The following is a 136,594-nucleotide window of genomic DNA, read 5'->3' as shown; positions in this document are numbered from 1 at the left end:
CACGTGCAGTATTTACAAGACTGTGTAAGCTACGAGCTGGACAAAGACCCTGACACTATTTTGAGTGAAATGCAGGACAAGAACTATCCGAAGCACACCCTGTCCCTGCTGGAGGACATACTGATGTATATGGAAGACAAGTTGCCTGAACTTCAAGGTGTGGTCATTGATGCCGAGATGATTGAAGAAGGGAAACGAATGATGATCTTGCTTGATTTGGCCGAACCGGACGTTGATACTCTAAAGAAAGTCCTCATTGTCCTGTCTTTAGCTGTTAAGGAATGCACCACATTCATCGCTCCGAACGGCAATCAAATACAAGGCTACTTCCCCAGACTCACACAGCTGGCTTCTTTGCTTTTACTCCTGCGGGATAAAAGAGGCTGCCTCCTGGAAATCAGCACTGGAGAGGGCAAGACTTGTATTTTAGCCATGTTTGCTACCATCCAGGCCGCCCGCGGAACAATGGTAGACATCGTCACCAGCTCTCCTTTGCTCGCAATCCGTGACCAAGACAAGTGGAGTCAGTTATATCAAATGTTTGGTGTGACATCATCCATTGTTCCTCCAGCACATTTCCATACGTGCACCCCTGAAAATCAGGACAAGTTGTTACAGGATGCATACACCAAGCATGTGGTGTACAGCACCGCCAGTACTTTCGCACCAGATATTTTGAGACAAGAGTTTGAGAAAAAAACTACTCGAGGAAGGAGGAAGTTTGAATGTGTGCTGGTGGATGAAGTGGACTACATGACGCTCGACAGTGGAGTTCAAACGACATTTCTGTCACATCAAGCCAGCGGCTTGAGGCACATGGAGCAAATCCTGGCTAGTATCTGGGCCCTTCTGTGCACCTGCCGGCCAATAGAAGTGTCTGAAACAGGGGAGATTCAGTGGGGAACCAGGGCCCAGCACTTCCACGAGGCTGCGACGCAGTCTGTGGTCAGCTTTGAAGACTGTTCAGCAGACAGCATACTGATGCTGGGTGTCCAGCTGGGGTTTTATTCCCAGGAAGACATGGACAGATTAACTGATGCAAAGACCCAAACAGGCACTGACAGCTGTGAGGATGCCATGCGGAAAGCCACTGAGAAAATCATGGACAAGATGGGACCTAAAGAACAGTATGAGCTGCTGAGTAAAGTCCAGACCACAGCAGACAACGATGTGACTGTGGACTATTACTCTGTGATTAACAACAAAGCCAAACTGTATGGGAAGGAAGACTCTCAGAGACCCGGATGTCACTTTGCTGCTACTAGAGAAGGGGCGAGCCTGTGAAATGATGTCGGAAAAATCAATCATCGAAAGAACTGTTGAGATATTAAAGTCTAAAATCAGATATTCTGATGAATGTGCACTAACCTCACTGAAGGAATCGGAGGTATTTATCATGATTCCATCTTTCTTGAAAGCATATGTTGAGAATCAGCTGCCAGTGTTTGCTGAGAATGCATTATATGCCATCAGAATGACACAAGGGAGGGAGTACATGATTGACAAGGCGCCTGAAGCTGACAGATGTAACCTCAGTGATGCGGACAGCCATCAGTATGATGCCATCATTCCTGTGGACTTTCAAGCCAGTGGAGTGTTGGAAAAAAACAGGCGTTGGGGAGACGGCCTGCAGCAATTTTTGGAGATGAAACACAAGCTGGCAATTTCACAGCTTTCTAACGTCACCAACTACATGTCCAATGTCCGCTTCTTTAAACGATACATCAGCGGAAAGGGCATTTTTGGTGTCTCTGGGACATTAGGGGGCAGCGCTGAGAAAGACTTCCTGGAAAGGAATTACCAAACAGTGAGTTATGTTATTCCATCTCACCGCCACAAGAAGGTTATTGAGATGCCAGCCGCTCAGGTGAGTGGAGGCAAGACTCGGTGGATCCAGGTGATCTGTGAAACAGCATGGAGGGCTGCAGACAGGGGGCAGGTTGTGTTGATCATTTGTGAAGATGTCAAGACTGCTGATGAGCTGAAGGCAAAAATGCAAGGCCAAGAAAGACAACCCAATCAGATCACCATGTACACAATCAGTGTAAAGCACAACATTGAGAAGCAGAACTTCAGCAAGGGAAACATCATCATTGCTACTAACCTTGGCGGACGTGGGACTGACATTCATGTTCAGCAGGATGTGAATGAGTGCGGAGGTCTTTTTGTGCTTCTCACTTACTTTCCTGAAAGTCAGCGAGTGGAGAGGCAGATCTTTGGACGAACTGCCCGGAAAGGAAACCCAGGGATGGTGCAGATGGTACTTAACCGAGACTGTCTCGCACCAGCATACCAAAGCCAGTCAGTTGAAACCATGAGGCAACTCCGAGAGGAGTATGAGGTCAGGCGTTTAGATCGCATGGAGAGGGAGGAGCTGTTTGAAATTGAAATGAAGGAAAATCTGTTCTCCAGATTTTGTGATTTTCTCTGTGACTTCGACAAGAATTACTCAGAGGAAGAGAGGAGCGACCTCACAAAAATGAAGGATGTTCCTGCATGTTTCAAGACCCACCGCAATAAGTTTGATTACCAGACTGCACTTAATGCTTTAAAAGAATCCTGGGCTTTGTGGCTCATCCTCCATGAAAAGCACATCAGCAGACATGATGACGTCACAGTGCTGACAGAAGACCTTACCAAACTCTTACAGAGGACAGGAGATGGCCTCCTGCAGGGGAGAAGCAACAACTTCTATGATTCTATGATCTATTCTATGATCATTCAGGCAAAAAGCAGAACCGACTTGTACTGCACTGACAAACAGAGATGTGACTATGGAGCAGTGTCTTACTGGCAGAGTGCCACAAAGTGCAATCCATTCTACGGTGCCGTGTCTCTCTACAATGAAGCATACATTACAATTGCGCTTGCAGGAAGAGACTACATTGCTCAGGGGAAAGGATTACTGGAGAAGGCAAAGACAGCGGTGGATGTGTATCTCTCAGAAGCCTCTAACACCATGATGTTTTGTAATTTGTCTGTGACCGACTTCAAACCACACCACAAAGACTGCAACCTGCAGGCCCAAATGCAGGCCAGGATGAACATCTTTAAATCATGGAAAGGGTACATTGAGAGTGCCCTGGAAACTCTTACAAGGCTTGAGAGCAGCCAAAAAGATGCAGTGATCGAGGATTCCAGCATCTACCGTCTTTCAAAGGACAAAGATCACATCACGACTAACGAACTGATGATCCTCTATGAGTTCGGCCTTGGCATCGTGTTCGAGGTTAAAAGGAAGCCTGAATTCTCCTATGATGCCCTTGCTTGTTTTGCTCTTGGTGTCATTCAGGTAGCAGCAGGTGTTCTTGTGTGTACTCTGTCATATGGCACTGCCAGTCAGTTTGGACTTGGACTGATCAGTGAGGGAGTGTCTGACATGATTTATGGGTTCAAAGGAATGATGCAAGGAGGCTTCGACTGGGTTCAGTGGGCAGTCTCCAAAGCCATTAGCATCGGCGTGTCTTTGGTCTTTGGAGGGTTAGGTCGACTCAAAAACGCTGCAAGTGCAGTTCGTACTGGAGCAAAGGGTCTGATTACTGGTGCTAAGTGTGGCTCCGTCATCACTGTGAAGCAGTGTTTTAAACATGCCACAAAGTATGTTGTTCAAGAACTGGGGAAGCACGGATGTTTCGCCGCCGTGGATTATGCCGCCAACAAAGGACTGTCAGTCATTTTTCACAAAGTTCTGAAAGACACTTTTGAGGGGAAGGTTCTTACAATGATAAAAGCGAACAATTCCCTGGACGAGGCTCTCACAGACTTGGTTTGCTCAGGAGTACCAAAGGCCGTCCTGCAGAACCCGGCCAGTGACTTCAAAGTTGACATGAAATGTGAAGAACTAATGTGTAAATCAGTGAATGAGATGACAAGACAAGTCATTCCTGAGCTAATGTTGGATTGCACCATGGTCATGAAGGGTCTGGATGCCCTGTCAAACATCTGTGGGACTTTGTCACAGCATATACAGAGCGAGAAAAGGTTTGATCAAATGCGACGAATAATGCTGTGTGTGGAAGGAGCTAAATATGCCACACTTTGTGTGCAAATCTGGAATTCATTTCCTACAGAGGACGTCATCAATAAAACATTTGTTCCTCGGTTTTTGCAAACCATGAAAAGACACTCACCAGAAAAATATGACCACGACGGAAGAGATGATTTATCAGATGTGAATCGGCTTAAAAAGGAACTCATCACCAGCATTGCACAAAGTGTGTCAAGCTCATTTATTGAGGCCTGTTCCAGGCACATGATCTCCATCACAACCAAGTCCTGCATTAGCACAATAAACTCTGCTGCTGGGCATGCAGTCAGCAACCTGCTGGGCCGGAGCGACACCCACAGTTTCTTTGACAACCAGATGTATAAACACAAACTGAATGAGGCTGTCCATGGACCAGCTGAGTGTCCATCAGAGTCCGAGAAGGAGGACTTGGTGTGTTACGTGGATGAGATTTGTGATGTCAACCGCCCAGCTACGTCTCTGGACCTCCATGTCTTGTCCCAAAGTGAGGTTCTTGAAGGCAAAGGTATCAGACTCATTATGGTGGACAAACATGGGAAGAAGCTCTCGGAGGACTATTATGCAGGGACAGAGAACTCTGCCGGTGACATAGTCCTCCAGCTGACCAGGGAGCCAGAGAACCCACAGCAGTGAGTGTTTTTATTCATATCTGTGAGTTCAAATCTACACAGCAGTTACACTGTGTTAATGTTCTCATATTTACAGCTTCAGTTTGTTTGTTGTTGTTTGTTGTTCACATCTGTTTGTTTGTTTCTGCAGGTCCAACAAATTTATGTCAAAGATCACAAAGTGGATGCATGGGGAACAGAGTCCATACAGTGGACACTTTGAAACTCTGAGCCCAGATGGCGCTTTGATCCCCGTACGTTCAGAAGGTCAGAACTGTCTCTACCACGCCATCGCCCAGGCAACAATCAGCAGCCCCGGCAACCTGAGGCAGGAGGCAGCGAGCCTGCGGGATGCAGTCAGACATTCTGTAAGTGAAGTGTGAGATGGTATCAGCTGTGTGGTGATACTGAATGGTTTTGACAGTGTGCTGCTGTGTTCTCAGCTCCAACAAAACATGCACAGATATGCGCCTGCTCTGAAGCTTCAGAAGGGATATGAAGAAACGTACAAGTCTCCTGGAAAATATTACATCAGCGGAGGAAGTCTGAAGACAAAGAAGGAGCTCAAAGACAAATACAAAAACTGCTTGAATGGGACTGACTTCCCTGAAGATGATGCCACTGCTGTCAATCTCTACAAACTTGGAATGGTCGGGACGATGAATGAGTAAGTTCTTTTTCATTCAACCAGATAAATGTGTGTGACCATGTTATGATGGTTATTGATAATTATGCTTCTCTTTAAAAGTATAAAAGCCGTTCGTAAGGAGAACAGACAGAACTCCTCCAGACCTGATAACAACAACAAAAACAGCTGCCCTGTGAATGCAGACCACATTCCACCTAAAAACAGCTTAAAGAAGGCTTATGAAATGCTGCAGCAACCCGAGAACCTCCAGCAGGCACAGAGACTTCAGAAGGAGCAACCAAAACTCTACCAAATGCTGACTGAAAACGGAAACCAGGGGCTCTGCAGAGAGGTTCTCACAGAGCACCACAAGCAGATCCTGACCACTGGCTCGAGCAAAGAGTGTAAACAGATCAGGTGAGTGTAGGTCCGGTTGACCTGAAAGGAGTTCTCTTTAAGAGGCTGAGTCCCTGTTTGTGTCGCTCACAGGCAGAAGCTGGCTGACATCACTGTCACAGGAGACGTGGAGAAACTGATTAAGTGTTCACTGATCGTGTCCAGTCCAGAGATGTGCAAGTTCCTCAGAAATGATGCAGGTACTGTGACAGTAATTCTGGATAGACTCGTCAGAAACACATATGCTGATGTCAGACCAACTGATCGGTTTGGTTAGATTCAGGAAGATTCTCCGTGTCAGTTTTGAATGACGGTAAAAGATCAACGTCTATCCTTCTGTCTCTCGGCAGGAATAACCAGGAGGAGCAGGGAGCCAGATGTGCCTGTTTCCAGCAAGGGCACCAAACAGTACCACGACATGGGAGACAGGATGTTGGTGGAAGGTTACCATAACCGAGGAGTCATAGACCAGGGGGCCAAAGAAAATCTGATGACGTGGCTGGATCACAACCGACTCTACTTAAGGAACACACCAGAGTATCATGAGCTCCTCAGCGTGATCAAGAAAAACAATAACAATGTTAATGACTGTTAATGAAATGATCTTGAAGATCTTCTTTGATCATACTCAGCCATGATAACACATTTTGCTGGGCGATTAATTGCCCAGCAAAATTATTGCGATAAGTGATAATATTGTGGTTTTGAGACCATTTCAAACTAATATAATGATAACGACATAATAATGCAAGTACACCCTTTCAAAGATCAATAATTAACAGATCTTTAATTTCTAAAGAACATTTAATACTAGAAAGGCCCCAATCATTATTGTCATCATTATTATTAATGTATTAAGTAGCCTAAGGGTGGGCTATTACTATACCATATTTTAGCATAGTCAGTGGAGTTAAGTCAATCCAACTAGCATGGCTGCAGCGGTGGGCTCACCTGCGCGCACACGTGTCTTTGTGTGCGTTTGTGTGCACGACTCTCTCTGATAGCAGGTTGTATACATATTATATAAACATGCTTATATACATAAGCATGTGTAGTCTCCTGGTGAATTGTGTTCAGAGCTCTCTGTGTTGCTGTAACCAGCGTCCAAGCCCTGCAGCACCGTGACAGCGAGCTGACCGTGGTCTGCTCAGAACATCCCGTAAACGTCACACAATGAGTTAAAAAATAAGAACTACCTGTTGATTTGACACATTTTAAGACAGAAGCCGCGGGACATATTAAATATGACGGCCGGACTTTGCACACTTTATACACCACGACGCACCGAGTGAGAGAGAGAGAGAGGAAAACAAACGAGCGTGCAAATGTAATTTATCGCGGCCGAAAAACGTATCGAGCCCATTTAAAGTTATTGTGCAATTAATTGATTTATTGTTTATCGCGACAGGCCTACCTACACTATGAACAAACACCGATCATTTCTTGTGCAAGCAGCACTTTTCACTAACAGAGACCATGAAAACACTTGATGTAACTTCGGCTGTTGACTCATTCATTCATTGATCACTTCCTGTCATGTTTCCAGTGTTGTTGAGGAATAATATAGATCCATCCATCATCTATTAACCCGCTTCATCCTGCAGTGCAGGGTCACGGGGGTGGAGTCCATCCCAGCTAACTTCGGGTGAGAGGCGGGGTCCACCCTGGACAGGTCTAATATAAACAGACATTGAAGCTCTGCAGTGTATTCATGTTTGCACACCTTACAGGTGTTGTAACCTTACAGAAACTAGAAGAACACCTTCATGGAGGCTTCAGTTTGGAAGAAGATGCTGGACTTCCTTTGCTTTTTAATCACCATCAGTACAAATGTTAAATATTAAATATTGCCATCCAGTTTATGTAAAAATGTAATTACACAGGCATAATAAAGTCACCATTTCACAATCACTAATGGGGCCCATGGCGTCTCCTTTTTCCGTGATGAAGGGTGCTGAATCAGCTGCTCCTCCTTCTGTTGGTGCAGGCTCACTCAGGGTCGCTCAGTTCACACTTCCTGGCAGCGAAGAGGATGAAGAGGAGAGCAGTGTCTGCTGCATGCGGGCCAGTCAGTCAAACCTGGTGCTCTGAGCTGCAGACAGGGGAAGTCTTCATCCTGCAGTGTTATGTGCGGTGTTAAAAGAGGAACCAAATGCACATGAAGTTCAAGCAACTGAAGGCAAGCTTTATTCAAAAGCCAAGGTAAACTCAAAACAATCTTCATCTGAAGACTAGAAACTAAGATTAAACTGAGACAAAGACTTGGACTAAGGAACGGAAAATAAAACAAACCTAACCATGAATAATCCAAAGGAGGGAAGGGAGGACGAGACGACAGGGATGACGCGACGACAGGGAGGACGAGACGACAGGCAGGACGCAACAACAGGCAGGACGCGACGACAGGCAGGACGCGAAGTCAGGGAGGACGACAGGGAGGACGACAGGGAGGACGAGAAGTCAGGGAGGACGACAGGGAGGACGAGAAGTCAGGGAGGACGAGATGAGACGACAGGGAGGACAACAGGAACAACGAACAATGATCCGACAAGGACAAAGGAGAACACAGGGCTTAAAAGGAGGAGGAAGACAAGACACAGGTGGAAACAATCAGGGAGGATCAGGTAATCACAGAGGCGGGAAAACAGGAGGAAGTAAAGACACAACAGGAAGAAACGGAACACAGGACTACAAATCAAGACAGAACTACAAAGCGCACCAGAGAACAGGAGGGAGGGAGGAAGGACAGCAGAAAGGACAGGAGGGGAAGAGAAGAAAGAAGATGACAGAAGGGAGAGAGAGAAAAGAAAATGCTAAATAATAATAAATAAGAGGGAGGAAATACTAAATAATCTAAAAATGATAAGCAAAAGCAAAATGAATACAAAACCAGTGTGATAATACAGCACATGAGTGAAGCAGAGGCCGTTGATACAGACGAAACACATGGTTATTATCACGTTTAAACATAAACCATGTTGCACACCACATGAATGCAGCACATTGACTCAGTACACTTAGGGTTAACAACCCTAACACCGTCTGCTCACTGTGAGTTAAACAGGACTTTTTATCAGGCTTTAGCTGAGCAGCTAACTTCACACCGAGTCATGTTAGCCAGCTAGCGTGGCTAGCAAGGAGTCCTTAACATAACATCATGTATGTGTCCTGAATGTCCTTCTAGTGCTCCCTGAGTTGTCCTGTTTCTGGCGGTCCTTGTGAAGTTACTTTGGTTCCGTCCTGTTTCCTGTTTTATTTTGAAAGTCCTGTCTCCCTTGTGTCTGTGTTTTACTTCCCCTGTGTTCTCGCCTTTGGTGATTGTTAGCCCCGCCCTAATGTGTTTCACCTTTGTGTTGTTCATAGTCTATTTAAGTCCTGTGTTCTCCTTTGTGCCAGAGCGTCGTTACTTTCCTCATCACCCTGCGTTTCCCTGAGTTTCGTAAGTTTGGATAATTTCTTCCTTTTTTTCTTGGTGTTAGTATTTTTGGAGTATTGTTTTGTTCTTCACTTTTTGCAATAAACTTCACCTGGTTAGTTTAATCATGCCTGGGTCCTCGTTCCACAGAACTGGACAATGTTAGGGTCATAAGTTTTGTTGACTTAAACATAAAATTCATTCAAACCCTAAAATGTGAAACTGAGAAGAAAAGAATGAAGAATCTTGACCCTTATTCTTTTCTTATTAGGGCCCGAGCACCGAATGGTGCAAGAGCCCTATTGAAACCCTTAGGATTATTATTTTTTTTTTTTTTTTTTTTCCCCCTCCGAGATCGCATTTTTGGAGGCCTTAACATGCCCAAAAACTCACCAAACTTGGTAGAAAAATTCATTCGCCCGAAAAATTTTGAAATTTGCTGACTTTTGAAATGCACATATAAAAATGGCTCTATAGCGCCCCCAACGCGTAGCCCCTCTGGCCGGTTTGACACAGGATTATGAAAATTGGCACACATATGTATCACCTCAAGACGCACAAAAAAGTCTCTTGGACCCCCCCTCCAAACCCAACAGGAAGTCCGCCATTTGAAGGTTTGTGGCCATTTTTGGCGATGTGTGACCCTGCTGCCAAACTTTTCACGCCTCGCATACTTCAACGGATTGAGCTGAAATTCGCCGTGTCCACTCAGGACACCATAGGGAATAGACGCATTCCAAAACTCTTACAAAAGTCTGACGGTGTGGCCGGGGCGTGGCCTCAAAGTTTGACCATTTCTGAGGACACAGAAAGTCTCTATAACTTCTTCGTTTTCTGTCCGATCTGTACGAAATGTCACATGTATGATCAGAGTCTGACCCTAAACACATCTATACAACAATATTGAGGCTTTGACAGAGCGCCACCTACTGGCTACACAAAATGTTGTGTTTTCATAGGTTTTTCTGCCTGCCCCCCTGGCCTGTTTTGAGTAGGGGCATGAAAATTGGTACACATGTGTATCACCCCAAGATGCACAAAAAAGTCTCTTGGACCCCCCCTCCAAACCCAACAGGAAGTCTGCAATTTTGAAATTTCTGTTAATTTTTGGCGATTTGTGACCCTCCTACAAAACTTTTCATGCCTCGCATACTTCATCCAAATGAGCTAAAACTCACTGTGTCCACTCAGGACACCATAGGGAATAGACGCATTCAAAAACTCTTACAAAAGTCTGACGGTGTGGCGGGGGCGTGGCCTCAAAGTTGACCATTCGCCATTACAAAGGAACTCACTGTATTTACTGCCCTAATGCGTAGCCCCGCTGGCCAGTTTGACACAGGATCATGAGAATTAGCACACATGTGTATCACCCCAAGACGCACAAAAAAGTCTCTTGGACCCCCCCTCCAAACCCAACAGGACGTCCACCATTTTGACTTTTTTTTTGTAATTTTTACCGTTTTCTGACCCTGCTATAAAACTTTTCCTGCCTCGCATACTTCATGCAATTCAGCTGAAATTCACTGTGTCCACTCAGGACACCATAGGGAATAGACGCATTCCAAAACTCTTTCAAAAGTATTACCGTGTGGTGGGGGAGTGGCCTCAAAGTTGACCATTCGCCATTACAAAGGAACTCGCTGTGTTTTATGCAGTACTACCCATATACTTTATGCAATGTGGACAAAGTCTTACAGTACTGCCATGGAGCCGAGTCTAAACAGATATATATGCTAATAGGATGATACGGTCATAGCGCCACCTACTGGTAGCAGGAAAGTTTGGTTATAAACATGTGTTTGTTGTATATCTGTGGAAATGAGAGGAGGAGAGAATAGCACAGGAGAGTATAGGAGACGAGAGCATAGGAGAGAAGACTGCGATGACCCCGCGGATCGCAAGGTGCGCGAGGGCCCGCAATGCTGCTTGCAGCTTTAATTGTTCTTGTCATTGTCCCGTTTTGTTGTTCTTGGGTTCTGGTACAGTTCCTGGGTTTTGATTGATTTGTGGACTTGTGTTCTGGGTTCTAGACATTTATTAGGGCCCGAGCACCGAATGGTGCAAGAGCCCTATTGAAACCCTTAGGATTATTTTTTTTTTTTTTTTTTTTTTTTTTTTTTTTCCCCCTCCGAGATCGCATTTTTGGAGGCCTTAACATGGCCAAAAACTCACCAAACTTGGTAGAAAAATTCATTCGCCCGAAAAATTTTGAAATTTGCTGACTTTTGAAATGCACATATAAAAATGGCTCTATAGCGCCCCCAACGCGTAGCCCCTCTGGCCGGTTTGACACAGGATTATGAAAATTGGCACACATATGTATCACCTCAAGACGCACAAAAAAGTCTCTTGGACCCCCCCTCCAAACCCAACAGGAAGTCCGCCATTTGAAGGTTTGTGGCCATTTTTGGCGATGTGTGACCCTGCTGCCAAACTTTTCACGCCTCGCATACTTCAACGGATTGAGCTGAAATTCGCCGTGTCCACTCAGGACACCATAGGGAATAGACGCATTCCAAAACTCTTACAAAAGTCTGACGGTGTGGCCGGGGCGTGGCCTCAAAGTTTGACCATTTCTGAGGACACAGAAAGTCTCTATAACTTCTTCGTTTTCTGTCCGATCTGTACGAAATGTCACATGTATGATCAGAGTCTGACCCTAAACACATCTATACAACAATATTGAGGCTTTGACAGAGCGCCACCTACTGGCTACACAAAATGTTGTGTTTTCATAGGTTTTTCTGCCTGCCCCCCTGGCCTGTTTTGAGTAGGGTCATGAAAATTGGTACACATGTGTATCACCCCAAGATGCACAAAAAAGTCTCTTGGACCCCCCCTCCAAACCCAACAGGAAGTCCGCAATTTTGAAATTTCTGTTAATTTTTGGCGATTTGTGACCCTCCTACAAAACTTTTCACGCCTCGCATACTTCATCCAAATGAGCTAAAACTCACTGTGTCCACTCAGGACACCATAGGGAATAGACGCATTCAAAAACTCTTACAAAAGTCTCACGGTGTGGCGGGGGCGTGGCCTCAAAGTTGACCATTCGCCATTACAAAGGAACTCACTGTATTTATTGCCCTAATGCGTAGCCCCGCTGGCCAGTTTGACACAGGATCATGAGAATTAGCACACATGTGTATCACCCCAAGACGCACAAAAAAGTCTCTTAGACCCCCCCTCCAAACCCAACAGGAAGTCCACCATTTTGACTTTTGTGGCCATTTTTTGCCTATTTTTGACCCTGCTTCAAAACTTTTCACGCCTCACATACTTCATGCAATTGAGCTGAAATTCACTGTGTCCACTCAGGACACCACAGGGAATAGACGCATTCCAAAACTCTTACAAAAGTCTTACGGTGTGGTGGGGGCGTGGCCTCAAAGTTGACCATTCGCCATTACAAAGGAACTCCCTGTATTTTTTGCCCTAATGTGTAGCCCCGCTGGCCAGTTTGACACAGGCTCATGAAAATTAGCACACATGTGTATCACCCCAAGACGCACAAAAAAGTCTCTTGGACCCCCCCTCCAAACCCAACAGGAAGTTCACGATTTCGAAATTTCTGTTAATTTTTGGCGATTTGTGACCCTGCTACAAAACTTTTCATGCCTCACATACTTCATCCAATTGAGCTAAAACTCACTGTGTCAACTTTGGACACCATAGGGAATAGACGCATTCCAAAACTCTTTCAAAAGTATTACCGTGTGGCGGGGGAGTGGCCTCAAAGTTGACCATTCGCCATTACAAAGGAACTCGCTGTGTTTTATGCAGTACTACCCACATACTTTATGCAATGTGAACAAAATCTTACAGTACTGCTATGGACCCGAGTCTGAACAGATATATATGCTAATAGGATGATACGGTCATAGCGCCACCTACTGGTAGCAGGAAAGTTTGGTTGTAAACATGTGTTTATTGTACATCTGTGGAAATGAGAGGAGGAGAGCATAGGACAGGAGAGTATAGGAGACGAGAGCATAGGAGAGAAGCCTGCGATGACCCCGCGGATCGCAAGGTGCGCGAGGGCCCGCAATGCTGCTTGCAGCTTTAATCTTTATTTGTATTTTCTGGGGCTTGTAACTTCCTGTTATTTTCAAGATGATGTTCCTTGATAAGCTCTCTCCCCTTGTTTGTTTCCTGTTTTATTTTGATAAGCTCTCTTCCCTTGTTTGTTTCCTGTTTTATTTTGATAAGCTCTCTTCCCTTGTTTGTTTCCTGTTTTATTTTGATAAGCTCTCTTCCCTTGTTTGTTTCCTGTTTTATTTTGATAAGCTCCCTTCCCTTGTTAAGGGAAGGACACTCCTTTGAGGACAACAATGTTCACATTTTAGACAGAGAAGAAAGGTGGTTTTCAAGAGGAGTCAAGGAAGCATCTATGTTAAGCTGGAAAAACCTTCCCTTAACAGAGGTGGTGGCCTCAGACATCATCTTTCTACCACATACAATGCAGTGATTCCATCCATTCCAGGAAGTTTGCACAGTAGTTGTGTTATTCTACATTATTTCCTTTGTTTTCATCAGGTGATGTGCTTGAACAGCTGTCTGCTCATGAAGATGCCACAGCCTCCACAGATGAAGGCCTGCGCATTATGTAATAATCCATTATTATACATTATTTGTATAATTATACATAATCTATCATTAGGATTGTTTACATTGTTCATTATCAGGCTGATCATTCTGGTCTTATACGACACAGGTCATGGGGAGTTCTGTGAAGAGACTCCAGAGGACGTCCCAGCAGTCAAACACCTCACTCTAAAAGGTAATACCCATTCTTACTTAAATTACATTTGCGTACTTTACTTAAGTTTCACTCTCATGTCGATTCAACTCAAGGAATGTGAGTAATGTACTCATTTAGCCTGACAGAGGTATAAAACTAAGTTCTCGTGTGTAAACTGGACTTGAAACTTTTTGCTACTGGAGTGAAGGCTTGAGTTCAACAGTGCACATGCGCAGTAAAGCACTCTGGGAAGCTTCCAGAAACTTCTTGGACGTGATAGTTGGAAGAAGCAGACCTTCTCTCAAGGTGAGTTATTCAGTTTCAATATATTTTCATGTGCCATCTATGATTTTATTATTCACATATTGTGATGACAAGCCAGTTTTTCACGTAGAAGGAGATAAAACTATTTGCAGACTAATGGTAATGTTAACACAGGCTGACGTAGCTAAGACTAACATTAGCTAACATTAACTAAGATTGCCATGCGTTTTTTGAGAGCGTTTAATGTTTATGTTCCTGATAAGAGCTGTGGACATTCACTGTTTATTTCAAATGCAGTTAGTCCGTGTGTAAACGTAAAATCAACAAGGGCTGCTAACGTCCACACAGCCAATTTCACTCGGTCATGTCCACATGTCCGCCTTGACTTTAAGTGGAGTTGCGCACCACAGTTTTCAGGGAGATAAAACCGATAGAACAGGAGTAGACCACACCGAGGAAAACTACTAGGTACAGGTCCGAGGTGAGCACCAAAATTCTGTACTAAGTTGATGCAAACTTCGTCTTTTATTACATTTTGTTTTATTAGGAGCACGTGGCTAATGGCCACTTTCACTCTGTTGCTGTGGGGTCTCCGGCTCTTGCTTCACTAAAATGAGCCAAACTTTCTCATTGAGACGTAAAGAAATTGTGGAAGAGCAGCCATCTGTAAAGCAAATGTTGGAATGCTGGCCAGCTCTTTTTAGGAAACAACAGGTAAGCAAAAATATAGAAAGTACAAATGGGCCGCCTCATGCAATTTGTCTACCAATTTTGTGGTTCTCTCTTCACTTATGTACAAGATATTGTTTCTGTTCTGTTTTGTCTTTAAAGGTTTTTGCAGAGTTCACCAGAGTGGCAAGTAGGGATCTAGAGCAAGACTTCTTTGAGTCCTTGGACTGCCACACCCCACGTTTCCTGGAGTTCTTCAACTCTAAAAAGGGAATTGTTGGCAATACACTTTCAGAGATCCTTGTCCAGATTTAATAACGGGTAAGCATTCCTTCTCATTTTGTCTGAGGGGCAGGGAATTCAAACCTTCCCATTCACAGTAATCATTCTAGGCACAACGACCAGTTTTGCCTCATATTTGTTGTACAAACATAAAGAGTATATCAACACTCTAATCTATCTTTGCAAGACAATACACACATGCTGTCATAAGTGCTCACATTAAACAATTATTTTGGAAAAATGTGATGCAGTTTCTTCAGAAAATAGTTGTGTTTAGTTTTACTGTTTTTTCCCCCACTGATAGACCAATGATGTCATTGCCAAGAGGACTGCTGTCCTGCGATGTCTCCCAGTTTTCCTCTGGGATGAGGGAAGAGACTTCTACATTGTCTGTTTTGTAAGTATTGCAAAATTTGGTGTGTTAGACATTGGGGCACTAGGAAGCCCAGATTTTCACCTGAACCTTTTAAAATTGTACTTTCTTTGATATCAACAGGATTCAGATGCCATGGCAGACTTCAGCCATGTTCCTGTGGGGGTATTGACTGTTATTCCTGAAGTCACTCAGCAGCCAGGTCCAAATGCTCTGCACCTTGAACCATCCAACATAGGTATCATACTGGAAGGTACAGTTGTCCACCATCAAGCGGTTTGCCTTGTGTTTGAACTAATCTATGCCCTTCATCTTGACTATCCAAAAAGTCTAAAAAACAATGGGTGTAGGTAACCTCAGGCCAAAACTTCAGAGCTTGAAAAATGCACTTTTGCTCACTGCTGCACGCAGCTATAATAATGGTTAAAGATGCTGGGGCATAGACACTTGATTTGACTGTTAGTTGCAGATATTTTCAAGTAGTAATTAGTTGAAAGTTCAGATGCTCTGCTCAGGCAGAGAGATAACTTGTGTTACTGAAGTTTGTACAGTAAGGTTTGTAATTACATTTTTTTATTATTACCTAATTGTATAGTGTTCCAATATGTGGAGTATTCTTTATTTTAATCAGCCAGAACTAACATGTGAAATTTAAAAGCCTAAGGTTAAATACAATCAGTATTACCACTAGTGGAACAGAAATATAATGGTAACATTTTGTTGTATCATTATTTTGACATTTTTCAAAATTTGTGACATTACTCTGGTTTTCGATTCAACATTCATTTTCAACATTTACTTATTTGTCATGACTGAAAATAAGTTAAATTGACTGCAAAACAAGCATGGGTGGATATCTCATTTCAAAAGATTTTATGGCTGTGTTAAAAAGTTGCAATACAAGTATCCATGAACAGGTTAACATTTTATACAAATCTGTTTTAATTTAACAATTCCATTTGTTTCACTGGCCACATTGGCCTATTGTTCAAATGTTTATGATAGCATTTTTGTTTAAAAATAAACATTCTTCTTGTGAACTTATCATCCTTTGTTGTGCTTACTTGTTTCATATGAGGCAATCGGTTTCCTAGATTCTACTAAGTAAGCGGTACTGTTCATGTAAGTTGTACTAACTTGATATAGCCAAGTAAATAACAAGTGAATATTACTTGCTATTTCTAAGTTGAAATAACGTAACCAAACAAAGTTAGCATAACTTCACAAAAGTAAGTACATACAACAAACTTAAGTACACAGAACAAGTATAGGTAAAGTAAAGTAAACTTAAGACTAATAGTTATACTTACTTACCTTTTTGAAGGCAATCGGTTTCCAAGATTTTTTTTAAGTAAGTGCAACTTGTCAGATTTTAGAGTGCTGAGAGGCCTCCACCTCCTCTACTCCTCCAGCACCTGATTTGGTAATAAAGGTCCAAGTTGTCCACTTCTCAGTGACGGTCCTGCTCTGTGGAATCCGGAGGGTTCCTGGCCAGCAGGTGAGCGTGGGCGATGCCGGCACCCAGTTGAGGGAAGCGGCTTGTCTCTGCTGGTGGTCTGGTGGTTCCTCTGGACCCGCCTAGTCTCCGGCATCTGTTCCCAAATCCGCCGGTGGTCCAGAGCCCTCCATGGTGCTGGCTGGGCCGACGGGAGGCGGGCTCCACATGGCCTGATCTGATTCCACTAGAAAACCAGCTGACGCGGTGACCATCGTCCAGCAGGGGAAAAGGGGCCAAATACCCGAAACATACTTTATGTTTACAGTCCACAGGCAGCACTGTACTATACTTATTGAGTGCTGGATATATGCAGTTCTCACCTATTCCTCATATCATCTCACCTCATATCATAACGTCCAGATGATGGATGCTACATGTACCTGCTCACTATGGCTGTACTCTTTGCCCGGCCTCGCTCATTGTTAGACATGGCCAACCAAAGTGGCTCGGATCTCATGAGGGATTATTAGTCCTTGGCCTTCCTCCTCCTCCTCCTCTTCCTCTCACTCCTCTGGCCCTGCCTCTGCTTCCATTGTGAAAGCTCTGGTTGTAAACCTGTGACAGCTGTTGGCCCCTGTGATGTGTGCATGTGTGTTTAGATGAGGCAGGAGTTGTGCTTGTAGTTTGGGGGTTGCTGCAGGAGTCATTGGCGCCAAGATTGCTCGTCATTGATTTGCTAATGACCGCTCCCCAAAAAGGCTGGATGGCAACTTGTTGATAAAACTAGCACAGTGCTTGATTCAGTATGTGTGTCAGTCATGGTGGGCACCCACCAGCAGAATCATAACTCAGCACCCTGGCATGAGTTACATGTTGTCATGGTCTAGTATTTTGATCCTTTGAATATAACCAACATGAGTCAGTGTTGTCTTCCCTATTTAATGGTTTTTTGTGTTTAAAAAAACAAACACAAAAAGACCATCGTGTGTGTATGTGAGAGAGAGAGAGAGAGAGTGTGTGTGTGTGTGTGTTGGACCCCGTTCACTTCCTGTCAGAGGAGGGAGGGAGGAGGACGACAGAGACAGATTGAAAACAGACGTTGGCTCTCTCTCTCTCTCTCTCTCTCATAGTGCAAGTCTATGTCTCTTGCTCTTTTTCTTCCCTCGGTGCTGCAGACTCTCTCACGCTCCACTCTTTGTCTATGTCCCTCCACCTCTCTCTCCAACAGCGAGCCAGTCTGTTTCCATTCGTCGTTGGTCTGGAATGAAGTCAGGCTGAAGAAGAGGAGGGTAAGAAGACAGAAAGGAAGGAAGAGGAGACACAGAAGAGGAGGAGGAGACGGGAGAGCCCTGTAAGGTTTGAATAAATCTTTTCTTCTTCAGCTTCTGACTGGTTTGTGTACGTTATGTTTAAAATCTGTGATGTCTCATCAATAGTCTGTTTTCAAGATCAAATAATCAAAGTTTAGACGTGTTTAAAAGCCTGAACGGGTCATCAATCAGTCTGATCATAGACCAGTTCCACTTCCCTGAAGCAGCATTCAAACATCACTCGGGTGGATTGGATCAATTGATCAGAACACCTAAACTGTATGACCATCAGAAGATCAATTTATCAGAAAGAGTGCTGACTGTCGTGGACGCCACAGATGCTGAACTCTCTCAGCTGCCAGAGTTTCCTATAATCAATAAAGTGATTCCTGTCATCAGATCTAAACCATTCCGCAGTGACGGTGAGTGTGACATCAGAGCTGCTATTGGCTCTGTTAAAGATTGAAATCGGTGATTTACTGATATGATCAGTGTTTAGTTGATTAGCTGCAGCACTGATCAATAACTGGATTTATTTAATACGCAAATACTCGATCCTTCCTCTACCTGGGTTCAACAGAACACGTAAATAAATCTGATATTCAGCTGGTCGTTGAGCAGAATGGATCGTTTCTACTTCAAGTTCTTTTGAACCAATGTCCTGGCAGCAGATTTAGCAGCTGCAGCGCTGTGATTGGCTGAGAGCTCAGATCTGCGCTCCGGCTGCCGACAGGAAATACTTTTCTGTTTATTTTCTTCTTCGGTGGTCGACCACATTCTTCCCTTACACAGGATCAACCAGAACTCCAACCATCCCGCAGACGCACTCTGATTGGACAGCTGGGTTCTGTGAAAACACTCACACAGGAATGTGTTCACGTCTGTTTGAATCATCAGCAAAAAAAAAACCAACAGACGGCGCCTGTGTGTGACGCAACAGCAGCACCAGAAGGAAAACTGGGCTCATTTATATAAAAGTTAAAAGGAGGCACAGAGTGCTGCTGCTCAGATGCAGCAGGTAGCTCCAAGGGTACAGTCGGCTGGTATCCTGCACACTGCAGGGCGAAACTTTCAGTGGATCCTATGTGTCCCATGATGCACCTGGGTCTATTGTGGTGTGAGGTCAGGAGTAAGGTTCAGACTGTCTTCATCCTCACTGACTGTTTTTAGCTGTTGTCAGTCCAGATCGGCATCCATGATGGCGTCCATCTGTAGACAAGCAGAACCTCTGAACGTGCTCTACTTCCTGCTGGGTAGGTAATAAAGGTAAAGCATCAGCAAAGCCTTGGAGATAACAGCTGACTGTTCACCTGTCTGCCACAGGTGTGTTCCTGATCTGTCCTGAAGGGGGCGTGTCTCTGGAGCTGCAGCCCTCAGCTTCTGAAGTTCTGCTCAGCTCAAACTCCACCTACACTGTGGTAAGTCTGTCTGTCTGCACATGAACCCGTCTGCCTGCTCACACATCAACCCGTCTGCCTGCTCACACATCAACCCGTCTGCCTGCTCACACATCAACCCGTCTGCCTGCTCATCAACCCGTCTGCCTGCTCACACATCAACCCGTCTGCCTGCTCACACATCAACCCGTCTGCCTGCTCACACATCAACCCGTCTGCCTGCTCACACATCAACCCGTCTGCCTGCTCATCAACCCGTCTGCCTGCTCATCAACCCGTCTGCCTGCACACACATCAACCCCCACATGAACCCCCCACCCTCAGGTGTGTTTAGGTCTCGTTTTATTCCTCAGGTGTGTTTAGGTCTCGTTTTATTCCTCAGGTGTGTTCGGGGTGGAGTCAGGTAACGTGGCGGGTACCTCAGGACGCTCAGGTGGGTGGGGTTGTCGTGGATAATCAGGGGTCCAGCAGCATCCTGCAGCTCTTTAACGTCACCTGGAAGAATTCTGGGAGATATGTCTGTGAAGAGGTGTCATCTGATCAGAGCAGACATGTCGATGTCTTTGTAGTTGGACAAGGTAATAATCACTTCCGTCCACCATGTGTCTCTCAGTTTGTCCATCCCATCCTCTGTCCTGTTCACACCCTCTGTAGGTCCAGATGAATGGTTTGTCCCATTGGGTCCGGGTGTAGTGATGAAGGAGGCGCAGGAAGACACAATTCCCTGCGTTGTGTCCGACCCACAGCTTAACGTGTCTCTGTACGAACGTCCCAGCAGAACCCTGGTTAAAGACATGATGTATGAGCCGGGCCGGGGCTTCACGGGTCACCTGAACGACACATCATATGTGTGTGTGGCGGCTCGCGGCACTGAGCAGAGAGAGTCCCAGGTATACTACGTGTTCAGCCTCGTAGGTGAGTTTAGTGGTTTAGTTTAGTGATGTTGTTTTAGATCCTATGGCTGCCTGTCTTTCTGTCTGTCTCTCAGTCCCTAAGGAGCTGGAGGTGGACCTGTCTGTGTCCAGCAGTGTGTTGAAGAAGGGGGAGGTTCTCACTGTGAACTGTACTGTCAAAGACACCGAGATGGTTTATTTCTCCTGGGACTTCCCCCGTAGACAGGTACCCGCCTGTCCATCTCCTGTCCTCCTGTCTGTCCACCTGTCTGATAATCTGTCTCCAGTCTCCCCACCTGTCTGTCCCTCTGTTTCTTTGGACCATGATGACTTTTTATTTCATGTGAAGGACATTGAGCCTCTGACGGACTTCCTGCCCAGTCGGATCCGTTCCTTTATTAACATCACCACGGCAACTGTGGCAGACTCAGGTAGATGTTTCAGGAAAATTGTCTGCTGCCTGCCAGACAGTGGAACAGTGTTTGGTAGTTATTTCTCTGGTTACCATGGTGATATGATGGTGTTTCCTGTAGGTGTGTACGTGTGTGTCGTGCAGGAAGCGGCAGAGGGACAAACTGTGGAAAGAAACCTCACAGTGACAGTACTTGGTCAGAACACACAGTGCACACCACTTTAAATCATAATATAGTAAAATGAGTGAGTTCCTTGCAGTTGAAGCTATAAAGAATCTTTTGGGTTAAAAGCTGTAAACGTGTTTGTATTAACATGGGAGTCAATGGGGAGCCAGCCCCTCGAAGCTGCACAATAACCACAAACTCTCTCCTCTGCTCACAGAGCGAGGTTATGTCTACGCGTGGCCCTTAGGTGAGACAAACATGTCGTCTCTCCTCCATCACACGGTGGAGTTCAGTGTGGAGGTTGACGCCCACCCCATCCCAACCATCCTCTGGACCAGAGACAACCAGACTGTTGCCACAGAAACTTCCTCCATCAGCAGCAAACACCTGACAGGCAGCAGGTAGGTGGATATATACATGTATGAATGTACATATATTGATTTATAATGGTGATTGATTTGCAGGTATGTGAGCACACTGACATTGGTTCGAGTGTGTATGGATCAGAGAGGAAGTTACAAGGCGACTGTTTCTAATGATGATGACATGGAGGAGGTCGTCTTCAGCCTGGATGTCAAAGGTTGGTCAGGAGCAGAGCGACTGGCTGGTCACTGTGTGTACCTGTGTGTTTACATGTCCTTGTGTGTGTGTGTGTGTGTGTAGCACCAGCCAGGATCACCTCCCTATCAGAGGTTAGCAGTAACACTGTGGTCTGTGTTAGCGAGGGAGCTCCTCCTCCCTCTGTTGTCTGGTACGCCTGTCACAGTTCACACAGGTAAACACACACATACGTGCACATGTGAACACACACAGGTCAACAACAGTCATGTTACCGAGTCAGCCTGTTTGTCAATTTGTTTCAGGTGCAGTAATTTGAATGGCACGTGGAGGAGCCTATCAGCAGCCTCAGAGGACGTGTCTCTGCAAGAGAACGTCACTGAGGTGGAGAGAGGCATCACCCAGGTAACCACTGTCGGCGTGATGTCATCGATGGTAGATGAAGATGGCTGATAGCTCTGTGTGTGTATGTGTTCTCGCCTGGGCAGGTGCGAAGTGTGTTGACTCTCCAGGCTCTCAGCTCTCTGTCAGCCGTTCGCTGTGAAGCCACAAACTCTGCAGGAGGACGAGCCAGAGACCTGCGAGTCGTGTCCAACCGTACGTACGGTGCACAGTACTGATGTGGGTCGGCAGCAGCAGGTTCTGGGGTGTGAGGAGCGTCTCTGCAGCAAGTCTGTGGCCACACACCTCTTACTCCCTGTCTCTCTTCCTGTCTCCAGCTCTCCTGTCGCAGGTCGTAGTCTTGGCAGCAGTTCTGGTTCTAGTTGTTGTTGCTGTCATCTTCCTCATCATCCTCATCATCGTCTGGAGAAAAGTTAGTATCCAGAGCCTTGTCTTCCTACAAAGGGGCCCAGGTTTTTTGTCAGACGGGGGAGGGGGGTTTTTATGCTGCTGTGCACGACTCTCTGCCTCGCTCTCTTTGAATAAATGCCAGACAGTAGCCCTGAACACGGTGAAGCTGCACTTATCGCTCACTGTTATTGGTTCTCACCATGAAAGTGACTGTAAAAAAAAGATGTCGGCCTCCTCTGTAGCTGTGTGCCTCGTGTCTCCTCTGGTCTCTCGGATCCTTCTGTTCCCCGTGTTCAGTCGAGTACTCACAAGAGATTCATTTTTCTTCACACACCACCGAGCTCCCTAAGACATGCTGCTGTGTCCATCTTTGGAACTGTGTTCACCATCCCCTTTGCTTTTCAGTTTGACGTCGGTTTTGGTTGTCTTCATAGAAGCCTCGTTATGAAGTCAGTTGGAAGGTGATCGAGTCTGTGAGTCCTGACGGACAGCAGTACACTTACCTTGACCCTGCACACCTGCCCTACGCTGCCACCTGGGAAATACCACGAGACCATGTAGTACTAGGTATCACTGGCACCAGGCCACACGTGTGTGACAGCAGATTAGCAGCGACGCCTGTTTCACCGGCCTGTCTTTGTCCTCTTGTCCAGGTCGGGTATTGGGTTCAGGTGCATTTGGTCGAGTCGTCGAGGCGAGGGTGTCTGCTCTGATTCACTCCCACTCTACAACTAAAGTGGCTGTGAAGATGGTCAAACGTACGTACCTGTGTCTCTGTCCCCTTTTGGTCTATCTGTCCCTCTGACCAGGTCCTGTCTCATATTAGAGAGAAGTGATGCAGTTCAGTCGCTGATGTCAGAGTTGAAGGTTTTGGTTCATCTTGGTCCTCACCTGAACGTCGTCAACCTGCTGGGAGCTTGCACGAGAGGAGGTGTGGGCTTTATTCCTTTTTGACATTTCCTTTAACATTTAAGTCCAGTCTGAGCTTAAAATACTTCACCCCTGATGCTGATCAGTAAACATTTTGACCACGCCTGTGTCCTGTCTGTCCATCCAGGCCCCGTCTATCTCATCACTGAGTTCTGTCGTCATGGAGACCTGGTGAACTACCTGCAGAAGAACAAACACACCTTTCTACACAGTGGCAGTAACTGCCAGAGGTGAACACACACACACAACACACTTGGACTTGTCTCTTGAGGAGCTTTCTCTGCCCCTCCATCAGCTCCATCAGTTCTAACTGTTCTGTGGGGAAACGGGTTGAAATGTGGTGGAGGAGCTCAGTGGGGGGTCTGTGTGAGACTCACATGAGTCAGGCCTCCCTGTACTGGATCAGCGATCACACACATGCACACTGTGTCTCTTGGGACTGACTGAGGGTCTTTTGCCTGCAGTGACTGTGATGGAGGTTACATGGACATGAACAAAGAAGAGAGTGTTCAGTATGTCGCCATGAAGGAGCTCAGCTACGCCGACATTGAGCCCACCGCGTATGAGGCGCCATGTGCTCTGGCAGGTGAGAGAAGGAAGGCCATAGATACTCTGCACATCAACTACACATGAGATCAGACAGATACTCAGAATGTCTGTCCTGTGACGACTTTAGGGGTATTTTGGTGAACAGTTTGAACAACAGATAACTGGTAAACGTTTTAATTACAGCTCCTGAAGTGATACTTGCACGTTTATTGATGCCTGTCAGTTTCGTCTGTGCTCCTGCTTCTACCCACAGTTCCCCAGTCAGATCTACTACACTGCTTCCTGTTTTATTTTGAAAGGTGTTTCCTGCATGTTGGGTTAGCTTTCCTGACAGTCGAGCTGCAAAACTCTTCTGTCACACACCCACATCCATTTCTGCATTGAGTCAGCAGCTTAGCTCCAAACTGTGAGGATACTTCCTCCCTTTTAGCTAGAATAAATAAATAAATACCAACATATAAAACAGTTGGTCTTCACAAACATGGAGGTGGAGTTCAAGACCTATACTGCACCCAGACACCAGGGGGCGATCCAGATGACTTGACCTCACTTTTGGTAGCTGTCATGCCGTTCATCTTTATTTCAGACCAGCAGGAGGCGTCGTCACTCCTCCTCAGTGATTCTTCTCTTCTCACCTTGAATGATCTTCTGAGCTTCTCCTACCAGATCTCTCAGGCCATGGACTTCCTCTCCTCCAGAAAGGTAGGATCAATATGTCTGTGATCTTCAATGACTGATAACATGTCAACCAGTGTGTGTCCGTCAGTGTGTCCACAGAGATCTGGCAGCGAGGAACGTCCTGGTGTGTGATGGGAAGCTGGTGAAGATCTGCGACTTTGGTTTGGCCAGAGACCTGCTCAAAGATCAGGATTACGTTGCCAGAGGAAATGTCAGTTAACAAGTCCAATCAGCTTTATGGATCATTACGTGTACGGTGCAGCTGTTAATCAGTGCTGCTGCTGTTCCCAGAGCTTCCTGCCGCTGAAGTGGATGGCACCAGAGAGCATCTTCCAGAACGTTTACAGCTCTCAGAGCGACGTCTGGTCCTACGGAGTCTTACTGTGGGAGATCTTCTCTCTGGGTAAACAAGTCTAAATAGACACACACACACACACACACACACCCTTAGCTCACCTGCAGCTCTCCCTGATTTGTCTCAGGATGCAGCCCGTACCCAGACCTCCCCATGACCCAGGAGTTTTACACTGCTCTGAAGAGAGGATACAGAATGTCCCGACCAGAACGCGCTCCTCAGGCCATGTAAGCAACATGCGGTCACACGTTTACTTCTCCCACGGAGCACACGTGAAGCTGCGTCTCTGTCTGCAGTTATGACCTGATGAAACTGTGCTGGGAGACCAAACCTCAGTCCAGACCTCCTTTCTCCTCACTGGTGGTCTCCACAGGCAACATGATGAGCGATGAGTACAAACAGGTACCTGCCTCAGACACACTTCATTCTGTATGATGCAGTTCAGAGGCACACTGATGATGATGGTGACGAAGATGATGATGATTGTTGTGGTGACAGCGTTACCTCCAGCTGACGGAAGACTTCCTGAAAGGAGAAAATCCAGCCGTGATTCGATCCAGATTGAGCTCATCCAGAACTCCTGAAGACCAGCGCAGTAATGCACACACACACTTCAACCCTCACACACTCACACACTCCAACACACACACACACACACTCTCCAACCCTCACACACACACACACACACACACACACACTCCAACCCTCACACACTCCAACACACACACACACACACACACACACACTTCAACCCTCACACACTCACACACTCCAACACACACACACACACACTCTCCAACCCTCACACACACACACACACACACACACTCCAACCCTCACACACTCCAACACACACACACACACACACACACACACACACGCACACACACACACACACTCCTCACAACAGCAGGTCCTGTTGTTGGATGACATCAAGACAGGAAAACAGAAACACCTGTGGACCGTCAGCTGATGTAGTCCAGACTAACAAACTAATCCTGTTGTGTTCACAGGAAGTTCCAGTCCACAGGTGGAACTTCACCTGTCAGAGCTGGAGCCAGAGGAGGCCGGCCCCTCCCATGGCTCTTACATCATCCCTGTCACTGATGTCACTGTAGAAAACTGCAGCGGCACTGCGCTGGACGCAGTCAGGTAGGAGCCGGCTTTCTCAGCTTCTGACTCTTTTGTCTTATTTCTACGCACCTGTTGACACAAAGAGGAGCAAAGGAAGACACTCTGACCTTTCACATTAAAATGCTGCTGTGAAATCGTGAGCTTCTTTTCCTTGCTCTTACTTTGAATGTGAAAGGTCAAGTACTTTGATTTCTGTCCTGTAAACAGACTGACAGGTCTGCAGTTGGAAGGAGGTAGCAGGAGCACAGGAAGTGACATCATCGAAGGCTGCGTCATCCCGTAAGGAAGAGGAAGAGAGCTGCCTGTGAAAGTTTCACCCACTTGACCAACAGTCAGATCGGCCCTGCTGGTCTAACAATGGGTTGGTGTGCCCTCAGTGCCGACTGTAGGGCTGCCAGAGGAAATGCTTTATATTAATGTTGCCTGGAACTCTTATTCTAAAGCTGTTAAGTGTCCTCCTTGCTCTTGCTCTGTATTTCTGTATTTTAACTGTTCACGCTGGTTTTTCACACAAACTGCTGATAACAGTCAGAACTGAAGTTCTTTAATAAAATGTACTCAAACTGCAGCTGGTTCATGAGTTCATGTGTTTACAAAAGATCGATGAAATATCGTCTCTTGTTTAACAGAAGGGGATTGAAAAGCAGGATTGTTTTATAGATTTAAAAAATCTGTAAAGATCTAAAAATGGACTTTTCAACTCTCTGTCCCAGTTCATGCTGCAGTGTCTCAATAGTGCCCCCTATGGAACAGGAAAGAAACTCTCAGGTTCTTCAGCGTCATACTTCTGCTGCTGAAATGTGCTGAATGTCCGAAAATGTTGCTTCTTTTCTCTGAAATCAGTTCAAACTGTGACTCACTCCTTCCTCGACCTTCCTCATTTTCCTCTGAAAGTTAAAAATATCCTGTTTGTCTTAAAGCAACAAGTTCTGAGTTAAACTTTAATGGTTCCTTAAAAATGATCATTTGTTGAAAGGTTTCTGTTCTGCAGTAGATTACAGAGATCTGATTGGTTGGGAGGTTCTTCTGCTCGCCCAGGGTTCTGCAGCTTCAGATCGGCCCCCTGAGGACAGCAGGCTAACAGGAGGCACCAAATGTCCACTAAGTGTCCACCAATGTGTCGTGCATGTGTCATATCCTTCGCTGTAATGTTTCTGTAAGGGTCAGCTTCAGATCCGGGCCGACCTTTGTCTCAGAATACCTGAGCTGACTGACTCCAAGAATGATGAAGATGATTCTACCGCTGATAAATCACTTCATCAGTCATTAACAGGTAGACGGACTCTGTGCTGCATCCGGACCCCGTCCAACCAAAAGCACAGAGGCAGCTACATCTGTTGTGGAAGCATGTGCATCTCCTTCAGGTCTGAGGAGGAGGAGCAGCAGCAGCAGGAGGAGCAGGGGGAGGAGGTGATTTGAGGAGGAAGTTTGTCTCCTTCAGTCAGATTTGGTCTGACTTCAGCGTGAACAACAGAGAGAGAGATGTGGTTCCATTCTGTGCTGCTGTCGATCGCCCTCAGCTGCTTCTGCTCAGCCGGCGGTAAGAAAAAACTTTTTATTTTGTATTTTATACGTTGTATGGACGTATATGTTTTCAAAGCTGCTGTCAAAGGCTCCTTCAGGGTTAATATGATGTATTCAAATGTGAAGGAGTTACTCCTGTGTGGGCACCATGCTAACAGATAAACAGGTAACGGGTCCTGTGTGCAGTAGGCTGCAGTGATTTGCTGTGTGCATCATGGCTGCTGAAGTTGAACTGTATGACCACCGTGTTGGTGCACAGAGCTTTGCACATACACCTGCCTGTAGTAGCTGTCTACTGCCACCAGGTGTCCTATTTGTGTTTTTTAGTGGTTCTGGTAGAATTCCACCTACACACAGCATCACACACGCAGCGACACACCGTTAGACTGCACTCTTCATCGTAGAATCTGGTTGGCTTGTCTCTAATCCCTCAATCTAGACCTGTTGTTTCCAAACTGGGGGGTGCGCCCTCTAGGGGAAGCCCAGACCCCGGAGCCTCTGCAGGGGTTGTAGCAGGGCAAATAAATGACCCCCTCAGTTCCACTGGGTGTTGATGTGCCCACACTGCACCCCCTGCTGCTGATCGCTGTCACTCCAGTCAGTATGTGAGGTCCCACCAGTTTCAGAGCATCCCAGAACAGACCGTCTGCTCCCAGAACACACACACACCGAGTTCTGGGCTCGGTCGGGCACCAGAACAGCAGAGAGTCTGGATTTTGGATTTGGACTCTGACTCGTGAAGAAATACAATTAAAGCCAAAAAGACTGAACACAGCTGTTCCGCAGTTCAATCATGTTTCTGATAGCGTGAGGAAAGGTTATTGAGGGATCCCACTGCATTGTAGCCAAATGTTCAGCAGAGGGATAATATTGACCAACGCAAAGCACCAGTCCAGTATTTTGTTCGTTTGGTCCTTTAACAGCTGGACTTTGTGATGGACTCAGACGGAAACACTGAGCCTGTGTTTCTTTTAAATCAGTTGCAGTTATGTGTCCGATACGTTTTATAAATACTACGAGAGAGAGTGGATGTAAACATGTTTCCGTGGTAACTAGTTCCTCTAACACTCCCACAGAGTCCTCAACAAAGAAGAAGTAAGACAAGGAAGTGGGAGAAGAGACCCTCACACACTGAAACACACACACACACATAATCCCTGTGTGATTCACTGTGTGTGTGTGTTTGTGGTCGCTGGTACAAATGTGTTTCCTGACTATCTGTGGTTTCATCACACCCCCCCCCCCCCCCCCCCCACATACACCCACACACACACCGAAACCTCGTAACTGCAGGACTTTCTCCAAAAGCTCCGGTCTGTTGGTGTGAAAACCTCGAACAGCAGAAGGCTGATGACATCAACCGATTCTCTGTCTTCCAGTTCAGTGAGACAGGCTGAGAGACTTTCACACCAGGTATAGCTGGGATCTGGGTCCAGGCTGGGATCTGGGTCCAGGCTGGGATCTGGGTCCAGGCTGGGATCTGGGTCCAGGCTGGGATTGGGTCCATGAATAAACTGTGGTAGAGTGCTGCCCCTCCGTGAATATGATCATTCATATGAGTTGAGATGTATGAGGGAGCAGACTCGCACTGTTCTGAGTGCAGGGGTTTTTGTGGGTAACACTGCTTGTGTTAAGTTCTTGCTTTGGAGGGAGGATGAGCGGACACTGAACCGAACTTAAGTATAAGAGTATTCCTTCGATCAGACCAGTGTTTTGTGTTTTTACCTTGACACGTTTCAACTGCTTCCTGCAGTCTTCTTCAGAAGTCACATGATGTTACGTGTCTGCCAGCTGATTTGATGCAGGTTGTGGCACCATTCTGCCACTGAAGTAGTAGGGGAACAGTGCCAGTGGACAGACGGGCGACAGACAGGCGGACAGTGGCCAGTGGACAGTGGCGCTGTTCCCCTACTAGAAGATGACATCATCTGTTTTAATAACAGCTACTGCTCAACTGATCAACACCTGAACTTAGTCTGTAACAAAGGGGGGCCGACACACACACGCGCACACACACAGACGCACACACACAGACGCACACACACACACAGTTTGTGTGTTAGTTTCACTTCTTGGTTTTGCCGCTCTGATTGTGAAACTCGATGATGTGGATTTCCAACTGTCACATGAAGCTTCACCAAAAATAGTTTCATCTGCTTATTGATCACAGATTGATCAGCCTGATATCACTGACTGATTGAACATTCAGCAAGTCACGGCTGATGACAGCTTTAATCTCACCGTCTCCAGACTCAGAGACTCTGGCGAAGCTTGAGTTCATCCTCCCCTTTGTACATCATCAGGAAACAGACCTGAGGCCAGAACCACGTCTGTGTGTACACCCGTCTGTCCAGCCGTCTGTCGCCCGTCTGTCCAGCCGTCTGTACGCCCGTCTGTACGCCCGTCTGTCCGCCCCTCTGTATAGATAGAGAGAAATACTTAATCCCACTTAATTCCCTGCAGAGGTTCCCCTGGGGATATTAAGGTTGCAGTTGCACGGCAATATGGTTACCAGTTAAAATCATTTTATGTCCACCTGTCGAAAATAATCTATACTTGGAAAAAGATGGATAAAAAAACAAAGTTTAAAGGATCAAAATTGTTAATGGGCAAAGACGATCATCCAGCACTGACCGTCTTCATGTGAAGGTATCCTGTTCTGCATCACAGGATCACTGGAGCGGTGAAGTCTGCGATCTGACAATTTTCGGAAAGCAGAACAAAAAAAGAAGTGCATCACAGTCGGTCAGGATAACAATCGTGACACAACATCGTCTCCAAGACAACAGGGCTTTTAATCTGGAAATCACAGGAACATGAATGCTGTACCTTTTGACTTGAGTCGTCTTCACTGCAGGTGAACTTCACGACTTCCAGGCTGCTGCCATGACGATGGGCAATGCCCAGTCTCCTGGTCAAGCAGACGTTGATCCTGATGGGCCAAGCCCCACCTCTAAGTTGTTGGAGCTGGTCCAGAATCAGCAGCAGGAAGATGTGTGGAGGACAAAGGTCCTAAATCTCCTGACACAACTAGTCCTGATCCAGAAGGAGGTTGCTAAACATCAGGAGCAGGCGCTCCAACAGCTTGGCATCCTGGGTGCACAGGTTGGTCCAGTTTAGCTCAACTATAGTTCAGCTTGTGCTTAGTTTTTCATGAGTGTAGATAAGATGTATTTTTTATTTGTAAATTTAGTTCAGTTTTATTTTGATTATCTGGTCTGAATCCCGAACGGTCCTCTAACAGAACCTGTGTTCTGTCCTTAGGGATCCCAGCAGATCCAAGATCTGCACAACTTGGCTCGTCACCAGAGTCTGCTGGTTGAAAACCATCAGGCTTTACTGCTGCAGACGTCCCGCATCGTCACTCATCTGCAGGAAATCACCAAGAAACCAGCTGCTCCAAGCCAGTGAGGACATGTGACCTCCCACAGGCGGCCAATGAGATTCTCTCATCCTGCATGACTGTTTTTATTGACAATGAACGTAAATGTTCTGTATCAATGAGATAATAATCAGCCACTCAGTAAGCTAACAGATTTAAACTCATCACTATGTTTCATTAAATCAACAGAATAAAACAAATCTAAAAAAGCTTCTTTGTTGTAAATCAGCTGTGATTTCTGCGAGTTTCTTCTGGTTTAAATAAAGTTTGACTGTTTCATGGCTCCATTGCTGTGGTTGTCCTTTGTGTCCATGTGTGAGTCCCAGCATCATGTTGAGGTTATTCCACCGTAGAGGTGAGGTTACAGCTGCTCCTTGGTTTCTTGAATTTGCCTTGGGATCAATAAAGTATCTGCGCAGGCAAACCAATCAAAACTTTGGCAGTGGGATCTCCGGGTAGACTTTTCAGTTTTGGCCTCTGACAGCTGTTGGCTGTGTGTTTAGTTCTGTTCTGACGCACACTTGTTTACTTCCTTCAGAACCTATTGGTCCCCCATTGATCCAACTAAACTCCACCTTCCTACCAAATCGATCCAGCAAAGTTCTGACTGCCGGCTTCCCATTCAGGCTCAGTTGCCATGGTAATGGATCTGTCTACTGGTCCAGCACTGCATTCCGTCTGCTGTACCAGGACAAACTGCAAAACCCTGTGGAGGTCAGGAAGTCGGAGCCCAGACACACTGGGACATACCACTGTGGGTACACCAACCGGAGCCTGGACCACCTGGACGCCAGGATCCACCTGTACGTCAAAGGTAAGAGAAGTTACGCCCCCACCAGTCGGAACATCTCACTCAGCTCAAAAACTCAGCTCCTTGTTTCCCTCTGCTAGACCTGGACAACCCAGCCAGCATGTTCGTCACTCCTCGCAGCAGCATTCCCACACTCACCGAGGGTCAGGACTTCCTGTTCAGGTGTCTGCTGACTGACCCGTCTGTCACAGACCTCACCTTCCAATCAGAAAGCAAACAGGGGGTCCTGCCTCCTGGTATGAATGTGACATTCGACCCCCAGAAAGGAGTCCTGATCCGAGACCTGAAGATGTCGTTTAGAGGAAGCTATGTCTGTTCAGGCTGGAAGGACGGAAAACAGTTCAAATCCAAACCCTTTGACCTGCTGGTGCTGCCTAGTAAGACCTGTCTGACGCTCCACCCATCTGCCTTTCCATCTGTCTGACTCTCCACCTTTTATATTCTCCATCTGTCCTTGTGTCTGTGTGCAGAGCACCTTCCCCCCTCCCTGTCCCTAAGTCAGAATGAAGCCGTCCGTCTGGAGGGAGAGCTGTTTGAGGTTACCTGTCTGAGTGATAATCCCTCCCACTTCCTCAGCCTCACTTGGACACACCCAAAAATTCAGGTGAGCAGTCAGAGGTCACCTATGAAACTCCTGACAAACTGTGTGCTGATTGGTTGTTTGATTTGTTTCAGAAGCTGAACATCACTGAGACCCGTCATTACAGGAACAACCACCTGTACATCAACAGCACTATGACTGTGTCCGCTGTGACGCAGACACACAGTGGACCGTACACCTGTACGGCTATCAACGACGCTGAAGCTGCCACAGCAACCGTACAGCTCAAAGTGCTGGGTAGGTAAGCATCAACACAATGGGACATGCACGTTTGGGATTAATTCTTTTTCTCTGCTTTATCAGATCGACCCTACCTGAGGATCTACCTGCAGGTGATTCCGCATGCTAATGCTAACACCTGGGCTAGCACTGTACATCGCAATGCTAACATTAGCAGCATGCCAACTGAGATTCAGGAAGAAATAAAAGCTAACATTAGCAGCACATCTTTGGAAGTGAATGAGGAGCTGATTGCTAATGTCAGCTCTACAAATACAAATGTGAATGGGGCTAGCAATGCTAACATTAGCGGGAGCAGCAGAGTGGAGGTGCATGAAGGTCAAGACGTGACCCTGACCTTTGTCATGGAGGCATATCCTCCAATCAGGGGCCAGCACTGGATGACACCAACACACATCAACAATGACATTACGGCATGCCAGGAGAGCTACACTGCCAACGGTTACAGGTTAGCATGCTAACATTTGCAGGCTAATATGCTAACATGACCTAACAGAACAGGACTTCCTATAGCAACAATTTCAGCCTTACTTTTTGTGTCTGTGTCCCGTTCTTCAGGATAAGTGTGTGTTCAACATATGAAAAAAGCCTGTATATAAATGACAGCTGTAAATGTTTAGTCTTAAAAATGGATTACAGGCTTCACTGAACCAGTTTCAGTTTGTTCCGCCTGGTGTTTTACGTCATTTCTGTTCGCATCAAATGAGCCTTTAGATTTGTGTTTTAACATGATGGTGTTTTTTTACAGGATGGAGGGAAGCCTGCTGCTGCGGCAGGTGCGTCAGAAGGATCGTGGTCAATACTCTTTTCATTTTTCGAACTCTTTCTTCAATGGCTCCCAGAGTGTTGACCTTCGAATCTACCGTGAGAAACTTTCCCTCATTGCTGTCTTCCCCTCCTGAAGTCAGCAGATGATCTGTTTTCGTTTATTTGTGTGATCAACAAGCATCAAAAGTATGTTTTAATCCTTCAGGCCCTCCGACGGCTGTCATCACTTTGGAGGGCAACACTCTGACCTGCAGCAGCTCTGGATATCCACTGCCCACGGTCCTCTGGTTCACCTGTCCAGGCATCCAGCACACGTATGTAGCAAACAGACAGACAGAGCCTCCTGCAGGCAGCAGGGACCATTACAAACACATGAAACTCCTTCACCTTTCCTGCAGGTGTATCAACTCCTCCGTGGCTCACCTTTCTTCAGCCAATGTGACCTCACAGGAGGAGGAAGAGGAAGTTAGGATACACCACCCTGTGTCACTGGGTGATGATGTCAGCATTGAGTGTATCGCCTACAACCTTGTGGGAGACGCTCGGGATATGTTAAGATCTCGTAAGTGTCGGAGCAGTAAAGTAAATACATTCATTATCAAAATCTGTAAAGGGTTAAAATCTTTCTCAATCAACTGATCAGCCTTGACAGAAACAAAAACTAACCTTTCAGGTTCGGCAGGAGCTCACACCGTCTTCACGCCAACTCTGATTGGGGCTCTGAGTGCTGCCGCCATCCTCCTCTTGCTCCTATTGGTTGTCTTCTACAAGTACAGACAGGTGTGTTCAGTGATCTACACAACAACAGTTGTTTCTCTGGATTCATTTGCCATTTGCTAATCTTCTCCTACCAGAAACCCAAATACGAGATTCGCTGGAAGATCATTGAGAGCACCAATGGCAACAACTACACCTTTGTTGACCCCACCCTACTGCCATACAACCAGAAGTGGGAGTTTCCCCGAGACAAACTCCGCCTCGGTATCAAACATTAGCACACCGGGTGATGTTCAGACACTGAAAATTGACCGCCCTGCCTCGTGTTTTTTGATGGAATTTTGGCTTTCCTCCCTGTAGGTGCTGTCGTGGGTTCAGGGGCATTTGGGAAGGTTGTTGAGGCAACAGCATACGGTCTGGGAACAGACAATGAGGTCACCAGAGTTGCTGTTAAGATGCTTAAACGTGAGTCCACAAACCTTCACATTCATCATCACCATCACTGCTGCAGTGCCGTGTCGTATGATCATCTCATCTTATATGTTTATCAACAGCAAGCGCCCACTCAGAAGAACGCGAGGCTCTGATGTCAGAGTTGAAGATCCTTAGTCATCTTGGTTACCATGACAACATTGTCAACCTGCTGGGAGCCTGCACCCGTGGAGGTGATGATGCTTTTAATAATTGATTATCAGCCTGAGCCTCAGCAGATCCGTCTGTAGTGATGTTGGTGTTTCTTTAGACCCAGGTCGTCGATCGACAGCATTTGGAATATGTTAGTGAAGATTCTCTCACACGGGTCATAATGTCTCCTCGCTAAAATGAAGGCAATGTTTCTGTCGAGAGAAGGTTTTATTTGCTATTTATCCCTGAGCCAGGCTGTGGCAGATCAGCAGGGACGGTGAAATCTGAACAATCATGTTGAATTCTCTCTGAACCCCTGGACAGGCCCCATGCTGATGATCACAGAGTACTGTAGTCACGGTGACCTGCTAAACTTTCTGAGGGCACACGCTCAGGACTTAATGGCATCCATGTTCAGCCTGGATCAAGTGGAGGAGGAGGCTTTCTACAAGAACCTGGCCACTCGTCACATCAGGCTCCGCAGGTGCAACAATTTCCCGCCTCATCAAACTGACTGATGTTATTGATAAAACATGAATTTGTTTCTGTGTGTCATCACAGAACAACAAGTATGTTCAGTTTGGACCAGAACACGTTATGTTCCAGGCGTACTGTACAGCAGCCTTTGTGTGAATTTTTGTACAATGTCTGATGTGAGTCTGTTCCCTTCACATGTGTGGTGCAGTGACAGCGGCATCTCGTGTTGTTCAGACTATCAGGAGATGCTGCCGGTTCTGAGTCCAGAACAAACACAGGGGGGTGAGAAACTGACCTCATCTGTCAGTCTAATGTATGTGTGTCTGTATGTCTGTGAGGTTACACCTGTCCGTCTGTCTCTCAGGTGTGAAGACAGGCTCTCTGTCTGTCAGTGACCTCATGAGGTTTTCCTACCAGGTGGCTCAGGGTCTGGACTTCCTCTCCACCAGGAATGTAAGAACACACACAGTGGACTCCAAATGATCTGGCTCTCATTCTCACCTGTCCCTGTCTTCCTCAGTGCATTCACAGAGATGTTGCAGCCAGAAACGTCTTGCTGACCGACCGTCATGTGGCAAAGATCTGTGACTTTGGTTTGGCCCGAGACATTCGCAATGATGACAGCTATATAGTTCAAGGAAACGTCAGTGCCTCAGCACAACACAGTGACAACAGCAACATCACACACATAACAACACTGAGGCAACAACACTTTTTGTGTGCTTTACTTTGACAGGCCCGTCTCCCAGTGAAGTGGATGGCCCCAGAGAGCATCTTTCAGTGCATTTACACTGTGCAGAGCGATGTCTGGTCCTATGGAGTCCTGCTGTGGGAGATCTTCTCTCTGGGTAATTATGTTGAGTAATGTGTCTGTGAAGGTCCTCAGTCATCCAGGAGTATCCAGCATCTAGACTTGTAGAGTCCTCTTGAAGACGTTCCTCTGCTCCTCCATCAGCTCCATCAGCTCTAACAGTTGGTGGGAAACATGGTTTATATGTGGTGGAGGAGCTCAGTAAGGGGTCTGTGCGAGACTCCATACTGAGCTGTGTTGGTCTGACTGATTGTGTCTGCTGTGTCTAACCACTGAGTGATAAAGCGGCTCGGAGGAGCAGAGAAAGCGCTACGTCCAGATGCTCCAACCTTCTGAATGGCAACAATGGATCATCTTTTTGACCAGTGTTGAGGCTGATAGAAATGTGCAGGGTCAGATGCACCTCCTGCTGTCTGTTTACCTCTTTAGGCAAAAGTCCATACCCAAACATTGCAGTGGATACCAACTTCTACAAGATGATCAAAGATGGCCGCCATATGGAGCAACCAGACTTCGCTCCAGCTGAGATGTGAGCAGTTCAGCTGACATGGGACTGTTATTTTAAATGTGCAGCTCACCTGGCATCTCTTCTCAGGTATCAGCTGATGACTCTCTGTTGGAGTCTGGAACCCACTGACAGACCAACATTCCACATGATTTGTCAGCTCATCAACAGTCTCCTCCCCTCCACCAATGACACCACAACAAATCACAGCACACAGGTAAATGTGGCACTGGGTTTTTGAGCCCTCAGTGATGTCTTGCAGTCTAAGGACTCATACTATTGATTGTCTCTCCTCAGCCAACATACAGGAACATCAACGAGTGCAGGGAGGAAGATGAGGATGAAGAAAAGGAGGAGACCAGAGGAGGGCTGAAGACAGAACAAGAACAAGGTAAGAATTTACTAATTCAGACAAAGAAAAAGTTGAAAAATGTCTGATTGTACTTCTTGATATGCTTAGACCGGCCCAGTGACGATGGCGAAGAGGAGGAGTCAAGGAATAAGAACATCTACCAGCTCTCCTGATGCTCTTCTTAAGTCAAAAACAGAACGTATCTTATGATCAAAGACGGCTGCGACAAATTAAACTTTATTTACACATCCAAACAGAACCGAAACATAGGACAACAGTGCCTTTCAAAATAAAAGCTTGTTTTTCTTTTATATACATCAAACCTTGTGTGTACAATTTAAACCTTGTGTTTTTTTTAATGAAATAAGAACTTTCATCTTTCAAACCTCATTTGTGCACCGGAAATGTTCTCAGATTGATATACTGTTATATATATATATACACACACTTTCTGTTACCTGTCAGGTGAGAGCAGGGGGTGGGGCCACTTCACAGTAGCTTTTTCCTGACAGGTTTATAGCTGCTGGACTTTAGATTGTGATAAAACAGCAGGAAGAAGCTGCCAGATTATCAGGTTAATGAGAGCATCAGAGCAACGCACATGTTAACGATTTATCCATGTTTTCTGATAAAGATATTGACCCATGGCAGGCATACACTGTATACTTTCTGTAACTGTGATTTTTAAATGATTCATAAATTCATTTAAATAACTTGCATGACTTTTCTGTGGTCTTCCATTTTAACTGAGAGTCTCTGAGTGAAAACCTGCAGACAGGAATCCTCAGAATACAAATCTTTTTCTCTTTTTAGCAGATTTAAAGTAAGTGGTTAGAATCATTCATCAGTTAGAATGTCAAGAACCTGATGGTTCTGTTCTTTGTTGTTGTTCAGCCAAGTCCTTGGCTAGGTAGCAGTTGGAGTAGCAAGTGTTCATCTATAATCATAACAGTGACTCAGCAGCAGAATGATTATGTTTATCTCGTCCTTCTCCTTTGTCCCAGCAGCAGACCCATTATCAATAATTATCAGCTGTACATTGATTACAAGTGATTAATCACCCTCAGCCCATTAAAGGTGGCTCCGCTAATGTTTGATCCACAGTTTTTCACCTGAACAAGAGAAGCAACCAGAGAACAGCAGCAGAGGAAAACATCTGATTGGAGGTCAGCAGCCGGTAAACAGGTAAGAGCTGCTGTGTCTGAAACAGACTAATCATCTGCAGACCTCTCTGTCCTGTCTCCCTCTTCTCCCCTCTCTCTCTCCTTCATCCTCTCTGTCCTGTCTCCCTCTTCTCCTCTCTCTCTCTCTCCTTCAACCTCTCTGTCCTGTCTCCCTCTTCTTCTCCTCTCTCTCCTTCATCCTCTCTGTCCTGTCTCCCTCTTCTCCTCTCTCTCTCTCCTTCATCCTCTCTGTCCTGTCTCCCTCTTCTCCTCTCTCTCTCTCTCCTTCATCCTCTCTGTCCTGTCTCCCTCTTCTTCTCCTCTCTCTCTCCTTCATCCTCTCTGTCCTGTCTCCCTCTTCTTCTCCTCTCTCTCCTTCATCCTCTCTGTCCTGTCTCCCTCTTCTTCTCCTCTCTCTCCTTCATCCTCTCTGTCCTGTCTCCCTCTTCTTCTCTCTCTCTCTCTCTCCTTCATCCTCTCTGTCCTGTCTCCCTCTCTTCTCCTCTCTCTCTCCTTCATCCTCTCTGTCCTGTCTCCCTCTTCTTCTCCTCTCTCTCTCTCCTTCATCCTCTCTGTCCTGTCTCCCTCTTCTTCTCCTCTCTCTCTCTCCTTCATCCTCTCTGTCCTGTCTCCCTCTTCTTCTCCTCTCTCTCTCTCCTTCATCCTCTCTGTCCTGTCTCCCTCTTCTTCTCCTCTCTCTCTCCTTCATCCTCTCTGTCCTGTCTCACTCTTCTTCTCCTCTCTCTCCTTCATCCTCTCTGTCCTGTCTCCCTCTTCTCCTCTCTCTCTCTCCTTCATCCTCTCTGTCCTGTCTCCCTCTTCTTCTCCTCTCTCTCTCTCCTTCATCCTCTCTGTCCTGTCTCCCTCTTCTTCTCCTCTCTCTCTCTCCTTCAACCTCTCTCTCCTGTCTCCCTCTTCTCCTCTCTCTCTCTCCTTCATCCTCTCTGTCCTGTCTCCCTCTTCTCCTCTCTCTCTCTCCTTCATCCTCTCTGTCCTGTCTCCCTCTTCTTCTCCTCTCTCTCTTCTTCATCCTCTCTGTCCTGTCTCCCTCTTCTTCTCCTCTCTCTCCTTCATCCTCTCTGTCCTGTCTCCCTCTTCTTCTCCTCTCTCTCTCCTTCATCCTCTCTGTCCTGTCTCCCTTTTCTTCTCCTCCTCTTCCCGGCCGAGTGGCAGGTCCTGCTCAGGGTTTCTTCCTGTTATAAGGAGTTTTTTTAAACTGTTGATCTTAAGGGGGTTCAGGCTCTGGGTTGCTGTGAAGCTCCTTGAGACAGTTCTGGTTGTAAAATGAGCTGTATGAATAAAATTGAATTGAATTGAATTCCACCAGCAGGATGAAGAAGCCTCTGTCAACTTTGGAGGTCCTCCTCAGCGTCATTTCCTCACTTCTAATCCTCACTTGTGTTGGACTCGTTGTGGTTTATTGGATCAGCTTGAAGCCTGAAGGTAAAAGCCGTCTAGTCTTAACCAGCTTTTCAGGTTGCATGGTTTATAGGCTACACAATGTGTGTGTGTGTGCTAGGTGCCATGGAGCCCGTGCAGCTGGCAGGCCGGATGGTGATCACAGAGGGAGCTGTATTCTCTGAAGCACTGAGGAACTCCAGCAGTCAGCAGTTTAAATCTCTGGCCTTCGATGTCCAGCAGCTGGTGAGATGACTGGCCTTTATTTCTTTTATTTTGTAGGTTAACAGTCAGCTGCTTTTGTTTTGAAAAAACACTCTGCAGGTATTTTTTCTGTACAGTCATCTGATCACTGACTTCTGATTGGTTGACAGGTGTCTGAGGCATTCAGTCTCAGTGAGCTTCGACAGCTTTACAAGTCCTGTCGTGTTCAATACTTCAGGTCAGATTCAATCACTGTTCAATCAGTATTAAGCAATGACATAATTACAATGGACCATTGACATATCTCCATCATCACCTTTAACCTCCATTTTATTGATTGATTGATTGATTGATTATAATTACCTTATACATGTTATTGATCTCTGTCCTTAGTCAGGGCAGTGTGGCAGTGACCTTTGACCTTTGGTTCAATCAGCTGATCAGTGTGAAGGAGGCAGAGCAGCAGCTATGGGCGGGGCTTCAGGAAGCCAATGGCAGAGGCCTGCTAATTGACAAAAACAGCATCCAGATCATGGGTGAGTCACAGTAAGGTCCTGCTGTGACCACACTGAGGTTACACTGAGGCACCTCACAGAAGACTGACCTCAGGACTTTGTCTCCTCAGACACATTTGTTGAGACGACAAGCGCAGCACCAAGCCTAACGACAGCAGGTGGGACACTTTCATGTGCTGCACCACAGATGTCCACTTTGTTTTCCATAACTCTGCTCTTTGTGTCCAGTATTGTGCCCCCCCCACCAGACCTCCTGTGAGGATCGATCAATGTGTGTTCCGATCGATCGACTGTGTGATGGAGTTGATGACTGTCTGGACGCCTCAGATGAGGCTGCTGCTCTCTGTGGTCAGTGGATTTCTGTACAACAAGCAGCACACTTTTACCATTTACAACTTAAACAATCAGCAGAAAGTGGGATGCAGTGGTGACTGTTCAGGTGTTCAAACTGTCTCTATAGCAACATCGTGTGATGGGCAGTTTGTGCTGAGAGGATCGAGTGGTATTTTCAGTTCAGCAAAGTCTGAGATGTACAACAGTAGTAGCTTCTGTCGCTGGATCATCAGGTAAGACAGTAAGACCCTGTAACACACTGTGACATCCTCTGTAACAGCCCTGTTGTTACAGGGTGGACAGAGGACTCTCGGTGAAGGTTCAATTCCATCATTTTGGACCAGAGGAGAGTATGGATACTGTGAAGCTTTATGAAGGAGTTGGACCAAACAAACTGCTCATAGGTGAACTGTTTATGTGTGTGTGTGTGTGTGTGAAGCATTTTACTGGTCTTAAACGGGTGTCTTCAATCTAACTACGCATTTTTGACATGTTCATATGATTGGCAGCTAAGGTCTCAGGCTCCACCCCTCCAGGGACTGTGTGGTTACCAACTGACCAATCAACGGTGGAGTTTACCTCTGATGACGTCAACAATCTGTCAGGGTTTAATGCCACCTACCACAGTGTGAACACCTCCAGCCTGTCTAGTAAGACGTGCCTGCAGCACTGAGCGGGTCTCTGAGCTGAGTGTCAGCACTAACCGATGTATCTCTCTGCTCAGACCAGGAGAAGCTGACCTGTACCTTCGAACAGGGCCTGTGTTTCTGGTGGCAGCAGCTGGACGATGATGATGATGACTGGATCCGAACCAGTGGCTCCACATTTCCTCCACTAACTGGCCCAAGTGTTGACCACACGCTGGGCAACGGCTCAGGTGAGATTAGGTCTATGAGTCAAATAGATGTAGTTTGAGAACGTTTCATTGACCTGTTTGTTTTGAACGGTCAGGTTTCTACATTGTCACTCCTTTGAGTCCCGGCCAATGGCTTAAGAGCTTCAGGATCCAAAGCCTCCCTCTGACTCCGTTCACAGTGCCCATGTGTCTGGGCTTTTGGTAAACTGCGGGAAAAAATCACATGTTATCAATAGAAAGTGGACGAATACTCAGAGAAACTTTGGCAGCAGCAGTAGTTGAAGAAGCTGATGTCTCTGCAGGTACCACATGTTTGGAGAGGACGTTCACCGACTCCGAGTTCTGCTGCTGTCACTTCCTTCTCATCCCAGTCCTGCTGTTACTGTAGTGTTCCAGAGGGACGGAAACTATGGTGACAACTGGAACTATGGTCAGGTGACCCTCAACCTGACATCTGAGGCCACGGTCAGTGACAAGTAGTCTGCAGATCACATATTCAGCTGAGCAATAACTGATCAATAGATGTGACTGCAGGTGGTGTTTGAAGCTCTGAAGGAAGGAGGAATGATGAACGACATTGCTCTGGATGACATCACTCTAATGGCTGAACCCTGTGACCCTGCCCCTCCTGAACCAACCAATGTACCACCTCCAACAACCACCCCTCCTATACCAGGTGACACACAGACCACACCCCTATCGGGTGATGCACAGACTTGTGATTTCTGACCTATGTCCCCTGTTCGGTTCAGCTGACTGCGGAGGACCATTTGACCTCTGGGAGCCAAACTCCACGTTCAGCTCACCAAACTACCCACACTCCTATGGAGACAAGGCATCATGTGAGCTTTTTCTGCAGCTTGTGAGATGTTTCTGTTTTGAGCTTCACCTGTCAGCCGTGTGTACATTACCCATGATGCTTTGCTGCTGCAGGTCTGTGGACTCTGCACGCCATCAAGGGCCACAACATCCAGCTGCACTTCCTGGACTTTGATGTTGAGGCAACCTTTGATGTGGTTGAAGTACGGGATGGGGTGGGGCCTAACTCCACATTACTGGGTGAGGGAAAGTTTTACCCATCATGCTCTATTATCTCTGACCTCACTTCATTCTGCCTGAGTTTTGAACTCTTTTCTTCAGCTATCCTCACCGGCAGCGATGGCCCCGCCAGTGATTTGTTCTCAACAACCAATCAGATGACAGTGTGGTTCTTCACAGACAGTTCAGGTCACGGCCGAGGATTCAGAGCCAACTTCAGCTCTGGGCTCGGTCTGGGGTCACTAGGTGAGCTCTGGCTCATTGGTCAAAGGTTAGACTGCATTTGAACAAAGGACTGATTTGATATGTGGATTCATGACGGTGGTTTGTGAACAGCTCCATGTGAAGGTGGTCAGTTCCAGTGTCAGACAGGAAGTTGCATACCTGCTAATGGTCAGTGTAACGGTGAGGTTGACTGTCCTGACGGCTCTGATGAGGCTGAATGTGGTGAGTCAGAAGAATCAACCTTTCAGTTACATCATATGGTGTCTCTGGGTCAGCTAGTATCATCATTGTCTCGGCATCCGTCAGCAGTGTCTTTCAGTGTCTCTCTGGTGTCTCTGTGTCCCACTGTTGTCTCTCTGTGTCTCTCAGTTTCTCTCAGAGTCTCTCAGGTATCTCTCAGTCTTCTGCTGTGTCAGTTATGTTGCAGGTAAACGGTTCCAGCCTCCTCAGGTTTCAGTTTGTCTCCTCTCTACTCACTGTGTGTGCCGACACCTGGAGCACTGCCCTGTCCGATTTCATCTGTCAGTACCTGGGCTACAGGTACCTGTCAGGGGCTGACTCAGCCTGTTTCATGTGATAGTTCTGGTAGAAACAACAGATTTGGTTCAGGACTGGTTCTGACTTCCTGCAGGTCTGGAGAGGCGTCTCTGCTGCCAGCTCTGCCACAAGATTCACCGTTTGCAAATATCACCATTACCAGTAATGGAACACTGGAAACCAGCATCAGGTACTCAGAACCAGAACCAGAACTCAATGATTTTGCAGTTTCTTCATGATGATGGCTGCCATGCGTCTGATGTTTTACAGTGAAACTTGCAGGAGTGACAGAGTGGTTTCTTTGAAGTGTAACAACCAACGTGAGTACACTCATAAGCGCTGAGCATGACCTCTGACGTTTTAAATGTAAAGGGGTGAATGTGTGTTTCAGCTTGTGGTTTCCATCTGGACACTAACGTCAGCAGAGAGTCGGCCCAATCCGAAGACAGGGAACCTGGCTGGGGTGATTGACGAATTTTGACTTTGACTTTTTTGAAACCGAAGTATTGATGACCTGATCTGAACGTGGTTCTGATCTGACACCTGTGCAGATCGAGTTGTGGGTGGTGTTAATGCACTGAAGGGGGCGTGGCCATGGATGGTGTCACTGCATTGGAAGGGACGTCACGTATGTGGAGCCTCACTCATTGGCAGTGATTGGCTGCTGACTGCTGCACATTGTGTCTATGGGTGAGCGGTTCGAATCACAAATATCAATAGTAAAAAGGCAAACCCACACCTATCCACACACACCTGGACAGGTGAAGGGGCTCCCTTCATCTGTTGCTGTCAAAGACAGAGTGTTTACGTTACATACTTGTGCCATTGAATTCTACACACTGCTGCCATCTGTTCTGTGTCAGGTTCCTGTGTGCACCATGCTGCAGGTGTGTGTGTGTGTATGCACATATTGTTGCTGCAATCAATAAGTACTTCAGGTGTCCACTCATGTCCACAGGAAGAATGTCCACCTGCAGTACTGGTCAGCTGTCCTCGGACTTCACTCTCAAAGTGATAGAAACCCAGAGGAGGTTCAGACGAGGGAAGTCGACCGCATTGTAATTAACAGGCAGTACAACAGACGCAGCAAACAGGCCGACATCGCCCTGATGCATCTGCAGCAGCCAATCAACTTCACCCGTCAGTGAACATCTGAGCATTGTGTGAACAGAGATAGTCACCTGATACAAAACATGACTCTGTTGTGTGTGTGTGTGTGTCAGAGTGGGTCCAGCCCGTGTGTTTCCCAGCTCAGAATGTGACAGCAGGAAGAAAATGTTTCATTGCTGGTTGGGGAAGAGATGCTGAAGGTAAGACATGAGGACAGACAGACTCTGTGACCTCCACAGTCCAAATCTCCCTGTGGGGAGCTTTTTACTGGTCCCACTGTGGGATCGGTCCAGTGCTCCCACCCCCCTTTCTTTGTCCACCTGTCTGTCTCCCAGGTTCTCTTCCTGACACCCTCCAAGAAGCGGAGCTCCCCCTGGTGGCTCAGGATCAGTGTCAGCATTTGTTACCTGAGTACACCATCACCTCCAGCATGCTGTGTGCCGGATACCCCGAGGGAGGGGTTGACTCTTGTCAGGTAAACCCTCACCCGGACTGTACATGAGGCTGAAGTGAAGCTAAGAGGTGCTGGTCTGAGTTCTGGTTGGTCAGTATGCCGATGGTTTGTTTAATCATAAACAAAATGTCTTCAGGGTGACTCAGGTGGTCCACTAATGTGTCTCGACGATGGACAATGGAATCAGATCGGTCAGTCTCACACACACACAAACCGTTTTCCGAACTTTCAAAGGTCTAAAATATGCTGCCCTCTGATTGGATCCTGACAGGTGTGACCTCATTTGGGATTGGTTGTGGACTTCCTCAGAGACCTGGAGTCTACGCCCGAGTCTCTGCCTTCACATCCTGGATCGCCCAGACCCGTCGCTCCTCTTCATCATATCATTAAGCTTTAAAAACTGAAATGTTTTGAAATGTTTCTGAAATATGAATGATCAGCTGAACACAGACGATGAAAACATTCAGAAGATAAAGAAACAAGGCCTCATTTTTAACAAATCAGATGATCATTTCTGTAAAATGTTGTGTCACTTCCTGCTTTTCCTTGTTGGTACGCCGTGTGAGACTCACAGATGAGCCTCGATCATCATTCTTTCTAAGAACTGTGATTGGTTTTAAATGCAAGAATGCAAAAGCTCTTCAGTAAAGTCTCCTCACTGCACAGCTGGCTTGAACCTCCGTCTGACGCTTCTGTTGTTGTTCAGCTACCTCACTATTAGCATGGCGTCCTCCCCTCCCTCTTCTTCTTCCTCAGTACACACCAGTTCTATTTTGGCGCTGTGTCGTGCCCAAGATGCGTCACTTTACACCAACCAGATCCAGCGGACAGGAAGTCCGGCACCAGGACACCAGAGTTTTCAGTGGATTTTCAAAATAAAACACTGTGAACCTGAGCTCTGGCTGCAGCCGGCAGAAACACAGCGATGTAGGAGGAGAGGTTCATTTTGGAAAGAGAGAAACAGCATTTAATATCATATAACATGCCTTTGATAAGGACCCCATCAGAAAGGAGGAGGCAGGCAGAGGAGCAGCAGCTGTTCTCAGAGTGGAGGTGAGGAGCTGCCCTGTGTGTACATGTGTTAAACGTTTCAGTAACTGCTCTGTAAGCCAGCCTGATACATGTAGAGAGGACAGGAACCATCAGGAAACCAGGCAGGGTACTGTGAATCTGACACACAGCGCTTCAGCACTGTAGGAATCCAAGGTAACAAGTGAGGAGAGAAGATGGAAGGAGTATTTTAGGGAGCTGATGAATGAGGGAGATGAGAGGGAAAAAAGGAAGGATGAAGAGTGGAAAGGCACTGAGGATGAAGAGTGGAAAGGCCGGTCCTGATGACATTCCTGTGGAGGTGTGGAAGTGTCTCAGACAGCGGTGGAGTTTCTAACTAGTTTGTTCAACAGGACTTTCAGAGGAATGGAGAAGAAGTGTTCTCGTGCTGATTTTTATATCACAAAGCCCGACTAACCTTTCGCCCTCATAGTTATGCTGCTGTAGGCCTTCACTGCTTGGGGAACCCCATGACCTGCTGAGCAGCTTCTCCTGGTTCCTTCGCTCTTCCTCTGCCTGTCATCCTGCCTCCTCCTCTCCGTGTTAAAGGGGAGTGTTACTGCCACTGTCTGACCGGCGGTCAGGCTGTGGATCTGGGCCTTTTATTGTGAAAGATGCTACACAGATGAAACTGAGTTGTCTTGAACTGAAGGTGGCGCTGCAGGTTTGAATGTCTGTTGTTGCTGTTTGATCCAGCAGGTGGAGCAGCAGCTTGATTCTTCTTACACGGCAGACTACAGAACAGAACCACAGATCCAGTTATTGCTGCAAAAGAAGACTCCGGGCTCCTAGGGGGCAGCATTTCCAATGTGTGACGAAACAGACGAAGAAGAAGCAGAAGCAGCAGAAGAAGAAGCCGCCGCTGTTTGTGTTTCTGTCTGCGTCACTACAGCATGAAGACGCTCTGATACCGAGCCGAAGACCCGGGCGGACCAGGACCGTCTTAAAACAACGGAAGCAGCACAAAGAGGCTCAGTGACCCGGAAGTGACTTTAGGGGCCGTCGGCAGGCACTCCGATCCAGGTGCGTAACAAAATCAGCTGATTTAACATCTTCACATCTTACTTCGAGCCTCGTCACAGAGATTACATCATGGCTGAGTTGTGACGTTTGATGCCGCTGACGCCAGGTTTTTACAGTTGACCGTTAGCTTAGCAGTTAGCCAGCGTGTAGGTAGCATGTCTGTTTACAGCCGGTCGTCTCCGAGCTGCCCATTCAGAGGTCCTACTCAGGATCTACCGGTTTAAGGCCGAGAGGTTCAGATGATGCCGGTTCGGGCAGCTAGGTAGCGGAACAGCCGAGAGGTCCATCGTACTGTTCACTGCTGTTATCTTTCATTGATGCGTAGATCTTCAGAATGAGCACCCAAAGACTAGAGCCGAAGAAGGAGGGCGAGGAGGAGGACTTCTACGACTGCCAGGAGAGCTGGCACCCTCCTGACCTCAGAGGAGAGGAGGAGGAGGCGCAGAAGGACAGCCAGCAAGACACAGCAAGGCTGGAGGACTTTCACACAGAGACAAGCAGACTAACTGATAGAACAGATGACATGGAGGAGACAGGAGGACGACCGGAGGTGGAGAAGCAGGATGACAGGCTGGAGGACGAGGAGCAGGGCCACAGTCTACAGGAGGACGAGGAGCAGGGCCACAGTCTACAGGAGGACGAGGAGCAGGGCCACAGTCTACAGGAGGACGAGGAGCAGGGCCACAGTCTACAGGACGAGGAGCAGGGCCACAGTCTACAGGACGAGGAGCAGGGCCACAGTCTACAGGACGAGGAGCAGGAGCAGGGCCACAGTCTACAGGAGGACGAGGAGCAGGGCCACAGTCTACAGGAGGACGAGGAGCAGGGCCACAGTCTACAGGACGAGGAGCAGGGCCACAGTCTACAGGACGAGGAGCAGGGCCACAGTCTACAGGAGGACGAGGAGCAGGGCCACAGTCTACAGGAGGACGAGGAGCAGGGCCACAGTCTACAGGAGGACGACACAGAGATGGAGAAGGGGGTTGGCCGAGGAGTTGAGTTTGACGACGACCTTCTCAGGGAGGTGGAGAGGGAGCTGACAGAGGAGGAGAAGGAGGTAAACACGTTTACCAGCTCTCACGAGTTGGGCTGAGTTTTAAGAGTGTTCGCCTGTTTTCATTAAGTCTTTCTCTAGGTGCACACGTGCTGCAGTAAATGCCAGCTCTGTTTCTGTTTTAGAGTCGACGGCAGCAGAGTCTGACTTTAAAGGAAAAAGGAAACGACCAGTTTAAAGTTGGAGGTGAGTTTAGACCACACAGCCACGCCATGAACCAGCACAGGACCCGTATGTGAACCAGTATGTGTTCCTGCAGACTGGTCCGAGGCGGAGCAGAGCTACACGGAAGCCTTGGGATTATGTCCAGTTGGTTTCAGCGGAGAGAGAGCTGTGCTGTTCTCCAACAGAGCTGCTGCAAGACTGCACCAGGTAACATGCTAACATCACGCTAACATCATGCTAACAGCTCATCCAGGGCCGTGTCTGGAATCATTCCCTACTTATATAAAATGTGAATTCCACAACACACCATGAAAGGTAGGGACAAGGATGGTGGCTACATTTACTGCAGCAGAGGAGATGATGGAGCATGAGAGGAGGGCTGGTGTGTTTAATGTTTGGTCCCCTGCAACAAACTTCTTCTAGAGAGCAGTGAACCAACGTGTGCATCTGCTAACATGCTAACACCAATGTAGAGAAGGGGCCTGGCTGTTGCTTGTAATGCTAACTGCTAGAAGGCTGCCTTAATGCTAACAGTGTGTCTCTGTCAGGATCTGAAGGATCAAGCCATCGCAGACTGCAGCAGAGGTGAGTGATCACACTTTGCTGACTGCTTCATGATGATTTGCTGTTTTATACTGATTGATGGGCTTTCTGGTTGACATAGCTATAGAGCTTAATCCAGACTATGTGCGGGCATTGCTCAGGAGGGCGGAACTTTATGAGCAGACTGAGAAGTTGGACGAGGCTCTAGAGGACTATAAGAGGGTTCTGGACCGGGACCCAAGCCACACCGGAGCCAGACAGGCCTGCATGGTAAGTTCACTCTCACCTGGGAAAAACCGGGCCAATTAAATGACAGGAGTCTTTCTAAATCTAAAAGGATGCACACCTGTCTCTTGTCTGTCTCTTAGAGGTTGCCTCAGCAGATTCAGGAGAGAAATGAGAGGCTGAAGGAGGAGATGATGAGTACGTACTCACCTGAGTATACCCTCACCTGTTGCTCTCAGCACATTAGCTGATAAATGATCAATAATCAGTATCCTGTGATTTCTAATAACCCCTGTGTGACTGCTGAACTGCAGGTAAACTGAAGGACCTGGGGAACATGATCCTGAGGCCATTTGGACTCTCTACCAACAACTTTCAGGTGAACCAGGACCCCGCCAGCGGCTCCTACTCCATCAACTTCACACAGAGTCCGGACAACAACAACAGATAACATCCACCAGTGGCGTCACAGGCTGGTGTGCTCAGCTGTCTATAAGTGACGTGTTGACAGAGATCCCTGTTATTGATGACTTCTCTCATGTTATTCAAATAAAATCATTAAGAGGGGAGCTGGTGTTTGCATTTTGAAGTTTTGATTACTCAGTTCCATTTTTATTTGTATAGCAGCTGTCAGAATTGCTTCACAGAGCCTGACTCCCAAACGGTGGCAGGAAGAAAGCCTGAGCACGACCCAGCTCATAAGAGGTAGACGGAGAGGAACAGACATGCAGCAAACATTCACATTACAGAGAACACGTCAGGATGTGGACGCTGTCAGGTTGACACTATTGTTTGTATTGTAGCTGATGTATCATGAGAGAGGGGAGACAGCAAACGGTTAATGACGTCAATCATTAGTATCAATCAGGCTGATCAGGAGAGGAGGGTGTGGATCATGTGTGTGCCCCCTAGCAGCACAGGTTACGTTTCTTTGTATTATCTTACTGTAGCTGCTCAGCACACTGTGGATGGGTCCAGTCCAGTATAGTCCTAATATTGGACAGCAGCCTCCTCACAGACTCGTCAGAGTCCAGTTCTTCTCCCACCACAAAGGCAGGCCTTCTTGATGAGTCTGTTGATGTCAAGCATGGTCCAGCATCTCTATCAGGACCCATTCAGTCTGAACCTAACCCGAGCTCTGAGTGTTCTGCCTTAAATAAATCTGATCTTCTGCCGGTGAGGATCCCTGCAGAAGTCTCTGTGGGTTGTGGCACAGTTAGGATGCGACGTCCTGACAGACACTCCCAGTTCTCACACACACACACAGGAAACAGGCCAAGGTTCAAACGTTTAATAGAACTGAAGCAGTTTGTGTGTTGTATTGATCACTGAGCTCTCCTGGACAGCAGCATCTCTCTGATGTTGTCTTCAGCTTCTTTCACGCTGCGTTCAAGGTAGACCTTCTTTTGCTGTAAACAGGACACACACTGCTCAGACACACTGCAGCGGCATGAAATAAACACTGACTGTTCACGTGTGTGTGTGTGTGTGTGTGTACCTCGAGCTCTTTGATCTTTTCATCAGCGGTCCTCTGTTTGTCCATGAGCTGATTGTTAATCTCCTCTTTTGGCTGCAGGATGAACCTGAAACAGAACGTTCTCTTATCTTTTGGGTTCTTACTGCAGAGCCACTCAAACTTAACCGTGGCGTCACTGTGACGTCAGCATACTCACATGCGTCCAACTCCCTCGTACAGTCGCGTGTTGTCGGGCAGCGCCGTGATTTCTGCGTGTGTCAGCTTTGCGTGTTTCTGAACACGCGTCAGCTGATCGATCTGTAGGTCGGCCAGCTTCACCTTCTGCTGCGTGTCGATCATTTTCATCTGCAGCTCCGTGAACGCCTGTGGAGAGGAAGCAGTCCGTTACAGACAGCTGCACCGCTCTGAAGCTGCGCCTACGGGTCAGGGTGGTGGTGGTGCCCCCCACAACCACCACGACCTGTTGATGATGCAGACACTGCGGTGATCAGATCAACACCGTGACGTCCTTCTCGTCATGACCCTGAGAATCTGCGGGCTGATTAAAGGCTGAACGTCAGCGACACGAACAGAGGACTCATTAGGACTCATTAGGACTCATTAGGACTCGGTCTGGACTATGCTCGTCCCCTGTCAGGCAGCTCAACCTACAGCGGCGTGCGCCGGCTATGCTAACAGCTAGCTCCGGCGTTAGCTGCAGCCGCTGACTGTGTGTTGTGAAGCAGCCCCCCCCCCCCCCCCCCCCCGTGATTGACAGAGAGCACGCGACAGAGACCAACAGGTGAGTAGGGTTAGCTTAGCTTAGGATTAGCTTAGGGTTAGAGTACAGGCAGCATCAGACACATGAAAACTAACGGTACCTTCTTCAGCTCCAGGTCTACGGGCGCAGCCATCTTTACCAACACGGAAGCAGTACTATGCGCATGTGCGGAACTCGTACGGTTTCTGTGCGACCGCCTTTGTTTTGATGTTTGGCTTCACTGCCTTTAAACTCACAAAGACTAATCAATATAACCCTATTAGTTATGGTATATTCACAAATGTCGTTACACAAATCAAAAACCTTTTTTGTTGCATTTAGGAATGAGGCCAAACAGTACATCAAAACTATAGAAAAATCCCATCATTTAAAAGCTATAAAGACTTTATGTGTATGTGCTCTGTACAATATTCATTGTAAAAGTAATATGTTTGTATATGTAACGCCCTGGCACTGTTCTTTATTGTTCAAGTTCTAATAAAAAAAAACTTTTATTCATACAGCTCAGTTTACAATCACTGTTTTTAGGTTCTTCTCAGAGACCTGAACCCCCCTAAGACCAACTGGGTAGAAGAGGAGAAGAAGAGGGAGACAGGACAGAGAGGATGAAGGAGAGAGAGAGGAGAAGAGGGAGACAGGACAGAGAGGATGAAGGAGAGAGAGAGGAGAAGAGGGAGACAGGACAGAGAGGATGAAGGAGAGAGAGGAGAGGAAGAGGGAGACAGGACAGAGAGGATGAAGGGGAGAGAGAGAGAGAGAGAGAGAGAGAGGAGAAGAAGAGGGAGAGAGGACAGAGAGGATGAAGGAGAGAGAGAGAAGAAGAACAGGCAGACAGGACAGAGAGGATGAAGGAGAGAGAGACAGAAGAAGAGGGAGACAGGACAGAGAGGATGAAGGAGAGAGAGAGAGAGGAGAAGAAGAGGGAGACAGGACAGAGAGGATGAAGGAGAGAGAGGAGAAGAAGAGGGAGACAGGACAGAGAGGATGAAGGAGAGAGAGAGAGAGGAGAAGAGGGAGACAGGACAGAGAGGATGAAGGAGAGAGAGAGAGGAAAAGAAGAGGGAGACAGGACAGAGAGGATGAAGGAGAGAGAGAGAGAGAGAGAGAGAGGAGAAGAAGAGGGAGAGAGGACAGAGAGGATGAAGGAGAGAGAGAGAAGAAGAACAGGCAGACAGGACAGAGAGGATGAAGGAGAGAGAGACAGAAGAAGAGGGAGACAGGACAGAGAGGATGAAGGAGAGAGAGAGAGGAAAAGAAGAGGGAGACAGGACAGAGAGGATGAAGGAGAGAGAGAGAGAGGAGAAGAAGAGGGAGACAGGACAGAGAGGATGAAGGAGAGAGAGAGAGAGGAGAAGAGGGAGACAGGACAGAGAGGATGAAGGAGAGAGAGAGGAGAAGAAGAGGGAGACAGGACAGAGAGGATGAAGGAGAGAGAGAGGAGAAGAAGAGGGAGACAGGACAGAGAGGTTGAAGGAGAGAGAGAGAGGAGAAGAAGAGGGAGACAGGACAGAGAGGATGAAGGAGAGAGAGAGAGAGAAGAAGAAGAGGGAGACAGGACAGAGAGGTTGAAGGAGAGAGAGAGGAGAAGAAGAGGGAGACAGGACAGAGAGGATGAAGGAGAGAGAGAGAGGAAAAGAAGAGGGAGACAGGACAGAGAGGATGAAGGAGAGAGAGAGGAGAAAAAGAAGAGGGAGACAGGACAGAGAGGATGAAGGAGAGAGAGAGAGGAGAAGAAGAGGGAGACAGGACAGAGAGGTTGAAGGAGAGAGAGAGAGGAGAAGAAGAGGGAGACAGGACAGAGAGGATGAAGGAGAGAGAGAGAGAGAAGAAGAAGAGGGAGACAGGACAGAGAGGTTGAAGGAGAGAGAGAGGAGAAGAAGAGGGAGACAGGACAGAGAGGATGAAGGAGAGAGAGAGGAGAAGAGGGAGACAGGACAGAGAGGATGAAGAAGAGAGGAACAAACATGCAGCAAACATAGGACAGACAGGACGGGGGGAGGGAGAGACACAAAACTGGACACACAGTGACGTAACGTAATGGATCATAGCCTGTGATCTTCTTCTATGATTCTATTTATCTGCGGACGTCTATGCAGTGTGAAACATCTCCCCTTTAGAACATCTCTGGTCCGTAAGGCCCGCCCCCGGAAGCGGAATTCTCTGTGGCGCGGGTTTTAATTTAGGAAAGGACTTGCCGTCGGTCAGTCGGTGCTGCGGTCCTGCTGGCGGAAGATAGACGATACATAAGATCGATAGTTGTAGATCAGTAAGTTTTGGGCTTACGTTCAAAAGATGGCTACCCCACCGAAGAGGCCGTGCCGCGCGTCCCCCCGTCCGCCGCCGGACGGCAGCTTCTCCCGCCGGGAGAGGAAGATCTCCATAGAGGGAAACATCGGTGAGTCCCGGAGCTGAGGCTGCGGTTTACTGACTGAATAACGCGTCCCAATGTACGTTACATCGGCCGTGAGTGGCCGGCAGCAAAGCGCTGTATAAGACCAACGGGTTATTATGTTTACTGTTATTATTACTGTTATTATTACTGTTATTCTGCGGTGTGTTAAAGCACTCCCGCCTTCACAAGCAGCTTCGCGCCAAATAAAAACAAAACAGCTGGTGTTCAATAAGTTCTGCTTCAAGGTTCCTGTCATATGTCTGAACATATGCACCTACATATCAGGACATATCAGGACATATCAGGGCTTTTAAATGTCCCCAACGTACTAGAAGTACACAGTGAGCTGTCTCTATGCAGGTGGAGCCGTGTTGATAAAGAATGCAGGTGGAGCCGTGTTGGTAATGAATAGGTGGAGTGTTGGTAATGAATAGGTGGAGCCGTGGAGCCGTGTTGATAAAGAATGCAGGTGGAGCTCCTGCTGATGCTCCTGCCTACAGATGGCTCCACCTGTAACTCCCTGCCAGCAGCTCCTCTCTTTGAGGCTGAATACATGAATACTTTATACACACACATACATATATAAATATATAGCAAAGGGTTAAATATTCAAAGAAAACATTTTCCAATTAAAGCTGATGTTGTGTAGTTAAATTGTCTGTGGACCCAGTGTGTGGGTGCATGAGGCCGGCTGTGGGGCTCAGGTGAACAGAGAGGCAAGGCGAGCTGTATTTATATAGCCCATTCATACACAAGGCAGTTCACAGGGCTTTACATAGGATGAACTCACAGAATGAAAACATTTCCAGCTGCTGAAAGGAAGATAATAAATGGCAACAACTAAACAGGCATTCACCATGTTCACTGTGTTTATTGGGTTTATTAGTCCCCCACAGGAGAAATTCACAACATGATTCATGCTAATCATAACCTTTCTGGATGGACTTGTTAGCAGAGGAGCATTATAAAAACACAGCGTGACACCTTCAGCTCATGTAGAGTCCGAACTTCCATCAGTCCAGCAGTTGAATAAAAACCACTGTATTCATAAAATGTAAAGACTACAAACAGTGTATACATGTAGTAGAAAGGACAGGTAACAGATGCAAAATGTGATGGAGTAAAAGCATCAAGTATGCACTATTGTTTTTTACCCAAGTACAGCGTAAATATGTAAATATTAAGTACAGTAAAGTCCTAAGTTACTTTCCACTGATCACTGAAGCAGCTGTCAATGGAGCCCAGATACTACAAGTCACCTCTCCAACGGATATTTCCAAAAGGACGCCTGCTGTTCCCCTCTAGACGCTTGAACTCCTGCAGTCGTATTGGCAGTCTGAGCACACATTTTTACATACAAAAGGAACACTGTGGTAACAGAGGTGGTGGTGAAAGGGTATTGAACCCAGGATCCGCAAGGGGGAGAGCTGGAGGAACAATCCTCGAGGTCTTTGTAATATAATGTGTGTGTTCGTTCCAGCTGCTGGTAAGTCCACATTTGTGCGTCTACTGCAGACCGCATCAGAGGACTGGGAGGTGATTCCCGAACCGATTGGCAAGTGGTGTAACGTCCAGAACGACAGTGATGACATTTACCAGGTGACACAACACAAACCTGCAGATGTCTGTTTACCTGCTCATTTACACACTTGCCTGTCTGTTTACTTATCCATCTGTGTGTCCACAGGAGCTGAGTTCCTCTCAGAAAAGTGGAGGAAACCTGCTGCAGATGTTGTACCACAAACCCAGCAGATGGTCCTACACCTTCCAGGTAACTACACCTGACCTCGCCCCTCAGAGGGACCTGTTTACCAGCAGGTGGTTTACAGAGACTCTGTCTCACCTGTCTGCAGAGCTACGCCTGCCTCAGCAGAGTTCGTGCTCAGCTTCAGTCTCCATCAGCCAAACTTCAGCAGGCAGAAAATCCTGTCCAGTTCTACGAACGCTCCGCCTACTCCGACAGGTAAACGCACACAGATGGGACAGTAACCATGTACGCCTGAGACAGAAGTCACTCTGAGTGGGTAACTTTGTGTTCTGTTTGTGTAGGTATGTGTTTGCATCCAACCTGTTTGAGTGTGGTAACCTGACAGAAACAGAGTGGAGTGTTTATCAGGACTGGCATACCTGGTTACTGAACCAGTTTGAACCAGACATCACCCTCGATGCCATTATCTACCTTAGAGCGACGCCACAGGTATCAGTATTATGATTACTGCCAATACTGCTGTCAATACCAATGCAACCAGTACTACTAATACTTCACTACAATACTGCCAATACCACTGATACTTTCAATACTACCAGCAGTGCTGCTTTCAGGTTCCTTTTGTTCTCCCTTTAGCGCTGTATGCAGCGGTTGCTCCATCGAGGCCGCGAGGAGGAGCAGGGGATTCCTCTGGAGTATCTGGAACAGCTTCACTTCAAACATGAAGCCTGGCTTTCCCATAGGAACCTCAGGTGACGATTCCACTGGGCATGCTCATACTGCCATTTTCTCTTATTTAGCTTCTGATCAGTGACTTGCCATCAGAGGGCATCACCCTAATACTACCATGGTGAGATGGTTAATAAAGTCCATCAGAAGGTGCGATCAAGGTTGGGCTAAGGAATTCGAGAATGACATGTTTGTATCTGTGCTCAGGTTAGACTTTGAATACCTAAATGGACTTCCTGTTCTCATCCTGGATGTCAATGATGACTTTAAGAATGATCGCATCAAACAGGAAGCCATCGTTGACAAGGTCTGGGGTTTTCTTCTATGTACATGTTTGAGCTTTAATCTTCAGTCACTACATGAGTTTCTTTGTTGGCAGGTCCGAGAGTTTCTGACCACACTGTAAAAAGTTCATCCACCAAACCCAGCAGATGCAGTGAGGAACCGCACATCCCAGTGGACAGCTCAATTACACTAAATTTTTGTTTTAATGCATCATGAATTTTTTAATGTCAAATTGACTGTGTGTCTTTTATACATTTTTACTCTATGCTGACGTGTGTGTGTGTGTGTGTGTCATTAAAAGGCATTGAGATCAGAACAGGTGTTTGGTTTATTTACACATAAGTTTCATGTTTATGGCCTCTTTATCACCTTTTTTGCTAAATGTTAACATGTTAATGTTAATGTTCAACAGTGAAAACCTTGAACTGCAACAACTGAATGTTGAGTCACGATGAAGTGAGACACAGATGAGTTGGAAGTTTTATCAGAGGGCGGCAGTCCGCGCTGTGAAGCAGTGACCTCTGACCTCTGGATGTCTGCAGCTTCGTTCAGACCATCGGTCACAGCTGAACATTAGCAGTCCTGCTGACACCTGATTGGGTGCTCAGTGACTGTGCAGGTGTTAGATGTTAACACGTATGTTGACATGTCTCAGCTGCATCTCACTGAGATGTTTGTTGACTGAAACTCGGTCAGATGAATTCCAGGAGGAAAAGCTCAGCAAGGCGCAAGGACACGAAAACAAACAGAGCTGTTGTACGGACCCAGGGAGACCCGCAGAGCTTCAAGATGACCCGAAGAATTTTCTTTAATAATTAAATGCTTCAAAACCAAGAGAAGAAATGTGATCAATAGATCTAGTTTGTTGTTGGAACAAAAATGTCTCGTTACTGATTGGTTGGTTAACTCCACTTTAACAAACATTAACTGGAAAACAAACAGTTAAAAATGTCCCTTGGTCAGGAAGAGACCACTGGTGTCACTCATGAATGGTTGGTTAGCAATTTTGCGGCTCCATATTTCCCCATCCGTCCCTCAGTCCTCTCCTTCAGTCCTCCCTCACTCCTCCGCTCCAGTTATCCGCCAGCCTTCAGACTGTAAGTACATTTTCACCCATTTGCTCAGAAAATCCTCTTTTCATTTGCTATTCATTCAGCTGTTGCCTCAATAATCCTTTAAGTACTCTCACCAGACTCCATGCAGACATTTCACCATTTGAACACTAAAACAGCTGCTGAGGTTTTAATGAGGACCGACGGTGAGCGGGTCCAGTGTGTCATTTGTTCTGCTCTGTCCTCAGGTTTGTTCTGATGGAGCTGAAGCTCACATCCTGAAAACGTCAGTTGTTTTGTTGTTTTTGTCTGGTTGACATTATTGAGATGGGTTTTGCTGATCTGCTGGAAGAGGTAAGACATTTTATTGTGCTGCAATCTGATTAGTCTGTGGTGTAATCTGATTCTATGAAGGCAAATGAAACGTGCTTTACACCTGTGTCCAGAATCACCTGCTCACTCCCTACTCCATACATGGGGAGTTCAATAAGGGCTCTGTAGTGTGACACTCCTATGTCTTTGCTGCCACATAAATAAAACATCCTCCGGCGGGTAAACGAGTTGCAATGTTACCAAGTATAATTTATAGCATTTATTAAATAAACATAATTATGTGTATCAAGAAGTAGTAAAGCTGTGTTAACATGCCATGTTCCAGTGGTTAAACGGATCGTTCTATATGTAAGATGTCTGCTCTGTACCTTCCACACAATGGATGACAGTACGTATCAATAAATAGTGACCAGTGGTTGCACACTACTTTTCATGATGCCACCAAATAAAAGACCCAATATAGTGAGAAAGAGGTGCTTTCAGACACAGCCCAGGTGTAATGTAGGTGTTTAACCTATGCTGTCCCCTGGGTGCCATGGTGAGGTGGGCGGGTTTGGCAGGTACCAGTGGCTCCATGTGACTCTGATCAGTTTACCTGGTTTAATGATGGCGAGTCAGAACCTGCTCAACAACTTTGTCTCTGGAATACCTGTCCACCATTGCAGCTTGCCAGCCAACCACAGCCTGCGTAACCTGTCGCACATCTACCAGGTAACCACCTGTCTGCTTCATTACAGTGAAGAATGGTTGTGATTGGGTGACAGGTGTGATGGAGGAATGTGATTGGTTGATTCAGGTGGACGCGAGGCAGCTGCTGAAAGTGTTCATTCCCTCAGATTCTTCAGGAAACAGACTGGACCGCTGCAAGAGGTAACAGACTCTTCTGTGTTGTATTGACAAACTAGCAACATCTGACATCACGACCTCCACCTGTGTTACTCAGGTATGTGGAGCCTCAGTGGCAGCTGTTAGCAGTTAACGGCTCAGCTAATGTTAGCCAGCTCCAGACTGAAGGGTGTGTGGATGGATGGACCTTTGACCAGTCAGAGTTTACAGCCACCACTGTTTCCGAGGTAACAACAACTATTTACATTACTTATTAATATTAATGAATGTTAATTAGCATGAACTCTATGCTGATCATTTAAGCGAGCTTCCATTTCTCTCTACACCTGTCTATCTCATAGTGGGATCTGGTCTGTTCCCTCCGTCCTCTCAAACAGATGATTCAGACCATCTATATGGGTGGAGTTTTAACAGGAGCCATCATCTATGGTGGCCTGTCAGACAGGTCAGACTCATGTACCTGAAGCTTCCCAGCACTGATGCAGAACACAGTCACACCACTGTTTCTCTTTCTGTCTCACAGGTTTGGAAGGAAATCTGTCCTGATCTGGTCGTACTTGCAGCTCGCAGTGCTTGGCTGTAGCTCTGCCCTCTCTCCTTCATACCCCGCATACTGTGTTTTTAGGTTCCTGACTGGGATGGCGGTGTCAGGCGTAATCCTTAATGGAGTCTCACTGAGTACCTGTCTACCTGAGAGCTTGTTTACATATCTACCTGTGCACCTGTCTGACTCTCTGCCTGTCTGTCATCAGAGGTGGAGTGGATCCCGACCAAAGCAAGGACATTAGTGGGCACGCTCACCTCCTTCTTCTTCACCTTTGGTCAGATGATCCTGGCAGGGCTTGCATATTGGCTGAGAGACTGGAGAAAGCTGCAGGTTGTTGTCTGCGCTCCAAACTTTCTGTTCTTCGCCTATAGCTGGTCAGTGTCAATTTTAAAATAATGATCTCTTTCTGATCTCATTTTTCTGCTGTGTGATCGGTCAGGTGACTCTAATCTTTCTGCTGTGTGATTGGTCCTCAGGTGGTACTCGGAGTCAGCTCGTTGGCTGGTTCTGAACCGTCGGTCTGAGGATGCATTAAAGAGTCTTCATCGAGTTGCCAGAATAAACGGAAGGCCAGACGTGATTGACAAATTAACATTAGAGGTACCTTTTCTCAGAATACCTGCCCTGCCCTGTCTGCTCTGTCCAATCAGAAGCTAAAGACAGTGCCTTGTGCCTGCAGGTGCTTCACTCACACATGAAGAAAGAAATTAATTCGAGTCATTCATCGTTTACAGCGTTGGACCTGCTGAAAACCCCAGGAATGAGACGTATCTCAGTCTGCCTGATTGCCGTCTGGTCAGAGATACAACTATTCACCTGCTTTACCTCCTCACCTTTTTCACCGATGATGTTTTTGATGCGTTGGTCTGCCTGTTTAAATATAAACCTGTGTGTACACCCATCAACAGGTTCTCCACCAGTTTTGCATACTACGGTTTAGCGATGGACCTGCAGAAGTTTGGGGTGGGTCACATGTTGGGTCACAGCTTTAAAAGCTGACGTGGAAGGTACCTGGACATCCAGGATTCAGCACATGATCAATACTGAATTTGGATTATGACATTGCAGAAATAATTTGATTGCAATAATGGTTTACTTCATAAAAGACCACCCCAACACTCGTCCCCTTTAGGAGGCCATGCCCTTTGGTGTAGCCTGTTCTTCATGTGCTTCTGGCTGCTTTATATGAGATGGTTGGTTCATGCTGATCTTTTTTGGCTGTTCCAGGTGAGTATTTACCTGATGCAGATCATCTTTGGAGCTGTAGATTTTCCCGCCAAACTGTTGGCTCTGGGCATGCTCAGTTACCTGGGAAGACGGGCCTCTCAGGTGTCCTGTCTCCTCCTGTCAGCTGCCATCATTTTTGCCAACATCTTTGTTCCCACAGGTAATCTTATCCTGATCCTGAGTTTGATTCTGAACCTATTCTAAAGCTGGTCTAAACCTGGTCTAAACCCACAGACATGCAGACGCTCAGGACCACGCTGGCCTGTCTCGGGAAAGCTTTCACCTCGGCCTCCTTCACCACAGTCTACCTGTACACTGGGGAGCTCTACCCCACAATCATCAGGTGAGACCTGACACTGCCCATGTCAGAGCCTGTTCATGCTTAGCAGGCCTGTGGTGTACTGGTCACATGAAGTGTATGCTGTGCTTTCAGACAGACAGGAATGGGTTTCGTCTCCACCATGGCGAGAGTAGGCAGCATGGCAGCGCCTGCTGTCCTTATCCTAGATGAGGTGATCTAAAATAAGAATGTGAACACCTTATTGGATCAATACTCAGATGCGGTCACAAAATACATCCTAACACCAATGATTAACTCACAACTGCTGTAAAATTCAATTCAATTCAATTCAGTTTTATTTATATAGTGCATATTACAATCATTTTACATCATATTACATAAAAGGTTTTCATTAGTGACTGTTTGATGGACTCCATTTCCCAGGTGCTCCCTGCTCTGCCCAGTTTGGTGTACGGAGGCTCAGCAGTGCTGGCTGGCTGCTTTGCCTGCTTTCTACCAGAGACGCTCAATGTGCCGCTGCCCGACACCATTGAAGATGTGGAGGATAAATGGTAAGCTAACAGCTAGCATTGGCTTTGACCTATCCAAAAATGTTAATCTGCTAGCGTTTCAGAGTAGTAACACCATGTCAAGCCTTTTACTGTGTGGTAATCAATAACCGAAGACAGTTGGTTAATAACTGTTTGTTTGAATGAAGGTCTGGAAAATGCCCTACTCCCCAGCAAAAAGACTGCATGTCTCAAAAGGTGGGGCTGTCCTCCGGGAGTGATGTTATGCCAGGTGGGGATGAGGTCTCAAATGAAGGCGTAACTTTAAAAGACTTGAAGGAAACAGGAGAGACCGGCCTCAACGCCCTCTGATCAATGACACGAGAGCCACGTCACAGTCACAACCGATGAAAACATAATTCAAACTGATTATGATAATGATCAATTAGATGTGTTGCTCTTTTACTGAGAATAGAGGGTGATCACAGGAAATCAATAAATAGTTGGAATGATGAAAGCGTAGCCACAGCTGAAAAGGAATGTTTTGTTGAATAATAATGATAATAAAGCTGATTCATCTCACTGTGAGAACACGGACTGTAGCTGGTAATAAAAATATGTATTCACTCTGAGGGGCCTCAGTTTGTACAAGCAGAGCATGTTGTTGTTTTGTCCTGGGTTTTGTTTGTCAGGCTTAGTTCAGCATCCATTGGACAGAACATCCTGCCAGACAGGACTCAGAGAATTCTGTATTTGCTTCCTGACCGTGCATTTACATTAAGACCCAGACCCATGGCACATTGTCTGTCATCAATATGCCAGATTTATTAGGACCGATGTGTCACATTGATGGGGCTCCACGGATCCACAGAGCCTCTGCCTTTCTACTGTAGGCCAGGTATGAAAAGGGATTACGAGGCAGAAGTGTCAGAGCCCTGAGACACACAAACATTTTAAAAGTGCTGAATAAAGAAGCACAATTATAACTAAACAATATATTAACTAATCATTACTTTGATTGCCGTTGCTAGGCAGCGTATCTTCAGCATACATTGACCGATTTCAGCCATTCACCTATCAACATGTTCATCTCACAGAGGACATTCCGGGTCAACTTTTTTCAAAACATTATAATTTTTCAAATATTAAGCAGTTTCTGTGTCATTTGTAACATGGGAGTCTATAAGAGAGCCCTTCAACGAGGGTCATCTGCCAAACGTTTCTCCTGCTACAAATTTCAAGCTACAGACTCCAGTTTAGTCTTGAAACGCTCATCAGATGCTGCTCTATCAAACTTGTATTCTAATTTTGTAATTCTGAATCGTGTCCGCACGCCAGGCTTTCAAAGTTGGAATGGTTTTTGAGGTCTCCTCTGCTGTTACCATGGTGACAGGCTGACACACAGAGGCATACACAGCTCTGAACCGCTCTGATTCTCCATCAGTTCAGATCAATCCTTCACATCAGCATTAAAGCAACGCTTCAGCTGCAGCAATCAAACTTGCATTTTCTTCAGGAAATGCTTTTTTCTAGTTCATATCGATGTGCTAAAGTGATGGAAACAGTGTGTGTTCGTTGATCAGCTGCGTATTGCTCAGGAGGTTCATGTTTCATCGGTCTGATCGATCACTGACACATCAACCTGCATGCTGGTGTTATTGTTTCTCGTTAAGACAATCGCCCCCTAGCGGACACCACTCAGACTTTGAAAGAATCGACCAATCATAGAAGATGCTTTGTGTAGTTTCCGGGGATTGATAAGGCCCCCAGCCAATGGCAGTGCGCCTGCGCAGCAAGCCTGGTTGCTGGAGGGCGGTGCGAAGAGCCGCTCGGCAGCACAGCGGAAGAAAATGGCGGCCGTGGCTGCAGAGCCAGGAGCTGCAGCGGTCCCGACAACAACAACAACTGCGGCGACGGACGACGAGGGTCCGCCAGAACCGGGCCCCGCACGCTCGGAACTCTCTGAATTACCGCCGGAACCAGTCGAGCCGCGTGAGTCCGGACAGGCTGCAAACCTGGCCGTTTCGTGGGTGGAGGGTGGTGGGGACGAGAAGGGCCGCCATGTCAGGCCGGAGCTGGAGCCTGCGACGGGAAAGGCGCACCCTGAGTGCGCCGTTAACGAGGAGCTGCTCAGTAACCTGCTGGTGGAGCGGATCACCACGGAGCGGTTTTCTCCCGGACAGCCTGGGGACCCGGAGGGCGGCGGGAACGTGTCGGTGCAGGAGGCGTACCGCAGCATCCTGCCGGACCCACAACCCTCCGCTGTCTTCCTGCACTCTTTCCCTGCCCCCCCTCCTGTTACTGAGGCCGGCCTTTCTCTGGCCGAACCGGCAGAACCGACCACCAATGTGACGACGAACCGTGCCGAGGCCGCGGGCCGAGACCGAAGTTACATGGCTCTGGTTCAGTCAGAGCTACAGCCCGGGCCTGCGGTGGACGCCATAATAGATGGAACCGAAGACTGCCTGTCTTTCCCAGGGGACCCGGATCCGGGCACTGGCTACGGTAAAAACTCATCGGGAACCGAAGAGCCTGCTGGCCGCGGTCTGCGGGACTGCTCCCCGCCCTGCCGGTCTCCTAAGATGCGGCTGGTGATGGAGGCCGTGAAGCTGGACAAACAAGCAGCAGAGGATTCCTCTGGACACGAACACTGCCTAGTGTCGGAGCAGGACCTGAGTCCAGGGTCCGAGGTTCGGGTGTCCCTGGACCACGTCATTGATGACGCACTGGTGGTGTCCTTCCGGCTGGGGGAGAAGGTGTTCTCTGGGGTTCTGATGGACATTTCCAAAAGGTAAATGTTTTTTCTGAAGATCGAGCCCACAGCAGGAAGGACAGGGTCCCTGTCCCTGCAGGAAGGACAGGGTCCCTGTCCCCCCTGCCTGTGTGTCGGAATCAACATTCAGATGTGTGGTGAATCGACCCGGTCCAGATGTTCTGTGATTCAGCCATGTGTGACAATGGAGCATTAATTTAAAAATACTACAAAATGACTTTCATAAGGTTTTACTGTCACACTGTGGATGGTGGCGTAGACTCACCTGTGACCAAGGATTTGACCTGTGTGGCTTCGGGGCCAGTATGAAAGATCCCGGACAGGCGTGAATGTTTTATATCAGCTACTTTCGGCTGATTATTTATCACCTTCTTCGATCCTTTTTGTAGTGAAACAGCTCAGTTCAAACTGTAGTGTGGCAGAGCAGGCCGTAGCTATGCTAGCTGGATGCTAACAACCTTCCCACCACAGATGTGATAACTGGGTCATACACTCACATACTGATATCATCACGTTCAATGGTAGGGCTGCAGATAACAGTGTCGCCCTGATGGTTGGAGCAGGTTATCGGTGTCCTCACATTTATAGAAAGTATTACACTGCTGTAGCGTACAGTGCAGCCTAACTATACTGTCATTACTGTTGGACTGTCAGAGGTGTGTTACGCTGAGCGCCCTTATATGGCTGGCGAGGGTGAAACTTCCCAGCTTGGGATGAATGAAGTAACTCTGTTCTATTCCATTCCATTCAGTAGGATTATGTACATGTTTTAACTCTTTAAGAACCAGGAAGCAGTGTCCAAACCTCGACATCATGTCCCTCCTCTTCTGAATTACCTAGGTTTTGATAATCAATTAGTAACATTTCAGGTCTGGATGTGTATTTGAGTGTCAGACATTCTCATGCTGAATGTGTGTGTGTTGCAGGTTCGGGCCATATGGTATTCCCATCACAGTGTTCCCCAGACGGGAAGACCGCATTCGGCCCCTGATGTCTCTGCAGCCACAGGCGGATACTGCCGATGACCCATCTACCAAACAGGGAGACATCGCTGTTCGTTCTCAGTCCCCGTCTCCTCCCTCTCCTCACCCCTGGACCTCCAAACCGCCACCGCTGTTCCAGGAAGGGGCACCGTACCCCCCTCCTCTGTTCATCAGGGACACTTACAACCAGGCCTTACCTCAGCCACCGCCGCGCAAGATCAAACGGCCAAAGCGGCGCTACCGCTGTGAAGAGCCCACATCCATCATGAACGCCATTAAACTGCGCCCCCGCCAGGTGCTCTGTGATAAGTGCAAAGGTGTGGTGGCGTCAGGTGGACACAGGGAGTTGCGGCGGGGCCCGGTTGACTTTAGGGGTGAGGAGGCATCCCGACGGCGGAAGCCAACAGAAGGCCCGATCTCCTATGAGGTCAAACGGCTGAGAAGTGATGACAAGGGAGGACGCTCTGCCGCAGACAGGCGTTCTTCATCAGGAATACGTGTGTCTTCTTCAGCATCATCTTCCTCCCGTCGTGTCCTAAGGGGCGTGGCTTCATCCTCGTCCTCGTCGCCAGTTTCTTCTAGCCACATGCGTCTGAAGCTGAACTCTAAGAAGGTTTTGACCAAGAGTTCTGCCGTTGACCGCTCTAAAGCACGGCAGGTTCTTAAGAAGCTGGCAAGGAGTTCACAGCCACCTCCACATCGTCGGCCCAAAGATCAGCACCAGAGTCAAAACCAGAGCCAGAGTCAGGACCGCACCAAAGCTGTGACCCGAGCAGCCGCCTTGCAAAACCACAACCAGAAGGTCCACTTCACTCGGCGCCTGCAGCACCTCAGCAGCACCACCATCAGTTCAAGCTCTCATGCACCGCTCCCACCCAGAATGCGCCTCAAACCCCAAAGGTATCGTACTGACGACAGCCAGGCGCCATGCTCCTCCTCATCCCCTCCAAAACAGAACACTCGCTTATCACCTCCTAAACCTCAGCTAAGCCCTCTCCGTTCACCAAACACAACTCCACCTACAACCCCAGCGACTCCCACAGTCACAGTTTCTCCCCCAACACCCCCGTCCTCCTGTGCCGGCAGCGTTGCCGCAGAGACGCAGGAGGACCGCTCTCCTGAGGAAGAAGGGGGGGAACAAGGAGGGGGAGGAAGCAATGGGCAGGTAGTGGACCCTCCCCCCTCCTCTTCCTCCTCTCTGGACTCTTCCCACTCAGAGTGCAGCTCCACAGAGACCTTAGACCTCCCCCCTCCCGGAGACCCACCCTCCTCTTCCTCTCCACTCACACCTCTCTCCTCCTCCTCCTCATCCTCATTGGCGCCACGTTGCACCCCCTCTTCCTCCCTGTCCACTCCTTCCCCCAGACCTGATGGCGAGGAGGCTCAGGCTGGCGGTGAGGAGGAAGAAGAGGGAGGTGAACTAAAGAGGCGGCGTAAGTCTTCCACGTCCTCCTCTTCTTCCTCCTCCTCATCGTCGTCCTCCGTCTTCTCCAAGTCGGTGTCCAAGTGTCTGCTCCCTGATGGCCGCACTGTGTGTGTGGGTGATATTGTCTGGGCCAAGATCTACGGCTTCCCCTGGTGGCCAGCTCGCATACTTGGCATTACTGTGGCGCGGCGCAGTGATACAGGGCTGGCAGTACGGCAGGAAGCGCGAGTCTCGTGGTTTGGCTCACCCACCACCTCCTTTCTGCCGCTCGCACAGCTTTCACCTTTCTTAGAAACCTTCCAGTCTCGCTTTGACAGGAAGAGGAAAGGGCCGTACCGCCGCGCCATCGCTGAAGCTGCCAGCGCTGCCAAGCAGCTTACACCCGAAGTACGAGCGCTGCTCACGCAGTTTGAGACGTAGCATGAGCTACTGATGCCAACACCTCCTGCCCCACCCCTTACACACATGCCTAAGCCTTTACAGAGATGGGGGGACTAAAATCTGTCTTTCTGTTTCCTGACTGGAGGGGAAGGGGAGGAGCCTCTGGGTTACCTGTCAGTGTTCTTTCTGTCTTTGCACGGCTTCACAGTTTTAGCTGGTGTGTGTCAGTGACGGAGTTTCACCTTTCTCACCGCCACAACATTGTCGTCAGTGACGTCATCAGTTTACTCGGACTGATGTCTTTAGACAGGCAGTCCCCAGCCTGACTGTTAACCAGGAAGGGAGGCTGTGACTGTCCAGGTGCATCATGAGAAATTTAGGAACTTTTGTTGGGAGAATTTCCATGGTGACGGACTGATCGAGTGTCAGTCATGATGAAATATTGTGTTTAGGCAAAAATGAACACTAAGATGCAAGCTAAGTAATCCTGATGCAGAGGCTTATGATTGATCAGAGCGCAAAATTGTGATGACGTGACAGGTAGAACATGGAGTTTGGCGGTGACTGTGTGAAACGCTGTGACATGGTGTCAGCTTTGGTTCTGCTGAGGAATGTTTACAGACTGAAAAACATTTCCTTTCTGTTTTTAGAAGCTTAGTTTTAATTCAGTAAAACCCCAACTGGTAAATAAGAAACTGTGAAACACAAAGTGTTGTCCAAACTGAGGTCGGGGGTCCCAAACATGGTCCAGAGCTGAGTCAGAGCCATCAGAACCGTTTCAAACTCAGGTAATTTGTACGGTTGCCACGGTAACTGCAGTCCCTCAGATCCTACATGCAGTCAGGCCTAGGATCATCGGTGTGTGTGAGCGATCAGTGATTATGTATCAAAATTTTGATCGTCAGTTTGTTAATTGATATTATGAAGCTGCTGTTTGTTGAACAAGACTTTTCATTTTCACGTTCAGAGATGTTTTGTGCGAGCAATGCCGCTGACCTCTCACTCTGTCTTTGTTTGGGAGCCTCGAACCCAAGTTTATCAACAGACGGACAGGTAGGACACACTGACTGTCAGACAGCTGCTCTCTGATGGTAATGAAGGTGGATTTTCCCTCTCTGCTGTTTGTAGTCTTAGCTGTTGGACTCTTTTTACCGTCTGTTTGCAGATCAGAGATTCTGAAGTTTGTTTGGACAAAATAACAGATACAAAGTGAGATGAGAATGCGTCTAAGTCGACCTGTGTACATGTTTTATCTCTTGTTTTAAATCTATTAATAAACTGTCAAACTTCTCTTTGAATCGTCGTCTTTGTCATTTGAGCTCTTCTTCCGTGGTGGTTTTACTGTAGGAGAGCCACCGAAGCCTTGCTTATCAACATGTTAGGTGCAGACCTCAGATTTTCTCACCTGCAAACAGATGTTTGGTAAACAGGTTCTCAGAGCTGCAGACCAAGTGAACTGGTTTTGTTTGTCCTCACTCCTGTTTTAACAATTTTCAACAAAAGAACCTAATTGAGTGCGTGGACACCATGCACCGCTGGTTTCAGGTAGAAACAGATCACCAGAGTGGGAAAAAGCCAGCAGGTACTGTCTGAATCCTGGAGCATAGAACTGGGTTTGCCTTACATATGCTGCTTTCAGTGGTAACTGGGTCAGGCCCAGTTTTCATATCATCAATTACAAATTCATATATTTGTATTGAATTAGTTCTGATCCTCTGTCACAGTTCCTCTGTTCAACCAATGATGAATGCTGCTAAATATGGTTCAGTTTCTTTAAAGCCACCCTCCACGTTGTTATCTTACAAAGTACAAGTCCAAATATTAAACCAGGCAGTGCACACTACAGACTTGGCAGATAGAATAAAAATTAGATTCATGTGTTCAGAACTTGAGACCTCTGCTGCATACAGGGCCGACAGCTGCTCAACCTACTCACAGGCAATCGGGGGCTTTAGCTGTGATCCAAACCAAAGTCCGTTAATGTTTAGACATGTTTAACTTGTTCAGACATTGTGAGTTATTAGCTGTGATCGACCAGTTGATTGATCCATCCCATCGGCCTCTGCATAAACAATATTTTCTTTGTCTCTGCAGCACGACGTTGAAGAGCTGCTGACACAGAGTCCTGCGAAGTGATTGGCTGAGAGGCTGTGGGCGGGGTCTGAGTGGCTGAAGATTGACCACAAGGACATGAATAATCAACTGTCAATAACTATTTAAGCTAAGAGCCTGTATTTATATAAAGAATGAAATGTATAGGTCAGGGTGTTCTGATCACAGGGGGCTGTCCTTGGATGCTAAGTTCATATCAGTAATTCCGCGCATATTTTGCGTCCTCCAATCAGCAGTCAGATCATTAATCAATCAATGAATAATCAGCTTATAGTTTAGCCACTGTACTCCATGGACCCTGGAGGGCAGAGACAGCAGTTTTAAAAACACACCGTCTCTCCTCTCACTTGTAGAGTGGAGGATGAGTCTCCGTGCCCACCCAAAGCAGCAACCAGTGGAGTGAGCAGTGTTAGCCTAGCTTAGCACAGGTGGTTTATTAATTACCAGCTCATCATCATCATAGAAGTAGACGTGATGACCCTGTCCTTTAGGGGTGGGGCTAATCAACTGACCTCTTTACCTCTGCAGGAACTAAACAAGTCCTCAGATCACCTGGTGGTCAAGTTCGTCCTCTGCTGGTAATACTGATTGCTTCCTGTCTTAGTGGACTTCAAGCTGGGACCCGACTCATCTCCCATCTTGTATCTCCAGAGAGGACAGAAAATTTCCTGGAAAAAGTTATTAATCATAAAACAAAGTTCACTGTTTATCAGCACTTTGTTTATCAGCAGATGAATTACAGCAAATGTACTGGAACGTCTCACTTTCATCGGAATTCTTTCAAAAAACCATTTTAAGAAGAATCTGAGTGGAAAAAGGAAAAGAGTTCAAGTGTTTCTAGACTTTAAGTGTTGGTAAATAATCCCGTTCTTCACTAAAATGAAAACATCAATGATAAATAGAACGCCAGGTCTTGCAGAAGAGGGAGTAGAGCAGAGAGCCACACCTGATCGGGTTCTCTGAAGGTTCTCTCACGGTTTAAAATATCTTTGCAGATGTTTTTATTTCTTTGATCTAAAATGAAAACTATATAATAATTATTGTGAATTTGTTCACAAACTGCAGACAATAAATAATGCAATAAAAAGCTGCATGTGTGAAACTGATGTGCTTTGGGTTTCTGCTTAGTGAAACTGGTGCAGACTGCCGGCTCCTGTCAGATGTGTTGATGTCCCTGGTGACTCTGAAACCTGGTTCTAAGCTTTGTGTCAGCAATAGAATAAAGTGACATTTGCTGGCACACCTGTCCTTAAGGTGTGAAGACTAAAGCAGCATAGAAGACACTACAAACCCAATCATGATCAATAGACAGCAATCATTAACTGCTAAATGTGTGACTCACCTGAACAGGTGAGTTGTCTGTCACATGGGGACATGGTGAGCTACTAGTCAGTTCTGGATGGAATAACCAACGTGTGTGATGGTTAATAATCTGTTGTTAGTCTCTGTGGACTTCAACCTGAAACACTAAAACTCTCTCTCTCTCCTTCAGTCTTTGTTGCTTTGTTGCTTGGTTCTCCACACAGCTGCAGATGAACATGGAAGACAGCTCTAAGGTAAACTGATTAGAATTCTTTAATCGAGTGTTGGTCCGGCTGTAAATTACCGTCTCATTGAAATAGGACAAATGAGCCGTTTGTGTCGTGGGACTGAGGTCATGCTTCATGTTGTGAGAAGGCACCAGTTTTGATTTTTCATGACATCAGCAGTGTGAAAATAAAACCTGTGAGAAGTACTCACCCTCTCCTACATGTCCTCCCAGACTTCAGTTTGCAGTGGATGAAGGCAACCAACAGCCAAACTAAATGTTTTGCTCCACTTCTGTTTGCTTCTTCCAAGGTCATTGAAGCTGGAGGCAGAGTGCAGCCAAGCAGAGCCGCCCTGCTAACTGTGAAATGTCTCAGATTGCAAATCAGAATCAGAAACACTTTATTAATCCCAGGGCGTTTAGATTCTGAATGAAAATGCCTGAAACATGTTTCAACAAGATTCATGTGGTCTTCACCTAGTTAGAACCTAAACCTGATCAAAGAGAACTTCTAGGTTATGCCTGAAACATGACTGAAGGTCTTTCTGTTAATGAGCGGTCCAGGTCTGCCAGCTAATACTTCCGATTATTATATTCTTTTAACTGTGAAGAACTGACCCATGATCGGTTAAACACAACCTGAGCACTGACCTACAGACAACACACCTGCCAAACTGCCAAACTCCTAGGTGTACACCGGACACCGCTGGAGGAGGTCAACCAGCACAGATGTGTCCTGCTGCAGTAGGTGTGTTGTACAAGAGTAACTGAAGAGTAACAGTGTTGGAAACACTAGTAGTTAAAGAACTACAGTGCTGCTTCAACGACCCAAGACATCTATTGATTGACAGATCAGAGTGCTTGGTGAACGATGTTCAAATGTGATTAGTTGATAGTGCTCACACCAAACACAGAACCAGATGCTACATCTTTGTTAAGTGATGGGATTACAGCGTTCTGGGTCACTATGACACTTTAATTAATGACTGATGTTGATCATTAACAGAGGCTGCATGTCACTGTGTGTCTGTCTCTGAAGACCGGCCCCATGGAATCAACAAGGCCATTCAGTGATAAGACAGATTGTTTTTCATTCATGTACCTGGCTCAGTCTGTCTCTCTGTCCATCAGAGTCATGAAGAGGCTCAGGGACACGTAGCAGACAGACCTGACCTGGCGATGGAAAAAAACAGGAAGAATAAACACCCAGGAGCACAGAGTCGAGAGTCAGACATGATTTACACCATTGAAGACGTCCCACCATGGTACCTGTGCATTCTGCTGGGGCTACAGGTATGACTAAGTTTAGGCTTGGATTACTGTGTTTGGCCTGGGATTACAAAACTCAGACTGGGTTCAGTGTTATTACACTTGGACTAGGATTAGACTGGGATAACAGGGATAATTGGGCTTCAGTTGTTTGTAAAGAATATCTCTAAAGCACAGGGATGGGTTAATAATTCAAACGCTGATTTGTCCGCAGCATTACCTGACATGTTTCAGTGGCACTGTAGCGGTGCCTTTTCTTCTGGCCGAGGCCATGTGTGTTGGTCAAGACCAAAACACCATCAGTCAACTGATAGGAACTATTTTCACTACGGTTGGAATCACGACTTTGATCCAGACCACTGTGGGAATCAGGTGAGTCTGAGGGAGTCTGACCACACGCCCCCGTGTGTTGGTGAGCCTGAGAGATTGACAGGTGTCCCTGTGTGTTTAGACTTCCTCTGTTTCAGGCAAGTGCTTTTGCTTTCCTGATTCCTGCTCAGGCCATCCTCAGTCTGGACCGGTGGAAGTGTCCCAGTGAGGGTGAGACTGTTATATCATTTTTATAAATAAACAACATGATGATAATAGTAATGTCATTTTCTGGTTTTCCTCTGCAGGCGAGATCTATGGTAACTGGAGCCTTCCACTGAACACCTCGCATATCTGGCAGCCTCGCATCAGAGAGGTACGAACTTCTCTCATAAGTGTACTCACCACCTGTGGCACACAGATAAAGTATGCAAACACCAGCAGCCATATTTTTGTCTCTGAGGGACTGAACCTGATCAGATCCAGTTCGGATCATTCTGCCTGAAGCTTCCTGTTTGTTGTTTGTAGGTTCAAGGAGCCATCATTGTGTCCAGTCTGGTGGAGCTTGTGATTGGACTGTGTGGGTTACCAGGCTTGATGTTGGAATACATCGGCCCCCTCACCATCACACCAACAGTCTCACTGATTGGCCTGTCTGTCTTCACCACTGCTGGAGACAGAGCTGGGTCCCACTGGGGCCTGTCAGCACTGTGAGACACCTGTCTGTCTTAGCACACCTTTCTGCCTGGACACATCTCACTGTCTGTCTCTCTCCCTCCCTCTCTCTCTCTCTCCCTCCCTCCCTCTCTCTCTCTCTCTCCCTCCCTCTCTCTCTCTCTCTCCCTCCCTCTGTCTCTCTCTCTCCCTCCCTCTGTCTGTCTCTCTCCCTCCCTCTGTCTCTCTCTCTCCCTCCCTCTGTCTGTCTCTCTCCCTCCCGCTGTCTCTCTCTCTCCCTCTGTCACTCTGTCTCTGTCTCCCTCTCTCTCTCCCTCTGTGTTTCTCTCTGTCTCCCTCCCTCTGTCTGTCTCGCTCTCTCTCTGTCTCCCTCCCCCTCTCTCTCTGTCTCTCTCCCTCCCTCTGTCTGTCTCTCTCCCTCCCGCTGTCTCTCTCTCTCCCTCCCTCTGTCTGTCTCTCTCCCTCCCTCTGTCTGTCTCTCTCCCTCTGTCACTCTGTCTCTCTCTCTGTCTCCCTCTCTCTCCCTGTTTCTCTCTCCCTCTGTCTCCCTCCCTCTCTGTCTCTCTGTCTCTGTCTCCCTCCCTCTCTGTCTCTCTGTCTCTGTCTCCCTCTCTCTCCCTCTGTGTTTCTCTCTGTCTCTGTCTCTCTCTCTGTCTCCCTCTCTCTCTCCCTGTTTCTCTCTCCCTCTGTCTCCCTCCCTCTCTGTCTCTGTCTCCCACTCTCTCTCCCTCTGTCTCCCTCCCTCTCTGTCTCTCTCCCTCTGTCCCCCTCTCTCTCTCCCTCTGTGTTTCTCTCTCCCTCTGTCTCCCTCCCTCTCTCTCTCCCTCTGTCTCTCTGTCTCCCTCTCTCTCTCTCCCTCTATGTCTGTCTCTGTCTCCCTCTCTCTCTCTCTGTCTCTCCGTCTCTGTCTCCCTCCGTCTCTCTCTCTCCCTCCCGCTGTCTGTCTCTCTCCCTCCCTCTGTCTCTCTCTGTCTCTCTCCCTCTATGTCTGTCTCTGTCTCTCTCTCTCTCTCTCTCTGTCTCCCTCTCTCTCTGTCTCTGTCTGTCTCTCCGTCTCTGTCTCCCTCCCTCTCTCTCTCTCTCTGCAGGTGCATTTTGCTGATCGTCCTTTTTGCCCAGTACCTAAGAGCGACATCACTTCCAGTTCCTGTTTACAGCAGAAAGAAAGGACTGACATCCACCAGAGTCCAAGTCTTCAAAATGTTTCCTGTAAATAAAAACACAGCAAGTGGTGATGTCAGTTACAAAGTCAGCTAGTGATATCAATTGATTTTTCGAAAACATTCTCAGATCATCCTCGCCATCATGTTGGTTTGGCTTGTCTGCTACATCCTCACGCTGACTAACCTGCTACCGACTGACCCCAATCGCTATGGACACAAGGGTCGGACAGATGCCCGCGGAGACATAATGAATTCATCTCCCTGGTTCAGGGTGCCTTACCCCTGTAAGTCAAGCAATATCAGCCAATCACAGGTCGTTAAATCCAAATTCAGTTCAATTCAAATGTATTCATACAGCTCATTTTACAATCAGGACTGTCTCAAAGCACTTCATGCTACCTGTGACTGAGGCCATGTCAACAAGTGACTGTATCTATACCTGACTTCTCTACACTCTACAGTTTGGACTAGTTATACACCTTGCTAAACAGAAAGGGTGTGGTCTGGTCTTAAAGGCGAAGATTGGTAACTGGTTCCATAATAGCGGTGCCTGATAGCTGAAAGCTCGTCCTCCCATTCTACTGTGATGAATCCTAGGAACTACAAGTAAACCTGCACTCAGATATCTGAGTGTCCTATTAGGAACATATGGTACAATCAGGTCCTGCAGATACAATGGAGCAAGTCCATGAAGAGCCTTGTAGGTTAGAAGAAGGATCTTGAAGTGTATTGTTGAGTCCACTGGGAGCCAGTGAAGAGACGCTAGAACAGGAGAGATGTGATCCCTTTGGCTGCTTCCTGTCAGAACTCTAGCTGCTGCTTCTGGACCACCTGTTCATGCAGTGATGTGGACATCCAGACAATGGTGAGCTGCAGTAGTCCAGTCTTGAAGTGACAAAAGCCTGGATGAGTTTTTCAGCATTACTCTAAGAGAGGATGCTCCTGATCTTAGCAATATTACGCAGGTGAAACAAGGCAGTCTGAGAGACCTGTTTAATATGAGAGATAAACCGCATGTCCTGATCAAAGATAACTCCGAGGTTCCTCACAGTCGGACTGGAGGCCAAACTGATGCTGTCCAGAGAGAAAATATTATATGTGATAATCTAGATCTGAGATGTTTGGGTCCAAAAACAATGACCTCAGTCAAATTCAAATTCATAAAACTTTATATGTCCCCAGATGGCAAAGCAAACAAGTGCTAAAAAATTGACAACATTTAGAACATTAGTTTCATTTTAGTTCATCTGTATTATTATTAAGTTACTGTGGGAACACTGTCCTCAGTGGGAATATTAACAACAGTCATTGTCATTGGCTGTCAAACCTCTCATTAAAACCCTTGACTTTGACCCAGGAATAAGAAAAAAGTCAGCGATCAATGGTCATAAACCGTCCTAGTAGACCTACTGTAAGTGCACAGGTGGTGACAGTGGTGAGGGTTGTGACAAAGATGAGACTGAAGATGAAGATAGAATTTAATTCCTGTCCTTACCTTTGCTTTCCCATAGGCCAGTGGGGGTTACCGGTCATAACGGTTGCTGGGGTGTTGGGGATGCTAAGTGCGACGCTAGCAGGTATCGTGGAATCAATCGGAGATTATTACGCTTGTGCTCGTCTGTCTGGAGCCACACACCCACCGGTCCATGCCATTAACAGGTGAGACAGGGAGTAATCTTACCAGGTGGGTCATGTTTATGGGTTCATTTGTGTGTTTATTTCAGGGGGATCTTCACAGAGGGGGTCTGCTGCATCATTGCTGGGCTTTTAGGGACAGGAAATGGCTCCACCTCCTCCAGTCCAAATATAGGTGTTCTGGGCATTACTAAGGTAACTGAGTCTACCTGTGTGTGACAGTCATGATATGTGGTCTGTTCTGTTTGTGGTGGCGATGTTTGAATTATTGACCCTGTGTGCAGGTGGGCAGCAGACGGGTGGTGCAGTATGGAGCAGGCATCATGTTGTTGCTGGGATCAGTTGGGAAGTTCACAGCTCTGTTCGCCTCACTGCCAGATCCAATCCTTGGAGGGATGTTCTGCACACTGTTTGGTGAGTCCAAAGTCCCTTATCAGAATCTTTTGGTTTTGTTTTGTTGCTCCTATGTCTCTTGAAACGGACCAATAGGTGGATGAAGCAAAATCTTTCACCATCTACAACAACTTACATGTGTATTGAATGTCCACTGTCCAGAGGCCGGTTACCATGACAAAAATATGTAGCAGCATCATATTAAACACATAAACACAGGTGTGTTGGGGTTTCTCAGGTATGATCACGGCTGTGGGTCTGTCTAACCTGCAGCTGGTTGATTTGAACTCGTCCAGAAATCTTTTTGTTCTTGGGTTCTCGATGTTCTTCGGTCTGACGCTTCCGACATACTTGGACACACACCCTAACTCTATCAGCACAGGTGAGTCTATTTATGTCTGTGTGTTATTAAGCTCATAGGTAATCATGTGCTCCTGTACATTTGACAGACGTAGATCTACAGGTCAGTTCTCTGTGTTCAGGTCTTGCTGAGCTGGATCAGATTCTGACGGTTCTTCTGTCCACTGAGATGTTTGTTGGAGGTTTTCTCGCTTTTTGTCTTGACAACACAATACCAGGTAACTCACAAAACGCACACGTTTTATTCAGGACATTAGTATCAAACAGCTGCAGGTTGTGTGTGATAAACACTTTTGCCTGAGGGGGCGCTATCAGTCAGAACAGCTAACTAACAGATCAGTCAATACAAACACAGCAGCTGTTGTCTCTTTTATCTCCAGGCACAAGAGAAGAGCGGGGGCTAGTTGAGTGGAGTTCCTCTTCCTCCTCTATTTCTTCCTCCTCCTCTTATGACCTCCCTCTTGGGATGGGAGTGATCAGACAGACTCAGTGGCTCAGACGGTTTCCCATCAGCCCGTCCTTCACAGGTTTCAGGGCGTCAGAGGGCCCACTGCCTCCTGAACAGGAGGAGGATGATGGGGGAGCTGCTGACACCCATTGTCCCAGCACGAAGGTGTGACTGTGATGTCATCAGTCACATGACACCTGATGGCGGCTGCAGTGTTCACGGGTGATTGATTTTTTTTTTCACTGATTAAGACTTGCTGTAATCAGAGAGCTGCAACACATAAATACAAACTGCTGCTTCAGGGGGAGGACCTCAGTGCATTGTGGGAAGTCCTGCTGCAACTTTGGTCTAAAGCATTTTAAATGAGACACGTTTTTGAATATTACACAGAAAAGATGAAAAAGACCGAAAGAGAAAAACAAATCTGTAAGAATAATGAAACTAATTAGAACATTTGAAAGAATAAAGTGAAATTAAATCCATGATGTTAACATTTTCATCTTTACATAGTGATGTAGATGCTTAAAATACTAAGCTGTTCTCATTGGAAAAACTCAGTGCAACCTCTGTTACTATGATAACCAAAAAAACACACTCAAGGCTATACAACATCACAAAATCTGATAACACAACATTTATTTCTAACGAGTGAGACGCGACAATTTCAACTGCAAAATATTATTTTTAATTTAATAAAGATAATTCTGTTGCAAGTGAATAGATGTCACTTATATAAACGTGTTGATCGATTGCTTCATACGATGCCACACACACACAATAAAATGTTTTAGAAAATCAGAAAATCAGTGAAAGCGTCTGTCCTCGAAACAAACTCGCGTCCTTTCTTCGAGTATGATAAATGTTTCAATTTGTAAACTTCAAGAACAAAATCTGTAAAAAGCATCTTGTGTACACAAATTGATCAAATACCTAAAAAACTTACGTAAAACAATGTGCAAAGAATACAAATATACAGAAAATCAGTTATCAATAAATACAGTGACAACGTTCAGCCTCACTCTGAATATTTCAGCATTTAAAATTTTGGTGTTTTCTTCTGTCAGTCTATGCAAAAGTGGCGTTACAGGGCTGTGGGTGTGATGTCATCACTGGGCTGTTTGAGTGATGTTATCACGGTGATGGGAAGGTAAGTGGGGCTGTACAGAGAGGACACGGCTACTGGTGTCTGACAGGGCAGCACTGTGAGGACAGTGGGCTTAGTGCTGCCCACCTGGAAAACAGCTGGAGGGGGGATCATCGTGGCAGGGGTGGGGTTACTGCTGTGCACCGGGAGCACAGTGGTGTTGGAGGTTGACCTAGCTGCAGGTAGCAACACCTGGATGAACTGACCGGTTTCTGGATCCAGCAGCGTCTTCCTCTGAGGCTGTGGAGGCATGTCCACATAAAAGCACCGGCCACTTTTGTGATCTAACATCAACTGACTAGGGACAGGGACACTGAGGAGGGCTGCAGGTGCTGCAGCAGAACCAGTGATGTCAACAAGGAAGTCACCCCCCACCTGTGTAGGACAGAAACCCTGAACATTCCATAGAAACGACTGCAGCTGAAGTTGCTGCTGTTTTTGCACTTGCTGCATGTGCAGCTCCTGTGATGTTGGTCTCACTGAGCTGCTGAGTCCCTTCTGGTGTCCTGTAGTTTGGGCATGCTGGTCGGAGTAGTTTCCCGCTGACTTCTTGTGGTTCTCCTTGGAGCTCTTCAGCAGGTGGAGGCTGGCAGCTGGGTGCTGCAGCTGGCTATGAATGTTGTTTTGGGGGTTGTGGATGTAGCTGACCTTCCCGGGGTGTGAATGAAGGGTGTTAAAGCAAGGGTAAAGGATCTGCTGGGATGAGACAGCGACTGAGTGGGGGGACATCTGTGAGATGGAGCTCTGTTCCTGGGCAGAGAGATGAGGCTGTGTCCCCTGGAGTGGAGGAGGGGGAGGCTGGATGAAGACAGCAGAGGGGATGGAAGTCACAGGGCTTTCTGATTGGCTGAGCTTTGACAGGTTACTGCCCGTAGGTAGGATCGAGGGCGGCATGACTGACCCGGTGATATCATCACCTTCATCTCTGCTAATGATTGGCTGGCTTCCTTGTCTCTGCTGTATGATTGGACAAGTAAACACGTCGACTGGTTTCCAGTTGCATGATTGCCTGACATGATTGCCTGACTTGGCAACATGGCTTTTGACCCCCACAGCCTGCTGGTATGTGGGGGGAGGGCTGTCCTCCTGGCTTATCATCTTGATGCCTGTTGGCCTATTGTTTTCAGGCTTTGCTGTTGTTGTTGTTGCAGATGTTGTGGTTGTGGGTGTGAAGGAGAGGCTGTAGGTGTTTTTCACTACACTCCTCATGTCTCTCACGACATGAACTGGCGCTTTAAACACGCCTGGCTTCCCCCCCTGCTGCTCTGCAGCTGGAGCGAGAACAGGTTCAGGTTTATTCTTCAACTGAGGCGTTTTACTGCCAGTCTGCTCCACCTGCATCTTCTTAGACAGAATGTTTTTAATGATACAGGATGCCATCTTGGTTTTGGTTTCATCTAGAGACAAAGATTTCTGAAGACGGCGCGAGTTTCCACCAACCAGGAGCCCTGAAACCACAAAATCCTCATCAGACCTGTTGTCTGAGTTCAGCAGAATGTCTTTGTTGTCCGGTGCCACTCTAACAGCCACATAGTAAGGTGCTGTGCAGCCAGACAACGTGCTTGCTCGTCTTAAAACAATGCATGCTGGTTAGAAATTGTGAGTGTCATCGTGTCACATGACTTTAAAACTTTGTGAGAGCAAAGTGTAGTGTAGTGGCGCTACAGTCTCTCTGGCTGCATGCAATGAAACACCTCTGTGATGTCACAACTTTTTTCTGATTGGCTGAAGGTTTCACTGACACAGAGGATGTGTTTTTATTCCAAGAGCTGCAAAACAATAAACTGGTTACTTGTCACAGCTCATTGAATGTGATCCTCCTAATGGTGGATCATTAATGGCAACTACAGAGGAGAGGTGGAGCTTACACACCAATACAATACAAAAATACCTTGACTGGCCCCTGTTACAAGGCCCCTGTAGACCCTGTAGTTGTCACCATCATTGCCGGTCGTTGAGTGTGTGTGGAAGGAGGCAGGCATACTGTGTTGCCGTAGTAACACATCAGGACGGTGACAGGCTGTGGAACAAAGGAGTTCATTTGCTGAAAGATCTTTACTAAGGACTCCCCTTTCAGCAGGGCCGTCCTTCAGTATCTCCTGAACAGGAAGACAAACAGACAGTCAGAACCTGGCAGACAGAGACACACAGACAGACAGACGGGTGTTCACCTGGTCCGTGACATTATCAGTGTCCTTCTTCCTCAACTGAATCTGGCGTTTAGGGACCATCTTCAGCCCCTCCCCCTCCTGTCCTTTCATCTGGATATCAGGTAACAAAGACAATTTTAATCATTAAAACCCTAACTTGTCAGTCAGATCTTACAGTGAAAGTTACCTGTGTTTCCATGGCAACGTCAACACATTCAAACCCACTCTCAGGATCAGACTCTTCATCTGATTGGAGAATGACCGAGGGAGAGAAGTGGAGGGAGAGATCTTCCTCTGACCAATCACTGATGCTCCCCCCGTCCTCTTCTTCCTCTTCCTCATTGCAACAGGTGGAACTGATGTCCAGGTAATCTGCCTCATTTGTACCCACACAGGTGAACTCAGAGATTTTCTCTGCAGAAACTCCTGAACTTGGCGGATGGATTTGGGACTCGCAGTGATGTTGTGGCAGCACATCAACTTCAGGGCAACGGTGAGCACTGAGGAAGACCTCCCTCCCTTCTCTTCCTCCTCTGGTTATTCTACTGCTCATTATTTTGTTGTCTGTCTGTCTCTGGAGGAACCATTAACCCTGCAGTTATTAAAACAACAGAAGGACACCAGCTGAGGAATAAGCACAAATCCTCATACTAGCCACCTCTGGTATGATCCACACTCTGCTTCACAGAAAGAGACATCTTAGACTTTCAGTAATTTACTCGTTTACTCCAGATATTCCAAAGAAGTCAAAATAAATCTGTTAGAGAGCAAAACCTGTTTTAGAGCCTGGAGGTTAAACAGGTTCTAACTTAAAACAGAAACATTTGTATTTGCACATTGCAGGGTTAAAAATTGCTGTTCTTACCTCAGATCTCTCAGGATCAGGATTTGTACAGACTTGGTCCAGACTTCTTAAGGAGATCCTGGTTCTGATTGGTCAGAGTCCAGGCTGGGGACTGTTTCTCTAGTTGTTGAGTGTTTGGTTTCAAAGTGAAAGACTGTTTCACACCACTGAGATTTCACAGGCGTTTTCAGTCTTTCTGCTCCATCGGACCCGGTTCAGAAAAGGTTCTGGTCCCAAAATGGTTGGTAAGTTTAAACTTTGTTCAACACCAGCACAGTGTTGGCTTGACTGACGCCGCCTATCCTAGAAGAGAGAGAGGGAGAGTGAGGTTGAGTGTTGCTGAGAGAGACAGATAAACAGAATGCCGGTGTCAGACTGCAGGTTTCTATTTTTGGAGGTGACTGACAGATGAGGCTGCAGCTCTCTTTCTGTTTATCTAAACCTCGCTCACCCTTAGTGAGCGACTAAAACACATAACTATACACAAGTGTATCTCCAATAAGAGAGCTGAACAGATGCTGCACACAGACACAGACCGTTTAATGAGCACACACAAGGCATTTCACCAAACAGGACTGTTGTGAAAGTGTTTCCTGGTTATTGAGAAGATTGAAGCGAGGCATCTGGACTTGAAGAGTTTTGTTGGAGACATTCGCTGCTGGTGGGGAAACACGGTTTATATGTGGTACTGACCTGACATTGTTGACAGGAGGCTGAGATCATGGCGTCCATCATGTATGCCCACTGATGGTCCAAAGAAGGTTCAACCTGGACCTTCAAGCTTCATTACAGCAGAACTGAACATGAAGGAAGGAACAGCTGACCACTCATCAGTGTACACAGCAGAGATGCTTGAAATCTTCACAGCTTTGCTATGGTTAGAACAGAATCAGCGAAAAAATGGCAATATTATCTTCAGACTCATTATCAGCTCTTGTTTCCATTTATCAGTTCAGATCATCGCAGACCACATCTGCCTGATGAAATGAAACATTATTCAGATTGAATTACTCAGGATCAACAGGATGGTTTATGTTGATTCCATTGGGGTATTGAGGGAAATGTAATCACAGACTTACTGAATAAACAGGCCCTCGAGCAAACAGGATAAAGAAATAGCTTACAGTGGAAGAGAGGTTAAAGCAATAATCCGGAATAAAATGATGGCAGCTTGGCAGAAACACTAGGACGAAGAGAAGAAAGGACATCATCTATATCAAATGAAGCAGAAAATGGGGGAAATAAAATCAGTAGTGAACTTACAGTTCTATGAAGACTGAGAATAAACAAGATTAAAACAATGTATTTAAGGGAAGCATCTAACAGGGTTATGTTGCAAAAGCATTAAAGAAGTGTGCTGAATCCTAACAACGTACTCAGTGAGGGAGAGAGATTCCATCTGTTGTTTTTATTTTTAAAGTAAACTGGACTGTTAAAGGACTGTTGGTGTGTTATGATTATTATTATTACGTGTTATTAAGTTATCTAAGGGAAACAGGTATAGCTTAAAGAAGGCTCACACTCCGGTATAGTAGCCAATAGGTGGCGGTAATGCACCTGAGTGTAGGACGCCACCCGCCATTAAACTAAAAGAAGAAGCAGCAGCAGCAGCACCGGGAGCTCTGTCTGCAGGTCGTGCTCTTTCTGCTGCCGCGCTGTCCATATAAGATGCGTGGATTTGGGATCACAGGTTCGCAGGTAAAGTCACGCGTGGCGTTGTGGTTTTGTCTTTGTGTTTTGATAAGGTCTGAACGCGTTACATTCGTTCTCGGGTTGGTGAATCTATGGTTTTAGCCGCTGGGTCTCGGTCCCTTTAAATCTGGTCTCGGGTCAGTTTTTATTTAAAGACGTTTTCATACTATCAGACTCATTTCAGTTCGTTTTCCCTTCTCCTCTCTGAAGGCTGTTAGCCTACATGCTAACAGCTAGCATCAGCGCGACATCTGGTTTACGGCAAAGAGCTGATCAGACCGGAAGCGGAAGAAGGAGGAAAGTGCGCACAAGAAAATCAGCTCGTTGGCGACTGATCGATATCAGAGACAAACATTCTACACATTTCTGATCAGAGGAGGACGGACATGAGCCGCGCAGGCGCAGAAATGAGAATAATGTTCAGTCCGGGGCGAGTGCAGCTGGTTCAGGTAAAGCTAACAGCCGCACAGCAGCCGGTCCTCCAGCCCGATGTGTTTAAATAGGCCGATTGTGATTAATCTTCATTGAAAGCACGGCGCCGCTGATCGGTTTAATGAAGTTAACTGGGATGAAGGACCTGACGGTCACGTGTTTAGGTTTGTTCTGCAGCCAGGTCACTATTGACTGAAAGTATTTTAGGACTAGTTAATAATGTTATATATATCTGACCAGTGATACACTGGTACACTGCATGTTCCGCCGCTGGCTGTCACGGTGGTGTCCAGAAAACAACGTGGCCTTTATAGGTAACTGGGAAACCTTCTGGGGGAAACCTGGTCTGACCCGGGGTGGTGCAGCTCTGATTTCTAGCAACATAGCCAAGTTTATTAGACCAACCTGGCAACCCAGGGTGGAGGCCAGGAGGAGGCAGGGTGGAGGCCAGGAGGCAGGGTGGCTGTCCTACACACCTCTCTGCTACTTCTGGAGGACTGCCGCCCCCTGTTAAACACATAAAAAATACAAGAAACACTAAGCTCACTGCCTCGCTCTCTGCCTGTCTGCCTCTCTGCCCGCCTCACTCTCTGCCCGTCTGACTCTCTGCCTGTCTGACTCTCAGCCCGCCTCACTCTCTGCCTGTCTGCCTCTCTGCCTGTCTGCCTCTCTGCCTGTCTGCCTCTCTGCCTCTCTGCCTGTCTGCCTCTCTGCCTGTCTGCCTGTCTGCCTCTCTGCCTGTCTGCCTCTCTGCCTGTCTGCCTCTCTGCCTGTCTGCCTCTCTGCCTGTCTGCCTCTCTGCCTGTCTGACTCTCAGTTTTCCTTGTTGTAGTGTATCGTCCGCCTGCTGCTGCTTATTCAGAGTTCCTGCTGGAGTTTTCAGACTTCGTATCAAGTTTAGCGTTCAGCACAGATTAAGTCATTGTAGTGGGTGACTTGAACATTCATATGGACGTCGACTCTGACAGTCTGAAAACTGCCTTTAACTCACTCTTAGGTTGAGTTGGGTTCTGCTAGTAATTGAACCCACACACTGTCACAATCACACCATGGTTTTCACTAGGCTTAGAACCTGAGAACTTGCTAGTGTGGTTCACAGTATTTGTATACTCTGTGTAATCTAGGAGGAGGTGCCGGTCTCAGGCCTGAGGGTCCTTGTGACTGGGGCAACAGGACTTCTGGGTCGAGCAGTCTGCAGAGAGTTTCAGACCAATGGCTGGTTGGTTATCGGGACTGGATACAGGAGAGCCAGGCCCCGCCTCCTCCACTGTGACCTCACAGATGAAGACGCCATCAGAGCGCTATTGCACGAGCACAAGGTAAAACTCAGTGTATTGTAGACTTTGCTACAAAAACTACTACAGACTTGTAGCGTGCCAAGTGAATAGACATTTCTACCAGAGCTCCTATGAAATCTTATGTATTGTAAACCTGGCTGTTGCTTTGAATCTGAAATCTTGATTACTAAGTGTTTGATAAAGCCTCTACAATCTTACATAAGGGTCTGAAAGAGTACAGAGAATGTAGGTTATACCACAAACTCCACAGCTAACTCAGAAGTGGATGCTAATTCTCAAACCATGGTGCTACAAAAGATGTTGGTGCAATACCAGCTTTGACTCATTTGACTCCTTACACTAATCACTGGACGGCATAGATCACATTGCTTTTGGTTTCCAGTGGGAGTGTTGTCCTCTGGGTGGACCAGTGTCTGTCTTAGTGTTGTCATGGGTTTGAAATAGACCGGGAAGTGGTGGTTATTAAAAGTCCTCCAGAGGTTCTCAGATACTCCTGAAACATATGAGATGAAGGTATTCTCTGTCTTAGTGACTGAGCTCCTCCACCACATGTAAACCATGCCCCCCCCAAACAGTTAGAACTGATGAAGCTGATGGAGGAGCAGAGGAACGTCTTCAAGAGGACTCTGCAAGCCCGAGCGCCTTGCTTCAATCGTCTGTACGAATATGACCTGGATGACTGAGAATCTTCATCCAAGGAAGAATTAATTGAACATTTAATTTGTTGGGTGGCCCGAGTGTTTCTTCTTCAAATGTTTATTCATTGCATTACTTCATTGTACTGCTGACAACAACATGTTAACAAAACCCAACAGTCTTCAAAGCACCTTGTAGTTATCAGCTTACTTAAAGTACTGCCATATGTTTGACTCCTTCGGCCTTTGAAAACTTATAGAGACTTGCTTATCCGACACCACACCAGACCAGTGTTCAATGGTGCAAACCCCAAAACAACCCGATATGGTTTTTGGGTTAACCATTTGTCTTGTCCCTCATGTTGACAACATTGTGTTTGAATGTTACTGTCTTTGTCTCAGCCTGACGTGATAATCCACTGTGCAGCAGAGAGGCGTCCAGATGTTGTGGAGAGACACACAGAAGCAGCTGTTAATCTGAATGTGCATGCAACAAGCACACTCGCCAAGGAGGCAGGTACGTCATCACATGATGCCCTTTGTGTGTCTGTCTGTTGCCTTACTTGGGTTGTGTTTACATAGATAAAGGGGTAATGGGTAACAAAGCACAATTTTGTGTACCCAAAAATCAAAGCCGTGAGTAATTAGATGATTCATTTTTGCGTTCCACAGTACCTACGTACTAGAAAAACCCACTTGACTTGAATGTTTATTATTTTTAGAATTTAATTGTATATTTCTAACCTGTTTCTGGAATGCAAGCAGTTTCCCCCTGGGATTAATAAAGTATTTGTGACTATGAAGGAAGGTGCAGAGTTGTTGGTGTTGAAATTAGCTAACAAAGTTTTATTCTGCAAAGATTTTCCTCCATTTCCTGTTTCAGTTTATTTAAAGCTTCATGTATCAGTGCTACCTGCAGCAACTTCTCTTTACATTAGGTGAATTCAGTGTGTGCATTCACACAAACAGGAACCATGCTGCTTCTTATTTATCAATGGCAAACATGTGTGATTAATGTGTGTGTCTCCAGCTACCTGTGGAGCGCTATTCCTCTACATCAGCACTGACTACGTGTTTGACGGCAGGAATCCTCCGTATGGCGAAGACGACTGTCCAAATCCTCTCAATGTCTATGGACGAAGCAAACTTGAGGGGGAGAGAGAGACATTGCGTCACTGTCCAGGTACCTGTCTCACTGTCACTTACCTGTCTAAGTTTCACTTGTCTGTTTGGCAAAGACACTGTCCTGGCCTGTTTATCCTCAGACCAGTCTGTCTCTCAGGTGCCCTGGTGTTGCGGGTGCCTGTTCTGTTTGGAGAGGTGGAATCAGTGACGGAGAGTGCTGTGACATCTCTGTGGCTGAAGGTCCAGGAGGCAGCTGAGGAGAGCTGCACCCTGGATCACTGCCAGCAGAGATTCCCCACCGACACACGAGATGTTGCCGTTGTCTGCAGGAAACTGTCCGAGAGGGCAAGACAGGTCTGTCTCACCATTTGTGCTCCTGTCCTGTTGGTCTCCCCATCTGTCCTTCAGTCTCACTAATTGTCTATCCGTCTGCCTTCCAGGACCCATCCATCAGAGGAGTCTTTCATTTCTCAGGTAAAGAACAGATGACCAAATACGAGATGGCTGTTGCTATCGCTCAGGCCTTCAACTTACCGTCCAGCCACCTCATACCTGTAAGTTTCTCTGTATTCACAGTAATCCATAGCATATTTATCTGTCATTACCAGCAGTAAATACAACGTACCTTTGTTTGTATTTATATAGATTACATTAGATTAACATATATATCTAAATGTTACATATGTACACATATAATTGCTTGAAAGGAAGTGGGGAGACGTAGAACGTATTTATTCCACCACCAATTCATTCCTGAAAAAAATCACATGGTTGCAACCCTAACCCCAATTATTGCTTATTATACATAGTATTCAATTCAGTTCAATTTTAATTATATAGTGCTTTTTACAATTCAAGGCTCAAGGTTCTTTACAGAAACCTAGAGTATTGGGGCAGATTAGGTGCATATACCAGGGGGATCTTGTAGCTTATGATACAAGCACCAAATTTGGCATGAAGTATGTCTTGGACCAATATCATCCCTTCTCCCCACTTGGGGAGGTCAGTGTAGGGCACTAACTGTGAAGTCATTGTGAAAGCATTTTTAGACATTTCTGATGCTGTTAATTACGCCATCGCTGTCGCAAATTAAATGAGCCGATGTCTGCCGGCTACACAAACTACGTTGTTAGCAGTTATAATTTGCTAGAATTCCAATGCTTTGTCCATTTTTAATGATTAAAGAGTCAAAACATACATATTCTGACAGAAATCCAATTCTACATTAACAATTTCAAAAGGGCTGAGTTGTAATACTGCTAGCCATTTTTATGAAATGCCCAATTCATGGCCTAGAGTTGGTCAAAAGTTTGACTGGTACAGTGCAGACAGTATTTTCTGTGTTGTAGTCGCCCTATAGAGTTCAGATTAACACAAAAGCACAACCAGGGCACACTGGTGACATCGCTGCTGTGAGTCTCAGCGAGGGGTTCAGTGTCAGCTAGTAGTCTAACCATCGTAGTTGTAGTTTAGTGTCTAATAAAAACAGTTTCCCTCTGGGATTATTCAAGTACCTAACCCTATCTAACCCTAACCCAAACCAAATATTGTGTTTTCAGTCTGCCTGGTGGCCATTTTGATTTGTCACGTGCCTAACAGGCATTTTTTTAAAAAGAGGAGGTTCTGATGCACATTTGTGCCACATTTGGCGCTTGTATCACAAAATGTAAAGATCCTTACACTAATCTGCTCCACTAGAGCCCAAACCCCCTTAAAGGTAGACAGTGTCAGGAAAAACTCCTTTTAACAGGATGAAACCTTGAACAGGACCCAGCACATAAGGAGAACCTTCCTGCTGACATGCAGTGCCGCATGAAAACGTATGCAGGTAGACATTGGATTTGTCAGAAGGCTGGATGCCATTCAACTTGTCGAAATGGTTGGAGAGAGAAAGAGGGGGAGGGAGAGACACACAACTATGAGAAACACTGGGCATACAGTTAGTGCCATGGAGTGATGGATTATACAGAGGCCTGTTGAGAAGAGAGGAGGGGAGAATTAGAAGAGGAGAGGAAGTGGGGGATGGAGATGGTGGTGGTGTTGAGGAGGTGGAGGAATGTACTATTCTTGAGCCCACTGGGAGCCAGTGAAGAGACGCTAGAACAGCAGAGATATGATCCTTTGGCTGCTTCCTGTCAGGACTCTAGCTGCTGCTCCTGGATCCGCTGCAGGCAATGTACTATTTATTTTTTTTAAAAAAAGAATATTGTAAGCACTCTACATCTTTCTAAACCCTGCTGCCAGTGAGGTCACCATGTGTGCATATAAGCTGGGTGTTATGTTGAGCCCGGTAACAACCATTTTTTTCCAAGGTTCGAGCCAATGACCACGGCCATTCGCCGTTCTCCTTGGTCCATAACCAGGGTTCTTAATTCAATAGAAAAACAGCCGAACACCACTAACACAGAGAATTAAAAACCAACACGCAACCATACATGTGTGTTTAGTAGGTCTAGTAGATGAAGATTAAGGTTAAGAAACCTTTATTAGTCCCACAATGGGGAAATTGCATTTTTGCAACGGCATACAGACAGCAAGGGATAAGGTAGGAAAAGATATAAACATTCTAAAATAGACTCAATCAAAAAAACAGTTTACATATTAACAGTTATTGCACAGGTGAGTGGAGGTAGAAGTGGTAGTACTGATATTTATTATGTCCGTCTGTCTGCCCCTGCAGCTGACAGAGCAGCCAGCAGAGTCGGCGCTCCGTCCAGTGAACAGTCGGTTAAACTGTTCCCGGCTAGAACTGCTGAATCTGAGTGTCGAACCACGACCCTTCACTTCTGCCATTGTTGACTGTCTGTGGCCATTCACACCTGACAAACGCTGGAGACAGACAGTCTTCCACTGAGACACAGACAGGTGGACAAATATACCTACAGTGTAAGCATAACGGATACAGTGTTTGATCTGCAGGTTCCCATACTGACAATGTTTATGTCGATGATTGTGTAAACGCTAAAATCGCAGCACAGAGTGTAACTCACTCCGTTTAAAGACCAACTGTTTCAATTGTGTGTGTGTGTGTGTGTGTGTGTATATATATATTGTATTGACTGAAATGGTGTCATGAAAACATACATAATAAAAATCAGTCAAAGGAAATTGTCTATGAACTATGGTGTCCCACAAAAAATGTGAAGACGGTAAAAGAAATGTCAGCTGAGTATTAAACATCTGAAACACTACAGTGGATTGTTTTCATATGATGAAAAGTAGAATAAGCCATTTCTCTGCAGGGCTGGTGGTCAGATCCATCAGATGCAGGTCTTCCAGTCGGTCTCCATAGGTGAAGGGCAGCATGGTGTGTTTGGACGCGTCAGGACTCAGCATCTTCTTCACAGGGTTATGGGTCCTTTCTTCTCTTGCTCTGAACATTTTTAACGAGCTTTCAGGAGGAAGACATGAGGACCTGGAGACTTTCAGCAGCTCAGCCTTCACCTCCTCTGCAGACAGTTGGCTGACTCCAGAGTGTCGACCACAGAGACTCTACGGCCCAGAACGTCCCCCGTCACGCCTGTCAACATCACTGATGTTTTTATTTGATGTACATAGAGCTGGTGGAGGATTTCTGTAGGCACAACTATTCCTGCCCTACACCAGTCAACATCCAGACTGGACATTGAGATAGTGGCCTCTTGTACCTGGGTGTTCATCTGAACAAGAAACTGGGATTCTTTTTTTCTGTTGTTTTTATATACCCTCCACTGTTTCTGTGGGTGAACATGGCCATTGTTTTTCTTGAGTGAATCTTCCTGGCTAGAGCACAACCAGGACACATGAGGAGCAGGAGATGAATGCAAATGACATGTATGCATGTATTTAGCAATCTCTCTCTTCACACCCTCCTCAGTTTTACTGGTGTCAAGTGGAGTATCAACTACAGTTAGACTCCCTCTTTCCTTCTGAAACTCTGATGTTAGTAAGGAGGATGGCAGCTAAGACTGAAAACCTTTTTTTACAGAGTGCTTCCTGTCACTTGCTTCCTGAATCTAGTTTTCCAAACAAAGCCTTGTCTGGACCAATCTGAACCCAATAATTATAGACCTATATCTAAACTGCCTTTTATAGCTAAAATCCTTGAGAAGGTGATAACTGGGCAGCTCACTGACTTTGTGCACAGAAATATTTTGTTTGACAAGTTTCAGTCCAGTTTTAAAAAGAAACTGCCCAACTAAGTGTCTCATATGACATACTGGTAGCTGATGCTTTTAAAAATGTGTTTTATCACTTTTGTGCTGATGATATCCAGTTGTATTGTTCTTTTAAAGACACAGTTAGACCGGTTACAAGAACTGATAAATTGTGTCTCTTGTATCAAAAACAGAAACTCAGTGTTGTGTTCCTGTCATCACTCCTAGGTTCTCTGGGCATGTCAGTTTAGTCAAGTCTAAGGAATCTTAGAGTGATGTTGGATCTATGTCCCTTGATGGCCACTCAAAACAACTTGTAAAGAACTGTTGTTTTTTTTCAACTTAGAAATATCTCAAAATGATAATTATCCACGCTTTTATCTCGTCTCGTTTAGATTACTGCAGTTCACGTTTTACTTGTTTTAACAAATCTGGATTTAAACATCTGCAATTGACTTTAACAGGATTAGACGGTCACACATTACTCCGATTTTATTTTCTTTCCAGTGGCTCCCCATTAAATTCAGAATTGATTTTAAAATGTTAACCCTAACATTCAGAGCTAAATGGGCAAGCCTCATCACAGACATGCTGGTGTGTTACTCCCCTGGACACGCTCTTCGATCCTCCTGCCAACACCTTCTTAAGGTTCCAAAAACCTGCCTTAAAACAGGGAGACCGATCCTTTCAGGCAGTGGCTCCCAGACTCTGGAACGCCCTGCCCCTCTCTATCCGTGTGGCTGACTGTTGATTCTTTTATATGGCAGCTGAAAACACTTTTATTTAGCAAGCTTTTAGTTGACTGGGTTTTTATTGTATTTAATGTTTATTGTTGTTCTTATTTTTTAACCCTCAGGCGTCACTCTAAATTACTACCCTTTTGTGTCATTCGTGGACAAAAACGTCACTTCCAAAAAAAATTAACAAATGAATATTTTTTCTTACTTTTTTCTGCATAAATATGTTAAACAACTTCAGCTCTGCTCAAAACTACCAAACATTAAATCATTTTGAGGAATGTAACCCTTTAAATGCCAGTTTGATTACTTGATGTCACAGTAATTTTTTTATGAAGAAAACACAGAAAATGAGATATTTTTCACAAAACAAAAGTTAGGTGGCCGAGGCATTATATTTATATCTGTCATGGATATGACAAAGATTAGCCAAAATATTGAGTTTGATGCATTATTAGTTTTTGTGTAGCAGCAGTTTAAAATGGTATTTTCCACTTAGGTCCCATCAACTCCTATTATAATACCACATTTGTTACAATCATAGCTATAACAACATATAACCGTGCATTTCTTAATGTAAAAAAATTTAAATTGGAATTCTAAAATGTGTCTAGAGAGAGTCTTTGTGAAGAAATTGTGCCATATGCACCAACACAGATAAAATGGTGGCCAGGTAAAGAGGCAAAAATTACCCTAATGGACAAAAAAGTCCCCAATGACGCCCAAGGGTTAATATGTTATTTTGGTTTTAACTGCACTTTGTGATCCTATCTGTGAAAGGTGCTATATAAATAGTTGACTTTATTTATTAGTTCTTATAAAATATTAATACATTATAAAGGAGCAGTAAAACTATAAAGTGTGCATGTGCAGAGGCGTATGCAGCCTGTTTCAGTTCTCTGCACTGTTCTACTTTTTCCTACTTTTTGTTGTTTTTACCATTTTGTACAGCTGTAGTTTTTTAGCAACCTAATTTATCATGTTAGTTTGGAGTGTTCTTGTTGGCTTTTTCACAGTGGAGTTGCTCTTTTTGCTCTGTCCCCGAGGTCGTCGCGTAGCAACACCGCTTTGTTTACACCAGGCTTGATGGTGTGTCAGGGCCTACAAGGCCTGCTCTGCTGGCCAAGCATGATCAAAATGTTTTCATTTTTCTTCTCTATGACCTGTTCTATTTAAGTCATGGTATGTCCATATAATTAGTTGAGATGCTTCCAGTGTTGTATATTATGGTAGAGTTTTTATCCAATCATATTTCAAAGACGAGATATTGTCTAATGGGTCCAGAAAGTGCATATTAGTTTAGGGCACTTCCAGGAATATTTCTCCCAAAGCTTGTCTGCAAATGTGAACTTTCTCCCTAAGCGCAAAAGTGTAGGGGCCTTCCGGGAATATTTCTCCCTGAGCGATTCCGCAAACGTGATCTTTCTCCCTTCTTCCACGTTCAAGAAGAAGATATTAATATCTAATGTGTCCAGAAAGTGCATGTTTCTCCCTAACTGTGTTCAAAAAGGAGATATTAATCTCTGATCTGTCCAGAAAATGTATTTTTCTCCCTAGTTTCTGCCACATATTAAATACTGAAATCACCCCCACCCCCAATCCAAGATGGCAGCCAAGTCTGTAGGATGACAATGCTAGTCATCAACCATCACCTGTGCTTACTGATCTCTGGCTACTGGACTGCTTGTGGGCCTTCAGGCAGAGGCCTGCTTGCTAGCCTCCTGTTAGCCTTCAATCATTGGCCTGCCTGCTAGCCTTTGGCCTTCATCCTTGTTTTTTATCATCTCTACCGACGTACTAACAACTTCAAAAGTGGTAAAACAGTGGAACTTCATGTTCCTTTCATGATGTCACAAATCTTTGTACTGTGCTTTATACTGCTGTGTGGTTTCTTTGATATGCCAAATGGGTCTGATAACCTTTCCTTACAAGCTATGCTACTTCAAAATGCAGTTTGATAACTATGAGAAGTTAACATTTCAGGATAGCAGCTATAAAATAACCTCAACTTCATCTCAGCTGGCCGTTTTTGTGACTTTAGACAAAACAAAATGGTTGCATATAATGCTTGAGCCCAATCACTCTTATTGTCTCCTGGTGTTAAGGGTCCATTTCACTATTGATACAGCTTTCGCCTTTTGTGAGCACACTCTTTAAAGACCCAAAAGATGGTAACATAAAGCAAACATTTCTAGTTGTATTATTGTTATTGCTCTCAGGAAATGTTGTGACCAATCCAGGCCCTGACGTACCTGCACAATGTTTTACACCTGCAGATTTTAAATGTAGATCTGGTCTTGGGTTTATTCATATCAATGTCCGGAGTTTACTCCCTAAACTGGACATGGTTAAGATCTGGATAAACTCAATAGATGCTGATATCGTAGTCTGAAACTTGGCTAATTCAATCTGTGCATGATAAAGATATTTACATCTCTGGCTATAATGTTTTCGTACTGATCGCCATAGAAAAGGTGGTGGAGTAGCCATATACAATTAGATGATGATGCAAAATTAGTGCTTTCTGAGACCGTAATTAAAGGGCTTGAACTGTTGAACTGTCCTTGGGCAAGACACTTTACCTGCAGAGCCTCCAGTGTACTCACTGGTGTATGGTGCTCTTTGCTGGGCTGCCTTAAGCAATTTCCCCATTGTGGGACTAATATTCATTCATTCATTCTAAATTAACCAAACACCACCACATTATGTTAGTGGGATATTACAGGCCTCCGTCTGCGCCCAGTAGCTCTCTATCTACCCCTCTGAAACTTTTAACACAATTGAAATACAATGAAATTGTATTGGTTGGTGATCTGAACTGGGACAGGCTCACATCTGTGTCTGATCCACTGAAGGCACAATGTTAAATGCTTTAAAAAATCTACACTTATCGACTTATTTTTAACAAACATGCCTTTTAAATATGTTGCATTCGGTGTTTTCTCTAATGATGTGAGTGATCATTGCGTGAGACACAAGGATTCCTAGAAGTGAGCCTCTAGCTGAAAAACGTAATGTGAAATTATTTGAGGCACAAGCTTTTATACGTGACTTGTACCAGTTTAATTGGGATAGAGTTGTACTTTTTGATGATGAGGAACTGGCCTGGAAATATTTCCACAAAAACTTTTTGAGTATTGTGAATAAACATGCCCCTTTCTGCAAATTTAGAGTGAACGGGCGTGATAAGCCATGGTTTACAACGGAGCTGTCAGACGGAATATATGAGCGAAATACTGCTTGGGCCAGGGCACGCAAGTCAGATTAGAATCTGACTGGCTGAATTTTAGACAATTAAGAAACAAATTCACCTCAATTATTCGGAAAGCAAAATCAGAATTCTATTTCTCCATGACAACAGAGAGTCTCAAAAACCCCAATCCCAAATACTGTAAGGATTTTATAAATGAGTTTGCTGCTTTTCTGGCTGAGCTCATGCCAAGATATGACTCCGTCCTTATGGTTGGTGATTTTAATATTCTGTCCAGACAAACCTATGACTAAGGAGTTTTTGAACCTCATTGACTCTTTTATTTTAGCTCAGTGGGTGTGTGCACCTACACAGGAGCGTGGACACACACTTGACTTGGTTTTATCTTCTGCTCTTCCTGTTCTTAACTTGGAGTTTTGTGGCACTTTCTTCTCAGCTCAGCTCCTGGTTTTATGACACCTGCCGGACTGTACTGGACATCGTGGCCCCGCTTAAGGCTAGGCAACCTAAAGCCAAGTCTGAGCCCTGGCTAAATGAAGAGACTCGTGCTGTGAGACGTGAGTGCCGCAGGGCTGAGCGGAAATGGAAAAAAGACAATTTGCAGGTGTCCTTTCAAATGCTAAGAGGCTGTTGGGGTCTATATCAGTCCACTGTGAAAGAAGCGAAAAGAAAATATTTTGCAAACATCATTGTGTCTGTCAGCTTCTACTGGGCAGCGTGGGGAATGACCACAGCTCTGTCTTTATATATTGTTTATATGTATAAAAATTAATAGTGTGATTGATGAAGCCAAACAAAAACAACATCCTGTGTATATTTGACTAAATAAATAAATACAAAATATGAAAACACAGTCAGTGTTTAGGAGGTTTTCAGGTTTTCATGTTTAAAGGAATGGTGAGAAGGACAGTAGGTGGCGGTAATGCACCTCAAACGTCGGTTGTCACTCGCCATTAAACAGAAGAAGAAGAAGAAGTTCTCAGGAAGTGATAAGTTGGCCGTGCATTGGCGCCATTTTGGAGACAACCTGAAGCAGGTATGGAAGTTCAGCTGCTTGGTCTAATGTACTGGTGGTGTAACGGCAGCTAGCCAGTGTCACTGCATGTCACCGCCAGCTCTGGTGTAACATCCACCAAAAGATTAGAGAAAGGGCCCTGGTTCAACCGAAAGAGAAGGCCTAGTTCCACAGAAAGGCCTGGAAACAAAGGCAGCGGCCTGCTGCTGGCGGGCACATGGCGCACAGCGAGGAGCTGCAACAGGTGCTGTTGGCTTGTTTGAGTTTACAGTGAAGAATCATGAAGTATTTTTTTAAAGTTGAATTTAGTTGTAAATTGTGTCATGAGTGGATGTTTCCTGGCTGCTTCACTGCTGATGGTAGGACACACCAACCTGAAGACTCTGCTGTTTTTCAGCTGCTGTCCTGTGAAGAGGTCCCTGACTGCAGCATGGCCTGCCTGGCAGATAAAGCATGTTCTTTGGCAGATGATTTGCGCTCAGACAAAAGTAGCATCTTGCGAGGAGGAACAGTGGCAACGTCAGGCGTGTTGGCCTGGTCCTCAACTGCGACTACTTCCGAGGCCTACAGCTACATCTGCACCATCAGCGTTTGGTTTTACTCGTATTGACCTCATGTCTGCAGTGTTTTAACTCTGCATTGCAGATCATGTGTTATATTTGTTGTTAAACATGGTCCATCTTGTCCTCCTCAGCTGACGACCACATCACAGCACCAGCACCACCAGTGCCTCTGCCTGCACCTGGTCATCCACCAGCCAGGCCCTGCCTGTGGTCTGAGGAGATGCCATCTAACTATAATAATATATGGTAATATAATAATAATAAAGATATATTATGTATATATATATATATATATATATATATATATATATAAAATTAGTAGTAGAGTGTTAAGGGAGGATTAAGTAAGATTAAATTAGTGTTTAGTGACACCAGGTGTGTAGGAGGTTGTGGTTGTTGTTTAGGGGGTGTGTGGATGCCGGCATCTGGTTAGTGTTGTTGTTGTGGTGGTTCTGTGTTGTGGGTTTGTTGTTGTGTCTTGCTGTGGTTTTTGGTGGTTATGTGGATTGGGTTTGATTGATGGGGATTTTTCTTTTGTTGACTGTGAATGGGCAACACCCAAAGGGGGAATGAATAGTGTGATGCTACAACACTGGCAGCCTTGACCAGTTTTGAAACGCTGAAATGAAAATGGTGACAGCAAAGGACACAGAAAAAATGAATCGATGTGGACAGAAAATCAAAAGAAATGGGATGCAGGAGTTGTGTTAGCTGGTAGCTAGTGGTTGTAGTGGGTGGTTGTGTCCTACCAAACAGTGCCGTGGTCTCACCTTAATGTCAAAGCCTTGGTATTGTAGTCAATAAATTGTCCCACACAATGTTGTGTGTTTGTCTACAGTTGAGTGACATTGTTGTGATAAGGTGTCTTTAAAGAGAGAACAACCAAGATGTGTCATTAGAGGTTGTACACACAGTTCGAGTGTGTGAATCATGCCACGAAGTTACAATCATTGCATACAATCTGTATTTGAATCAAACAAATCTATGCCATTGTCATAACAGTCATGTCACTGGGCAGCAGTGGCTCAGTGGTGAGCAGGGTTGTCCAATAACTTTGGACAAATAACTTATTATTATTATTGCAGTCCAGCCACGCTGACATCTCCAAAATGGTAAATGTTTGAAATGCATTGTGTGGGTCGAGGCCAGGAGGCAGAGTCGCTGTCCTACACACCTCTCTGCTGCTTCTGGAGGACTGCCGCCCTCAGTTAGAAACACATTAAACACAAATACACATAGAAACACTAAGCTTAATAATGTTATAGAAGTGGTGACGGTCACACGTCCTCCCACAGTTCATCAAGCACACAAGCTAAGATATATTAATCATAATAACCTCATAAAAATACACACTAACACACACAAACACATAGAACAAGGTAACAGAACACTCAGGTGTGGATTGTTTAACATACGATCCCTACACTCTAAGTCGCTCTTAGTTAATGATCTAATTATTGATCATCACACTGATATACTTTGTCTCACTGAGACTTGGTTACAGGGTGAAGAATATGTTGCTTTAAATGAATCAACTCCGTCCTGTTATATTAACTGTCATGTTCCTAGAGTTACAGGTCGCGGAGGAGGAGTGGCAGCAATCTACCGCTCCAGTCTTCAGATGAATCCTAAACTTAAGTCTACTCATACTTCTTTTGAGAGTCTCACTCTCAGCCTGTCTCACGGAAGCTGGAAGAAGTCAGAATTTGTTTTACTCGTCGTAGTGTATCGTCCACCTGCTGCTGCTTATTCAGAGTTCCTGCTGGAGTTTTCAGACTTCTTATCAAGTTTAGTGCTTAGCACAGATAAAGTCATTATAGTGGGTGACTTTAACATTCATATGGACGTCGACTCTGACAGTCTGAAGATTGCCTTCAACTCACTCTTGGATTCAGTTGGGTTCTCTCAGTTAGTAAATGAACCCACACACTGTCACAGTCACACCCTCGACCTGGTTCTCACCTACGGCCTGGAAGCTGAGAACCTGCTAGTGTGGTCTCAAAATCCTGTTCTTTCAGATCACTCATTAATAACTTTTGACTTCTCTCTTTCAGACCTACCAGCACCTGAGGAAAAGGTCTACTACAGCAGATGTCTGTCTGAAGACGCCGTAAAGCAGTTTAGGACAGCAATCCTACCAGTACTCCCCACAGTCCCAAGTACTGATGGGGGTACCAACTTAAATGTTACTCCTGCAGAACTGGACCGCTTTGTCAACAACACTGCAGACACACTACACTCAGTCTTAAACAGGATTGCTCCACTGAAGAAGAAGAAAACTACAAACCAGAAGAGGCTAGCTCCGTGGTACAACTCAAACATCCGATCACTGAAACGGATTACACGTAGGATGGAGAGGATGTGGCAGTCCTCTAAATCAGATGACTCCCGGAGGATCTGGAGAGACAGTCTGCTGACGTATAAGAAGGCCCTTCGTAAAGCTAGGACAGCCTACTATTCATCACTAATAGAAGAAAACAAGAACAACCCGCGCTTTCTCTTTAACGCCGTGGCCAGGCTGACAAAGAGCCACAGCTCTGTGGAGCCTCGCATTCCTGCAGCTCTTAGTAGTGAAGACTTCATGAGCTTCTTCACCGATAAAATCACCACTATTAGAGGACAAATCAACCACAATCTCTCTGTGACCGCTGAGGATACACCGCCACTTCTGGAAACGGATCCTGATCTAACTCTGGACTGCTTCGCGCCCATCGGCCTCCCTGAGCTGACCACCAGCATCAGCAAGTCTAAACCTACTACCTGTCTTCTGGATCCGATCCCTTCACAGCTCCTCAAGGATGCTATTCCTCTGATCGGAGACTCTATATTAGGACAGATCAACTTGTCTCTGGGAACAGGATATGTACCACAGGCTTTTAAAACTGCTGTGATCATTCCGATACTTAAAAAACCTTCACTGGACCCGGACGTCCTAGGAAACTACAGACCGATCTCCAACCTCACCTTTATCTCCAAACTACTCGAAAGAGCTGTTGTAAGTCAGCTAAACGACCACCTGTGTAGTAACAGTCTGTTTGATGCTTTCCAGTCTGGTTTCAGAGCCCATCACAGCACAGAAACAGCACTGCTTAAAGTCACCAATGACCTCCTCATGGCATCGGACCGGGGTCTCGTCTCTGTACTCGTTCTACTGGATCTCAGTGCTGCCTTCGACACCGTAGACCATCGCATCCTGCTACACAGATTGGAACACGAGATCAGGATTACAGGAACAGCACTGCGCTGGTTTAAATCATATTTATCTGACAGATTTCATTTTGTTCACACCAACGATGTGTCTTCCACAGGTACAAGGGTTAACCACGGTGTTCCACAGGGTTCTGTGCTCGGACCGATCCTGTTCACCCTCTACATGCTCCCTCTAGGAAACATCATCCAGAAGCACGGCATAAACTTTCATTGTTATGCTGATGATACCCAGCTGTATTTATCCATGAAGCCTGAAGAAACGGAGCCGCTAGTCAGACTACAGGCGTGTCTAAAGGACATAAGGGACTGGATGTCTTCCAACTTTTTACTATTAAACTCGGACAAGACTGAGGTCATTGTTTTTGGACCGAAACATCTCAGAACTAGTTTATCAGATAATACTTTCTCTCTGGATGGAATTACTCTGGCCTCCAGTACGACTGTGAGGAACCTTGGAGTTATCTTTGATCAAGACATGTCGTTTGTCTCTCATATTAAGCAGGTCTCCAGGACCGCTTTCTTTCACCTGCGTAATATTACTAAGATCAGGAGCATCCTCTCTCAGAGTGATGCTGAAAAGCTCATCCATGCTTTTGTCACTTCAAGACTGGACTACTGCAACTCTTTATTGTCAGGATGTCCACATTACTCCATCAACAGTCTGCAGCTGATCCAGAACGCAGCAGCTAGAGTTCTGACAGGAAGCAGCCAAAGGGATCATATCTCTCCTGTCCTAGCGTCTCTTCACTGGCTCCCAGTGGACTCAAGAATACACTTCAAGATCCTTCTTCTAACCTACAAGGCTCTTCATGGACTTGCTCCATTGTATCTGCAGGACCTGATTGTACCATATGTTCCTAATAGGACACTCAGATCTCTGAGTGCAGGTTTACTTGTAGTTCCTAGGATTCATAGAAGTAGAATGGGAGGACGAGCTTTCAGCTATCAGGCACCGCTATTATGGAACCAGTTACCAATCTGGGTCTGAGAGGCAGACACTGCCTCCACCTTTAAGACTAGACTTAAAACTTTTCTGTTTAGTAAGGCGTACAGTTAGCCTTAGACCTAGTGTGTAGCACAGCTATGCTGCTCTAGGCCTACGTTGTCGGGGGGCACAAACATGATCCATTGAGCAGTTTCCCTCTCACCCTCTAACCTCTCCTTTTCTCTCCTTAGTCTGGCTCACACTGGTCTCAAGACCTGGATGATGACCTGCAGTCCGGCCCGTGAAGTCTCTCTTGCTCTACGTTGTCGGGGGGCACAAACACGATCCTCTGAACACCCTCTGACCTCTCCTCCACTCTCCTTAGTCTGGATCATACTGGGTAATATCGTCTCATAATCTGTGTTAACTGTCTTCCTTGTAGTTCTGTGCCTCGCTCTCGCTCTCTCTCTTTGCAGGTCTCAAGACCTGCATACTGACCTGCAGTCTCTCCTGTGCTCATCGACTTCACTAGCCCCTGCTGCTCATCTTTACTATCAAATTACTATTCCTACTTATGGACCGACGATATATATAGATATCTATTACAATATAATCACTGTTTCATCTTGCTGTCATGTTTGCTCTGTACTGTATCATGTTTGTATCATGTTTGCTCCTCTCTCTCTCTCTCTCTTTCTCCTTCATCCTCTCTCTCTCTCTCTCTCTCTCTCTCCCTCATCCTCTCTGACTAGCAGCAGGACTGGTTCCCCCTTAAGTTGACGGGTCCTGCTCAAGGTTTCTTCCTCTTAAAGGGAGTTTTTCCTTGCCACAGTGCTCTTAGGGGGGTTCCTGTGAAGCGCTTTGAGACAATGTCTGATTGTAATATGCGCTATATAAATAAAACTGAATTGAATTGTGTTCATCAGTTAAATACATGATGTATTGCTGCCATGGAAAGCCAAACACTTGGTGAATCCTTTGAAAGATGTTATTCCAAAGAGGTACGATGGTGAAGCTGATTTTGTTTCACTGTGTCCGCAGGCCTGGTGTCTTCAGATGTCGATGCAGAACTGCAGTCTGGACCTGTGAGACAGCTAGAGTTGTCCTGTCTTCAGACACAGACAGACACAGACACTCACACTCAGACACACATAGTGTCCACCAGAGGGAGCTAAATGTTAATTCTATGAGAAGGGCCTACTATGAAACCTGTAGTAAAATATAAATGGTCCACCAGAGGAAGCCAGCATGAGTATCTATATAGTGTCCACACACTCAGACACACACAGACAGACACACACACTCAGATACAGACAGGCACAGACACACACAGACAGGCACAGACACACACACACACACAGACAGACACAGACACACACTCAGACACACACTCAGACACACACACAGACACACACTCAGACACAGAGACACACAGACACAGACACACACAGAGACGCACACACAGACACACACACACAGAGACACACAACACACACACACAGAGACACACACACAGACACACACAGACAGACACAGACACACACACAGACACACACACAGACAGACAGACAGACACACACACATACAAACACACACAGACACACACACTCAGACAGACACACACAGACACACAGACACACACACTCAGACACACATAGTGTCCACCAGAGGGAGCTACATATTAATCCTATGAGAGGGGCCTACTATGAAACCTGTAGTAGTATATAAATGGTCCACCAGAGGGAGAAAGCGTGAGTATATATATAGTGTCCACCAGAGGGAGCTATATATTAATTCTATGAGAAGAGCCTACTATGAAACCTGTAGTAGTATATAAATGGTCCACCAGAGGGAGCCAGCCAGTGAGTATATATATATATAGTGTCCACACACTCAGACACACACAGACACACACAGACAGACACAGACACATACAGACAGACACACACACACACACAGACAGACAGACACACAACACACACACTCAGACACACAGACAGACACACACTCAGACACAGAGACACACAGACACACACACTCAGACACACACACACAGACACACACACACACACACAGACACAGACAGACACACACTCAGACACAGAGACACACAGACACACACAGACAGACACACACTCAGGCACACACAGAGACACACACACACACAGACACACGCACTCAGACACACACACACAGACACACGCACTCAGACACACAGACACACAACACAGACACACACACTCAGACACACATAGTGTCCACCAGAGGGAGCTACATATTAATCCTATGAGAAGGGCCTACTATGAAACCTGTAGTAGTATATAAATGGTCCACCAGAGGGAGCCAGCCAGTGAGTGTATATATATATATAGTGTCCACACACTCAGACACACACAGACAGACACAGACACACACAGACAGACACAGACACACACAGACAGACACAGACACATACAGACAGACACACACACACACACACACACACACACACAGACAGACAGACACACAACACACACACTCAGACACACAGACAGACACACACTCAGACACAGAGACACACAGACACACACACTCAGACACACACACACACACACAGACAGACACACACAGAGACACACACTCAGACACACACACAGACACACAACACAGACACACACGCAGACAGATACACACAGACAGAGACACACACACAGACACAGAGACACACACACACAGACAGACAGACACACACACACAGACAGACAGACACACAGACACACACAGACACAGAGACACACAACACAGACACACACAGTCAGACACACATAGTGTCCACCAGAGGGAGCTAAATGTTAATTCTATGAGAAGGGCCTACTATGAAACCTGTAGTAATATACAAATGGTCCACCAGAGGGAGCCAGCGTGAGTATATATATATATATAGTGTCCACACACTCAGACACACACACTCAGACACACACACTCAGATACACACAGACAGACACAGACACATACAGACAGACACATGCTCATTTACTTTGGACTGTTTTTTTGTAATAGAATAATTTAGAGTTTATCCAACACAACAAACAGCCTAGCTTAGCACTAACGCTGGAAGGAGAGATACTGTTTGCTCAGCCTGGCTGGAAGCACAAATACAGGAAGTAGCACAATGACTGCAAGCAGGGAGAAACTGATGAGGCCCCGTTCACACTGGAGGAGGTTCATCCAGCAGATCACCGTGCAGGCTGCTGATGGAGGCTTCTATACACACAGCAGCCCTGCTGACTCTCAGTCTTCCGCTCTGATTGGACTGAGGGCGGAGTAGAGCCTGTGCTGACTCACTGCACCGCCTGCTGGTTCGGTGTGGTATTACATGGTTACCATGGTGCTCCTGTTCACCTTTAAATCAGCTGTGGGGGTGTTTTTCTGTTGACAGGAAAGTCCAGACTCTCACTTTCAGTTAGAGGAAAAACACTGCAGCGGTTTCAGTGCACAGGACGGAGGCCTCTGAGACTGAACCGCCAGGCGGAGGGGGGGTTTACAGCAGGAGGAAGAGCGACACCGAAAACAGGATTTGAAAGGACCGCCTGCTTTCACTGACAGACCTCACAGGCTCCCTGCAGGTCACACGAGCAGCCCCCTTGTGGCCGAGGCCCAGTATGACAGAGGACATTTGGCATGATTTTAAACACAGTCAATAGACACCATGTGCAGTCTGTGTTCAGATGTAAACCTTAATGCTGCAGTTTTCTAGAGCTGCAGCTGATGATTGTTTCATTATTGATTGATTGCCTGTGATTAATCAATCAGTGTATTCTGACATTTGATGGACAAACGTCCTGAAAAGCTTCAAACTTCCGTTCATTGATCGTTGTTGCAGCTTTAGAGCAGATGATGAGGATGTAGATGATCACTCTGTGTGTCTGTGATGAACTCATTGCCCTTCATCAGACTTTACAAATAGGCGGGACGGGATGCAGAAACATGGAGGATACAGCAGACGCATGTCCTGACCGGACATGATTTACTGTGTGTCAGGACTGAATGTTCTGGATGTGTTCTGCTGCCTGTGGACAAAGTGTCTTATTCTGTTTTGACATGCATGTGTGTGAAATGTGCCCTGTGACCTCACAGTTTTTTCTTCGTCATCACATTTTCTCTGTGAAGCCGCTGGTCATTACTCATGACTCACCTGACTCATTATGTGATGGGAACACCGCAGAAGATAGTGGATTCTTGTCAGTACCTGGGTGTTCATCTGAACAAGAAACTGGACTGGACCGACAACACAGCTGCACTTTACAAAAGGGCCAGAGCAGACTCCACCTCCTTGATCCTGTGGAGGAGGTGGGAGATCAGAGGATGCTGGCATCACCACCCACCCCATGCACAGCACTGAGCAGCTCCTTTAGTGACAGGCTGCTCCATCCGTGCTGTGTGAAGGAGCGCTACCACAGGTCCTTCCTCCCTGCTGCTGTCAGACTTTACAACCAGGCTTGCTGCCACAGTAGATTACACACACACACACACATATAGCTCTCATAAGATAAAATAAGGTCAAGTAAACAAGGTCAAGTCAAGTTTATTTATAAAGCACATTTATAAAAACAACTTGTGCTGCAAACAGGAGTCAGTCATGTATGAATAAAATAAGTAAAAGTATAAAAGTAATACAAATAATCAAAGTACATGACAGACACACAATGACCAGAACAGAACATGAGTGGTGGTTGTAATTGCAAAAATACAGGAGAACAGTGCTGGGTGATCACAGCCACATCCGTACAACTAAAGCACAAATTCTGTCAGAAAAACAGGTTCAGTTCAGTCTTAGGTCTACTTCAGTGTCTTCTGGCTGTATCGGTCCTGGTGGTCTACGCACTTTTTCGCTCGGCCTGGCAGACCTGGTAGTACCAGCTTTTCCGGTAGTCCTCACGGTCATGGTAGTACCAGATGTCTGCATTGATCCTTGCAAAGAGGCTGTCCATCTCACTGTCCTCCGAATGTGTGATGTTGGCCCTGCTCTGTGCTGGTGTCTCTGCGACACGTTCTTTCTTCTGTGGTTCCTGTGATTTTAACCACGTTGGCAGAAAGATGTCTACCAGCTGTTTGGGGTCCAACGGTCTGTACTTGGCCCTGCTCTGTGCTGGTGTCTCTGCGACACATTGATTCTTCAGTGGTTCCTGTGATTTTAACCACGTTGGCAGAAAGATGTCCACCAGCTGTTTGGGGTCCAACGGTCTGTACGTGGCCCTGCTCTGTGCTGGTGTCTCTGAGACACGTCCAACCGTGGTCTGCACACTTTTTCGCTCGGCCTGGCAGACCTGGTAGTACCAGCTTTTCCGGTAGTCCTCACGGTCATGGTAGTACCAGATGTCTGCATTGATCCTTGCAAAGAGGCTGTCCATCTCACTGTCCTCCGAATGTGTGATGTTGGCCCTGCTCTGTGCTGGTGTCTCTGCGACACCTTCTTTCTTTGGTGGTTCCTGTGATTTTAACCACGTTGGCAGAAAGATGTCTACCAGCTGTTTGGGGTCCAACGGTCTGTACTTGGCCCTGCTCTGTGCTGGTGTCTCTGAGACACATTCTTTCTTCGGTGGTTCCTGTGATTTTAACCACGTTGGCAGAAAGATGTCTACCAGCTGTTTGGGGTCCAACGGTCTGTACTTGGCCCTGCTCTGTGCTGGTGTCTCTGAGACACATTCTTTCTTCGGTGGTTCCTGTGATTTTAACCACGTTGGCAGAAAGATGTCTACCAGCTGTTTGGGGTCCAACGGTCTGTACTTGGCCCTGCTCTGTGCTGGTGTCTCTGCGACACATTCTTTCTTCGGTGGTTCCTGTGATTTTAACCACGTTGGCAGAAAGATGTCTACCGGCTGTTTGGGGTCCAACGGTCTGTACTTGGCCCTGCTCTGTGCTGGTGTCTCTGAGACACATTCTTTCTTCGGTGGTTCCTGTGATTTTAACCACGTTGGCAGAAAGATGTCTACCAGCTGTTTGGGGTCCAACGGACTGTACTTGGCCCTGCTCTTGGACAGCTGATTTTCTAAGGAGGACATGTCCTCTAACAGTTTGTTTACCATACTGTCTTTTTCCTGGACAGTAAAGAAAAGAAAGAAAGAAAGAAAGAAAGAGGGTAAAGAACAAGAACAAAACAATTATTACTTTGATTGCTTGTCGGTTTGGACAAAACCATAAGAAGCACAGGCTGTGTGATTTGAATGTGGAAAAGTAGTATACAGCTGAAGGATGATCAATATGACAGATACAATGCTTAAGATCTGATAAAGACTACAAACATGGCTGCTTTGTATGCTTCTTGTGTGTCAGCCTGTCACCGTGGGAACAGCCCTGCCTGCCTGTATTCATGACAACCTGAATGTTTAACTGTATCAGCTCTCTTTGTCCCCTCCTAATGCATTTCCAATTTAAAACACCCTCTAAAAAAATCAAGTTTTTCACATATTAAGCTGTTTTTCTGTCATTTTTAACATGGGAGTCTATGAGAGAGCCCTTCAACGAGGGTCATCTTCCAAATGTATCTGCTCCTACAAATTTCAAGCTACAGACTCCAGGTCAGTCTTGAAACGCTCATTAGATGCTGCTCTATCAAACTTGAATTCAGAAGTTTCTAATTCCGGATCGTTTCCGGACGCCAGGCTCTCAAAGTTGGAGTGGTGTTTGAGCAACGATCAAATGTTGTTACCATGGTGACAGGCTGACACACAGAGGCATACAAAGCTCTGAACTGCTCTGATTCTCCAGCAATTCAGATCAATCCTTCACATCAGCATCAAAGCAACGATTCAGCTGCAGCAATCACACTTGCATTTTCTTCAGGAAATGCCCTTTTCTAGTTCCAGCCTGTAACCCTTCTCCTCATGTCCATCGCAGATATGGCAAACAACAGATCATCAGCCAAATAAAACCATCTACTGGAACTTTAAGTAGACAACAGCTTCCTCCCAGCGTTTTCTTTAAGTTGAGTCTAACATCAATGTTAGCACGTATGCACGTATTGCCCCAATACGTGCAGACTAGGGTTTGGCGGTATTAAGGTATTAAGGTATATGGTGGGGCACACAGGTAGCGACGGTATCATTTTTAATACCGTCAATAAAAAATGCAATGTACTTATATAGAAGATAAGGATCAAATATTAAACATATTTTATTTGATGCTGTGTGTGGTTGAATCTTCAGTTTCACTTCAGTAGTATAATATATTTTACTTTTGGAGACTTTTGACAGACAGAGAGAGAGAGAGAGAGAGAGACCGAGAGAGAGAGACAGAGAGAGAGAGACAGAGAGAGAGAGACAGAGAGAGAGAGACAGAGAGAGAGAGAGAGAGAGAGAGAGAGAGAGAGCTATAGTCGCAGCTGTGACCGGGTCCCTTAGAAGAACTCTGCTATTGGTGTTTAGTTTCTGAGCGGTGCAGGCACCAACCAACAGTTTGGTGCCGTCTGAGCCCACATTTAGAATTTGAATTGTTTCCATTAGAAAAACTTGGACCGGAATACGTGACCGGCAGGTTTTCAGCTTACCTAACATAAATACTGCACAAGGCTCTTAACATGGTAAAATTACAAAAACAAACAGAAACACATCGGGACGGGCTCATACCAGTTTAACACCGCGGTGTGCTGCCAGCATGAAATTTAAAAAAAGTCAGTTCGCTATATGGGTTTTTAAATGGCCTCAATAAAAACAATATTAAGTGAAAAAGATCGCTTGTCATGTTTCAGGCAGTTTATAATGCACTTCACCTGCCGTGCATTGTAGCTGCAGCAGCTGAATTAAAGTTAGACGTGCGCGGTGTCAACTTGCAATGAGTATATGTGCTGTTTTGATGGGGCTCTGCAGACACACCCCTCTCTCTCTCTCTCTCTCTCTCTCTCTCTCAATGGAAGTTCAAGTCCGGGAGAAGTGATGGCGAATTGTTGCGCACTTGTGGGATCTATGAGCGAAGCTGTAGCTGCAGCGCGCCGTGCACGGCACAGTATTCACGCACACCGGGGTAAAATGTGGAGGCCGTTTGACGGTGTCAGAATTTGGATACCGCCCAACCCTAGTGCAGACACACACTCTCTCTTTGAATAAACGCCATGAAGTTGCACTTATCACTCACTACTGTTGGTACTCACCATGAATCTGACTGTATGAAGAAATGTGTAGAAGATGTTAGCCTCCTCTGCAGCTGTTTCCTTCTTCCTCTCTGCTCCTTCTCTTCTCCGAGTTTAGTCCAGTAATCAGTTTGAAAATATTTTCCTTCGTTTCCACGAACTCTCCAAAATCTCCTGCTGTGTCTCTCCTTGAACTCTCCACCAACAGCTTTATTGCACAAAGGTGTACCCTTATATACCTTTGGTATGCCTTTGATCTCTGAGTCACCAAAGGTACACCTGTCAGCCTGTCACCACGGTAACAGCCCTGCCTGCCTGTATCCATGGCAACCTGAATGTTTCTCAACCGCCCCTAGCTGCAGCTCTCTCTGTCCCCCTCCTAATGCATTTCTGATGTAAAAACACCCTCTAAACAACTGCTGCTTTTGTCCAAACCGAAGCCTTCAGACAAAAAGTATGGACACAGCCAGAATCACAAGATGTTGCTCTACAACACAGTATATGCGATGTGGACATGTAGCAAACAGCTCCATAGCAATGAATATGGCAGATATCATGCGTAACGATTGATAAAGAAGCAGCTGAATACTATACAGCTGAAGGATGATCAATACGACAGACGTAATGCTTAAAGTCTGATAAAGACTACAAATATGGCTGCCAAATGCAGCCAAATGCCATATGGTTGCCAAATATGGTAACAGCTCTGCCTGCCTCATTAAGCTAAATTAATGTTATTTTTTTCAAAAGACTATAGTTTTTCACATATTAAGCAGTTTCTGTGTCATTTTTAACATGGGAGTCTATGAGAGAGCCCTTCAACCAGGGTCATCTGCAAAATTTATCTCCTACAAATTTCAAGCTTCAGCTTTAGACTTAGCCTGCCTGTGTACGTCATCTCCCCAGTTGTGTTGTGTTAGTACTGGTCGTGTAGTGTTAGCTGTGTGTTTATACATTTCAGTGCCAGTAACTCATGTCCAGGAGATCTGCTGAGGGGAGGATATTTTTAATATCTTGTATCATTTCCTTTCATTGACTTTTCCTGCAGTATGTTTATCACTTTCCCTCTTATGATGCTGATGAACATTGTGTCTAGAATCACAAGGGTTTCTTTTGGATAAACCTCATGTAATCTTATGATATATTGTTTAATGTTTAAATAAATAATGGTGACCAGAAATCTTACTCTGGTTTCCGTCTCTGAACACAGGTTGTGTTGGAAGAATTCTGGGAATAACCTGTCAGCAGCATGGCCCGCTGGACTTTGTGGAGACAGTCTGTCCATATGTCGTACTATGGACATATATGTGATGTCACTCCGATGATCTCATCCATGATATGTTACTGTGAAATATGATTGTGATAGTGTGATCCAAGATGGCGGCGCAGACACGTGCGGCGGCTTCTCTCTCTCCCGATTCTTCATTGTTTTCGTGTTCTATGTTACACGTGCCGCAGACTTATAGCAAGTCATCGCCGTGTTTGTATGTCAGGAAGCGCACATACAGCCGTGAGCTACTTTTTAACATCAGCAGAACTGTAAATGTTGAGTTAGACCCTGCAATCGCTGAAGAGCTACGGGACTGTGGACTACTCCGCCTGCCGGCACCTCTACCGGCCCCTGCAACACCATCTCGCCCGCAGTGGAAGCGCCACAGGCGGTGTGAAAGGAAGCAGAAGAGGGGCAAGCGCGGAGGGATACGGACCAGGCTAGCAGCTAACCCACATAAGCCGGCCATCCCTAGCATCGTACTGGCCAACGTACGCTCTTTGGACAACAAAATGGACTATATCCGGCTACTTCGCGCCACACAGAGGACTATAAGGGAGTGTTGTGTGTTTGTGTTTACGGAAACATGGCTGAACGACAGCATCCCGGACTCCGCCATTCAGCTCGACCGCCTAGCGTGTTTCAGAGCGGACAGAGCCTTGGTTTCCCCCTCCTCTTCACTCTGCTGACCCATGACTGCACGCCAACACACAACACCAACATCTTTGTGAAGTTTGCGGACGACACAACTGTGGTGGGTCTCATCTCCGGTGGAGATGAAACATACTACAGGATAGTGATGTGTTGCTCGTGAACGATTCGTTCGATATGAACGAATCTTTTATATGAATCGGGGTAACGAGTCCCCTCAGTGAGTGATTCGTTCTTTCGCTACATGGCAGGCAGCCGCATAAAGCTCAGTTGGCAGGACAGGAAACAGATATGATTCGTTCCTGAGTCGCGGTAGCCCCCGGATCTTCGTTCTGTTGTCACGTGACGGCCAAGCCACTCAGGCTGTGTGCCAATTGGCCAGCAGCAAATGATCAGCAAAGGAACTTGCGACTCGTTCACAGATCGTTCATACGAATCGTTCATACGAATCGTTCCGGATTGCTCATTTGTCACGCGAGAGCTGAAGCTCAGCTGCGGGGCTGTGGACTCAGAAACAAACAAGGAAATGAATGTCTGATATCTGACGCTCCTCAATTTGTCACGTGACACCAGGCAAACGCTATGTATTCATGAAATTATAATTAATGGTCTTTGCTTGTTGTTGATGTGTAGTGTTATTGTGTATATAATGTAAAGTGTGTTTGTAAATAAATGCTTTCTAAAATGACATCATGTTTTGTGTTATACTCTGCCATTAAATAATAAATATAATAGTACATTATCCAGTCATGAAATCATATGTAACCATTTTATTAAATTGAATCATATTAATTTAATCATGTTAAACTTAAATAGTTCATGTACTTCATCCACTCTGCTGCACATATCTGTGTTCATTTAATGAGAAATATTATTATTATAATACGTTTACCTGTCCTAAACTAATCTGTGCATAACCCTGCTCTGCTGATGCGGTATCCCCTTCAGTCTGTCTGACAGACACATAACTGTTTAGCATTGAATGAGAAAAAGAGGTGGAAGTGTGCATCTTCGTTTAAAGACCACTTTGTCACTCTGTCTGTCAGCGTTTACACTTTGACAGCGCAACACGGAGTTCACTGGAGTTCTGTCACGGCACATGCCGGTGTTGCATCAGCAGTGCGAATCTGATTAACGTCGCAAGTTGCCGTTGTTATTGATACATTGTTTTCCACTGCCTGAGTTAATTGTTGATGTCTGGCATGAAAGGGTGTGAAAAGTTGCAATTGTTTGACTCTCATGAGAACGCTTTTCACCTTGTTACATTTTAATGTCGATTAAGAGTGGGCTATTAGGAGTGACGTGATCCTGTGCCACAAATTGAGCGCTACTGTCATCCATAGGGGGCTGTGACCCAACCGCCACCCATCCCCCAACATTTACATTAGGTGTCAGCCTGACACTGTCAGGGTTAAATCAGAACACAAACAACGAAGGTCTGAGCAGGTCAGGAAAATGAGTGGAAGGAAAAGGAGCGACATTTGGAGCCACTTTAGTGAAGTTTCATCCACTAGAGCAAAATGCAATATTTGCAAAAGAGTTTTATCCACCCAAGGAGGAAGCACATCAAATTTAAGAAGACACCTTAAAGCAGGACATCCAACTGTGCAGTTAGCACAAGTGAGAGTGGAGAGTGACGATGGGGCCACAGCAGCAGCTGCAAATATCTCCTCCAGCAGCACTTCATCTGGACCTCCAATCGCTGCTGCTGCAACATCTAGTACACCAGCAGCACCCACCACCACCACCAGCACCACCCAAGCAGCAGTTAGGCCACGGAGGCCACAACAAACACTTATGGGAACTTATGTTACAAGGCCAATTGATCCACTCAGGCAGAGCAAACTGGATGAAGCACTGGTTAAAATGATAGCAACTGATTATCAGCCATTCTCAATTGTTGAAGATAAAGGCTTCAAAGAATTTTCAAAGACCCTGGACCCTTCATACACTTTGCCTAGCAGGAAAACATTATCTCAAGCTCTACTGCCTAAGATGTATGGTAAGCTAAGAGCTGAACTATTAGAAAAAATCAGAAGTGCTCCTGCTGTATGCCTCACAACTGACTGCTGGACTTCTGTGACGACCACAAGCTACATGTCTGTGACCTGTCACTATGTACAGGATTTTGCAATGACCTCCCATCTCCTAGACTGTTTTGTCTTGACAGACAGACACACTTCTGCTCACCTGGCAAGTGAGCTGAAGAGAGTTGCAAATGAATGGGGTGTCAGTGACAAAGTTGTAGCTTGTGTCACAGACAATGCCAGCAACATTGTGGCAGCCCTGAGAGACCATCTGCACTGGGACCACATACCATGCTTTGCCCATGTTTTAAACCTCATTGTTAGAGCTGCACTTAGGGAGGTCCAGGGCACAATTCAAAAAATAAAAGCTGTGGTGGAATATTTCCACAGAAGCACAGTTGCTTCAGACAAGCTGAAGGCCACACAGCAACAGATGGGCCAGGAGCAGCTGCGTTTGAAGCAGGATGTGGCTACCAGGTGGAATTCAACATACTACATGTTAAAAAGGTTCATTGAAGCCAAGGATCCAGTCATCTCCACCCTGGCACTTATCAATGCACCTCTATCAACACTGTCCACAGACGAATGGGGAATTGTTCAAGAAACAGTGGACATTATCAAACCTTTTGAGGAGGTCACCGTTGAAGTGAGCGCTGAGAGGTATGATTAATGTTATATTAAATTATAATCACTTCCAACGGACAAAGCAGTGTACACATGAAATAATTTTGACTCCTATAACTTGGCTCTAAATGTACATAATATACATATTAAGCACAAACTTCATATTTTAAACAAAAATTCTAGTTAGTGATGGAATAATAACTGTATTTTTTACTCATGACAGCATAACATTGATTTGTAATAGTACACTGTTATAACTCCATTTGAGAACAACATTTGAATAATCAAACTCTGTCTGTAGGTTTGTGACTGCCTCCAAAGTGATCCTGATGGCAAGGGGTCTTCAGAGAATTGTTGCCCGCCATCAAAGAAACCCATCCATCCATGAACCTGTTATAAAACTGGTGGACAGCCTAATGGCCGAGATGCAGAAGAGGTTCAGCAAGGTGGAGCATATTGAGAAGCTTGCTGATGCTACTTGTTTGGATCCAAGGTTCAAAAAGCAAGCATTTGTGAACAATAAGGCAGCAGATGATGCTGTAAAGAGGGTCACAGCTGCTGCAGCACACATTCACCCCAGTCACAGTGAGGAGGAGGGTGAAGTTCCAGCTGCGGTTACCAGTGGAGGGGCCATGTTTTGGGAAGACTTTGATGAGAGGGTAGCAACCACCAGGGCTTCCACCTCATCAGAATCTGCCACATCGAGCACCTCAACTGCTGCCATGATGGAGATGCGGGCCTACCTGGCAGAGCCACTCCTATCCCGCACATCAGATCCTCTGGCATGGTGGAGGATGTGCTCACCTGTCTTTAAATCTCTGTGTGAGGTAATGAAGACGAGACTGTGCGTTGTGGCCACATCTGTGCCATCTGAGAGAATTTTCTCAAAGACGGGGCAGATCATTACAGACAGAAGGAACAGGCTCAGCCCCTCCAAGGTCCGCGAGCTTGTTTTTCTGAATGCCAACTTGCCTTAGAGCAGGTCCTATTTACTTTTAATTGTGCAATATTGTTTTTGTTGGTTTGGTTTTATTTAATTTTATTCTTATTTAACTTTTGGTATTTAACTGTATTTATGTCCCTTAGATGTGTATAGTGTTGTGTATATAGTATAAAGTGTGTTATAGTGTTATAACATGTTATATCAACATGTTGATTTTGTGTTATACTCTTATTATACTACTACTACTAATAAAATACAACAACAAGTAATAAGGACAACATAATATAACGTTTTGGACACAGTATATGCTTCATGTAAACATTTTAAAGAACTTATTCATTGTTACTTGTTGTTTAATTGTCTCACTAATCATCAAAATGAGTTTCGCATTCACTTTTCCGCTACCAGCTGTCACGTGACAGGCAGTCCAGGCTGTGTAAAAAGCAGTTCTCCTCGTTCTCGTTCATCGTTCATTTGTCACGTGATAGGCTGCTCAGGCTGCACGGATCAGAGCTGTAGATTCGTTCTCCTCCTCGTTCTCGTTCATCGTTCATTTGTCACGTGACAAGCTCCACAGGCTGCACAGATTCGTTCTCGTTCACAGCTCATGTGTGTGTGAAGCAGTACACTCTCGTTCATTTGTCACGTGACAGCTACCTAGTCACTGTGGCACTGTTAAACAACACTGGCAGGGAGGATGCAGGACAGAAGTCACTGTACCGTGGTGTGTATTTGCCCTCTTATGTTTTCACATGCTTTGAATTGCTTGTGGTAGTTATACTTATTATACTTTGTCCCATATCAATGCGCGGCACTATACTACAGAGGGACACGGCGCCACCGGCTGTAAAAATGAACGAAATGAACGAAATGACTCACAATAAGATTCGTTCACGTGAGGGTTCGAGAGTAACTGATTTGAGTCAGTAAAAAGAGTCGAACCTCCCAACACTACTACAGGAATGAGGTGCACCTTCTGGCCGGGTGGTGCAGAGACCACAGCCTCTCCCTGAATGTGGAGAAGACAAAGGAGATGGTTGTGGACTACAGGAGAGCACAGAGTCAGCACACCCCTCTGACCATCGACGGTGCTGCTGTGGAGCAGGTGAGCAGCACCAAGTTCCTGGGTGTGCACATCACTGAGGACCTCTCCTGGACTAACAACACTGCATCCCTGACCAAGAAGGCACAGCAGCGCCTCTACTTCCTCCGCAAGCTCAAAAGAGCCAGAGCCCCTCCCTCCATCCTGTGCACCTTCTACAGAGGGGCTGTTGAGAGCATCCTGTCCAGCTGCATCACTGTGTGGTACGGAGCCTGCACCGCCACCTGCAGGAAGACGCTTCATCGCATAGTGAGAGCAGCTGAGAGGATCACCGGCGTCCCTCTCCCCTCCCTCCAAGACCTCTACGACAGCCGTCTCACCCGAAAGGCCCTCCGCATCACAGGAGACCCCACCCACCCTTCACACCGCTTCTTCAGTCTGCTGCCATCAGGAAAGAGACTGCGCAGCCTCCGGGCCAGGACCAGCAGACTGAGGGACAGCTTCATCCACCAGGCTGTCAGGAAGCTGAACTCTCTCCCTGCTGTGCCCCACTTTCTCCCCCTTCCCTGACACCACCCCCCACCCCCTACCCCTACCACCATCCCCTCACCCCTACCACCACCCAAGATAGGAACTCTTTGTACCAGCCACTTTACCAAAGGAACTCTGTGCACCAGTCACTTTTTACCCTGTCATGTCACACCAGTCTCATATAAGCTGCTATAACTTAATCTATTCCTGGACTGTTACATTATGCCAACTGCACTGACTTGCACCATTACATCTTTTGCACTCTCATACCAGTCTCAATAAGCTGTTATAAGTTAAACCATTCCTGTTTATATTATGCCAACTGCACTGACTTGCACTATACATCTTTTGCACTCTTACTGCATTGTGCCTTCATTATGTGCCTTGTATTTTGTGTGTGCCTCATTGTAGGTACATTTTTTACACTTTATATTTATCTTTAGTTTTTAGTTACATGTTATATGTTGCGGAGTGAAGAGTAACGCAATTTCGATTCTCTGTATGTTCAGCACATATAGCAGAGTTGACAATAAAGCTGACTTGACTTGACTTGACTTGATTGTGCTTGTGCCTGCTCTAAGATGTGTGAGTGTATTCTGAGAAGCTGTGTCTGCTAGATAACAGAGGGTATAAGAGCGCAGGCTGGTTGGAGGCTCATGTTTCCAGAACCAGAACCTGAGCCTATAATATAATCAGGCGATGGGGGTCTATGTAAGCTCCAACCTGGTCATGGTAGGCTACCCAAGGTCATCGGTGGGGGCGTGGTCTCTGCCAGCCAGCAGATTGGTCCGTTTCAGAGCGCGGCCTTCTCCAAATGCACGGTACAGATACACCGCCATGACGAACAGCGCCACCTGTGTGTGTGTGTCTGTGTGTGTGTGTGTGTGTGTCAGTGTGTGTCGCTGTGTGTGTCAGTGTGTGTGTGTTAGTGTGTGTGTGTGTGTGTGTGTGTCTGTGCGTGTGTGTGTGTGTGTCTGTGTGTGTGTTAGTGTGTGTGTGTCTGTGTGTGTTAGTGTGTTTGTGTGTGTGTGTGTTAGTGTGTGTGTGTGTCAGTGTGTGTGTGTTAGTGTGTGTGTGTGTCAGTGTGTGTCGCTGTGTGTCAGTGTGTGTGTTAGTGTGTGTGTTAGTGTTAGTGTGTGTCAGTGTGTGTGTGTGTTAGTGTGTGTGTGTGTTAGTGTGTGTGTCTGTGTGTGTGTGTTAGTGTGTCTGTGTGTGTGTGTTAGTGTGTGTGTGTGTGTGTGTGTCTGTGTGTGTGCTAGTGTGTGTGTGTTAGTGTGTGTGTGTGTGTGTGTGTTGTGGCCCAGAACTGACCCCACACACACACTTCCGGAAGTGTGTGTCATTTGAACCAATGAGACACGCAGCCTACTGAAGGAGGACATTTGATAGGCTACTTCACTTCTGGCATTGCCAGTTCGAGCCATGGGCCTATTTTCTTATTCCGCTTGGTACCAGCGGAGTGATATCAGCGTTAATGTCAACAGCGACAGGTAGGTTTGCTTTATTTGACTCTTTCTGTAATTTTACGTCTTTCTCTGGACTCTGCCTGCAGCTGAGCTGCACTCATATATCAGCTACTTCTCGCTACTAACTTCTGTTGTGAGGTACTTATCAGTAACTTTTACTACAAATTGGTAGCTTCTGCTGTCGGCTAAAACTCGCTAGCTCCACATGCTAGCTTCTTCCACTAGATACTACTGCATCGCCTGCAGCTGAAATGCAGTTACATAGATTTATAGCTCCTCTGTCAGCTACTTCTTACTAATAACGTCTACTGTCTGGTATCTATCAATGCATTTTACTGTGGGCTAAAAGTCGCTAGCTTCTTCCGCTAGCTACTTCCGTTAGCTTCTTCCGCTAGCTGCTGCTGCACTGCCATATATGCACATATGCAAAGCACATTAATCAGGAACAGTTCAATCAAAGCAGTCTGTAATATGAGTCTATGAATGGCATTTATTGATGTATGTAATTTAGTTTGCTAGGGATGTTTTTCTGGTGCACATGCTGTGAACTCCTGACTTTGTATGAGCACAAATGTGAGTAAACCATGTTTAACCTGCTGGCTCACTTAGTGCCACATCAGTGTTCTGACAGTGGGTACCAGTCCAGTGTTACAGATGGAGAAGCATCATTTGACTACCTTGTACCTTTGGTATGGATCTGATGTTTCTCTTTAATAATATTGTAGATTCATTCAGGTTGAATTAAATTGGTTTAATATCAATATAAACCTCTGTCTCAGAGAGGGCACAGCTGTTTTCATTGGTACTATGGTTACCTATGTAATGATATGAGCCATAATGATCCAAAGGAAGGAAAGGATTCAGCCTGCTGAAGAAGCAAAGGTGTACATTCAGTCTTCCAGTGACAAGTCAGGTTGCATACAAACATTTATTGACAGTAATAAAGGTATGGAGTTGTTATTTTAGTATGATTATATGGTCTATAATTAAAATGCCTCTATAGGAAGAGGAGTGTTTGCAGCCCAGACCATTGAACCAGGGGCTTTTGTACTGGAGTACAGGGGTGAACTCATATCAGTGGAAGAATGCCAGTCAAGACACTACTCAGAGAAAGAGAGTACATTTCTGTATGAATTTGAATGGCAGAATCACCGCTGGTGGTAAGCAAATCACATGTTGTGTAGAGATTCAGGCAATTCTTATTAACTCATGAGTCAAATATTGTAAATAACTGATGGATGAGCAAATGAAGCAGTGTTGACATGTTTGAGACATGAGAAGAGATTTATCTGTGTAGTGTTATCCTACAGTTTAAGTTGACCTCTGTGTTATGTGCCATTTAATGTTTTTACATTGTAAGTGTGTACATTTGATGATTCAGTATTCCACGATTTCAAAGGTTCACTTTATTTCTCTGGCTTTTAGTATTGATGCATCCAAAGAAGATGGATCCCTGGGAAGATTCGTGACAACCACAAATCACCAAACTGTGTAATAAAAAAATAATAGTAAAGGACAGGCCACATTTGTGCCTCTTTGCTGTTCAGGCCATAGAAATTGGAACTGAAATTGATTTCAACTCTGGTGATTCCAAGTGGCCTTGGCGTGAGTGAGTTAGATTAAACATCTATCTGTGTGGTGTTTAAAGGGGTATTTATATTGTAGTGAATTGCAGTATCTTATATATGCTGAAAAAACCTTCACATGAGCTAACTATCACTGCTAATCTTTAATCTGACTTCAGGTGACCAACAAGCAGGCTCCTGCTGGGGCAGTTGATCTGGGGATGTCCTCCACACATCACACTTCACATGGAAATTCACACAAAGATGGTGTCAGCACACAGGTGATGCAGATTCTTTCTTTCATGGCTGTGGCTGTGTACTGTCTGGTATCTTTGTTTAGATGGGAAGGTGTTTGTATTGCTTTTCCTGGTAAAGGTCTCAGACTCACACACTCTGTTTCTATTTTGGCCCTTATGGGGCCCCGGGTGCATCTCGAAGTGATTTTCACATCAGCATCACAACACACACACTCCTTGTTTTCCATTTTTCTCCCGTATGGATGTAACTAGAAGTTATTTTACATCAATACTGAAAAACCTGACAGTGTCAAACTGTAAATTATAATAAGCATAATTCACCACTTCTCAGTCTGTTGTATGTCTAATGCTGTGTTTATACTGTAGTCCATTGCAATGTCTTATATTTGCTCCGAGACATCGCAGGCTCACACACTGTGTTTCTATTTTGGCCCATGTGGGGTCCTCCTGACCTCTTCATGATTTGGGATGTTCTCAACTTGTGGGGCCTCTCTCACATCACACACAATTTTGATCTTTCTAGCTTTGTAGGGCCACTTTAACACCAAGAACTTGTACTTTTGATGTTCCTTATGGAGCTCTTTTTTACGATAGTCCAAGTATTTTTACTCCTAAATGCATGGTAGTATCAAATCTCAGATTATGTTAAGCTCAACTCCCGAGTATCGCATCTAATATCTACAGGGTATTTAGTATGTGATCCATGCATCTCTGATACTGTTAAGGGACTTGCTCATAACTCTTCTCATATGAAAAGTTGCTTCCACACGAGCCATAGACCATGCATTAATTAGCTGTTTGGAGAACAGTTGTCTTATCACTTACCTTTTTCTACGTTCATTTTTAATGTACATTCTTTTTTATTCATATTTAGGTTACAGTTTCCAAGTTTTCCCTTGTGGAGTACTCCGATAGTGAGGATACAGATGAAGTTGTTCAAAACAAAAGAATGACAGACATTTTGGTAAGCCTCAGATACATTAAATACATAATATTGACTAGAGAAGAATTTCAAAAACCTATGAATTTCCTTGATGTAAGGAACATCATGAACCACATCTGCACGTGTCTCTGTTTTGCAGAAAGATGCAGTGTCAGATGTTGCTAAATCTGTGTATGACTCAGATGAGAGTGTTGTGCTTGAAACTGATGATGATTCAATAAAGATAGATTCAGTCTGCACTCAGACAATGAAGCTGTTCCAAAGCTTAGGAGGACAAAAAGTATTCTGGTATGTGTTAATGGCCATTTCTCACTTTTCCCAATGTAATATTTTTTCTTACATTAAGAATGAAATGATTACAAATGTCTTGTTTTGCAGATGGATGACATGCCATGCTCCGATGCTCTCTCCACACAAAGATTTCCTATTGTTACAGCACATGCTGATGAAGATGAAATGGTAGAAGAGCCATGTGTACGTTAATCCAGTTTTGAAAAAAGAAGATGGTTCCAGAAGTTATAACAAGAAACATCACTGCTTCTACTGTGGACAACAGGTTCAAAAAATGTCAAGACATTTAATTCGTAAACACCATGAAAAGGTGGAAGTTGCCAAAGCTTTAAGTTTGCCAAAAAACTCAAAAGAAAGGCGACTCCAATTAGATTATATCCGAAATAAAGGCAACTTTGAGCATAACATTGAAGTTTTGGAATCCCACAGAGGAAAAATGATCCCATGGAAACAACCAAAGAAAAGATGAAAGGACAAGAATGTACACATTGTGTGTACTGCTATGGATTGTTCACAAGAAGAGTGATGTGGCGACATCTTCAGGTCTGCAAATTCAAGCCTCAGGGTGAATCAAGGTAAAACTAGAGTCCAGGCATTGTGTGCTTTTGCTGAATCAGTTACCAATCTGGGTCCGAGAGGCAGACACTGCCTCCACCTTTAAGACTAGACTTAAAACTTTTCTGTTTAGTAAGGCGTACAGTTAGCCTTAGACCTAGTGTGTAGCACAGCTATGCTGCTCTAGGCCTACGCTGTCAGGGACACAAACATGATCCACTGAGCAGTTTCCCTCTAACCTCTGACCTCTCCTCTACTCTCCTTAGTCTGGCTCACACTGGTCTCAAGACCTGCACGCTGACCTGCAGTCCGGCCCGTGAAGTCTCTCTTGCTCTACGTTGTCGGGGGGCACAAACACGATCCTCTGAACACCCTCTGACCTCTCCTCCACTCTCCTTAGTCTGGATCATACTGGGTAATATCGTCTCATAATCTGTGTTAACTGTCTTCCTTGTAGTTCTGTGCCTCGCTCTCTCCTCTCTCTCGTGCTCTTCTCTCTCCTTCAAGTACCTCCATCTCTCTCTTCTTCCTCTCTTCATCCTCTCTCTCTCTCGCTCTCTCCTTCTCTCTCTCTCTCTCCTCTCTCCCTGTCATCTCTCTCTCTCCTCTCTCTCCTTCATCCCTCTCTCTCTTCCTCTCTCTCTCTCCTGCTCTTCTCCTCTTCTTCTTCTCCTTCTCCTCTCTCCTCCTCTCTCTCTCCTTCCTTCTCTTTCTCTCTCTCTCTCTCTTCTCTTCTCCTCTCTCTCTCTCTCCTTCATCCTCTCTCTCTCTCTCCTTCATCCTCTCTCTCTCTCTTCTTCATCCTCTCTCTCTCTCTCTCCTCATCCTCTCTCTCTCTCTCTCCTTCATCCTCTCTCTCTCTCTCTCTCCTTCATCCTCTCTCTCTCTCTCTCTCTCTCTCTCTCGCTCTCTCTCCTTCATCCTTCTCTCTCTCTCCTTCTCTCTATCCTTCATCCTCTCTCTTCTCTCTCTTCTCCTCCTCTCTTCTCTCTCTTCTCTCTCTCCTTCATCCTCTCTCTCATCTCTCTCTCTCTTTCTCTTCTCTCTTCCTCATCCTTGCTATTCTCTATCTCCTCTTCTCTGCTCTCCCTTTCATCCTCTCTCTCTCCTCTCATCCTATCTCTCTCTCTTCATCCTCTCTCTCTCTCTCTCTCTTATCTCTCTCTCTCTCATCCTCTATCTGCTCCTCTCTTCATCCTCTCTTATCCTTCATCTCCCTCTCTCCTTCCTTCTCTCTCTCTCTCTCTCCTTCATTCTCTCTCTCTCTCTCTCTCTCTCTCTCCTTCATCCCTCTCTCTCCTTCATCCTCTCTCTCTCTCTCTCTCTCTCTCTCTCTCTCTCTCTCTTCATCCTCTCTCTCTCTCTCTCTCTCTCTCTCTCTCTCCTTCATCCTCTCTCTCTCTCTCTCTCTCTCCTTCATCCTCTCTCTCTCCTTCATCCTCTCTCTCTCTCCTTCATCCTCTCTCTCTCCTTCATCCTCTCTCTCTCTCCTTCATCCTCTCTCTCTCTCTCTCCTTCATCCTCTCTCTCTCCTTCATCCTCTCTCTCTCTCTCTCCTTCATCCTCTCTCTCTCTCTCTCTCTCTCTCTCTCCTTCATCCTCTCTCTCTCTCTTTCCTTCATCCTCTCTGACTAGCAGCAGGACTGGTTCCCCCTTAGGATGACGGGTCCTGCTCAAGGTTTCTTCCTCTTAAAGGGAGTTTTTCCTTGCCACAGTGCTCTTAGGAGGGTTCCTGTGAAGCGCTTTGAGACAATGTCTGATTGTAATATGCGCTATATAAATAAAACTGAATTGAATTGAATTGCTTGTTGTGTGTTTGTTCCACTATGGTTGCAGGTTTCCATCAGGGTGGAGCTGTGTTGATTGATCCTGCACTGCAGTCTCTTCTCTTCTCCTGCATTCACCACCTGCCAAATTTGGTTGGGCCGTCCAATCGGTTGTGGTAAGGTGAATTTTGCTGTCTTTAGACAATTTTTGTCATGCGTCCTTTTTCCAGTTTACTGTTGGCGTTGCAGGTCCAGTGTAGCGAATTTGGTTGATTGCAGCGGTTAATGCTCTAGGAGACACGCAGGGTTTATTGTGCTGGTGTTTGTATTTTTTTAAGGCTGGTTTCGGGGCTAGAGAGGGATATGTGTGGCTGTGTGTGTAGCGGCTGGGGCCTGTCGGCGTGGTCCTCCTGGTTAGGCTCAGAGGTGCTTCCCCTTTGGGTTGCGCCTGGGGGTGGGACCTGGTACTGGTCGCCTTTTCCCCCAATCTTTGCTCGGGAGCGCATCCCTGGTTGCCAGAGGCACACCCTCCGACAGGATCCGTCCATACTTCCGATAAGAAAGATCGGGCCTCAGCGAGGAGGCACTGACACCATGCGCCTCCGTTGACGCACGGGTTCGATGCGCAAACGGATGGAAACCCCCAAAAACTGAACTCACTGCAGAAACAGACGCTGCGTGCCGCACAGCGGCTGTGCGCGCAACATAGCAGGACAGCGCGCGCACCGGACAGAGATGAGATGTCCTCTCCTCCTCATCAGAGCTGTGAGGAGGAGGGAAAAAACATCCGACGTTGTCACCCTGGATCTGAAAGAGCCAGTGATGCTCTTAGGTGTAAAAGTCGGATTAGGATGCAACACAGCCGAACTTATGTTTCAGATTTGTGGGTTTCTGTTGAAGCTGCCATAGGAATGTGTAAATGTATGCTTGGTGAGTCTGGATGTGTCATATTGGGCTTGTAGTATCGTCAGCTTGGACTTCAGGGGAAAACTCCATGGTATCATTTGACGTCACCTTTCTGTTCACCTGACACCTGTAACTAACAAGGATGCAAAATAAAGAGTCACACAGTGACCTGCATCCCTACCTCAGAAGCCACAGCGATGGTAGGAAGATGTCTCACACAAGACGGCACACTGAAGGAACGAACCAACGTCATGCCGGACCACAGCCGTGACCTGCCGGACCTCTGCCTGAACAGCACTTGCTTCCAGTACAATGGGATCACCTATGTCTCCAATTGTGGCTAATCTGTACATGGAAGAAGTGGAGAGAAGAGTTCCTGTTGATACCTGGGTCAAAGCCAAGACGCGTGAATCGGAACGGTTCACAGAACACATCAACTCAGTGGACGTCAACATGAAGGTCACAATCTGGCTTCAATCTGTCCTTTTTTTCTCCAAACTTTTGCACCTTGAGTCCTGAATGAAAGGCACGCTTGACTTTGTATGTTGGCTCAGGCTTATAAGCTTGGACACAGCGCTCCTTAGCTATGAACCGTTGCGGATGGAGGGTATCGGTGATGGTCCTCTGGCCAGTTGTCATGTCTGCAGTTTTGCTCATGTTGAAGCAATGTAAAGACATCTTGGAACATCTGTGCAGGTGTTTAGAGTTGAGTGGATGATCAGAATGACGGCTGAAAACAGTGTTTCACAGCCTGCGGTCATGCGCTTTGCTGTTTTGTGGGTTTTTGTTTGTGCAGCATTGCATGTTTTTATAAAAGTGCATTGTGTTGTTTGTCCTGTTCTGTTCTTGCATCCCGATTGTTTGATAATGGTCTATGAGGGGTCACTGTAGTCTAATTTTGTTCAATTCCTCTTTTCGTGGGCTCTATGAGCTGGGAATAATCTATAAGTATATAATAAGTTATTGTGTAAAATGTGGCCCTGAGTGTAAAATATGTGGACTGGAATGGACTGTTTTTAACATATATATATATATATATATATATATATATATATATATATATATATATATATATATATATATATATATATATATGTGTATGTAAGGGAGTGTTTCTTGTCGCTGTTGGTCAGGGGTTGTGGCTCTGGGTGTGTGAAGTGCTTTGAGACAGTTGAGATTGTGAGACGTGCTGTCGAATTGAAATAGAATTAAACTGAATGTGTTTTTTTTATGTAGGCTAAGGAGAAGGAGATGACGGAGCGTCACAGTGGTGTCAGCCTAACAGAAATGGTGGAAATGTAAGCAAGACTGCAGGTATGTTTTTTTTCTGTATGTTGTGTAGTGGGACAGCATTGGAAGTCCTAAAGTTTATGTTTCGTTTTGTTTTTACCGTAGGCCCTGGCCCTGGCCCTGGTCCTGGCCCTTGCCCTGGCCCCGGCCCTGGCCCCAGTGTGAGGAGCCACAGCAGCTGTCGATCAGGTGATGGTTTGTCCTGGTGTGTGTGTTGTGTTGCCAGTTAGTGCTCAGTAGTTAGAGATTTTGATTGTACATGAGTGTCGTTACTTTGAACCACTTTGTCCTCTGAGCGGGTCAGTACTACTTCCTCGTGTGCAGACATTGTCCATATTTTTCCAGGTCAAATTCAGTGAGTAATGATAGAACAGAACGAGTCAGTATGTGTATGTACAATCTCCGTATACATACAACAGATCCATGCTCAGGACAATGCTCTCCACAGACAGACCTGCATTTTCCTCTTGGACACTGGTCTCCATTTGTCTTTGTGACATAAACAGAAAAATAATCGGCACACACACACACACACACACACACACACACACACACACACACACACACACGTAGCCTTTACATATTTACGCATTTTTATGATGCCACGCTGCACAGGGAGAGACACGCTGAAATATATGATGTTGTCATCTTTTGCGAACATGCAGGGACGACAGTGACTACAACCCCAGCGTCACTTTTAACTGATATGTGAACCAGGACGAGAGGCAGGGCTGCTAGCGTTTGCTAGCTGGACAGAGGCTAACATTTCAAACGAGTGACTTGAGACAGAACACTGACCGAGGCTAACGTTACTTTAGAGTCAACTTGCAGCAGCCCGAACATCTCTGCTTCCACGGCGGTGTAAATGTTCTGTTAGCTCTACTTTGACATTAGTCTGCCTTCAAAGTGCAGCTATGACCGACACTCTGTCTGTTGTTGTTTTTAAACGTAACGTTACTGGATGAATCCTGACTTTCAGCCAGGTAAATAGCTACATGTGCTGCGTGTTGTATGTAGTCAAGTCAAGTCAAGTCAGCTTTATTGTCAACTCTGCTATATGTGCTGAACATACAGAGAATCGAAATTGCGTTACTCTTCACTCCGCAACATATAACATGTAACTAAAAACTAAAGATAAATATAAAGTGTAAAAAAATGTACCTACAATGAGGCACACACAAAATACAAGGCACATAATGAAGGCACAATGCAGTAAGAGTGCAAAAGATGTATAGTGCAAGTCAGTGCAGTTGGCATAATATAAACAGGAATGGTTTAACTTATAACAGCTTATTGAGACTGGTATGAGAGTGCAAAAGATGTAATGGTGCAAGTCAGTGCAGTTGGCATAATGTACAGTCCAGGAATAGATTAAGTTATAGCAGCTTATATGAGACTGGTGTGACATGACAGGGTAAAAAGTGACTGGTGCACAGAGTTCCTTTGGTAAAGTGGCTGGTACAAAGAGTTCCTATCTTGGGTGGTGGTAGGGGTGAGGGGATGGTGGTAGGAGTAGGGGGTGGGGGGTGGTGTCAGGGAAGGGGGAGAAAGTGGGGCACAGCAGGGAGAGAGTTCAGCTTCCTGACAGCCTGGTGGATGAAGCTGTCCCTCAGTCTGCTGGTCCTGGCCCGGAGGCTGCGCAGTCTCTTTCCTGATGGCAGCAGACTAAAGAAGCGGTGTGAAGGGTGGGTGGGGTCTCCTGTGATGCGGAGGGCCTTTCGGGTGAGACGGCTGTCGTAGAGGTCTTGGAGGGAGGGGAGAGGGACGCCGGTGATCCTCTCAGCTGCTCTCACTATGCGATGAAGCGTCTTCCTGCAGGTGGCGGTGCAGGCTCCGTACCACACAGTGATGCAGCTGGACAGGATGCTCTCAACAGCCCCTCTGTAGAAGGTGCACAGGATGGAGGGAGGGGCTCTGGCTCTTTTGAGCTTGCGGAGGAAGTAGAGGCGCTGCTGTGCCTTCTTGGTCAGGGATGCAGTGTTGTTAGTCCAGGAGAGGTCCTCAGTGATGTGCACACCCAGGAACTTGGTGCTGCTCACCTGCTCCACAGCAGCACCGTCGATGGTCAGAGGGGTGTGCTGACTCTGTGCTCTCCTGTAGTCCACAACCATCTCCTTTGTCTTCTCCACATTCAGGGAGAGGCTGTGGTCTCTGCACCACCCAGCCAGAAGGTGCACCTCATTCCTGTAGTATGTTTCATCTCCACCGGAGATGAGACCCACCACAGTTGTGTCGTCCGCAAACTTCACAAAGATGTTGGTGTTGTGTGTTGGCGTGCAGTCATGGGTCAGCAGAGTGAAGAGGAGGGGGCTCAGCACACATCCTTGGGGAGCCCCGGTGTTCATTATGATGGTGCTGGATGTGTTTCTGCCGACCCGCACTGTCTGAGGTCTCCCGGTGAGGAAGTCCAGCAGCCAGTTGCACAGCAAGGAGTTCAGCCCCAGCTGGTCCAGTTTGTTGATGAGCTGCTGTGGGATGATGGTGTTGAATGCTGAGCTGAAGTCTATGAACAGCATTCGAACGTATGAGTCTTTATTTTCCAGGTGGGTGAGGGCTGTGTGGAGTGCTGTGGAAACAGCATCACTGGTTGACCGGTTGGGCCGATATGCAAACTGGAAGGGGTCCAGGGAGGGAGGGAGGGAGGGAGGGCCGTCTTGATGTGTTTCATGACTAACCGTTCAAAGCACTTCATGATGATGGGTGTGAGTGCTACTGGACGGTAGTCATTGAAGCAGGCGGGGGTGGACTTCTTCAGCACAGGGATGATCGTGGTGGCTTTGAAGCAGGTGGGGACAACAGCCTGGCTCAGTGAGATGTTGAAGATGTCTGTAAACACCTCAGCGAGCTCCTCAGCACAGTCTCTGAGCACACGGCCAGGTATGTTGTCAGGACCGGGAGCTTTGCGTGCGTTGATCTGGCTGAGAGATGTCTTCACGCTGGCTCGGGACAGGGAAAATACCTGGTCAGTGAGAGGATGTGATCTTTTGTGCAGGAGTGCTGTTGAGTGCTTCAAAGCGTCCGAAGAAGTCATTCAGCTGGTTCAGCAGAGAGGTGTCGCTGTCACAGGTCTGTGGTGGGGGCTTGTAGTCTGTGATGGTCTGTATCCCCCGCCACAGGCTCCGGGTGTCCCTGCTGTCGCTGAAGTGGTGGGCAACCCTCCTGGAGTACTGTCTCTTCGCCTTCCTGATGCCACGGGACAGGTCGGCTCTGGCTGACTTTAGGCTGGTGTCGTCGCCTCTTCTGAAGGCAGCGTTCCTGGCCCTCAGCAGCCTGTAGACCTCCCCTGTCAGCCATGGTTTCTGACTGGCTCGAATGCTGACAGTCCTGGTTTCAGTTACATCATCAATGCATTTGGTGATGTAAGCAGTGACAGTCTCTGAGTACTCCTGGAGGTCAGTGCAGTTGTTGTGGGTTGCAGCCTGCTTAAACACATCCCAGTCTGTTGTGCTGAAACAGTCCTGTAAAGCTCCTGTGGCTCCCTCCGGCCACACTCTCACTTCTTTTCGGACCGGTTTGGCAACTTTTACCAGTGGTCTGTATGCTGGCATTAGCATAACAGTGATGTGATCAGAAGCTCCGAGGTGGGGGAGGGGGAGGGCTTTGTACGCGCCTCTCTGGGTGGTGTAAACATTGTCCAGTGTGTTGTTGCCACGAGTTGGAAAGTCTATGTGTTTGTGAAGTTTTGGAAACACAGTCTTGGGGTCTGCATGGTTGAAATCACCCGCCAGGATGAGAAAAGCATCCGGGTGGGCTGTCTGCTGCTCACTGACCTGCAGGTAGAGCTCATTCAGTGCGTCGCTCCTGTTGTTGTTGCTGGAGCTCGGCGGGATGTACGCAGCTACAAGCAGTATAGCTGTAAACTCCCGTGGCAGGTAAAACGGCCGGCACTTAATAATAATAAGCTCCGCAAGTGGCGAGCAGTGTTTGGAGACCACAGCAGCGTCCCGACACCAAGAGTCATTGATGTAAACACAGAGCCCGCCGCCGCGGGTCTTACCTCCTTCAACCAAGGCTCTGTCCGCTCTGAAACACGCTAGGCGGTCGAGCTGAATGGCGGAGTCCGGGATGCTGTCGTTCAGCCATGTTTCCGTAAACACAAACACACAACACTCCCTTATAGTCCTCTGTGTGGCGCGAAGTAGCCGGATATAGTCCATTTTGTTGTCCAAAGAGCGTACGTTGGCCAGTACGATGCTAGGGATGGCCGGCTTATGTGGGTTAGCCGCTAGCCTGGTCCGTATCCCTCCGCGCTTGCCCCTCTTCTGCTTCCTTTCACACCGCCTGTGGCGCTTCCATTGCGGGCGAGATGGTGTTGCAGGGGCCGGTAGAGGTGCCGGCAGGCGGAGTAGTCCACAGTCCCGTAGCTCTTCAGCGATTGCAGGGTCTAACTCAACATTTACAGTTCTGCTGATGTTAAAAAGTAGCTCACGGCTGTATGTGCGCTTCCTGACATACAAACACGGCGATGACTTGCTATAAGTCTGCGGCACGTGTAACATAGAACACGAAAACAATGAAGAATCGGGAGAGAGAGAAGCCGCCGCACGTGTCTGCGCCGCCATCTTGCAAGGCACTCCACAGAGACCCCAACAGACCCCAACTGCTCCGGTGTAGGTGACAGTGAGGAACGGTGCCGTTGTTCTGCTGCGGGTGGGCGGGTCCTGATGTTTTTGGATATAGACAATTACATTGAGTTCTGTAGAAGTAATTTATTATTGACGTTCAGTCAAATCTGTTTTAATATTAAGCTGCCAAAACGTTGACACTTTTTACTTATGTGCAACTAAAATAAATTCAAAAAGAAAAGGTAATGAACTTACTGGAAGAAATATACTTTATAAAATAAAGTCCTACAGACGACACCATTGAAGGGCTTTTTACAGTGTAGGCAGTTGGTGTGCATGTTAGAATCAGTGTGATGGTCTGCCTCAGACAGACCGGACCAAAGCAGCAGTACAGCTTCAGGCAGCCTTAAACATAGTGTGTAGAGGCTGACGTGGCCTCAGCACAGGACATGTTTTAGCATAGCTGAGCTGCTGTAATGTTACTGTTGCTGTTAGACGTGCTTTGAGGTAGCTGACACTGTTAGCAGTATTTAAATTGCAATATTAAAATAGTGGAAATGAGCTGAATGTGTTTTTTGTGTAGTTCCTGGAGCAGAAGATGATCCAGCTGAATGAAGTGTAGAGTGAATCAGCAGTGATGCAGGTATGTGCGGTTTGAGTATGTTGTGTAACTGAGTAGAAATGTCGTCCTGAAGTCCCACAGTTAATGTGTTGTTGTTGTTGTGTTTATGCCACAGGCCCTGTGTGTGATGATAACAGAAGCTCGACAGCCAGTGTCAGGACACACAGCAGCTGACCCTCAGGTCATGGTTTGTCAGTGTCAGTGTGTTGTGTTGCTAAATATTTCCCATTCACAAATAGTTTGTGAGGTTAGGTAGTTGTTTAATAAATGTCCAAAGGTCTTAGAAGCTCATGTGATGAGTCATAAAGATTTGAAGAAGTGTGCAGTTGTCTGTGTGTGTGTGTGGAGAGGGAAGCAGTGAGTCGGGTCACTGTGTGTTCATTACGCATGGAGCCAGATGAATTTTGAATAGACGTAAATATGTTGACAATCAGAGTTTATGTTGCTACTGATTAGATTATGATTTGAATTGTTTTTATGGATAGAATGTACGGATTGTATAGAATGAATGGATGGCTCCTCCCTGGCAATCAGCTCTAAAACACCTGCAGACAGGCGGGGCGAGGTGTGTGCAGGAGGAGGAAGGCAGGAGGAGAGATCCGGTTTTGTTGCCGTGATTTGATTTGATTAGTTCTTATTTTGAATTTCTTTTTTGGTGAGAAAATTATTTTTTTGTCACAAACCTCCTCCAAACAAAGGGCCTAACCACTGGCTGTGACACATGGGATGAAAAGAGTCTCTGGCTAATGTGTTGAGTGGTGTTTGTGTGATGAAGGCCAGCCAGAGGTTTGCAGTGTGAACGAAGGCGGAGATTTCATATGTACAACACAGTCGGCGGTTGGTGAGTGAGTGTAATGTAGCTGTGTAGTTGTAGACATTTGTGTGTCTGCATGTGTCTGCAGGCTGGATTTATGCCGAGCTGCTGTCTGGGCCTGTGACCCATCAGAAGCAGCTGTATAGAAGCTAGGAAGCGTTCCAGTAAGAGGTACCGGAGGAGCTCAGAGAGGTTCCTGGTGAGGGAGGCCCGTCAGCACGTTGCTGCACCTGTGTCATACAGAGCAACATCGGCACCTGGACGCACCGGGTCAGTTCAGACAAGCAACGGGCCAAATGGGTCCATGTCAGTGAATGATACTGTTCATGTTTCAAGTAGAACCAGAGGACGAAAGAGAAACATTGTGATGTGGAGTTGTGTAGTGTTGTTGTGACGGGTCCTGTTGGAGTGGGACCAGTGATCCTGTTTGTTGGTGATGACACGTTGTGATGTGTTATAAACTGATAGTGTTTGGTTGGTTTGACAGGAGCTGAGGCTGCTGCCTGTCAACCAGAGCGACAGGCATGTGCGGATGCAGGTGTTGTGTAACTGTTGTGTGTGTGTGTAGTTTATGTGATTAATGAGACGGTGTTGTGTGTTGTCTTTGACGTTGTGTTTTGTTCCTGAAGGTCCTACGAGGTGTTTCCTGTCGGTGTGGTAAATGGGCTGTTAGAGAGCAGCGGGTCATGCTGTGATGTGTCTGTGTGCGGTCATGTAGTTGAGAAGGTTGTGGCATGTGTTCATTTTGTGTGTGTGTTTTCTGCGGGTGTGTGCTGAGCTGCAGCAGGGTGCTGTGAGTGAGCAGAGTGTACCAGTGTTAACAGGTATGTTTTTGTGTATATATAAATATATATATATATAATATATTGTATTGTTATTTAATGGAATATATACAAAGGTGAACAGAGGCACTTCCAGCAGCCATCACTCCTGTGTTGTAATTAGGTTTGGGCGATATTGGCCAAAGAATGAGTCACGATTATTTATGGCATTTAGCTGATAATGATTACACATCAGTGATTATTTAAGGTTAAAAAAATGTCTGTGCAAACAGACCTGCTAACCTGTGGCTGGAATACGTCCCACACTAGTGCATGTTTTCACTCATACTGTAGAACAGCAGCAGAAAAAACAAACAAATTGGACAATTTCACATGTAACTGTGTGTTTGTGCAAATCAACCTGCGTTACGTTAGGTTGGTTGTAAGGAGCATAATACTAAACATGTCGCGGATTCTCGGCCGAGTGGAATTCTTTCCAATATCTGCTGGAGGAGGCCTCACTGTAGCTGGCGTTGTGACCTCGTCACGCTCTCTTCGCCTTTCTTCGTGCTCCAGCTTATGGTGACAGACGTTGAGCCTCTGTTAGAATGTCCTGCTCCACGTCATTTAACTGAACACCACCGCCTTCTGCCATTATTGTGATTTATTATTGTGGGCTTACATGTGTGCACTCGCAGGGGAGAGTACGTCACACAAAAATGCATCATCATGACGAGGCACTAATTGCAGTAATTGATGAGTGGTAAATATAGTAATCGGTGACAATTTTTCTGACGATTAATCGCACACGATCAGATTTTGGCACAAGCGTCGTCCTAATGGTGCATTGTGTTAGCCGATTGTGTTAAAAAGGCTAATTGATGATTAGAACAGTGCTGTGAGATGATGTTAGCACAGCTGAGTAATGCTGATCAGAGAAGCTCTAGAAGTGGCTCGGTGACCCCAAACTTTTGAATGGTAGTGTCCACACATGATGTCATCATGGTGCATGTGTAATGAGATGTGTAGCATTGGAGATCAGATATTTCCCCCTCTGTGCAACACAGGAGGAAGATGTAGCATCCTCTTTGTCAAATCTTCTTTGTTCATATTCAAATTCAAATGGCCTGCAGACTTTAAAACAGTTTATGTGGGTTGTCTGATTCACATCTGTCCTATAAATACTGCTGGGGGAGTTTCCTAAGAACAACATTTTGGTGCATTTGTCTCTTCTTCTTTTTAAAGAATTCCATGTTTTTTCTCTATATTTGGCTTCATCAGTGCCCTCTGGTGGCCGCGTGTTGGTATTGTCAAATAGCTGCAAGTATCAGAATCAGAATTCCTTTATTTATCCCTGAGGGGAAATTCTTTTTTGTTACAGACAAAGAAATCAAAGATAAATTGAAGTTTGAAATAGAAATATATAATAATCTAAATACCTAGACAGCATTTAAATCCCTGAGTTGTATCTAAAGAAGAAGACACATATTTACTACTGTATAAAAACCTTTACATAGTAAAGAGCAGGACATGAATGTACCAGTATGAATGTACAGTGTCTGAGTGACTGTCACAGTTCAGAGTTCAGTAGTTTGATTGACAGGCAGGAATGACTTCCTGTGTCTCTCAGTGGTGCATCGTGGGAGTCGGAGTCTGCTGCTGAACGAGCTCCTGTAGCTGGTCAGCACAGTGTGGAGCGGGTGAGAGGGACAGTCCAGTATAGTCTTTATTTTGGACCACGTCCTCCTCTGGCACACCTCTGTCAGAGAGTCCAGGTCCTGTCCTACAACATGGCCTTATGTGATAGACGTGTGTGCCGCGTCTCCATGGAGACTCTGAGACCAGTTTAATGTTTACAGACAATGAGGAAGTGAACTCTGATCGCAGGCGTTTGCAGTGTCGGTCCTCTGAGGGTCAGACGGAGGGACCTGAACGGACCGTGGTCTGCTGCCTGTGGAGATGAAGGTGGAGGAGAAGCTGGAGGTGAAGGTGGAGCTGCTGAAGTTCTGCTTGGCAGTCTTTAACACCGTGTTTCTGGTGAGTCCATCTTCACATCCTTCAATAAGCTCAGAGGCCTTTTTCATCCAGGAGGTCTGAGAAAAGATTCCTCTGGATTAATCAGTCAGAGTCCTTCTGATCATCACGGATACATTTTCAATGTGTTCTTTTTCTGTTTCTTTTCGTTTGTTTTGAATTGCTGATGTCAGCTGGTTTATTTAGTAGTTTCCTCTTTGAAGCCAACAGTAGGAATAGATGTTCACTTTAACAGTAAAGCACAGTCTGAACAGCGATGATGCTCAGAGCCTTGTCTTGACCTTTGACCTCTGTAGTTTGTGGGTCTGAGTGCGGCCGGCTGTGCGATCTGGATCCTGTTCGACAGAGGAAGCTTCCTGAACTCCCTCCCCTCCGGTAAAGACTGCAGCTTTAAAGGATCAGCCCAACATTTACAAAGAGGACGCTGCTTTAGCCTAGCTTAGCACAAAGACTGTAAACAAGGGGGAACTGTTAGCATAGCTCAATGACACTGTGTGTGTGTGTCTGTCTGTCTCTGTGTGTGTGTCTCTGTCTCTGTGTCTCTGTGTGTGCAGAGGAGCTGCAGGTGGTGTCCGTGGGCCTGCTGGTGATCGGTGGTGTTGGCGGTCAGCGTGGCAGCGACCTGTGAGATCAGGTTCCTACTGCTGACGGTGAGTCAGCGTAACGTCTGATGCTGCATTCAGGTCACATGGGAAAATGCTGCGACCACATCCAGGGCTCAGTCAGGTGTCCCTCGGCTGATGTGTGGTGGGTTTCTTGAAAGAACACTGTGAGAAATAAAATCCAGTTTTGTTTCTTAGTGCTGCCCCCTGCTGGTACCCTGTGCTATTATTACACAGACACTGGCACACACTGACACACAGACACACACACTGACACACATATACACACACACTGACACAGACACACGCAGACACACACAGATACACACACACACACTGACACACACACACACTGACACACACTAAAACACACACCGACACTGTGACTGACTCACAGGGCGGCTGCTGTGGCAGAACCGGTGCTGCTGATTGGCTGAGCAACACCTACATCCAGAGCCTGAACCTGACGAGTCCAGACGTGCTTCCGTGTTCCTGCTTTCACTCGTTTCAGCGCAGCGTCAACTCTTCCTGGTGCTCCGAGCTGCTGAACCTCACTCTGATTGGCCAAGGGAGCGGCACGAGCTCGCTCCTGAGGGGGCGCCGGCGGCTCTAAACCTGCTGTGTTTCATATCGCTGGTGTGATGTGATGTTTTACCCATGATGCTGCTGGGTTTGTGGTTTTCAGGGCTGTAGTCAGACGTTCAGTGATTGGCTGCAGGAGAACTCCCTGACCATCATCGCCATGGACGTCGCCCTGCAGTTACTGCAGGTAGTAACACTGCACTGCCTGCAGAGGGTGCAAACACACCTTTGTCACAGTCTGAGGGTTTTTATGTGTCTTCACTGAGTCACCAGCAGATCACTTTGACGTGTCAGCACTTCCTGTCTGCTTCTGATTGGATGGTTTTGAATCAACATGGCTGCCTGTTTGTGGTTATATGACATAAATATTTATTAAGGGTGAAGAAGAAGGAAGATCAGCGCAGCTCTGTATCTGTTAGTAGATGAGGTACTGAGGTAGGTACTGAGACCAAGCAGCAGAAACTGCATTTCCTCCAGTGTCCACTAGACGCTGTCTCATACGGTGAGTCTGGATGGTAACCTTATGTTACTCTAGCTCCATCACACTGAGTGTTTCCGCCTCTCTGCAGGTGGTGCTGTTCGTCATGGTGGTGTATCTGTACCGTGCATTTGGAGAAGGCCGCGCTCTGAAACGGACCGATCTGCTGGCTGGCAGAGACCACGCCCCCACCGATGACCTGGGGGAGCTGAACTACGCCTACAATGACCAGGTTGGAGCTTACATAGACCCCCATCACCTGCCTTATCACCACGATGACCACGGCCAGGTGTATGTGGACCAAGTGCAGAGCTACTAACCTGCTACAAACATTATAGGCTCAGGTTCTGGTTCTGGAAACATGAGCCTCCAACCAGCCTGCGGTCTTATACCCTCTGTTATCCAACAGACACAGCTTCTCAGAATACACACACACATCTTAGAGCAGGCACAAGGCACAATCATATTTCACAGTAACATATCATGGATGAGATCATCGGAGTGACATCACATATATGTCCATAGTAAGACATCTATAAACACACCAACACCTGTGTGGAAAACAACGAACAATGGCAAAAACACAGCTAACACTACACAACCAATACTAAAACAACACAACTGGGGAGATGACGTACACAGGCAGGCTAAGTCTATACGTGTGAAGCTTGAAATTTGTAGGAGGAGAGAAATTTGGCAGATGACCCTGGTTGAAGGGCTCTCTCATAGACTCCCATGTTAAAAATGACACAGAAACTGCTTAATATTTGAAAAACTATAGTCTTTTGAAAAAAATAACATTAATTTAGCTTAATGAGGCAGGCAGAGCTGTTACCATATTTGGCAACCATATGGCATTTGGCTGCATTTGGCAGCCATATTTGTAGTCTTTATCAGACTTTAAGCATTATATCTGTCATATTGATCATCCTTCAGCTGTATAGTATTTGGCTGCTTCTTTATCAATCGTTACGCATGATATCTGCCATATTCATTGCTATGGAGCTGTTTGCTACATGTCCACATCGCATATACTGTGTTGTAGAGCAACATCTTGTGATTCTGGCTGTGTCCATACTTTTTGTCTGAAGGCTTCGGTTTGGACAAAAGCAGCAGTTGTTTAGAGGGTGTTTTTACATCAGAAATGCATTAGGAGGGGGACAGAGAGAGCTGCAGTTAGGGGCAGTTGAGAAACATTCAGGTTGCCATGGATACAGGCAGGCAGGGCTGTTACCGTGGTGACAGGCTGACAGGGGTACCTTTGATGACTCAGAGATCAAAGGCATACCAAAGTTATATAAAGGTACACCTTTGTGCAATAAAGGTGTTGGTGGACAGTTTCAAGGAGAGACACAGCAGGAGATTTTGGAGAGTTCGTGGAAACGAACCTGCCTAAAGTGCAAAGGAAAATAATCAAACTGATTACTGGACTAAACTCGGAGAAGAGAAGGATCAGAGAGGAAGAACGAAACACAGCTGCAGAGGAGGCTAACATCTTTTACACATTTCTTCATACAGTCAGATTCGTGGTGAGTACCAACAGTAGTGAGTGATAAGTGCAACTTCTTCATGTTTATTTAAAGAGAGAGTTGTGCGCATTTATGCACATGCCGTGTATGTGTGTAAGTGTGTAAGGGCGAACTCCATTCCGCGTGATAGAGAGACCAGAGAAGTGTAAACCCAGGGACTGTAGAGACGGTAGAGCTCCTGGTGACGTTAAACCAAACTGTTTTGCCTGTAGAGCCAGCTGTTCGGGGAGTGTGCCGGTCTTTTTGCTCATTCATGGTGAAGTGACTGGACCAGAGCAAACCTATTTTCTAACTCGCTGCCATTTCCACATCTTTTACAGGATCAACATGAAATTGCAGACATTTGTAGAGCAAACACTTGTGATGCTCACGGTTTTTAAATTGTTGAGTGTTTTGGTTTGGACACACCAAGCAGTTGTTCAGAGGGTGCAACCCCTATTAAAATACATGGGATCTGCCCTGAGAGGAGTAACAGGAGGCTGACACACCTCTCTCTCCAACATTAATTAGGCTTAATTAGGCAGGCAGAGCGGTTAACATGGTGACAGGCTGTCAAGAAGCATACAAAGCAGCCATATTTGTAGTCTTTATCAGACTTTAAGCATTATATGTGTCATATTGATCATCCTTCAGCTGTATAGTATCACTAGTATTACGGCTACTTCTTTATCAATCATTACACATGATATCTGCCATATTCATCGCTATGGAGCTGTTTGCTACATACCCACATCAAAATCGTTTAGTCTCCCTAAGCCTCAGCTATTATTCCAAGATCAGACAATTCACCTGCTGTTCAAAGCAATTATCCAGCTGCTGTTCAGGTTAATTCGGCTGCTTTTATGACTGCTTCAGCTTGTGTTCAGAGGAATTCAGCCCTTGTTCTGCCATCCAGCTTCTATTCATATGCATTTAGATGTGTTTTTTCATACTTTT

General features: G+C 46.2%; 13 protein-coding genes and 1 long non-coding RNA gene across 27 annotated transcripts in view; 12 read left to right on the top strand and 2 right to left on the bottom strand.

Moving 5' to 3' along the window:
* Window positions 1-1,322, top strand: part of LOC114445951 (uncharacterized) — a 5,338-nt gene extending 4,016 nt beyond the window's left edge. For both annotated transcript variants that reach the window (XM_028421305.1, XM_028421306.1), the window contains exon 5: window positions 1-1,322. This exon is cut by the window's left edge and continues 582 nt beyond it. In XM_028421305.1, the coding sequence (XP_028277106.1) occupies window positions 1-1,284 (1,284 nt within the window). In that variant the 3' untranslated portion in view covers window positions 1,285-1,322.
* Window positions 1,287-6,859, top strand: LOC114445950 (uncharacterized). Its single transcript, XM_028421304.1, has 6 exons — window positions 1,287-4,656; window positions 4,787-5,003; window positions 5,079-5,302; window positions 5,384-5,680; window positions 5,753-5,859; window positions 6,010-6,859. Exons 1-6 carry the CDS (start codon window positions 1,289-1,291, stop codon window positions 6,252-6,254), a joined length of 4,458 nt encoding a protein of 1,485 aa, XP_028277105.1. The 5' UTR covers window positions 1,287-1,288; the 3' UTR covers window positions 6,255-6,859.
* An 11,071-nt stretch (window positions 6,860-17,930) lies between these two features.
* LOC114446730 (platelet-derived growth factor receptor beta-like) lies at window positions 17,931-26,586 on the top strand. Of its 9 annotated transcripts, none has more exons than XM_028422523.1 (27): window positions 17,931-18,195; window positions 19,340-19,407; window positions 19,478-19,572; window positions 19,934-20,129; window positions 20,206-20,466; window positions 20,540-20,670; window positions 20,794-20,875; window positions 20,978-21,052; window positions 21,240-21,423; window positions 21,487-21,602; window positions 21,686-21,797; window positions 21,886-21,985; window positions 22,069-22,177; window positions 22,300-22,394; window positions 22,807-22,939; window positions 23,026-23,130; window positions 23,199-23,303; window positions 23,430-23,532; window positions 23,767-23,888; window positions 24,438-24,553; window positions 24,618-24,740; window positions 24,821-24,932; window positions 25,012-25,111; window positions 25,181-25,286; window positions 25,383-25,479; window positions 25,898-26,036; window positions 26,226-26,586. In XM_028422523.1, exons 1-27 carry the CDS (start codon window positions 17,984-17,986, stop codon window positions 26,299-26,301), a joined length of 3,273 nt encoding a protein of 1,090 aa, XP_028278324.1. In that variant the 5' UTR covers window positions 17,931-17,983; the 3' UTR covers window positions 26,302-26,586. The 9 variants fall into 9 exon arrangements, with proteins under 9 accessions (XP_028278324.1, XP_028278330.1, XP_028278323.1 ...); XM_028422529.1 differs by having other exon boundaries at window positions 19,335-19,407; XM_028422522.1 differs by having other exon boundaries at window positions 19,325-19,407.
* A 417-nt stretch (window positions 26,587-27,003) lies between these two features.
* csf1rb (colony stimulating factor 1 receptor, b) lies at window positions 27,004-37,220 on the top strand. Of its 2 annotated transcripts, none has more exons than XM_028422533.1 (22): window positions 27,004-27,558; window positions 31,463-31,738; window positions 31,816-32,112; window positions 32,206-32,339; window positions 32,414-32,573; window positions 32,640-33,024; window positions 33,325-33,440; window positions 33,550-33,658; window positions 33,743-33,906; window positions 34,018-34,124; window positions 34,199-34,325; window positions 34,422-34,526; window positions 34,616-34,726; window positions 35,010-35,169; window positions 35,371-35,444; window positions 35,527-35,615; window positions 35,683-35,805; window positions 35,899-36,010; window positions 36,403-36,502; window positions 36,569-36,695; window positions 36,776-36,869; window positions 36,939-37,220. In XM_028422533.1, the coding sequence occupies exons 1-22, from the start codon at window positions 27,501-27,503 to the stop codon at window positions 37,001-37,003; spliced, it is 3,093 nt and encodes a 1,030-aa protein (XP_028278334.1). In that variant the 5' UTR covers window positions 27,004-27,500; the 3' UTR covers window positions 37,004-37,220. The 2 variants fall into 2 exon arrangements, with proteins under 2 accessions (XP_028278334.1, XP_028278333.1); XM_028422532.1 differs by having other exon boundaries at window positions 27,008-27,558; window positions 32,411-32,573.
* Window positions 37,221-37,911: 691 nt separating this feature from the next.
* Window positions 37,912-45,299, top strand: tmprss15 (transmembrane serine protease 15). Of its 2 annotated transcripts, none has more exons than XM_028422534.1 (28): window positions 37,912-38,015; window positions 39,321-39,436; window positions 39,513-39,637; window positions 39,766-39,833; window positions 39,989-40,131; window positions 40,221-40,268; window positions 40,339-40,458; window positions 40,571-40,676; window positions 40,738-40,847; window positions 40,953-41,093; window positions 41,168-41,320; window positions 41,395-41,500; window positions 41,602-41,764; window positions 41,834-41,975; window positions 42,052-42,141; window positions 42,233-42,358; window positions 42,440-42,583; window positions 42,674-42,784; window positions 42,979-43,102; window positions 43,194-43,289; window positions 43,370-43,419; window positions 43,491-43,562; window positions 43,651-43,789; window positions 44,058-44,239; window positions 44,323-44,409; window positions 44,545-44,684; window positions 44,800-44,854; window positions 44,935-45,299. In XM_028422534.1, exons 2-28 carry the CDS (start codon window positions 39,325-39,327, stop codon window positions 45,051-45,053), a joined length of 3,072 nt encoding a protein of 1,023 aa, XP_028278335.1. In that variant the 5' UTR covers window positions 37,912-38,015; window positions 39,321-39,324; the 3' UTR covers window positions 45,054-45,299. The 2 variants fall into 2 exon arrangements, with proteins under 2 accessions (XP_028278335.1, XP_028278336.1); XM_028422535.1 differs by having other exon boundaries at window positions 37,950-38,015; window positions 39,324-39,436.
* Window positions 45,300-46,534: 1,235 nt separating this feature from the next.
* On the top strand, window positions 46,535-49,292 carry ttc1 (tetratricopeptide repeat domain 1). Of its 2 annotated transcripts, XM_028422104.1 has the most exons (9): window positions 46,535-46,736; window positions 47,062-47,310; window positions 47,341-47,793; window positions 47,916-47,976; window positions 48,050-48,162; window positions 48,504-48,540; window positions 48,620-48,768; window positions 48,867-48,921; window positions 49,038-49,292. In XM_028422104.1, exons 2-9 carry the CDS (start codon window positions 47,071-47,073, stop codon window positions 49,172-49,174), a joined length of 1,245 nt encoding a protein of 414 aa, XP_028277905.1. In that variant the 5' UTR covers window positions 46,535-46,736; window positions 47,062-47,070; the 3' UTR covers window positions 49,175-49,292. The 2 variants fall into 2 exon arrangements, with proteins under 2 accessions (XP_028277905.1, XP_028277904.1); XM_028422103.1 differs by having other exon boundaries at window positions 46,538-46,736; window positions 47,062-47,793.
* A 707-nt stretch (window positions 49,293-49,999) lies between these two features.
* pfdn1 (prefoldin subunit 1) lies at window positions 50,000-51,163 on the bottom strand. Its single transcript, XM_028422105.1, has 4 exons — window positions 51,061-51,163; window positions 50,397-50,563; window positions 50,222-50,306; window positions 50,000-50,132 (listed from the first exon to the last, which is right to left on the bottom strand). Exons 1-4 carry the CDS (start codon window positions 51,091-51,093, stop codon window positions 50,049-50,051), a joined length of 369 nt encoding a protein of 122 aa, XP_028277906.1. The 5' UTR covers window positions 51,094-51,163; the 3' UTR covers window positions 50,000-50,048.
* Window positions 51,164-53,132: 1,969 nt separating this feature from the next.
* Window positions 53,133-56,259, top strand: LOC114446096 (deoxycytidine kinase-like). Its single transcript, XM_028421523.1, has 8 exons — window positions 53,133-53,355; window positions 54,833-54,951; window positions 55,040-55,123; window positions 55,206-55,315; window positions 55,402-55,549; window positions 55,697-55,812; window positions 55,997-56,096; window positions 56,169-56,259. The coding sequence occupies exons 1-8, from the start codon at window positions 53,253-53,255 to the stop codon at window positions 56,193-56,195; spliced, it is 807 nt and encodes a 268-aa protein (XP_028277324.1). The 5' UTR covers window positions 53,133-53,252; the 3' UTR covers window positions 56,196-56,259.
* Window positions 56,260-57,104: 845 nt separating this feature from the next.
* On the top strand, window positions 57,105-61,497 carry oatx (organic anion transporter X). Its single transcript, XM_028421333.1, has 16 exons — window positions 57,105-57,171; window positions 57,375-57,480; window positions 58,003-58,170; window positions 58,256-58,329; window positions 58,403-58,532; window positions 58,647-58,750; window positions 58,829-58,983; window positions 59,058-59,226; window positions 59,329-59,452; window positions 59,532-59,647; window positions 59,761-59,815; window positions 60,080-60,239; window positions 60,314-60,422; window positions 60,513-60,591; window positions 60,804-60,931; window positions 61,078-61,497. The coding sequence occupies exons 2-16, from the start codon at window positions 57,454-57,456 to the stop codon at window positions 61,238-61,240; spliced, it is 1,761 nt and encodes a 586-aa protein (XP_028277134.1). The 5' UTR covers window positions 57,105-57,171; window positions 57,375-57,453; the 3' UTR covers window positions 61,241-61,497.
* Window positions 61,498-62,685: 1,188 nt separating this feature from the next.
* pwwp2a (PWWP domain containing 2A) lies at window positions 62,686-67,721 on the top strand. The gene is made up of 2 exons (XM_028421618.1): window positions 62,686-63,659; window positions 64,568-67,721. The coding sequence occupies exons 1-2, from the start codon at window positions 62,719-62,721 to the stop codon at window positions 66,468-66,470; spliced, it is 2,844 nt and encodes a 947-aa protein (XP_028277419.1). The 5' UTR covers window positions 62,686-62,718; the 3' UTR covers window positions 66,471-67,721.
* A 2,178-nt stretch (window positions 67,722-69,899) lies between these two features.
* On the top strand, window positions 69,900-76,914 carry slc23a1 (solute carrier family 23 member 1). The gene is made up of 14 exons (XM_028421894.1): window positions 69,900-70,099; window positions 71,203-71,364; window positions 71,555-71,712; window positions 71,792-71,880; window positions 71,958-72,025; window positions 72,178-72,359; window positions 73,413-73,533; window positions 73,615-73,771; window positions 74,999-75,146; window positions 75,212-75,317; window positions 75,407-75,536; window positions 75,754-75,897; window positions 75,998-76,093; window positions 76,256-76,914. Exons 1-14 carry the CDS (start codon window positions 70,076-70,078, stop codon window positions 76,492-76,494), a joined length of 1,824 nt encoding a protein of 607 aa, XP_028277695.1. The 5' UTR covers window positions 69,900-70,075; the 3' UTR covers window positions 76,495-76,914.
* An 82-nt stretch (window positions 76,915-76,996) lies between these two features.
* Window positions 76,997-80,799, bottom strand: LOC114446345 (uncharacterized). The gene is made up of 5 exons (XM_028421893.1): window positions 80,483-80,799; window positions 79,805-80,209; window positions 79,639-79,728; window positions 79,359-79,566; window positions 76,997-78,915 (listed from the first exon to the last, which is right to left on the bottom strand). Exons 2-5 carry the CDS (start codon window positions 80,168-80,170, stop codon window positions 77,405-77,407), a joined length of 2,175 nt encoding a protein of 724 aa, XP_028277694.1. The 5' UTR covers window positions 80,171-80,209; window positions 80,483-80,799; the 3' UTR covers window positions 76,997-77,404.
* A 1,258-nt stretch (window positions 80,800-82,057) lies between these two features.
* On the top strand, window positions 82,058-88,751 carry mat2b (methionine adenosyltransferase 2 non-catalytic beta subunit methionine). 2 transcript variants are annotated; one of them, XM_028422336.1, is made up of 7 exons: window positions 82,058-82,159; window positions 83,710-83,904; window positions 84,921-85,035; window positions 85,549-85,701; window positions 85,801-85,997; window positions 86,084-86,197; window positions 88,324-88,751. In XM_028422336.1, the coding sequence occupies exons 1-7, from the start codon at window positions 82,130-82,132 to the stop codon at window positions 88,495-88,497; spliced, it is 978 nt and encodes a 325-aa protein (XP_028278137.1). In that variant the 5' UTR covers window positions 82,058-82,129; the 3' UTR covers window positions 88,498-88,751. The 2 variants fall into 2 exon arrangements, with proteins under 2 accessions (XP_028278137.1, XP_028278136.1); XM_028422335.1 differs by lacking the exon at window positions 82,058-82,159 and adding an exon at window positions 82,336-82,602.
* A 40,225-nt stretch (window positions 88,752-128,976) lies between these two features.
* On the top strand, window positions 128,977-132,800 carry LOC114446323 (uncharacterized). Its single transcript, XR_003671750.1, has 3 exons — window positions 128,977-129,039; window positions 132,321-132,470; window positions 132,764-132,800. It is a non-coding gene; the product is annotated as an uncharacterized LOC114446323 (long non-coding RNA).
* The last annotated feature ends 3,794 nt before the right edge of the window (window positions 132,801-136,594 follow it).

The sequence above is a fragment of the Parambassis ranga genome, chromosome 14 (assembly GCF_900634625.1).
Source record: "Parambassis ranga chromosome 14, fParRan2.1, whole genome shotgun sequence".
NCBI lineage: Eukaryota > Metazoa > Chordata > Actinopteri > Ambassidae > Parambassis > Parambassis ranga.
The sequence above is the reverse complement of the archived record's forward strand: the minus strand, read 5'-3'. Positions and strand labels throughout refer to the sequence as shown.

Excerpts from the sequence above, each read along its gene's own strand:
- oatx (XM_028421333.1), top strand. The coding sequence starts at position 57,454 with ATGGGTTTTGCTGATCTGCTGGAAGAG. Across the intron at positions 58,533-58,646 it reads CAGCCACCACTGTTTCCGAG|TGGGATCTGGTCTGTTCCCT; the intron begins GTAACAACAACT and ends TCTATCTCATAG. Across the intron at positions 59,227-59,328 it reads CTGTTCTTCGCCTATAGCTG|GTGGTACTCGGAGTCAGCTC; the intron begins GTCAGTGTCAAT and ends ATTGGTCCTCAG.
- LOC114446096 (XM_028421523.1), top strand. The coding sequence starts at position 53,253 with ATGGCTACCCCACCGAAGAGGCCGTGCCGCGCGTCCCCCCGTCCGCCG. Across the intron at positions 54,952-55,039 it reads ACAGTGATGACATTTACCAG|GAGCTGAGTTCCTCTCAGAA; the intron begins GTGACACAACAC and ends GTGTGTCCACAG. Across the intron at positions 55,813-55,996 it reads CTTTCCCATAGGAACCTCAG|GTTAGACTTTGAATACCTAA; the intron begins GTGACGATTCCA and ends ATCTGTGCTCAG.
- LOC114446730 (XM_028422522.1), top strand. The coding sequence starts at position 17,984 with ATGTCTCTTGCTCTTTTTCTTCCCTCGGTGCTGCAGACTCTCTCACGC. Across the intron at positions 19,408-19,477 it reads CGTGCTCTACTTCCTGCTGG|GTGTGTTCCTGATCTGTCCT; the intron begins GTAGGTAATAAA and ends TGTCTGCCACAG. Across the intron at positions 21,053-21,239 it reads CCTCACAGTGACAGTACTTG|AGCGAGGTTATGTCTACGCG; the intron begins GTCAGAACACAC and ends CTCTGCTCACAG.
- csf1rb (XM_028422532.1), top strand. The coding sequence starts at position 27,501 with ATGTGGTTCCATTCTGTGCTGCTGTCGATCGCCCTCAGCTGCTTCTGC. Across the intron at positions 33,907-34,017 it reads TCGGGATATGTTAAGATCTC|GTTCGGCAGGAGCTCACACC; the intron begins GTAAGTGTCGGA and ends CTAACCTTTCAG. Across the intron at positions 35,445-35,526 it reads TCCAGAACAAACACAGGGGG|GTGTGAAGACAGGCTCTCTG; the intron begins GTGAGAAACTGA and ends TCTGTCTCTCAG.
- LOC114445950 (XM_028421304.1), top strand. The coding sequence starts at position 1,289 with ATGTCGGAAAAATCAATCATCGAAAGAACTGTTGAGATATTAAAGTCT. Across the intron at positions 5,004-5,078 it reads GGGATGCAGTCAGACATTCT|CTCCAACAAAACATGCACAG; the intron begins GTAAGTGAAGTG and ends CTGTGTTCTCAG. Across the intron at positions 5,681-5,752 it reads AAAGAGTGTAAACAGATCAG|GCAGAAGCTGGCTGACATCA; the intron begins GTGAGTGTAGGT and ends TGTCGCTCACAG.
- ttc1 (XM_028422103.1), top strand. The coding sequence starts at position 47,071 with ATGAGCACCCAAAGACTAGAGCCGAAGAAGGAGGGCGAGGAGGAGGAC. Across the intron at positions 47,977-48,049 it reads CGACCAGTTTAAAGTTGGAG|ACTGGTCCGAGGCGGAGCAG; the intron begins GTGAGTTTAGAC and ends GTGTTCCTGCAG. Across the intron at positions 48,769-48,866 it reads GAGCCAGACAGGCCTGCATG|AGGTTGCCTCAGCAGATTCA; the intron begins GTAAGTTCACTC and ends TCTGTCTCTTAG.
- slc23a1 (XM_028421894.1), top strand. The coding sequence starts at position 70,076 with ATGAACATGGAAGACAGCTCTAAG. Across the intron at positions 71,881-71,957 it reads GTGGAAGTGTCCCAGTGAGG|GCGAGATCTATGGTAACTGG; the intron begins GTGAGACTGTTA and ends TTTCCTCTGCAG. Across the intron at positions 72,360-73,412 it reads CACTGGGGCCTGTCAGCACT|GTGCATTTTGCTGATCGTCC; the intron begins GTGAGACACCTG and ends CTCTCTCTGCAG.
- tmprss15 (XM_028422534.1), top strand. The coding sequence starts at position 39,325 with ATGAAGAAGCCTCTGTCAACTTTGGAGGTCCTCCTCAGCGTCATTTCC. Across the intron at positions 43,103-43,193 it reads TGTCAGTACCTGGGCTACAG|GTCTGGAGAGGCGTCTCTGC; the intron begins GTACCTGTCAGG and ends GACTTCCTGCAG. Across the intron at positions 44,685-44,799 it reads GAGGGGTTGACTCTTGTCAG|GGTGACTCAGGTGGTCCACT; the intron begins GTAAACCCTCAC and ends AAATGTCTTCAG.
- pfdn1 (XM_028422105.1), bottom strand. The coding sequence starts at position 51,093 with ATGGCTGCGCCCGTAGACCTGGAGCTGAAGAAG. Across the intron at positions 50,307-50,396 it reads TACGAGGGAGTTGGACGCAT|GTTCATCCTGCAGCCAAAAG; the intron begins GTGAGTATGCTG and ends GTTCTGTTTCAG. Across the intron at positions 50,133-50,221 it reads AAAAGATCAAAGAGCTCGAG|CAAAAGAAGGTCTACCTTGA; the intron begins GTACACACACAC and ends TCCTGTTTACAG.
- LOC114446345 (XM_028421893.1), bottom strand. The coding sequence starts at position 80,170 with ATGAGCAGTAGAATAACCAGAGGAGGAAGAGAAGGGAGGGAGGTCTTC. Across the intron at positions 79,567-79,638 it reads CTGATAATGTCACGGACCAG|GAGATACTGAAGGACGGCCC; the intron begins GTGAACACCCGT and ends CTTCCTGTTCAG. Across the intron at positions 78,916-79,358 it reads TGTAACAGGGGCCAGTCAAG|GGCTCCTGGTTGGTGGAAAC; the intron begins GTATTTTTGTAT and ends TTGTGGTTTCAG.
- pwwp2a (XM_028421618.1), top strand. The coding sequence starts at position 62,719 with ATGGCGGCCGTGGCTGCAGAGCCAGGAGCTGCAGCGGTCCCGACAACA. Across the intron at positions 63,660-64,567 it reads CTGATGGACATTTCCAAAAG|GTTCGGGCCATATGGTATTC; the intron begins GTAAATGTTTTT and ends TGTGTGTTGCAG.
- mat2b (XM_028422335.1), top strand. The coding sequence starts at position 82,540 with ATGAGCCGCGCAGGCGCAGAAATGAGAATAATGTTCAGTCCGGGGCGA. Across the intron at positions 82,603-83,709 it reads GGCGAGTGCAGCTGGTTCAG|GAGGAGGTGCCGGTCTCAGG; the intron begins GTAAAGCTAACA and ends TGTGTAATCTAG. Across the intron at positions 86,198-88,323 it reads CGTCCAGCCACCTCATACCT|CTGACAGAGCAGCCAGCAGA; the intron begins GTAAGTTTCTCT and ends CTGCCCCTGCAG.